The sequence below is a fragment of the Pan paniscus genome, chromosome 16, assembly GCF_029289425.2.
Source record: "Pan paniscus chromosome 16, NHGRI_mPanPan1-v2.0_pri, whole genome shotgun sequence".
In the NCBI taxonomy this organism is placed as follows: domain Eukaryota; kingdom Metazoa; phylum Chordata; class Mammalia; order Primates; family Hominidae; genus Pan; species Pan paniscus.
Window position 1 is genome coordinate 5,334,490 of NC_073265.2, and position 125,609 is coordinate 5,460,098.

The 125,609-nt window shown below is 37.3% G+C and overlaps 3 pseudogenes; 2 read left to right on the plus strand and 1 right to left on the minus strand.

Annotated features, from left to right (window-relative positions):
- Window positions 1-3,577: 3,577 nt before the first annotated feature.
- Window positions 3,578-62,821, minus strand: LOC117975961 (putative ankyrin repeat domain-containing protein 20A2; annotated as a pseudogene).
- A 3,054-nt stretch (window positions 62,822-65,875) lies between these two features.
- Window positions 65,876-120,953, plus strand: LOC100980483 (WASP homolog-associated protein with actin, membranes and microtubules-like; annotated as a pseudogene).
- LOC103784658 (dexamethasone-induced protein-like) lies at window positions 111,500-111,753 on the plus strand (annotated as a pseudogene).
- Window positions 120,954-125,609: the final 4,656 nt, after the last annotated feature.

The window sequence follows — 125,609 nt, forward strand, 5'->3', positions numbered from 1 at the left end:
GGGGTTGCTGCATCCAACAGTCATCCTTAGTTCTTAATTTCCAAACTGCTCTCCATAGTAGCTGAATTAATTTACATTGCCACAAACGGTTTGTGTTCCCTTTTCTCCACAGCCTCCCCAACATCCTTTTTTAAGTTTTTATTTATTATTTGTTTTTAACAAAAGTCATTGTGACCGGTGTGAAATGGTATCTCACTGATGTTTTGTTTGGCATTTTTATGATGATTAGCAATGGCAAGCATTTGTTAATGTTTGTTGGCCACTTATGTGTGTTATTTTGAGAAGTGTCTGTTCATGTCCTTTGCCCAGTTTTAATGGTGTTATTTATTTTTCGCTTGTTGATTTGTTTAGGTCTCTTATGGATTCTGGATAATAGGCGTTTGCTATATCCATACTTTGTGAATATTTTCTTCCATTCTTTAGGCTGTCTGTTTAATCCCGTGATAGTTTCTCATGCTGTGCAGAAGCTATTTAGCTAAATTAGATCACACTTGTCAATTTTTGTTATTCTTGCAATTGCTTTTGAGGACTTAGCCATAAATTAATTGACAAATATGATATCCAGAAGAGTATTTCCTAGCTTTTCTTCCATGATTTTTATAGTCAGAAGATGTACTCTTATGTAAGGAAAGCACAAACCTTTTTTTTGTTTTGTTTTGAGACAGAGTCTCCATCACCAAGGCTATAGTGCAGTGGTATGATCTTGGCTTACTGCAACCTCTGTCTCCTGGGTTCAAGTGATTCTCCTGCCTAAGCCTCCTGAGTATCTGAGATTACACATGCCTGCCAACACGCCTTGCTAATTTTTGTATTTTTACTAGAGACAGGTTTCATCATGTTTGCCAGGCTGGTCTCAAACTCCTGACCTCAGGTGATTCAACTGCCTCGGCCTCCCCAAATTTTGGGATTACAAGTGTGAGCCACCATGCCTGGCCAAGCACAAAGCTTTTAACATAAAAATGGAAATGAACATTTTAGTGTTTTGTTTAATTCATAAAATGCAATTATTTTGGATTCTACTAAATAATAAACATCCATATGTGGCAAAGTGTTTGGATGCCAATCATTCAGTTGTGATTATGGGTGGGAAGAATCGAGATGGTGCAAATAAACTTTTTTTAATTTTTTTTATTTTCAAGACGGAGTCTTGCCCTGTTACCCAGGCTGGAGTGCAGTGGTGCAATCTCAGCTCCTGCAACCTCCGTCTCCCAGGTTCAAGCAATTCTCTGCCTCAGCCTTCCTAGTAGCTGGGATTACAGGTGCCCACCACCACACCAGGCTAATATTTTTTTTTGTACTTTTAGTAGAGATGGGGTTTCACCATCTTGGCCAGGCTGGTCTTGAACTCCTGACCTCGTGATACACCTGCCTCAGCCTCCCAAAGTGCTGGAATTACAGGCATGAGCCACCGCACCTGGCTGGTGCAAAGAAACTTTAAAAGTGACATGGGCCGGGTGCGGTGGCTCATGCCTGTAATCCCAGCACTTTGAGAGGCTCAGGCAGGCAGATCACAAGGTCAGGAGTTCAAGAAGAGCCTGGCCAATATGGTGAAACCCTGTCTCTACTAAAAATGCAAACATTAGCTGGGTGTAATGCTGGGTGCTTGTAGTCTCAGCTACTCAGGAGGCTGATGCAGGAGAATCACTTGAACCCGGGAGGTGGAGGTTACAGTGAGTGGAGATGACACCAAGACACTCCAGCCTGGGTGACAGAGTGAGACACTGCCTCAAAAAAAGGAAAAAAAAATGTGGTATGAACCACAGCTAAACTACAATCAATTAGTAAGCCAAAGCATCTCAAAGTATATCATCAGTTATCAGGCAATAACATGCAATTTCTAAAACCTAACCTTAATGCTGCTTTTAAAGACATTTCAAACGTGTCAGTTTCGTCACATTTATTTAATAAATTTAGCAAATGGATATCTCTTGAAAATGAGAGCTCCAGGGAATTAAAAAAATGTAAAGTTCCCATTTCCTTTCTGTGTTAACACAGCTAATTATGATCTTTACTTCACATGCAAAAGTCAACAGAACAACTCAGTATTTCACCAAATTATAAACAAGAATTATGCTAGAGAAATGAAACCCTAAAGAGAAACGGTCATATAACTAACCTCAGTCAAGTAGTTCTGGCAGTTATTTGAAGTCTGAGGTTTGAAGTAGGAATTCTTACGGGCATTTGGGGAATATATTTTCTGTTGAGTCCTATACTAGTAAGATTTTCAACACAAGGTGACTCTCGACCTCGCCTTGTAGGAAGAGCGCTGAGAAAATATTTCACCTGCTCTTTCTCCATAAAGAGCTGATACTGATCATTGCTATTTTCTTATTCGATCTGTAAAGATAGCAAAGACAAATGCTTAGTATTTCATTTTTCCTTAAATGATTCTTAATAACTTGCAGTTTTTAAAAACTTGCCCTGAGAGTAAACCAAATTACCCACTAAATAGTGTTTTCACACAGAACATGTGTAAGAGCATACCTGTTGTAAGGATTTATAATTTTAAAATCGTTCTAAAGAAGCACCATTGTTTCTAAGGTGATTTCTACTGAACAACAGTTCAAACAAAGTAGACAGGGAAGAGAAATGGCTATCAGTGATGTATGGCTCAACAGGTAAAACTTCTTGCCTTCTAAAATGGCTCTACTTGTAAGATTCTGAAGATTCCATTAGAAATACTTGTATTTAAAGGGTAATAATGTGGGAAAATGAATATGTTGATTTTCTTGATTATAAGAACCACTTCACTAGAAATAATTATATCAAAACATCATGTTGTACTCCTTAATGTAGGTTAAGAAAACTAAAATGAACAAAAAAAATCTAGGAATACTTGTGTTTAGTAAACCAGTTTTAGATTTCACTCTTGTACATTTCACCCATTATCTAGGACCAATTAAACATTTGGCACTGAGGAATAATTCAGAGCAACAACTCCTAGGGGAGAACTAGATTGTCTGGTTGGTGATCAAAAAGAACTAAAGCATCTCTGAAGGCAATTAGTCCCCAACACTGTGACAAAGGCCCTGGAGGTGGGGCATATTCTTTCTGCCTTCCACACACTGCTTCAGGCTGAACAAGGTGTTATTTTTTAACCGCTTTGTGAATTACACTTCTTTAAATTCCTGTGATAATTATTCCCTATTTCACAAGGGTGCCTTTCTGTAACATCTTGAATATGTTACACAAATAGTCTTTCTTGACGCCCCCTCTGGTGATAATACTAAAGATCACAATCAAAAACAATTGTGCCCAGAGTAGCAGGACCACTTTGCATTTAGGTTGTGATCTACAGAAAAGTAAATTAAACACATTAATATTTCTATTTAGGGAAATTCTGACAAGTAATTTTATAACAAGATCACTTCATTAATTATAAAGCTTCAAAAATACTTAGTGAAAAAAACTAACAGATCAGGTTAATTACATGAGACTTTTCAGGGAAAAAAGCCATACAAAAGCAAAAAAAAAAAAATGAGAGGAGAGACAAAAACTATCTTTGACTAACATTTTAAAGGTAAGATTATTTACTAACATTATTTTTCAAAATTACATTGTGAAATTAGCATTCACTTCCTTCTAATCTCCTGAAGCCATCTCACTAAAAATTATGTTTTTGAAACAAATTAATGAGCTTAATTCATTTTCTATGAGTGTATGTTTTGACTTAGTTAATTTTTTTGACATGGAATTGTTAGCTTTCAACGCTGCTGCAAAGGCTTCCTTACATTCTTCTAACTCAGTTGTAACCTCTTCATAAGCAGTTTTCATTTTGTAGAATTTACATTCCACATCTTTAAGTGTGAGTTCCTTCTTATTTAGTGAAGCTGTATTATATCCTCGTTTAACTGCTCTAATTGTTTTTTATATTGTGCTTGTTCCTAAAACAGAGGAAAAGAATACACTTTTAAAACAATTATAACCTAATTATTATGTTCGTTGCCTTTCATTTTGAGTCAGTGATTCAAAGAGTATTTTTAATATGTTAAAAAAGAGGCTGAAGTTTAAAATATTTCAGCAATATCAAAACTAATAACTGAATTCAGAATTAAGTCTGATTTGTAAAAATTTGAAATCATAATTATGCTAGTATTAATGTAATCTGGTCATATCAAAAGTAATAGAATCCATTCATAATTTTAAAAAGTGATCAATGAACACTGTAGCTTAAGACCAATTCATAATTATCACATAATTTCTAAATCACAATTTTTTCCTATGCCAACTGGTCTTAATCATCAAATGACTCCATAATGAGAATCATTACTCTGAAAGATTGATTTTGTTATAATAATAATGGAAATTTAAATATTTAAAAGAAAAAACAGATACCATTTTTTTCTAGAACTCTACAAAGCAGATTGCTACAAGAGAGGCAGAGGAAACTCTCTCTCTCTCTCTCTCTCTCTCTCTATATATATATATATATATATATCTCCAAAATATAATTTGCAGTGAAATAAATGAAAGCACATTACAAGTAAACTTACCTGATTTAAACAACTCACCTGTAAATGGATTTCTTCTAATTTTTCTACTGCCTGCATTGCCCTTTCATCTAGCTCTGATTTATATTCTTGTAGTTTACTAAGTTCTACCATACTGTTTTCCATATGTGTCTTAAGATTTAATATTTCTTCTTCCAACATCTTTTTTTGCTCCTCAAGTTTTTCACATTCCTGTTGTATTTTTTTCATAGATAATAACTCCTGTTGAAAAACTTGATTCTCTTTAGCCAAATTGACACATTTTGAAGATACAGCTTCCTTCTCCGCCATAGGATCATCAAACTGCATGAATAAGATAGTATAGCTTGATAATGAAGTAGGGTGAGGATAATCTAATACAAAACCAATAGCAAATTTTGAAATGCATTTACTTGCAATAAAATGTTATCTGTAATGCAGCAGATTCTTCAAATGTGAACCCTTAAATTACTCAGAATTTTAAGAACAAAGTTAAAGCTACCATGAGTCATAAAAATATATTCTTTACTATCATCATCTTTGCCACAGAATTTTTGTACTTCATTTTACTTTTATTTTTCTGATAATTCATTTTTGTTCCTCCTTAAATGGCACAAAGTTATCTCCTAGTAAAAAGTGTCTAACCCCCTTCCTTCATTATCATTCCCCACAGTATGTCAAAAAAAGTTTCAGAGATATCATATTGAGTTATTTAGGCAAAGTCAATAAATGGGTCTAGGAATAAGACTTTGAAAATAATATTACACTCTATATTAGGCATGGTGGCTCATGCCTGTAATCCTAGCACTTTAAAAAGCTGTGGCAGAAAGATCACTTGAGGCCAGGAATTTGAGATCAGCCAGAGCAACATAGTGAGACCCCCATCTCTACAAAAAATATATTTTTTTAATTACCCGGGCATGGTGGCTCATGCCTGTAGACCCAGCTAGTTGGGATACTGAGGCAAAAGTATGGCTTGTACCCAGAGTTCAGGGCTGCAGTGAATTATTATCACTGCACTTCTGCCTGGATGACAGACAAAGACCCTATCTCAAAAAAAAAAAACACAAAATAATGAAATCTATGATTAAGGATTCTGATGCTATAAGCCTTTCCTTAAACTGCAAATGTTTCATGCTAATTTGAGTTGCATTTTAAGAAGTAATGATTCTTGGGGTAAAGGCCATAGAATACGGTACCCAGAAATAAATCCACATATTTCCAGCCAACTGATTTTGGACGAACATGCCAAGAACATACGCTGGGGAAAGGACAGCCTCTTCAAATGAATGACACTGGGAAAACTAAATATCCATATAGAGAAGAATGATACTAGCTTCCTATGCAACACCATATAACAACATAAACTCAGAATCGATTGAGACTGAATTGTAAGGCCCAAAATTATCAAACTACTCTAAGTAAATATAGGGAAAATGCTTGAGGACATTAGTCTGCACAAAGATTTTTATGGGTAAGAGATGAGAAGCATAGGCAAACAACAAATCATAGACAAATGACACTACATTAAGCTAAAGAGCTTCTGTCGGGCAAACAACTGAGTGAAGAGAAAACCTGCAGAATGGGAGAAAATACTGTCAAGCTATTCATCTAATAAGGGACTAATATACAAAATATACAAAAAACCTCAAACAACTTCACAGTAAAAAAAAAAAAAAATCAGAGTTTAAAATTGGGCAAAATATCTAACCATACTTTTTTTAGAAAAAGAAATACAAATAGCCAATAAATAAATTTTAAAATGCTCAGTATCACTAATCCTCAGGGAAATACAAATCAAATCTACAATGTGATATAATCTTGCTTCAATTTGAATAAATTGCTATCATTGAAAAGACAAAAAAAAAATGCTGATGACGCTCCAGAGAACAGTAAACACTTACATGCTATTGGTGGGAAGGTAAATCAGTGCAGCCACTATAGAGAACAACATGAGGTTTTCTCAAAAAAACTAATAATGGGACTGCCGAGGGATCTAGCCACCCCACTACTGGGTATTCAGGCAATAGAAAAGAAAACAATAGATCAAAAGGATATCTGTCCTCATATGTTTACTGTAGCATTATTCACAACAGCTTGTGTATGGAATCAACCTACATGTCCATCACCAAATGAATGGACGAAAAACTGTGGCACACAAACTCAATGGAATACTATTCACCGTATAAAGGAATTAAATCCTGTTATTCGTGGCCACGTGGATCAGTCTGAGGGATGTTATGTTAAGTGCAGACACAGAAAGATAAATACTGCACATTATTACTCATGTGTGGGAGCTAAAGGAAAATTGAGGGCTGGGCAATATGCCTGATGCCTGTAATTTCCTAGCACTTTGTAAGATCAAGGCAGGAGAATCATTTGAGGCCAAAAGTTCCAGAGCACCCTGGGCAACATAGGGAGATATCTCCACAAAGTAAAAAATCAGACAGGTGCAATGGTGCATGCCCATAATCCCAGCTCTTCAGGAGGCTGAAGTGTGAGGATCACATGGTCCCAAGAGTTTGAGGCTGCAGTGAACTATGATCAAACCACTGTCTCCAGTCTGGGTGACTACAGTTGCCCAGAGCCCAGACTACACTAGCAAAACCCTGTCTCTTAACAACAAAAAGAAACTCATAGAAGTAGGGGAGGGGAGGCTGGTTAATGGATACAGAATTACAGTTAGATAAGAGGAATGAGTTCTGCTGTTCTGTGGCATTGTAGGGTGAATATGGTTAACTATGATTAATTGTATATTTTTAAAAAGCCAGAAGATTTTGAATGTTCACAATTCAAAGAAATGAAAAATGGTTGAAGTAGTAAATGTGCTAGTTAGCTTGATCATTACACACTATATACATGAATAAAAATATCACTCTATAGCCCATAATTATGTATATATGTGTCAATTAAAACAAGAGAAGCTACATTCATCCCATTTAAAAAACAGAATATGGGCCAGCCTTACTGACTTCCTTCTAATGAGTAGAATGTAGTGAAAGGGATATCATGTGGCTTCCCTATCTCAGACTGTTTTCCCTTGGAACCCAGCCCCAATTGTGAGAGACATCAGGCCACAAAGAGAGCCTGAAAGTGCCTGTGTCAGTGTTTATGCTTCCTGTCCCAACCAAGTTTACAGCCGATGGCCAGCATCAACCATCAAACACATGGGTGACCAAAGCTTCAGAGGATTCCATTTCCCCAACTGATCAGCTGTTCCTAGGGAAGCTGAAGGGAGCAGAGACAAGCTGTCCTGGCCAAGTTTTTCCCAAACCACAGGTTCATGAACAAAATAAATGTTTTTCTTTCAAGCCACAAGACTCTGGGTAATTGTTAGAAAAATAACTTTTAAAAAGAGACAACAGGAAACATAACTTATGCAGCAGAAAAGTCTCCTTTAAAGTAGGATCTAATAAATGTTGAGATTTATTTATTGATGTCAAACATTATTGAGAAGCAGCAGATAACCAGGAGAGAGACATAAGCGGCTGAGGAGGAAATTTTCCTCAAACTCCTTCAATTATGGACTCTGATAACAAGGCAAGGGTGTCTCCTTACAATTTCCCCTCAAGTTAGGAAATAAGACTGGGAAGCAAGAAGATGTATGATTTGAAAAACAACTAGAAATACTTGGTGACATAGCCCAAATCAGACATTTACCTGATTTCAATTAACTAAAATTCTAAAAGAAGAAGTTTTGAGTATTTATTAATCAACCTAGTATTCAATTTTCATTTTCTTTTCTAAATGAGGAAATAAGGAGAATATTATGGAATGATTTTTATTCTTCACAGAAGTAAAATAAACATAGTGTGTTTTGAGTGTTAAGACATCAAATGCAATTTCTCCTTTACCTTATTCCAAGCTTGTTCGTATGGAGAAGTTAAGACCATCCCATCTCTATGTTATGCCACAATGCTTCTCTGTAGCACACAACTTGGCTCTGAAATTTTGAAAGTCAAAATACTAATATACTATGTGTCTCTGATAAATTGCCTGAACGTTACCTGATTTTGAAGTGCTGCACTCCTAAGACTTTTTCTTGGAATGAGTTAATCTTTTTATTCCAAGAATCCTCTACTGAGCTAGAAAGCAGAGCTGTGCATCTCTGTTTCAGTAAAAGGAGGTCAATAAAGGGAACTGTGGTTTCTGAGAATGCAAGATCTGCACTAAGAAAAGGATTAGCCACAGTGCTACCCAAGAGAACCAGCTGCCAGGTGGAAAGAGGTTCTGTAAACTGCAAGATGATGACTTCACTTGATTTCCACTGAGGAAAGCTGGCGGCTCAGACTTAAACTTCTCCTTCCTAGATGGTAAACATCTATGGAAGGTTCTATGAATCATAATGAGTTAGTAAAACATAATGCACTAAATATTAGACTATGTCAGCAGATCCTGTGACCAAAACTTACTGAAAATATAACTATAGTGGGAGGTAATGGAAAAGAGACTAAAGGTTTGAATGGAGAAGAAAAGAAATTAAGTGTGTCTTGTAAGCCTGGCTTCTGATCACGTCTTAGAGTAAGTAAGGTATAAGCTGGCAAGAGACTCCTTTGTGACACAAAAGGTGAAGTTACAGATATTCCACTAAATTTAATTTTTATTATGACATAAGACAACTGGTAATATGCAACATGATTGAAAAAAAACTTCTCATTCAATTCGATTGGGCCTTGACATAGGAATAGACATAAACAAGCTAAGAACTGATAATCTAAAAATAAACCTGCACATTTAAAGTCAATTGCTTTTATACAAGCTTAACAAAAGAACAAAATGGGAAAAGAATAGTCTTTTCAACAAATGGTGCTGGGACAACTGGGTGTCCATATGCAAAAAATAAATAAAGTTTGACCAAATATCTTATTTAAAAATTAATTCAAAATAAAACAGTTAACTCTAACAGCTAAAACTATAAAACCTTCAGAAGAAAATACTGGCATAAATCTTTGTGACTGCATTTGGCAGTGTTTTCTTAGCTATGACTCCAAAGGAAAAATGGATTCAATGGACTTCAAAGTTGAAAACTGCTGTGCCTGGGAAGACAGCATCAAGAAGTGAAAAGGTAAGACGCCAAGTAGAAGAAAGTATTTGAAAAGCGTATATCTGATAAAGGACTTACATATATAGGAAATATAAATAACTCTTGCAATTAATAAACAATGAGATAACCCAATTTTTAAAAATGGGCAAAGATTTTGAATAGATACATCTGCAAAGAAGATATAAGGATGGATACGCACATTAATAGATGCTTAATGTAATTAGTCATTAGGAAAATGTAAATCAAAACCACAGGTGGTATCACCTCACACCACAGGATAAAATGTTTGTTCAAGAGAAAAGAGTAAGTGTTAGGAAAAATGTAAGGAAATTAAAACCCTTATCTAATGCTTCTGGGAATGTAAAGTGATGCAGCCACTTTGGAAAACAAACTGGCAGCTACTTAAAAGGTTAAGCATGAAGTTACCATATGACCCAGAAATTCCAGTCATAGGTATATACTCCAGAAAAATAAAAACATACGCAAGCACAAAAACTCATACATAAATGTTTACAGCAGCATTATTAATAGGAGTCAAAAAGTGGAAAGAACCAGAACGTCTGTCACCTTTGGGTGGGAGAGAACCCAAAGGTCCATCACCTGGCGAATGGATAAATAAAATGTTTGATATATCCATACAATGGAATATTACTCAGCAATAAGAAGAAATTAAGTACAGATACCGTGTTAGGAGGAGACAGCAAAATGCCTAGGCAGATACGGAAGGGTCCCGGAGAATCTCCAACCAGCCCCACAAGTGTTTACACCAGATGTTATGTGCAGATAAGGGAACCTGGACTTGTCTTGCCTGGACATGCCCGCAGCAGACCGGAGGCCCACATGCAGTGGGGGGATGGGATGGAGTCACCAGGAATTCACGCCTTATGCAGAGGAGGAGCCTGGCCGCTTCAGCTCATGTGATCCTGGTCTTCAATTGTGAGGTGGAAACCTCTTTGCAGGACCCCTCTCTTTGCTGAGAGCTGTCCTTTCACATAATAAATTCTGCCCTCCTCAATGTGTCTGCATGCTTAATTTTTCCTGGTCACGAGAGAAGAACCCAGATGTAGCTGAACTAAGGAGAAAAACCCGGCATCAATACCTGCTACAGCACAGATGCAGCATGAAAAATTATGCTAAGTGAAATAAGCCAGTCCCAGCAGACCACTTGCTTTTTATTTCAGAGGTTTATAGGCAAATCTATACAAAGAAGGTGGGTGGTTCCCTAGGGGTGAGGGAGGAAGGGAAAACTAGTGAAGATGGCTAAATGATGTGGGGTTTGTTTTTAGGGTGATGAAAATGTTCTAAAATTAATTGTAATGATGACGGCATAACTCTCTGAAAATACTAAAGTTAATGAATTCTATACTTTAAATGAGTGAATTGCATGGCGTGTTCATTATTTCTCAATAAACCTGTTACCCCCCACCCCAAATTAATTTGGTACTAGAGATCTGGAGATAGGTACTGCTTGGTTTCAAATCACTGGCCAGGGTTCAAGGTCTAAGAGAATCAACAACATGTCCTTTTTATAGAAAAAGAGATTTATATTTTACAAGCTATCCTTTTCATTAGTATCAAGTCTGTAAAATTAAATGAAAAATCTTTCTTTCACTGCTTAAAGCACTGACAGATTTATATAGAGGAATAAGACCTTGTTTTCTTTGGCCAAAATTTCTATCTAAAGGGTCTGGGAAACACACCCTTCAAATTATCAAATCTCATCAGATGGGTTTTATTAACACTTATAATGTGGCTTCCTTTCTAATCTGATTCTGGTGCAGCATCACAGAGAGAAGAAGCTGAAGGAAATCAAAATATTTTACCCCCAAATATATTTTTTGACATATTTTGAAATGGCTGCTGCAGGGCCAAGAGATTGAAATGGCCCTCATTAAGGTAGCCCAATCTCTCCCCTTCTAGGTCTTCCCAGATCTGGGGAAGATTAACTAAGAGCCTGAGGCATTTAAAGTTTGAAAAGATATATTTACCCTCTATTTTCTCAACATATTTTGGCAGAATTTGGATTTTTCCATTATCAATATTTTCCAAAATGCATGATTTTTAATACCAAAACTGATTTAAAATTACCATACGTTGGAATATAAATTATTCTATTATAAAGATACATGCATTTGCATGTTCACTGCAGCACTATTCACAATAGTAAAGACATGGAATCAACCCAGATGGACATTATCAGTGATAATGGGATAAAGAAATTGTGGTATATATACACCATGGAATACTATGGAGTCATAAAAATGAATGAGATCATGCTCTTTGCAGGGATATGGATGAACCCGAAGCTGATATCTTCAGCAAACTAATGCAGGAAGAAAAAACCAAACACTGCATCTTCTCACTTATAAGTGAGAGCTGAACGATAAGAACACATGGACTGGGGGAGGGGAACAACAAACACTGGGGCCTGTTGGGGTCAGGAGGGAGAGCATCAAGATCAATAACTAATGCCCACAGGGCTTAATATCTAGGTGATGGATTGATAGGTGCAGCAAACCATCATGGAACACGTTTACCTATATAAGAAACTTGTTGGCCAGACTGGTCTTGAACTCCTGACCCCATGATCTTCCTGCCTTGGCCTCCCAAAGTGCTGGGATTACATATGTGGCCACCATGCCTGGTGGCTATTTGTCTTTTTAAATTCTCTCAGGACTCCTAAAATCTCAAAACTTTGACCTAGATTCCCAAATCTACATTTCCAGCTCTGACCATTTTCTTGAGGTCTCTTCCTTCTAGTACACATATTATAGAAAATATTCTCAGCCACATGCTCATACATTGCTAATTGGTGCAGATTACTTTTGTAGATAGTGAATGTTGTCTATTTTATGTTGGTTCTCATTAATGTTACTTTGAGTATACTGTTATTTTCTAATCTCAAAGGGGGACTATCTCACTGTTATGATACTAACCAGTATACTTTGTCCTTTTTTTCTTGCTTTCTTCTTTTTTGGACCAGTATACTTTGTCCCTTTTTTGTTTTTCTTTTTTTCTTTTTTTTGAGATGGAGTCACACTGTGTCATCCAGGCTGGAGTGCAGTGGCACCATCTCGGCTTACTGCAACTTCCACCTCCTGGGTTCAAGTGATTCTCCTGCCTCGGCCTCCCAAGTAGCTGGGACTACAGGTGCACACCACCACACCTGGCTAATTTTTGTATTTTCAGTAGAGACAGGGTTTCACCATGTTGGCCAGGCTGTTTTTGAACTGCTGACCTCAGGTAGTCCACGCACCTCAGCCTCCCAAAGTGTTGGGATTACAGACGTGAGCCACGGCACCCAGCCCTCTTTTTCTTTTATGATGAAAACTTTCCCACGAGAATCATATTATCAATTGTTTGCCTTTGTTTTCTTTTAAAGAAATTCCTTTTCCATAGAGATATGGCATGATGAAAGTCTTGTTCTAAAGTTTCTTTTGGGGGACACTTAACTATGTCATTGGGAAGCTTCAGTAAGTAGAGATCTCCCTTATTCTCACTCAAGATTCTTCATCTCCAAATGGTGTCCACCAAATGTCTTAATCCAGGTAGTCACTTGTTTAGAAATTCATGAAATAAGAACCTTCTCGAGAAGTTGGAGGCTATTGATTGAGATGGTTTAACGCTGCCCCTAATTATATGTTTTACTCCCAAGGTAGACATCAAAGTAGCTAATAATTCTATGACTGATGTCTAACTCACTTCTACGGGAATCTATACAAAACGTTTTATTTATGAGACAGAGTCTCCCTCTGTTACCCAGCCTGGAGCGCAGTGGCTTGATCACTGTTCACTACAGCCTCAATATTCCAAGCTCAAACGACCCTCCTACCACAGCCTCCCAATGTAGCTGGGACTACAGGCGTGCACCACCATGCCTCAGATAAGTGTTTAATTTTTTTTTTTTTTTTGAGACAGGGTCTCACTATATTTCTCTGGCTGGTCTCAAACTCATGGGCTCAAACGATCCTCCTGCTTCAGCCTTCCAAAACCAGGTGTTTAACTGGGGACTAACATGAAACACTTAGAAGACTACATGGAACATAGTGAGCTACATAAAATATTTGCTATTAGCATAATAATTTTATTGTATATCTTAATATAATTGTGTATTTTAGGCAGGTGGCATGCCAATGGAAGTACTCTCCTATAGCTGCACTGAATCATTCTTACCACTGAGAGTTGCAGCAAATGGGGGACATAATTTATAACTTACTTTTCTCTCTGTATGACTCATTAGGCAATGACTATGTATGTACTACAATGTAAACAGCACCTCCTGGATTGAATAGTACATAACTGACATGACCAGCAGAGACAGGCTAAAGACACTGAGCTGAAAACCCTGGACTCTATTGCTAAATCAAGGCTCCTGAATCCGTTCCCTCTGAGCAACTGTTGCTGTGGTGCTGCCTTCACAAGCACTCTGCTGAGCACTCAGATTGAGGTGCTGTGCTATCCGTCATCGGACAAGCTGCACCCAGAACTGTTCAGCTGACAAACTGGTAGCAGTCCAGAAATACAGTTCTGCTGCATAGTGAAAAAAGGCCAATTTAGATTCTTTTTCATAGAGAGAAAAACATAAATATGTGATTTAACAAGTTCCTGTATTAAACTAATTGGTTTAGATTTGATATATAATTGCTAAAAACACACTTAGAATATAAACCTTACTGTGTCAAGGTCTCAGAGAAGAAATAATTGGTATGGTATAAAGTATTGAATTGTATGCTACAAACTTCTAAGCTAAAATATTTTCAATGTATGCAAGGATAGGTGGCATACATATTATATATTATTCCCCCATTAAGCAAATTTATAATGAAAGAAAATTATCTTCCACAAACAAAAGCCATGTAAAATTAAGAACTAAGTTTTTCTGCACAGACTAGACAATGATTGCTAACACATAAGGTCAATGAGAGAACAGTCAGAGAAAACTTCATGAAAACAATAAATTGTCTGCCACGTCTGAGTGAATGAGGCTAGATGAACAGAAACTGAGAAGGTAGAAAGAATAGCATGAGCAAGACAAGTGCTGAAATCTGCCCAATTAACTCTGAGGATAAAGTCCAATGGCAGAGAAATAAAAACCCGTGTCCACATAATAACCTGTAAGAGAATGTTCACAGCAGCATTTTTCATAAGAGCTAAAAAGTGGAAACTAACCTAAAGGTCCATCAACGGATGAATGAATGGAAAACCAGTATAGCCATGGAATAGAATATCATTTAACTATACGAAGAAATAAACTACCAATGTGTGCTAAAACATTATGCTAAGTGAATTCTGAAAACATTATGCTAAGTGAAAAAGCCAGTCACAAAGGACTACGTATTGTATAATTAATTCTATGTATATGAAATCAGCAGAACAGGCAAACATATGGAGACAAAAGGAGATAGATGGTGGTTGCCTACAACAGAGGTAGGTGGAGGGACATGGAGGAAGGCTGCAGTCATGCCTAGGAGATGTGGGGTTGCTTTTCAGGGTGATGAAAATGCTGTGAATATACTAATAGATACTGAGTTGTACATTTTAAATAGTTGAACTCTCTGAAATGTGAATGATATCTCAGTGAAACTGTTTTTAAAATCCAAAGGCAGGATCAAGATAATTTTCTCAACTCTCAATTTTTGATGTACATGTTATCTCAAATTTAAATATTTCCACAGTTTTATAGTATATTTTAAATAAAAGATAAATAAAGAAAATGCCTAACTTTTCAAATAGTTTGTAAATTAACCTAAAACATGCACTTTTAAAAGAATAGTATAATGGCCTTTCTGTACAAGTTAACCTAGAATCTGTGAAATAAATAGACACAGATTCTGTGTCCACTCACAAAAGTGAAGAAATAAGACAATTTTCTGGAACATTCCATGAAACATTCTTCTCTGATTTAATCTGGCCTGCCTCATCAGAGCAATACAAAAATTACTTAAAAATACTGTTTTAACGGACAAAAGTCAGTTTTCTATGAGGAATGATGTATAATTCTCAACTTTTCCAAGGGTACATATTGTAAGAGAAAAGGTATGCAATGGTTTTTCAAAATGGTAAAATGAAAGTCACTATATAAAAAAATAAGTACATTATAGAGATAGTAAAATGGAAATAATTCATTGTAATGAAAATAAAAAATCAAGCTTCTGCCATAATTAGTATCCTAAAACATGTTATGTAATTCAACTAGCTACAGAATAACAGTTGACATGCTAAGTTCCATACATACTTGACTTTCCACTTGAAATAATTTCTTCTTTGGGACCTGTGTCTCATCCAAATTAATGTGATAATGTGATATACCTTCCAGTGGAGACTCTAACATAGTTAATTTTTTTAGGCTGTGAGCCGCTTCTTGTTGAAGTTGTCTCACAACCTCCTGAGAAAATATTTTTGTTACTGATTTTATAAATTGCCTTATTATTAAATTATGTTAATAATATTTAACTCTAACATACCTACTTTGAAAATTATCACCACACATATCAATTCACCTCCTTTTAATCACATGTACACATTTGTATTTATTACTGAATTCAGTGAGGGATGCACAATATGTTCTCTTCCTGCCAAGTTGGTATTCTCTTACTTACATAACAGATTCATCCCACCATTCAATCATCTTAGAAGCTCAACTCAACCTCAAAGTTCCTGACATATTCAATCACCTGTTCAAATCCTTCCAACAGATTCCTATCTCAGAATAAAAGTAAAATTCCAATGGCCTTTGAGGTCCTAGGTAAACAGGTCTCTACCTCCCTCTCTGACTTCAAAGCTCCCACAACTCCCTCCTGTAATTACTCCATTCCCACTGTACGTGAAGCCTGCCACCCCTCAGTCTGAAAATAGGGATCTAATGCCTTACTCATAAATCACAGGCAGCTACAAGTATCTTTGTACTGAACAAAATTATATTCCAATGATAGTCATTGAGCCTTGAAATAAAAATTAGGAGCTAATTATTAATATAAATATTCAAAGTAAATGATAAATACCAGTGGGAAGACTAAACCAAATACAGTTTTGCTAAATATTACCACATGTATCCTAAATTATGATTTTATAACAAGTAGGTGCCTTTAAAACATTACATAGTCATAAAAATATGTAATTTGACATATTTTCAGATTTGTTAAATTAATATGATTAATAACAAAGATATACCAACTAAAATACATAAAAAGCTACTTAAAGCAAGGTATTACAAGACACAGCAATACACTTCAGTTCATCTGGGAAATCTAGAATTAAGTGTCAAAGAAAATCAATTAAATTTTAATTTGAAAATACTCATTTCAGGTGTAAACATTTCCATTTATACTTACATTATGGTCTTAACATGTGGCAACATAAAGTCATTAAAATTATTATTTCAGCAGTACAGAACTATCTACCTTAAAATATGACTCTGTGCCTAATAAAATTTCATAGGTGACACAATGTCTTTTCTCAAAGTAAATCATCTCTCACCTCTACCTTTTATTTCCTAGAAATGAGGCACGTTTCTAAGCTGGTATAGTAAACATGGTTTTCCTTTGTTTTATTAAAACAGCTTTGTTGAAATATAATTTACATACTATAGAATGTATCTGTTTTAACTTAAAGTTAAAAGATTTTTTAGTCCATTTACTGAGTTGTGCAGCCATCTCTACAATCCAACTTTACAGCATTTCCATCACTGCAAGATCCCTCAGGCCCATTAGCAGTCACTACCAGCTTTCAGCCCCAGCCCTTTGCAAACATTAGTCTACTTTTTGTCCCTATACGTTTATCTTTTCTGAATGCTTCATGTAAATGGAATTATACAGTATGGTAAACACACTTTTTATCCATTGATTTTTATATTCAACTAAGTTCAACATGTATCCAGAACCAAATGTTTCAATTTTCTTTCTAAAAGTTTGAAAATATTTACCTTCCTTGATACTTACTACTCTTTCTGCTTTCTCTCTCTCATATTGAAAGAGACTTTCTTTTAAATGATCACATTCATTCATTAGCTTCTTATTTTTCTCTTCTAGCATGAGGTCTTTCTTTCCACTCTCAATAAAGCCTCTTTGGATATTAGTTACTATCTCTTTATGATCCTCTTTCTGATGAACATCATCTAGTTGCTGTTCAATGCACGGATTTTCATGTTGGAGTTGACATGTCCTCTCTTCTACACAGCTCCACTTTCCAGTGGAATTATTCACTTTAGCTTCTGCATTTTCATACATCTCTTTCATTTCCTTTATTTGCTGCTGTGTTTGGCTTAGGTCGTTTGGAGAGTTTCTAAAGCCAATGACTTTTTTCTGAGAGTATCTCTTTTCTTACGGAACTCACTTTTTAAGGTATTGAATTTAATTTGCGTTTTAGAAAGTTGTTCAGTAAGAAACTCATTCTTATCTTCTTCTTCGGAAATATCAGAACTCATTTTTACTTGTACGGAAACATCTTGTGTTCACTCTAATGCAAGTTTTAGGTTTCTTTCTGTTTTCACACTTTCACTGTGTTTACTTATAGCAGCAGTCCGTCTAGACTGATGATTCAATTTCAGCTTCCAGTCTTTTGTTGCTTTCTTCTTCCTTCAACAGTTCGGAATTGAGCCTTGTATTCTCAGCTTTGAGATCATTAAGCTCTTGTTGATACCGGAATGCTGTTTTTGTTATCAATTCCTCATTGAGTTTTATATACTTTTCAAAGGCAGCATTTTTTTTTTAACAATTTTAACGTCCTTAAGATATTTATTTTCTTTTTCCAGGTTGTCATTTTTCATTGTGCATATTTCCTGTCTGAGTATAGCAATATCTGTCTTCAAAATGCAATTTTCATCCATCAGATCTTTCATTTCTTCATGATTATGAAAATCCTAAATAAAACAAAAGAAAGTTTTAGCTAGTACTCAATAAAATAACAAATCATGATTACCGCTGAAGTTAAAGAATAACCTGCACATTCATATACTAAAAAGGTTACTGTAAGTGGATATCCAACTGGAGGAAAGGTTGAAACAAAACTTTGAACCTTATAGAGCATAAGTTCCAAAAAGTTCAGAAATTTATTTAAAGTCAATGAATTTATAAAAGTAAACACACACACACACACACACGCACACCAGAGAATTTTTAAGAATTTCAGAATTGGAAAAGCCTTTCCCTGAATTACAACAAACTCAAAAGCATAAATTAAAGCATTAACAAATTTGACTAAATTAAAATATATCAAAAAATTGCATTTACACTTTGATATCTAACCCATACACCACCCTATAGTAAGAACCTTACTTCACACGTATTTGGACAGATAAAATTTCCCAGAGTTACTACAGTTCTGTTTCGCTGATAACATTCTATTTCAATTTGACTCTTTTAATACTTTTATAGTCAGTTGTAAGAATTACATTTACTAAATCATAAATCTAGACATTATACTAGTCACTCCTATATACATTCATTGATGAACTCATCTAGTTACCACAATTTTGAAAAAGAAATGTTAAAAATATAAGCAAGCTACAGGATTTTCCCCAGGACTTCTGACTCTACTTCTAGTTCTCTGACAGATCACAGTTACTTCTGTGGTGTAAATGTATCAATACGAAAGAAAACTTTTATTTCAAAACACCAATGGTAAATAAGATAAAATTTATAGAGCTCTTCTTAGAATATCATGAGATTATTTGTGATTGCAATAATTTGTTTCCTCTTTATAGTATTAGGTACAGTAATCAATATGAAATAGCAGAAAGTACAAGGAACAATTTTACTGGGAAAAAATCTTTATCAATAGGTTATCACTAAGTATATATTATGGCATATTATTGTTTTCAAAAGCTCTTTGTAATAAAATAATATCCTATGTGGATTCCAAGATTTATAATAAATATCAATAATTGTACCTGTAAGTGTCATCATTCATTTTTTGAAAATGAGATAACATTTCTGGTTTGTTTTAGACCAAAATATTATATATTAAATCAACAGGATATTATAAGTAACATTGATAAAATAAAGTTTAAAATATAGAATTTTTACCAAAGATTGATTTATCTGATTTGGAGTATTTCTTGTAGTCTTCAGTTTCATCTCTAGTGATTGAACAGTTGGTTCAAGTTGTTTTGCTTCAACTTCTTTCTTATATTGTTTCTCTTTCCTTTCTTATTCTTCTCTATTTTTTGTACAGCATATTAACATTTGTTTTTTCTTCACTTCCTTGTCTTAAGATGCATCTGCAGATAAAGACATTTATCTTAAAATTCATTTTGTTAAAAAACAAAGAGATCATCCTGTGATCTACCTCTGCAGGTGCTCTTTATCATCCTAATAAAATTTCTATGTTCTGGATTATTTTTCCTTTGTAGTTCTCAGATATTTAATTTCTCACTTCAACATCTTCAAACGAATGTATATACTTGAAAAGTAGTAAGGAAAGAATATTCTGCTAAAGTTTTTGTTACTAGTCACTCTAGGATGTATTATAAAAAAGGATACTGGAAATAATTCAGTATCGTTAGAAGTTCAAAATTACCTTTTCAAATCACACAGTCATAATTACTCCCCGATTAGAAAAGATCATTTACACTCAACTAAATTTTTAAAGTTACTATTTATTGGCAAGCGTATAAGTTCACTAGAAATAAATTTTCATCTCTATGAAATATGGTAGGTGTCTCTCCAAATGATTTACAGAGTAAGATGTCTCCCACCCAAACTATATCCGCAGATGATTGTCATCTAAAACTAGGCTAAAGAGTCTAACATCTGTTACCCCACACTTTTTATAATTCTTAATACTTCCAATTCACCTTATTACATATATTGTATATATTTATTAAGCTATTGTTCATTATGTGTAATATATAATTAATGCCCTTAATAAGTGTGTGTATGTTTAACCAAGTTATGTTTTCCTGTGAAATCTAGTCCCAGAAGTGGAGTTGTTGAGTTAAAGGGATGTCAGGTTATTTGAAATTTTGATACACAGCACTAAGTTACCCTTCAGAAATAATTTACCAATTTCATATACCAACAGAATATGAGAATGCCTTTTTCCTCACATTTTCAATGGTAGTAATTACTTTTTCAATATCAGCATGACTTTACACAATATATCTTATTTTATGTTAATTTGCATTTTTCTGATTACCAGGCAGGGCTAAATATCCCTGGTAAAACTATAAAACTTGTTAATCATAAGGAACATTAGTCCAATTTTGAATTTGTTTATAGCACAATGACAATTATCTGCTGAGAAATACTGCTATAGGTGTCCAGGCACGGTGGCTCACTCCTGTAAACCCAGCACTTTGGGAGGCCGAGGTGGGCAGAACACCTGAGGTCAGGAGTTCGAGACAAGCCTGGATAACATGGTGAAACCTCATTTCTACTAAAAATACAAAAAATTAACTGGGCATGGTGGCACATGTCTGTAATCTCAGCTACTAGGGAGGCTGAGTCAGGAGAATCACTTGAACCCAGTATGCATAGGTTGCAGTGAGGTGAGAACACACCATTGCACTCCAGCTTGGGCAACAAGAGAGAAACTCCATCTCAGAAAAAAACAAACAAAAAACAAACAAACAAAAACACACTGCTATAGGCTTACTTACCTATCATGCTCTTCCTTCAGTTTCTTGGGAAATTGCTGAGGATACGTTTTCCCAACCTTTCTTTGTTTGGTTAATCTGTCAGCAGCAGCAGAAGATGTACTATGACATACATTTTCTGATAGTTGTATTTTTTCACTTTTGTGTGTATTATTTCCTTCTTTGACCTTTAATAAAAGTAATATGAATAATAATTATTATTTTATTCAATAAAAAAAACTTTTTCCCTGGTTTTTTCACTTGATTCAGGTTAACTATCACCATTTTAATGATAAAAGTATTTTGTGCTTACTTTAGTTTTATCATTATACATAATAAGATACTTATCATTTTATCATTGAAATTTTTGTCAAGTCTGCTCATTTCTGTTTGAGTGAATGGAATAATTTTCCAAAATTTCCAAAAGGACTCTTCTCCATTTTGTGCTTTTATTCGCATCCACTCTTTGCTATCTGATATAAATGTTTATGCTATCTGACTGGCAGAAACAGAGAAATAAAAAGACACAGGCATAACATATATCTTCTGTCATTGCCACCTGGATTTTACATGAAATATCCAGATTAAGAGGATGTGACCTTGTAGGCCTTCAGGAAGAGTAAAGAAGTTTTCCCTTTTCTGCACTGAGCTATTATTTTCCCCACAGCCTTTTATCTTTTTTTTTTTTTTTTTGGATCCTGGGATATCAAAAAAGTGAAAGTTCTCCCTGAACTATGGGAACCATTGTTTGCCACAACACAAGAAGCAGAGTGAAACTGCTGAGTTTCTAGTGCAGAATTCTGGAAAACGAGATGCTTCCCAGATTTCATATTCAATTACCACAAACGTTTACAGGTGGAAAACATACGGCACAGTTATCTACTTTAGCCCCATTATCTACTGAAAATGGGAGTCAAACCAAGCAAGACATATGAAATGTTTCATCCAGAGCTCTTGAGGTGGCATTCCCTAGCATTTCACGGCACCAAATAACATGATACAATTCCATATTGCTGAATTACATAAATTACCAGATAAATTTAGCAAATTAGTCAGATATATTAAAAGTCTAACTTGAGCAAAGCAATTTAACACCTCAGAGGGTGGGAAAAGGCCTCATCTGCTTTTACTTTGAAAGAAGAAAATCTCTAGATTTTTGTCTATCTTTAGAACACAATGTACAGAACTCAACTTTCTACTAAAGAGTCAAAGGCTAAATTTTTAGCTAATAAATTATGCTTCTTTCTTACATGATAAAAATCATACATGCCAAAACTTACCATACTTTATTAAACAACATAATGTAAGGTCTGATTCAACAGAAATATTGGAGTGGTGATTTTTTAAAATATGTGGAAGTATATATTTGTTTTCAAAATATTGGAAATAACCATGATGGAACTATAAATTCAAACAGTTTGAGCTAAGCAGATAAACTGGCGTGCATGAAAACACATTAAACAGACTCATTTGGCTGGGAATATTCATTGCAACTCTCAAAGCTAGACGTGTTTTTGTGGCTTATCTCAGTCATTGCTTCCCTCCCATTGTATTCCCATTCTATCATTAAATAAATGTAATTCATCTCTAAATGAATACAGAAAAAAGAATCTAGAATCTAAAGCTTATTTCTTTAGCAATTTCTTTATGTTGATCTGGTTCAGAAGGTCACATGGTATATGGCTGAATTAGTTTCCCAGCTCATATGCCACTTGGAAGACTGAGAGTGAGACTTAGGTTGATTAATGAAGAAACATTATGAGAACATTCTCCAGAACCGTTGTTTAGATAGCAGGACTAATCTACTTTGACACATAATTACACATTTAGAAAACCCCGCTGTAACTGTACACATGAGATTTTCTTGAATAGAAAATTTGACTAAATCAAATAATTGATAAAGAGAAAAAAGAAGCAGCAAGTGAACCTCTGTCTTTTTGAAGTTGGACTTTCTCTTTCTCCAAAGCCAGGAACTCTACTTGTAACATGCCTACCTCATTCTTTTTACTATTATTATACTTTAAGTTCTGGTACATGTGCACAATGTGAAGGTTTGTTACATATGTATACATGTGCTATGTTAGTGACCTTGGAATATCTTGCTGTAAGTCTTCTAGCTATATTTTTGATGTTCTCTCACTATGTGGCAAAGAATAACCCGCATTTCATAATTCAAGATTCATGGTTTTGTAGTTATTAACACTGGGATTGTCATACAGCGGCTTCTGGAATAAGCACTGTGTTGGTTTTCTGTTTTTATAAGTATCTGTAGCAGCAGAAATACTGTGGCTTTCTATCTGAATCATGTGCTTCATTTCTTTGGGGTGGGTAAACCACAAATCAAAAAGACTTTCTGGATCTCTAGACTGAGACCAATGCCTAATGTCTAATTTCCAATTAGTGGTATTTGGGTTTATATATTTTTCCATTTGCATGTCAAACTCTTAATCAGCTTTCATTTCAATCACAATTTCTGGTTTCCTTACTTTTTCAGTTTCTATATCATAACAAAAATTTCCATCATCTGTGTTAGAAACAAGCTGTGTGTCTGGTTTTATAGTCTGATTTATTTTAATTTAAATGAAGCTTAGAAGATGACTGGTAAGTGTATTTCAGGGACCTGGAGTGTGAATGGAATAAAAAGACATTTGACATGGGCTTCCTCTGTTCAGGCGCTGCCTGGACTGCCACGGAGCTAGATCCTCCAGATACATTTTTCTCCTCACAATCAGGGACATGATTCTTCAGACTAGAGGGCACTCCTTTTTTATTCATCCCTCTTTAGAGTTACCATGTAGGAGCTCTTCCTCAAGGCAAGCAGTAATTTTGGAGTTTTCAGAACTTTTACCAATATTCAGCTTGAACTTGTTTGTAATGAATTTTAAAGAAAGTCATGAATATATAGATTGATTCCCTTTATCACTGTTCTTACCCAGTTCTGGTTCTTGAGACTTTTTTTGGGGGTGGGGGGCAGGTGCAAAATGGAAAACAAATTTGCTTGTTTTGTTTCTCAGATGTATTTTCTCTCAGAGTGCATGTTTTAAAATTAGCTTTAATCAAGTATAAACAAAGAAATATTAGAAAATAATTAAAATTTAACTGTGAAACTTAATCTATGTGTTGCTACTCTTAAATTACGGAATTGTAACTAAAAAGTGAAAAATAATTTGCCTTGGCTTAACATAGGACAGAAACATGAACCAGCAAGCTGAACTCTCAGTGTCTGTTTGGACTAAACTTAATGCATTTGTGTAAAATCTACCAGAAATGAATCCAAAGATGATAGGTAGTATTATAAAAGCTTCCTCTCTTACAAAGACTTTACCTCAGCATACCAGAAAGAGTGAGCCCCTACAGTGCATGTTTATTGCTGAAGATTAACTAGAGCACTAGGCAAACACTAAATTATTAAGAGCTAAACTGAACACCAATAAGAAAGAGAAGCAAAATTTTAAATTCTAATTCAAATGATATACTATGATAGTGTTATGTATCTAGATAGAATTTCTGCTTATATCCACTTCTAATATATTTTAAGTTCCGGTAGTGATAGGGTTTGGATTTTTAAAATTTTAGTAATGTTTACTATGTATTTATGTTGAAATAAAGTTATTGTTCACACCCTGACACCAAAGGTCCCATTCTGCAAGGTAGGATTCTCTTAATAGGCAACTGCATTGACTTTTATGACCCCATTCACTCCCTGAACACAGACACAGAAGTCAACTGGTGACCACAAAACAGAATAAATCTTTAACCTCGGCACTGGTGACCAGCAATATAAAACTGCAACATCTGAAGCACTGGCAATGATGACTCCTTTAACACTAGTTTAACTCAGTGGCCATTGTTGTTAAACTGTTCATAATTTCTATTCCTCAGTAATATGACCCAATACTTCATGTTACCTTGCATATTATGAGTAAGGTTATATAAATAAAACAGCAAGATAATTCTGAAATTTTCTTGCCTCAATTCCAAGGGTAAAGACAGCTATGAGTTACTAGAGATACAAAGAATTACTAGAATAACTAATAGTTACTAGAGATAGTAAGAATATCTTAAGTTTCATAACTGGTTAAGATGTTTTAAAAATTAAATATAAAATTATGATCTATTGGATTCTAAAGGTATAGTCTGAAAGGTCATGTCATTTGGACTATGCTTTGTTAGTAAAGCAAAAAAAAACTAATATTAAACAAGAACTTAAATTTTCATATACCTGTGATTGCTTCTTTTCACTTCTTTTACACCTTTCTTGCTCTTCCTCTAAAGCCATTGGTAAGGTTTGTTCTGTTGACAAATTCATTGATTTAGTTCCAATGAACTAAGAAGAGTTAGATAAAGACTATAATCTTTATAAAAATAAATAGAGAATAACATTTCTTTGTATTTTATATTTTGAATGAAACAATGTTTACTGAAATATTTACTTCTGTAAGAAATACTTCTAATTATCCAAAACTTCAACAAACCACTTGGGGAGACACCAGATATCACCAGATTCAAGCCATGCAAAATCTCAGGGTCACTCACAAATTGTTCCACCCAACATAAGTCAACAAAACTGTTGGAAACAAAACAGAAATTTGAAATACAGTCAAAATATACAATGTAATGCTTTACTATACTTCATAACAGTATCTTTTTAACAGGACACTAATTGAGTTGGCAGTTACTAATAATTTGCAAAATTATTGTTCTTTATACCTCAATTAGTGTGCACCCCATTTTTTACATCACAAATGTTTTCCCCTGCTATTCTGAAAAATTTATTTTCATCTTTTAAGACTCAGAAAGTAGGCTGGGCATAATAGCTCACATCTGTAATCCCAGCACTTTGGAAGGCCAAAATGGGAGAATTGCTCAAGGCCAAGAGTTTAAGACCAGCCTGGGAACCATAGGTAACCTTGACTCTACAAAAAATTAGACAGGTATGGTGATATGTTCCTGTTGTCCCCGCTACTCAAGAAGCTTAGATGAGAAGATCCCTCGAGCCCAGGAGTCTGAGGTTTCAGTGAGTCTCAATCATGCCATTGCACTCCAATCCTGGGTGATAGAGTAAGAACTTGTCTCCAAAAAGAGGGGAAAAAAAGGCTCAGAATGCTATGTGAAATCTTCCTTGATTCTAGCTATCTTTCTCCACACACACAGGTGTCTGCTTCGTTGGGGTCCCTTAGTACCTTGTCAATTTTTCTAGTGTCACTTTACCACCTGACCTACACATCATGTCTTTACATGTTGGCCCCCTTTGCTGCTAGACTGTAGAGGACAGTCTTTTGAATCATCTTTGTATAAACAGTCTTAATTTTGCTAAATAATTACTTATTGAGTTCCTGCTAAGTGTTAGGCACTGGGGAATAAGGAAGGAAAATAGAAGCTCTCAGGGATGGCTTTCCTAAAGATCATCCATGAGCTGAGACTTAGAGAGTGAGGTTAGCCAGATTAAGTGAGGCAGAGGGCAGGAAAGGGTGAGCACATGCCAGGCAGCAACAAGAGAGGAAGAGAATCCTCCAAGAGAGTATGTATTTCTCTGTAGAAGAGGAATGGTGAGGGGGCCATTACCAGCAGCTCAGTAATTCCAGAGAAAAAGGCAGATGGGGAAAGGGATACAGATGGAGATTTGGGCAGAAATCAGTTTCCTTTTCTTTTCTTTTTTGGGACAAGGTTATACTCTGTCTCCCAGACTGGAGGGCAGTGGCATGATCTCAGCTCACTGCAACCCGGCCTCCCAGGTTCAAGTAATTCTCCTGCCTCAGTCTCCTGAGTAGCTGAGATTACAGGCGCGTGCCACTACCACCTGCTAATTTTTGTATTTTATTAGAGATGGGGTTTCACCTTGTTGGCCAGGCTGGTCTTGAACTCCTGACCTCAAATGATCCACTTGCCTCAGCCTCCCAAAGTGCTGGGATCACAGACATGAGCCACCGTGCCCAACCAAGAAGTCAGTTTCTGAAATCCTTATATAAACATTTAAGTTGCTTGGACATTAGGTATTCAGGAGTGGTTCACGGATCTATTTGCATTAGGGATAATTCACTCTAAATACTGTGAGGAGCATAAAATTCTGAGGCATATAAATCAATGAACAAAGATAAAATATAAGGCAATGTTGCAAAGATGATGCAGGCCTGAGGAGATGTTTTCAGAAATATTTAGGATATAGGTATCAGTGGCCATTATAAGAATAAATTTCTATTGAATAAATAAATGTATATATCTGGGTCCCTGGAGAAATACACTCTGCTCATTACTTTACAAATTTTATCAAATGAGAAGTAAAATAATATGCATAAACTCTTTCAGTTACTTGTATTTACTTTACCCTTTTTCTGTTTCAGTTTTACTGTACCAAGGAAATGCATTTGGGTTTTGTGGTGGTTGTTGTGGTTGTGGTTGTTTTTGTTTTTTGAGATGGAATTTCACTCTTCCTGCCCAGTCTGAAGTGCAGTGGTGTGATCTCAGCTCATGGCAACCTCTGCCTCCTGGGTTCAAGCGATTCTCCTGCCTCAGCCTCCCAAGTAGCTGGAATTACAGGCATGTGCCACCAAGAACAGCTAATTTTGTGTTTTTAGTAGAGATGGGTTTCTCCATGTTGGTCAGGTTGGTCTCAAACTCCCAACCTCAGGTTATCTGTCCGCCTCAGCCTCCCAAAGTGCTGGGATTACAGGCACTAGCCACCACACTCAGCAACATATGGGGATTTTGTTTTAAAAGTTCTGTTTCCTGGATCTACCAAGCTCATGAGAAAATAGAGCAAACAAGTCATTTGCATAGGTAAGAAACTTTGGATTTATAGTTTGTCCTCACTACTCTAGAAGATTATCATCATGTTTTGCAAAGCAAAATGTTAAACACAGACATAAGGGGAAAAAGAAATTAAAACTATAGGGGTGGGTGAAAAAATATTGCATAATTTATTACTGTTGACCTCATCATATGACTGATTAAGGGCACTGAATTTAACTTGGATGTGAAGTAGACCTCATATTAGCTGCAGTTAATCAGTAGACCAGGCGTCCTAGCAGAATTAAATTTGATGCTCCTGTGTTATCTTTAAATGACACAGCTTTTCTGAAAACCCTTACTCATAGTGCATGATTATCCATTAAGAAAAGGTGATGGAATATGTGAATACAGCTGAGGCGACACCATAAGGCAAATGCTCAGTGGTTCCCATTAATATTGGGAAAATCAACACTATAAAACAGAAAGCCATAGACATTATTTAATATTTGGTTTTGGGAGGTATTTTTAGTGACACTGCATATAGCTGTACCTAATAATTGCTAAATTAGAGACGTAAAAGTAAAACAAAGGCACATTGTGTTTGAGTAGGAAATCTATAGACATCTAGCTGGTTTTCCCATTCAGCCACAAAATTCTAAATATAATCATGGTACCTGCACTCAAATTTATGTTAAATACCAACCTCAATGAAATCACTCTTTCTTCTCATTCTCTTTGTTATTTATATGTTGCCTTCCTTAAGGGAAGAATACAAATGCCTTGCTAAGAACCATTCTGTTTGGTTGTAGGCTGCATAAGCGGAGTAAACACAAAGTACATTTGACCACAAAATGACTTTTTAAAAGTCAGAACTATGGTAGCATGAAGCCAAACGAGGTAATCTAGAATAAAATTTTCTATGCTTCTTTCCCTTCTTTGCTCTGTTTCTACTCTAATAACTGCGATTCACACAGGTAATGAAAAGTGTAATTCCTTGATAGAAACACAGCTCCAAGATTAATCCTTTCTTTAACTATGAAGTTCGCGTGTCCAAAATCTCTGGTAGTTGATGTCTGATTTTTGATCACTGATGGTGATACAGATATTTATCATCAACTCACAACTTCCCAAATCTTTGAAAAGTCTTACTACTGATGGTTCAACTAGTAGAAACATGATGTAAAATATCTGAAAATAAAGTTTTTATTTATTAGAATGTAAATAATAATACAAATTGTAATAAGGTGTAAAAGTTGTTCTTCACTGAAGCAGTACCATGTTGTCCTCTACCTTACAAATGCACTACTCCCCCGTGGTCTAATGTATTTTAAAAGTCCTGTAATTGCTATTAACTCAGACAAGTTTACTTAACTTGTTCTAAGCTTCTGGTATTTACTACAGTTTACTTTCAATCACTCAACCATCTCTGTTTTATATGTTGTTTTCCATGAGAAATTTGTTTATTAGTAATTAAGATTCTTCAGGGATAAGAAAATATTTGAATAACTAAGTTTGTGCATAAACACATTAAGGTCAAATGCCCATGACATTATTGTGTGTTTCTGTGTACTAGAGACAAAAACTTCAAAAAAATTTTAACGAATATATGTTAAATTAAAAACTGCTTTCATTAAACTGAGATAATCTTCCCTCAATGCATGAATACCTTCAGAATTCACATAGACCAAAGAATTGTATAAAATATAATAGCATTAAAAATCTTATTTGTAGCTGGCACAGTGGCTCCCACCTGTAATCCCAGCATATTGGCAAGCCGAGGTGGGCAGATCACCTGAGGTCAGGAGTTCAAGAGCAGCCTGGCCAAACTGGTGAAACCCCATCTCTACTAAAAATAGAAAAATTAGCAGGGTATGGTAGCACGTGCATGTAGTATCAGCTACTCGAGGGGCTGAGGCAGGAGAATTGCTTGAACTCGAGAGGCAGAGGTGGTAATGAGCTAAGACTGAGCCACTGCACTCCAGCCTTGGTGACAGAGCAAGACTCTGTCTCAAAAACACAAACAAACAAACAAAAACCTAATTGTTCCCATATAAGTCTATGTTCATACAAGATCTGAAGCGTACACAACACAGTGAGACAGGACAGATATATTTTAAAAGTTATCCTCCTGGTTTCTGTAAAAATAAAATAGTTGAATTTAAGCTATCAAGACAAGTCAACTAAAAGAGCAAAAAATGCAAAAGTGAAACTAGAAAGGTCATTTCCCCATCAAGGGCTCATGATCACTGCACATTCACGAACTATACTGTTCAGAACATTAGATCTGAATTTTGATCTGAGTATCCCTTTAGTAGCAGTTTCATTCAAGGATGTCCAAGAGGTAAAATAAGACAATATCATTTTCTATTTTCAGATTTCTTTTCTGAGAATAGCCCAGCATTCTTCTTCAGAGAAATGAATTGTCCACCCAGTCTAAACTCACCGCACAGCTGTGCAGCGGGACCCTCCTGCTGGCCCACGTGGCTGCCAGAGCCCATGCTGGCACGACGCTCCAGCAGGTCGGCGTCCCTGCGGGCCACGCTACCGGTGACATGGCTAGCATGACCCTCCTTCCTGGCAGTGACACTGTTGATGTGAACCCCAGTTTCACATCTGTCATTTCTAAATAGGACCATTTTCCCTTTTCGCTCTCCCTTCCATTCACAGGGCTTTTCATTCTCTCTGTTTCTGCCTCCGTTTCAGATATTTACTCACCTTTTTCTCTCTCACTATGTCTGCCGTGGTCTCCATGAGAGTGCGCCACATAAGATTCCCCCATTAAAAGTCATGAATTGAGTGGCTTTTAGTATAACTGTGGTTGTGCACATTCAATTTTAATTCGCAATCCATTGTAGAACGTCTTATCACCCCCGACCAGAGAAAAACCCTGTAGACATTAGTCACTACTCATTCTGTCTCAAACCCCCTCCCTGACCCTCAGCCCTAGGTAGCAACTACCTAGTGCGATCAATCCCATATGCATAGATTTCCATATTGTGGACATTTCCTATCAACGGAATTGCACAATAGGTGAGCTGTTATGACTGACATAACACGTAGCACAATATTTTCAAGATTCATCCACATTGTAGGCTTACCCACAGGGGGAAACCATTTTTTGGGGGGTTTTAGTAACACCGGGTGTTTTCTCCTTCCTTTCGTCCTTCTTTCCTTCCTTCCTTCCTTCCTTCCTTCCTTCCTTTCCTACTTCTTTCCTTCCTTCCTTCCTTCCTTCCTTCCTTCCTTCCTACCTTCCTTCCTTCTTTCCTTCCTTCCTTCCTTCCTTCCTTCCTCCTATTTCTCTCTTACTCCTTCTGCCCTCTCTCTTTCATATGCCTTAGGTGCATCCCACATTCTGCGTTTTTTGGGGGAAATCCTCGACAGGTGCAGGAAAATTGTGTTATTGTAACTATTTACCACTATCTCTCTTTCATGGCTCTCCATCAGTTGTGAACATATATTGGTTTATCCCAAGTCACTAAGCATATTTTTATTAGGTACACCTGTTTTTCCTTGTACAGCTGTTTCTGGAGTATCGGGTGGCTTACTCATAAACCCAGTGTAACTCAGAAACGCATCTAATATTCCAATAAACCCATCATAACATTGAAAAATCATAAATCAAATCATCATAAGTCACGGTTTCTCCGTGGATATGGGCGTCATCAATTCCATTGTATTCAGTAATGCTGTACACCATTAACAATGGCAGACTGGTTGGGAGTGGATATTGATAGCATTATAAAAGTCAGTTATTAGAGGGATACTTCTTTAACCTGACTGAAGAACTGATCGAATGGCTTTAGTACAGTGCATGATTATGTGAGATGTTTTGAGACAGAGTAGTACATTTGTGAATGAAATTTTATGGCTGTTTCTCACTTAGCAGGAAAGATTGTGTGTGGAAAAGTGAGAAAATTGCTTTCTGCTGTAGAGTCTGGCATTCATTGCAGATTTAAGCTTATTTTTCTGCGAGCAAATCTTATTCAATAAAATACTAATCTTTATACTAAAAAACAAAAACAGTGGTGATGTGTGGTCATTATCCTCAGCAAACTAATCCAGGGAAAGAAAACCAAACGCCACATTCTCACTTATAATGGGAGCTGAAAAATGAGATTACATGGACACAGGAAGGGGAACAACACACACTGGGGCCTTTCGGGGGGCAGAGCGTTAAGAAAAACAGCTACTGCATGCTGGGCTTAATACCTAGGTGATGGGTTGACAGGTGCAGCAAACCACCATGGCACACGTGTACCTTAGTAACAAATCTGCACATCCTGCACATATTCCCCAGAACGTAGAAACGAAACGAAACAAAAGAAAACGAAAAAGCAATAGCAAAACGCTAAAGGCAAAATAAAGTTTCAAACTCCGAACGTGACAGACCAATGTTTGGTTCAAATCATGGTTCTCAACCCAGGTGCCATAAGGTCAGGATAAAGAATTTGATTACATGTTGTAAAGAAGACATGCAGCAAATGACCAGAAAGATTATTCTCAACATATGTGTGTCTTCTAATTCAATGGTGACGCTATCTACCGGGACATAGCATTAGATTCCAAAGGGCCGAGTCCCGCCAGACAGGCCTCCCACACTAACAAAGGGAAGCCCTGCGTTGTTTTACCTGTGCTTCTCAGCAACTGGCTATAAATCAGGTTGCCACCACTCCCAGATTTAGTTGCATTCATTTGCTGGAAGAGCTCACAGCACGCAGGGAAACACTTACATTTGCCGTTGTATTTTAGCGGACATTGCAAAAAGTTCAGAAATTAATGTGGGGCCCGGCATGTGGGGAGGGGCGCACTACCTTCCAGGAAGTGTTATCCAGAAGCTCTCTGAACCCAGTCCTTTTGGGTTTTTATGGAGACCTGATTCTATAGGCATGATGGGTTAAACCATAGGCTATTGGTGATCAACTCCACCTGAGGCTCTCAACCCTCCCTGGAAATTGGGGTTGAGGCTTTGCCATTCTCAGTCTGACTAAAAGAATTTACCCAAACGGAATTTTAAAACAGATGAGCATAACTGGAATCTTAATTAGATGATTGGATTATCTGGAGCCACACCTTGATATTCCTAACCCGAGCACCCTCATCCAACCAATGCTCCACCCAACTGGCTCCCAAGTCTCTACGTGGTTCCAGAGCAAAAGAATGTTTATACAACGCATATCTCCACCTTTTCTTCAAAGTCTTTTCGCTTTCACGGAAAGACTTCTTAAACTGCCATGCATCAGGGTTCGGGGGAGGTCTTGTTACAACACAGATCTGTGGATCTCCGGGGTTTGATTGTGGCAAGGATGCTGCTGGTGTCAAAACCACAACGTGGGAACCACAGAACCACTAGTTGGTTTTCAGTGTTTCAGTGCATACAATTCCTAATATATCTGGCCAAGAAAACTTGTAAGTTCTTAGATTGTCCCAAAGGTGGCGCATGAAATCACAGCAGGAGAACAGTTTCCTACGAGGTGTAGCCTGGGAAAGTTGGGGGTGACTGATGGAAAGGAGGAGTGAAGCTCCGCCCTTTCCGCTGCTAGGCTGCGCCCGAGGCTATTTAAACCCACCCTGGCTGGCCTGTACTCAGATCTTCGCTGAGCGGATCAGCGGCCGGAGCGTTTGGCGGACTCTGCGTGGACTTGGAGCTCACAGCGTCTTGCGACTTGGAAGCAGATTCAGAGGACAGGACAGAACACTTGGGCAAGTGAACCTCTGTCTGTCTGTCTGTCTGTCTGTCTGTCTGTCTGTCTCATTGGTTGGGTGATTTCCATTTTCTTAAGGGGCACATACTTCACACCGCACACACACAAACACTCAAAAACACACACACACACACACACGCACACACACTCCTTCCTTCTGCGAGTTAGAAAATTAGTAGGGGCCCCTGGGAGCTGCAGGTTTCCTAATCATGTCTGCACCTAAGAACAGTAGGGTCTTGTCTGGCTCTTCTTATGAACGGTCCCCCAGCCCGGACTCCCCAAGGTCCATGCGAGCTTCACCCAGCTTCTCCCTCTCCCCTATCAGAAACTCAGGCTTAAGGGGAAGCTCCTCACCAGGGATCCGGAGCTACCATTCACCATCCCCTAGGGCTTCACCACACTCACCTCTGTCATCACCAGAATCCCACAAGCTCCCATTTCCCTGTCCTCACCGTGATGGGCAATCAATGAAGCCATTGGGCTCTCCCGGGTCCTCCTCTGAGGATTCCTCAGAGTCCCCACGTTCATCAATAATATACCACATGTTCTTACTGCCATCACCCAGCAGCTCACCCCCAGCTCTCGGGGGATCTCCTGTGTCTCCCAGCTACTCTCCAAACAACCCCAGATTTCAGCTGGAGTCAGCCCCCCACACCCAGGAATCACCTACGAACTCACGAGCCTCACGGTGCTCCACCCCTGTGTCTTTCATCTCTTCACCCCCAGGCCTCAGGGACTCTCCTGTGGCTCCCAGTTACTCTCCAGCCATCCCCAGGTTCCTGCGGGAGTCAGCCCCATGCACCCAGGAGTCCCCCAGAGACTCACACGTCTCGGGAGAATATGAGCCGTCCCCCAGCCCTGACTCCTCAAGATTCATGCCTGCCTCACCCAGCTTTTCCCTCTCCCCTCCCAGAAACTCAGACCCAAGGGGCAGCTCCTCACCAGGGATGTGGAAGTACTCTACATCACCCCGCAGGGCTTCACCACTCTCACATCCATCATCAACAGAATTCCACAACTTTACGTTTCCCTTTCCTAACCAAGCAGGACAGTCACTCATGTCATTGTGTTCTCCCGTGTCCTCCTCTGGAGATTCTCCACAGTCACCTCATTCATCAATAATATACCATATGTTCTTACTGCCATCATCCAGCAGCTCACCCCCAGCCACCCATGACTCGCCTGTCTGTCCCAGCTACTCTCCAACTACGCCCAGATTTCAGCGGGAGTCTCTACCCCACACCCCAGAAACACCTACAAACTCACAGACCTCAGTGAGATCCTCGCCAGTCTCTCTCACGTCTTCACCCCCAGCCCTTACGGACCCTCCAGTCTGTCCCAGCTACTCTCCAACCACGCCCACATTTCAGCGCGGGTCAGTTCCAGGAACCCAGGGATCACCACCAAGCCCACCACTTTCACTGAGTTACTCCCCAGTCTCTAGCACGTCTTTATCTCCAACCCTCAGGGACTCGCCTGTCTGTCCCAGCTACTCTCCAAACACGCCCACACTTCAGCGGGAGTCCGTTGCAGGCACCCAGAAATCACCACCAAACTCACCAATTTCACTGCGTTACTCCCCAGTCTCTCTCATGTCTTCACCATCCCTCAGGGACTCTCCCGTCTGTCCCAGCTACTCTCCAACCACGACCACATTTCAGCTGGAGTCAGTTCCAGGCACCCCGGACTCACCACCAAACTCACCAATTTCACTCAGTTACTCCTCAGTCTCTAGCACGTCTTTATCTCCAACCCTCAGGGACTCTCCTGTGTGTCCCAGCTACTCTCCAACCACGCCCACACTTCAGCGGGAGTCAGTTCCAGGCACCCAGGAATCACCATCAAACTCACCAATTTCACTGCGTTACTCCCCAGTCTCTCTCATGTCTTCACCATCCCTCAGGGACTCTCCCGTCTGTCCCAGCTACTCTCCAACCACTCCCACATTTCAGCTGGGGTCAGTTCCAGGCACCCCGGAGTCACCACCAAACTCACCAGTTTCACTGAGGTACTCCCCGGTCTCTCTCATGTCTTCACCCCCAGCCCTCAGGGACTCTCCTGTGTGTCCCAGCTACTCTCCATCCATGCCCAGATTTCAGCGGGAGTCAGTTCCAGGCACCCAGGTAGCACCACCAAACTCAGCAGTTTCGCTGAGTTACTCCCCAGTCTCTCTCATGTCTTCACCCCCAGCCCCCTGGGACTCTCCTGTCTGTCCCAGCTACTCTCCCACCACGCCCAGATTTCAGCGGGAGTCAGCCTCCCACACTCCGGAATCACCTACAGACTCACAGACTTCACTGAGGTCCTCCCTGGTCTCTCTCAGGTCTTTGCCCTCAGCCCACAGGGACTCTTGTGTCTCTTTCAGCTACTCTCAAAACTTCTCTAGATTCCAGCTGGAGTCAGTTCCAGGCACCCACGATACACCACCGAACTCACGAATTTCACTGACTTACTCCCCAGTCTCCCTCATGTTCTCACCCCCAGCCCTCAGGGACTCTTCTGTCTCTCTCAGCTACTCTCCGACCATCTCCAGATTTCACCTGGAGTCAGCTTCCCGCACCCAGGAATCACCTACAAACTCACGGACCTTACTGCCACCCTCCCCCATTTCTTTCACCTCTTCACCCCCTGCCTTAAGGGACTCTCCTGGGCCTCCCAGCTTCTCTCCAGCCTTCCCCAGATTTCTGCCACAGTCAGCCCCAGGCACCCAGGGCAACCATAGACACTCACAGGCCTCACGAGACTATCTCCCTATGACCTGTACCTACACAGGGATGGCTCTCACGCATCCCTCAGTGACCCCAAACCCATCTCCACTTACACTCAGACACTCCCAGGGCCTGACAGCTACTCCCCGTTATTGTCCTTCAGTTCGAAGCCCTGGCCAATCTACTAGCCCACATGACGCAGTTACCTGGCCATTTCTCCACGGTTCCCGTGAGGGCCCCACACCCAGCCGCACAAGAGCCCCTCCTGCATTCCGTCCTCACACGCAGGCCTGTCCATCTACTTGCTACTGTCACACTCTTGCCAGCAGAAGAGGCCCCTGTAATGGCCGATATCACCACCCAGTCTATCCTCACCCCACAGCTGTGCAGCGGGTCCCTCCTGCTGGCCCACGTGGCTGCCAGAGCCCATGCTGGCACGACGCTCCAGCAGGTCGGCGTCCCTGCGGGCCACACTACCGGTGACATGGCTAGCATGACCCTCCTTCCTGGCAGTGACACTGTTGATGTGAACCCCAGTTTCACATCTGTCATTTCTAAATAGGACCATTTTCCCTTTTCGCTCTCCCTTCCTTTCACAGGGCTTTTCGTTCTCTCTGTTTCTGCCTCCGTTTCAGATATTTACTCACCGTTTTCTCTCTCACTATGTCTGCCGTGGTCTCCATGAGAGTGCGCCACATAAGATTCCCCCATTAAAAGTCATGAATTGAGTGGCTTTTAGTATACCTGTGGTTGTGCACATTCAATTATAGTTCGCAATCCATTGTAGAACGTCTTATCACCCCCGACCAGAGAAAAACCCTGTAGACATTAGTCACTCCTCATTCTGTCTCAAACCCCCTCCCTGACCCTCAGCCCTAGGTAGCAACTACCTAGTGCGATCAATCCCATATGCATAGATTTCCATATTGTAGACATTTCCTATCAACGGAATTGCACAATAGGTGAGCTGTTATGACTGACATAACACGTAGCACAATATTTTCAAGATTCATCCACATTGTAGGCTTACCCACAGGGGGAAACCATTTTTTTGGGGGGTTTTAGTAACACCGGGTGTTTTCTCCTTCCTTTCGTCCTTCTTTCCTTCCTTCCTTCCTTCCTACCTTCCTTCTTTCCTTCCTTCCTTCCTTCCTTCCTTCCTTCCTTCCTTCCTTCCTCCTATTTCTCTCTTACTCCTTCTGCCCTCTCTCTTTCATATGCCTTAGGTGCATCCCACATTCGGCATTTTTTGGGGGAAATCCACGACAGGTGCAGGAAAATTGTGTTATTGTAACTATTTACCGCTATCTCTCTTTCACGGCTCTCCATCAGTTGTGAACATCTATTGGTTTATCCCAAGTCACTAAGCATATTTTTATTAGGTACACCTGTTTTTCCTTATACAGCTGTTTCTGGAGTCTAGGGTCGCATACTCATAAACCCAGTGTAACTCAGAAACGCATCTAATAGTCCAATAAACCCATCATAACGTTGAAAAATCATAAATCAAACCATCATAAGTCACGGTCTGTCCGTGGATATGGGCGTCATCAATTCCATTGTATTCAGTCATGCTGTACACCATTAACCATGGCAGACTGACTGGGAGTGGATATTGATAGCATTATAAAAGTCAGTTATTAGAGGGATACTTCTTTAACCTGACTGAAGAACTGATCTAATGGCTTTAGTCGAGTGCATGATTATGTGAGATATTTTGAGACAGAGTAGTACATTTGTGAATGAAATTTTATGGCTTTTTTTCACTTAGTAGGCACCATTGTGTGTGGAAAAGTGAGAAAATTGCTTTCTGCTGTAGAGTCTGGCATTCATTGTAGATTTAAGCTTATTTTTCTGGGAGCAAATCTTATTCAATAAAATACTACTCTTTATACTAAAAAACAAAAACGGTGGTGATGTGTGGTCATTATCCTCAGCAAACTAATCCAGGGAAAGAAAACCAAACGCCACATTCTCACTTATAATGGGAGCTGAAAAAGGAGATCACATGGACACAGGAAGGGGAACAACACACACTGGGGCCTTTCGGGGGGCAGAGCGTTAAGAAGAACAGCTACTGCATGCTGGGCTTAATGCCTAGGTGATGGGTTGACAGGTGCAGCAAACCACCATGGCACACGTTTACCTTAGTAACAAATCTGCACATCCTGCACATATACCCCAGAACTTAGAAACGAAACGAAACAAAAGAAAACGAAAAAGCAATAGCAAAACGCTAAAGGCAAAATAAAGTTTCAAACTCAGAACGTGACAGACCAATGTTTGGTTCAAATCATGGTTCTCAACCTAGGTGCCATAAGGTCAGGATAAAGAATTTGATTACATATTGTAAATAAGACATGCAGCAAATGACCAGAAAGATTATTCTCAACATATGTGTGTCTTCTAATTCAATGGTGACGCTACCTACCGGGACATAGCATTAGATTCCAAAGGGCCGGGTCCCGCCACACAGGCCTCCCACACTAATAACAATGGGAAGCCCTACGTGGTTTTACCTGTGCTTCTCAGCAACTGGCTATAAATCAGGTTGCCACCACTCCCAGATTTAGTTGCATTCATTTGCTGGAAGAGCTCACAGCACGCAGGGAAGCACTTACATTTGCCGTTGTATTTTAGCGGACATTGCAAAAAGTTCAGAAATTAATGTGGGGCCCGGCATGTGGGGAGGGGCGCACTACCTTCCAGGAAGTGTTATCCAGAAGCTCTCTGAACCCAGTCCTTTTGGGTTTTTATGGAGACCTGATTCTATAGGCATGATGGGTTAAACCATAGGCTATTGGTGATCAACTCCACCTGAGGCTCTCAACCCTCCCTGGAAATTGGGGTTGAGGCTTTGCCATTCTCAGTCTGACTAAAAGAATTTACCCAAACGGAATTTTGAAACAGATGAGCATAACTGGAATCTTAATTAGATGATTGGATTATCTGGAGCCACACCTTGATATTCCCAACCCGAGCACCCTCATCCAACCAATGCTCCACCCAACTGGCTCCCAAGTCTCTACGTGGTTCCAGAGCAAAAGAATGTTTATACAACGCATATCTCCACCTTTTCTTCAAAGTCTTTTCGCTTACACGGAAAGGCTTCTTAAACTGCCATGCATCAGGGTCAGGGGGAGGTCTTGTTACAACACAGATCTGTGGATCTCCGGGGTTTGATTGTGGCAAGGATGCTGCTGGTGTCAAAACCACAACGTGGGAACCACAGAACCACTAGTTGGTTTTCAGTGTTTCAGTGCATACAATCCCTAATATATCTGGCCAAGAAAACTTGTAAGTTCTTAGATTGTCCCAAAGGTGGCGCATGAAATCAAAGCAGGAGAACAGTTTCCTACGAGGTGTAGCCTGGGAAAGTTGGGGGTGACTGATGGAAAGGAGGAGTGAAGCTCCGCCCTTTTTGATATATTATGTACAGTATGTAATATATATGTACTGTACTTTTAGATATTTTATTTACAATATATAATATACATTTCGTGTACTTTTTGATATTTTATGTACAGTATATAAAATATATTTACTGTAGTTTTTGACATTTTATTTACAGTATATAATATATATTTGGTGTAATTTTGATATTTTATGTACAGTATGTAATATATATTTACTGTAATTTTGATTCCATTTACAGTTTATAATGTGTATGTGGTGTACTGTTAGGTAATATGGTAAGTACAGTATATAAAATATATATACTGTACTTTTTGATATTTAATTTACAGTATATAACATATTTGGTGTACTTTTTGACATTTTATGTACAGTATATAAAATATATTTAATGTAGTTACTCATATTTTATTTACACTATATAATATATATTTGGTGTACTTTTTCATATTTTATGTACAGTATGTAATATATATTTACTGTAATTTTTGATAATTCATTTACTGTATATAATATACATTTGGTGTGCTTTTTGACATATTATGTACCGTATATAAAATATATTTACTGTAGTTTTTGATATTTTCTTTACAGTATATAATATGTATTTGGTGTAATTTTGATATTTTTTGTACAGTATGTAATATATATTTACTATAATTTTGGGATTTCATTTAAGGTATATAATGTGTATTTGCTGTACTGTTAGATAATATATGTACAGTATATAATATATATTTACTGTAACTTTTGATATTTTATTAACAGAATATTATATATTTGGGGTACTTTTTGACATTTTATGTACAGTATATAAAATATATTTACTGTAGGTTCTCATATTTTATTTACACTATATAATATATATTTGGTGTAATTTTTCATATTTTATGTACAGTATATAAAATATATTCACTGTATTTTTGATATTTTATTTAGTGTATATAATATACATTTGGTGTACTTTTTGATATTTTATGTAAATTATGTAATATATGTAGTGTACTTTTTGATATTTTATTTACAGTATATAATATACATTTGGTGTACTTTTTGATATTTTATGTACAGTATATAAAATATATTTACTGTAGTTTTTGATTTTTTATTTACACTATATAATATATATTTGGTGTAATTTTGATATTTTATATACAGTATGAAATATATATTTACTGTAATTTTGATATTTCCTTTACAGTATATAATGTTTATTTGGTGTACTGTTAGATAATATTATATATACAGTGTATAAAATATATTTACTGTACTTTTTGATTTTATTTACAATATATAATATATATTTTTTGTACTTCTTGACATTTTATGTACAGTATATAAAATATATGTACTGTAGTTTCTCATATTTTATTTACAGTATATAATATATATTTGGTGTACTTTTTCATATTTTATGTACAGTATGTAATATATATTTACTGAAATTTTTGATATTTCATTTACAGTATATAATATACATTTGGTGTACTTTTTGACATTTTATGTACACTATATAAAATATATTTACTGTAGTTTTTGATATTTTATTTATTTTATATCATATATATGGTGTACTTTTTGATATTTTATGTACAGTATGTTATATATATGTACTGTACTTTTTGATATTTTGTTTACAGTATATAATATATATGTGGTGTACATTTGATATTTTATGGACATTATATAAAATATATGGTGTACTTTTTGATATTTTATGTAAAGTATGTAATATATATTTACTGAAATTTTTGATATTTCATTTACAGTATATAATATCTATTTCTTGTAATTTTTGGTATTTTACGTACAGTATGTAATATATATTTACTGTACTTTTTGATATTTTAACTACAGCATATAATATATATTTGGTGAACTTTTAGATAATATTATATGTACAGTATATAAAATATATTAACTGTAGTTTTTGATATATTATTTAGATTATATAAGATATATTTGGTGTACTTTTTGATATTCTATGTACAGTATATAAATTATATTTACTGTACTATTTGATATTTTCTGTATATTATACACTATATCTTTACTGTAGTTTTGATATTTTATTTACAGTATATAAGATATATTTGGTGTAAATTTGATATATTATGTGCAGTATGTAATATATATTTACTGTAATTTCGATATTTCATTTACAGTATATAATGTGTATTTGGTGTACTGTTATATAATATTATATGTACAGTATATAAAATATATTTACTGTACTTTTTGTTATTTTATTTAGATTATATAAGATATATTGTGTGTACCTTTGATATTTTATGTACAGTATGTAATATATATTTGGTGTACTTTTTGATATTTTATGTACAGTATATAAAATGTATTTGCTGTACTTTTTGATATTTTATTTAGATTATATAATATACATTTGGTGTACTTTTTGATATTTTATATACAGTGTATAAAATATATTTACCGTATTTTTGATACTTTATTTACAGTATATAATATATATTTGGTGTAAATTTGATATTTAATGTACAGTATGTAATATATGTTTACTGTAATTTTGATATTTCATTTACAGTATATAATGTGTATTTGGTGTACTGTTAGATAATATTGTATGTACAGTATATAAAATATATTTACTGTACTTTTTGATACTTTATTTACAGTATATAATATATATTTGGTGTACTTTTTGACATTTTATGTGCAGTATATAAAATATATTTACTGCAGTTTCTCATATTTTATATACAGTATATAATATATATTTGCTGTACTTTTTGATATTTTGTGTACAGTATATAAAATATATTTACTGTACATTTTGATATTTTATTTAGAGTATATTATATAAATAGTGTATTTTTTGACATGTTACATAGAGTCTATAAAATATGTTTACTGTAGTTTTTGATATTTTATTTACAGTATATAACATATTTGGTGTAATTTTTGACATTTTATTTACATTATATAAAATGTATTTACTGTAGTTTTTGATATTGTATTTACAGTATAAAATATATCTTTGGTGTACTTTTTGACAGTTTGTGTACAGTATATAAAATATATCTGCAGTAGTTATGATATTTTATTTACAGTATATAATATATATTTGGTTTACTTTTTGACATTTTATGTACAGTATATAAAATATATTTACTATAGTTTTTGATATATTATTTACAGTAAATAATATATATGGTGTACTTTTTGATATTTTTTGTACAGTATGTAATATATATTTACGGTAATTTTTGATATTTTATGAAAGGTATGTAATATGTATTTACTGTACTTTTTGATATTTCATTTACAGTATATAATATGTATTTGCTGTACTTTTAGATGATATTATATTTACAGTACAGCAAATATATTTAACGTACTTTTTGATATTTTACTTACAGTATATAATATATATTTGGTGTACATTTGACATTTTATGTACATTATATAAAATATATTTACTGTACTTTTTGATATTTTATTTACAGTATATAATATATATTTGGTGTACTTTTTGACATTTTATGTACAGTATATAAAATATATTTACTGTAGTTTGTGATATTTTATTTACAGTATATAGTATATATTTGGTGTAATTTTCGATATTTTATGTACAGTGTATAAAATATATTTTCAGTACATTGTGATATTTTATTTACAGTATATAATATTTGTTTGGTGTACATTTTTATATTTCGTGTAAAGTATATAAAATGTATCTACTGTACTTTTTGATATTTTATTTACAGTATATAATATATATTTGGTGTACTTTTTGATATTTTATGTACACTATATAAAATATATTTAGTGTACATTTTGATATTTTATTTACACTATATAATATATATTTGGTGTACTTTTTGACATTTTATGTACACTATATAAAATATATTTACAGTAATTTTTTGATATATTATTTAGAGTATATAATGTATATTTGGTGTACCTTTTGATTGTTTTTTACAGTATACAATATATATTTAGTGTACTTTTTTATATTTTATGAAACGTATGTAATATACATTTACTGTACCTTTTGATATTTTCTTTACAGTATATAAGATATATTTGGTGTACATTTTCACATATTTAGTACAGTATAGAAAATACTTTTACTGTATATTTTGATATTTTATTTACAGTATATAATATGTATTTGGTGTACTTTTTGACATTTTATGTACAGTATATAAAATATATTTACTGTAATTATTTGATATATTATTAACTGTATATAATATATATTTGGTGTACTTTTTGATATTTTTTGTACAGTATGTAATATATATTTACTGTACTATTTGATATTTTATGAAACGTATGTTATATATTTACTGTACTTTTTGATATTTCATTTACAGTATATAATATGTATTTGGTGTACTTTCAAATGATATTATAAGTACAGTTCATAAAATATATCTAGTGTAATATTTGATATATTATTTGCAGTATATAATATATATTTGGTGTACTTTTTGGTATTTTATGTACAGTATATAAGATATATTTACTATAGTTTTTAACATTCTATTCACAGTATATAATACATATTTGTTGTACTTTGTGATATTTTATGTACAGCATATAAAATATATTTACTGTAGTTTTTGATATTTTATTTACAGTATATAATATATATTTGGTGTACTTTTTGACATTTTATGTACCGTATATAAAATATATTTACTGCAGTTTTGGATATTTTATTTACAGTATATAATACATATTTGGTGTACTTTTTGACATTTTATGTACAGTATATAAAATATATTTACTGCAGATTTTGATATTTTATTTACAGTATACAATATATATTTGCTGTATTTTTGATTTTTATATACAGTATATAAAATATATTTACTGTATATTTTGATATTTTATTTGCAGTATAAAATATATATTTCTTGTACTTTTTGATATTTTATGTACAGAATGTAATATATATTAACTCTACTTTTTGATATTGTATGAGAGGTATGTAATATATATTTCCAGTACTTTTTGATATTTCATTTACAGTATATAATATGTATTTGCTGTATTTTTAGATAATATTATACGTACAGTATATAAAATATACTTACTGTACTTTTTGATATTTTATTTACAGTCTATAATATATATTTGGTGTACTTTTTGACATTTTGTGTACAGTAAATAAAATATGTTTACTATAGTTTTTGATATTTTATTTAGAGTAAAAATTATATTTGGTGTACTTTTTATACTTTGTGTATGGTTTATAAAATATATCTACTGTACTTTTTGATATTTTATTTACAGTATGTAATATATATTTGGTGTACTTTTTGATATTTTATGTACAGTATATAAAATATATTTACTGTAATTTTGATATTTCATTTACGGTATATTTGTGTATTTTGTGTACTGTTAGATAATATTATATGTACATTATATAAAATATATTTACTGTACTTTTTGATATTTTATTTACAGTATTTAATATATATTTGGTGTACTTTTTGACATTTTATGTGCAGTATATACAATATATTTATTGTACTTTTTGATATTTTATTTACAGTATAAAATATATATGGTGTACTATTTGATAGTTTGTGTACAGTATATGCAACATATCTACTCTACTTTTTGATATTTTATTTACAGCATATAATATATATTTGCTTTACTTTTTGACATTTTATGTACAGTATATAAAATATACTTACTGTAGTTTTTGATATATTATTTACAGTATATAATATATATTTGGTGTACTCTTTGATATTTTTGGACAGTATGTAATATATATTTACTGTACTTTTTGATATTTTATGAAAGGTATGTAATATATATTTACTGTTCTTTTTGATATTTCATTTACAGTATATAATATGTATTTGGTGTAATTTTTGACATTTTATGTACAGTATATAATATATATTTACTGCAGTTTTTCATGTTTTATCTACAGTATATAATATATATTTGCTGTACTTTTTAATATTTTATGTACAGTATATAAAATATATTTACTGTACATTTTGATATTTTATGAAAGGTATGTAATATGAATTTACTGTACTTTTTGATATTTCATTTACACTATATAATATGTATTTGGTGTACGTATACATAATATTATATTTACAGTACACAAAATATTTTTACTGTACTTTTTGATATTTTATTTAGAGTATATAATATATAATTGGTGTACTTTTTGACATTTTTTGTACAGTATATAAAATATATTTACTGTACTTTTTGATATTTTATTTACAGTATATAATATATATTTGGTGTACTTTTTTATATTTTATGTACAGTATATAAAATATATTTACTGTAGTTTTTGATATTTTATTCACAGTATATAATACATATTTGGTGTACTTTTTGATATTTTATGTACAGTATATAAAATATATTTACTCTTGTTTATGATATTTTATTTACAGTATATAATATATATTTGGTGTACTTTTTGACATTTTATGTACAGTATATAAAATATATTTACTGTAGTTTTGCATATTTTATTTACAGTATATAATTTATATCTGGTGTACTTTTTGACATTTTATGTACAGTATATAAAATATATTTACTGTAGTATTTGATATTTGATTTACAGTACATAGGATATATTTGTTGTACTTTTTGACATTTTATGTACAGTACATAAAATATATTTACTGCAGATTTTGATATTTTATTTACAGTATACAATATATATTTGCTGTACTTTTTGATATTTTATGTACAGTATATAAAATATATTTACTGTACATTTTGATATTTTATTTGCAGTATAAAATATATATTTGGTGTACTTTCTGATATTTTATGTACAGTATGTAACATATTTTCTGTACTTTTTGATATTTTATGAAAGGTATGTAATATACATTTACTGTACTGTTTGATATTTCATTTATGGTATATAATATGTATTTGGTGTACTTTTAGATAATATTCTATGTACACTATATAAAATTAAAATACTGTGCTTTTCAATATTTTATTTACAGTATAGTATATATTTAGTGTATGTTTTGATATTTTATGTACAGTATGTAATATATATTTACTGTAATTTTTGATATTTTATGAAAGGTATGTAATATATATGTAGTGTAATTTTTGATACTTCATTTCCAGTATCTAATATGTATTTGGTGAACTTTTAGATAATATTATATGTACAGTATAGAGAATATATTTACTGTACATTTTCATAATTTATTTACAGTATATTAAAAAGTACAGTAAATATATATTACATACTGTAAAAAAAATCAAAAAGTACACCAAATATATATTATATACGGTAAATAATATATCAAAACTACAGTAAATTCATTTTATGTACTGTACATAAAATGCCAAAAAGTAAAACAAAGATACATTATATACTGCAAATAAAATATCAAAAATACAGTAGATATATTTTATATACTGTACACAAAATATCAAAAAGTACACCAAATATATATTAAATACTGTAAATAATATATCAAATACTACAGTAAATATATTCTATGTAATGTGCATAAAATGTCAAAAAGTAAACCAAATATATATTATATACACTAAATAAAATATCAAAAACTACAGTAAATATATATTATATACTGTACACAAAATATCAAAAAGTACACCAAATATATATTATATACTGTAAATAAAATATCAAAAAGTACAGCAAATATATTTTCTATACTGTACATATAATATTATCTAAAAGTACACCAAATACATATTATATATTGTAAATGAAATGTCAAAAAGTACAGTAAATATATATTACATACCTTTCATAAATATCAAAAATTACAGTAAATATATATCACATAATGTACAAAAAATATCAAAAAGTACACCAAATATATATTATATAATGTAAATAAAAAATCAAAATGTACAGTAAATATATTTTTATACTGTACATTAAATGTCAAAATGTTCAGCAAATATATATTATATAGTGTAAATAAAATATCAAAAACTACAGTAAATATATTTTATATACTGTACATAAAATGTCAAAAACTACACCAGATATGTATTATATACAGTAAATAAAATATCAAAAGCTACAGTAAATATATTGTATATACTGTACATAAAATGTCAAAAAGTACACCAAATATATATTATATACTGTAAATAAAATATCAAAAACTGCAGTAAATATATTTTATATACTGTACATACAATATTATCTAAAAGTACACCAAGTACCTATTATATACTGTAAATGAAATATCAAAAAGTACAGTAAATATATATTACATACCTTTCATAAAATATCCAAAAGTACAGTATATATATTACATACTGTCCATAAAATACCAAAAAGTACACCAAATATATATTTTATACTGTAAATAAAATATCAAAATGTACAGTAAATATATTTTATATACTGTACATAAAACATCAAAATGTACACGAAATATACATTATATAATGTAAATAAAATATCAAAAAGTACAGTAGATATATTTTTTATACTGTACCCAAAATATCAAAAACTACACCAAACGTATATTATGTAGTGTAAATAAAATGTCGAAAACCACAGTAAATATATTTTATATACTGTACATAAAATGTCAAAAAGTACACCAAATATATACTATATACTGTAAATAAAATATCATAAACTACAGAAAATACATTTTCTATAATGTACATGGAATATTATCTAAAAGTACACCAAATACATAGTATATACTGTAAATGAAATATTCAAAAATTACATTAAATATATATTACATACCTTCATTAAATATCAAAATGTACAGTAAATATATATTACACACTGTACAGAAAATATCAAAATGTACACCAAATATATATTATATACTGTAAATAAAATATCAAAATGTACAGTAAATATATTTTATATACTGTACATAAAATGTCAAAAAGTGCACGAAATATATATTATATACTGTAAATAAAATATCCAAAACTACAGTAAATATATTTTATATACTGTACATAAAATGTCAAAAAGTACACCAAATGTATATTATATACTGTAAATAAAATATCAAAAAGTACATTAAATATATTTTATATACTGTACATATATTATCTAAAAGTACACCAATTACATATTATATACTGTAAATGAAATATCAAAAATACAGTAAATATATATTACACACATTTCATATATCAAAAAGTACAGTAAATATATATTACATACTGTACATAAAATATCAAAAGTACACCAAATATATATTATATACTGTAAATAAAATATCAAAATGTACAGTAGATATTTTTCAAATACTGTACATAAATTATCAAAAAGTACACCAAATGAATACTATATACTGTAAATAAAATATCAAAAACTACAGTAAATATATTTTATATACTGTACATAAAATGTCAAAAAGTACACCAAATATATATTATATACTGGAAATAAAATATCAAAATGTACAGTAAATATGTTTTATATAATGTACTTAAAATATCAAAAAGTACACCAAATATATATAATGTACTGTAAATAAAATATCAAAAGCTACAGTAAGTATATTTTACATAGTGTACATAAAATGTTAAAAAGTACACCAAATATATATTATATAATGTAAATAAAATACCAAAATTTACAGTAAATATATTTTATATATTGTAGATAAAATGTCAAAAAGTACACCAAATATATATTATGTAGTGTAAATAAAATATCAAAAACTACAGTAAATATATTTTATATACTGTACATAAAATGTCAAAAAGTACACTAATTATATATTTTATACTGTAAATAATATATCAAAATGTACCATAAATATATTTTATATACTGTACATAAAATGTTAAATAGTACACCAAATATATATTATATACTGTCAATAAAATATCAAAAACTTCAGTAAATATATTCTATATACTGTACATAAATTGTCAAAAAGTACACCAAATATATATTATATACTGTAAATAAAATATCAAAAAGTACAATAAATATATTTTATATACTCTACATATATTATTATCTGCCATCGCAGGGTGGGGAGGGAGGTAGGGTTGGCGTCACAGCAGCAAAATCTCAATGAGAACCGATCAAGGCCTCCAGTCACCTACCAGGCAGCTGTGTGACTGAGCCAGAGGAGGCGTAACCAGGGCCCCAGTAGAATGCGGAATAGGGGCTTGGCCTTAATGCTCCAAGCCCATTGGTCAATGAGAAAGATGATAAGGAAAGGGGGCGTGGCCAGAAAGCAGTGTGTCCAGAGGGACCTGTGGCTCACAAGGAAAGCTGCCCATGCAACTGCTCTCCCCACCCACTCTAAGAGAGGGGAGAGGCCTCCCACTCTGGAAGAGAAGAGGGGCCGGCTTTTGCTTTAAAGGCTTTAAAACTTTAAAAAATATATGTGTGTATACTTTATATATATGTGTGTCCTTGTGTGTGTATCTATGTTTTTCTCCATAGCTGTCTTCATTATCCAGCTTCTATGCAAGGTCTATGATTTTGGCCTATATTTTTCATCTTTGATTACGGTACAAAAATTACCAGTATTACCTTAACTGAGATACAGATCCTATAAAAATGGAAAATGCATAGCATGCTTGATGATTAATGAAGCAGACTATATTATCCAACATTCTAATAAGATAAAATAATCACAATGATTTCTATTTTTTGGAAAAATGTTTCTCTTATTCTCCTACGTTTTCATTAAGATTTTTTTTCTTAAACAAGAAACATGTCTAATATCTGTAAAAACACAAAGCTTTTGGGCCGGGTGCAGTGGCTCATGCCTGTAATTCCAGGACTTTGAGAGCCCAAGGTGGGTGGCTCATGAGGTCAGGAAATCGAGACCATCCTGGCTAACACGGTGAAACCCCATCTCTACTAAAAATACAAAAAAGGCCGGATGTGGTGGCAGGCACCTGTAGTCTCAGCTACTTGGGAGGCTGAGGCAGGAGAATGACATGAACCCCCGAGGTGGAGCTTGCAGTGAGCCAAGATCATGCCGCTGCACTCCATCCTGGCTACAGAGCAAGACTCCATCTCAATAATTAAATTAATTAATTAATTAATTAATAACAATAAAAAATTAATAGTAAGAGCAATGTGAACAAAAGATGCAATAAAATAATTTAGAAAATACAAGCTATTAAAAAATAGATTTTAGAACTTGTGCAACAAAGTCAAACAGCACCCAACGAAAATGTATACCCTTACATGTTTGTTTAAAAAGCAATTTAAATTACATTGATCCACTTAACTAGGAAAAGCAAAGCAAACAAAAAGAGGGAAATAATTAAAATGTAAGGAAAAAGGAAAAAGAAAAACCACTAGATTTAAAAAATAAAACTAAAGGAGGATTCTTTCAAAAGACTGAGATAATAAAACAGTCAAGCCTCTGATAAGTAATCAAGATAAAGAAAACTTTGAAGAGAAAAGGGCATATAGCCACATGTGAATATGATGCAAAAAGTGAAAACTTTACACAGCTTTACAACACCTTAGAAGTATGGATGACATGTTCTTTTTTTTTTTTTTTTTTTTTTTTTTTTGAGATGGAGTCTCGCTCTGTCACCCAGGCTGGAGTGCAGTGGCGCGATCTTGGCTCACTGCAAGCTCCGCCTCCTGGGTTCACGCCATTCTCCTGCCTCAACCTCCTGAGTAGCTGGGACTACAGGCGCCCGCCACCACGCCTGGCTAATTTTTTGCATTTTGGCTTAGTAGAGACAGGGTTTGACCATGTTAGCCAGGATGGTCTTGATCTCCTGATCTCGTGATCCACCCGCCTCGGCCTCCCAAAGTGCTGGGATTACAGGCATGAGCCATTGCACCTGGCCAAAGTTTTCATTTTTTTTTTTAAGATTTTACAGTTACAAAAACTAACTGAAGAAGTGGAAAATCTGGAGACCAATACGCAGAAGAAGGAAAAAGACAAAGACTCATCCTCCAAATTGGATATTTATTTAAACCAGAATTTGTCAGCCTCAGCAATACTGATACATTGGGCCAGAAAATTCTTTGTGGAGGGTTCTCCTGGTGTGTTGTCGGACATTTAGTCACATTCCCTCTACCCACAGAATGCCAATAAGACCTCCCGACCTTGAGCAGTTGTCACCACAAAAATGTCTCCAGATATTTCCAAACATCCCATAGGAGGCAAAATACTCCTGCAGTTGAAAATTCCTGTGTAAACCAGATCTACATCCTAGATCTTAGAAAAAAGATGTAAAGCTTCCCAACTCAGCCCTGCATACCCTTGATACTGAAATGAAATAACAGCCTTATTGGAAACAAACAAAACTATAATCTTATTTAATACAGAAGTAAAAATGCAAAAATAAAATATTACCACAGCCATTCTAACAGTGTTTATTATAGGAATGCAAAGATGATTCAAAATTAGGAAAAATTCATCAGGCAATTCACAAATTATATTTCTACATATAATTGAAGGCAAAATCATGAAAAACAAAGTAGCTCTATATGCCTTAAGTCCATGATCTATTCAGTGAAAAACACAAGTTGCAGATGTCTTACAGAAGGAAAACTTAACACTGAACACATATTCTTACCATCTGCTCTTTGTCCTGAGGCTCCAATAGAAATACAGTGAAGAATAAACATTGTATAAGCACACAATTACAAAAAAAATGGGGTTACCAACAGAAGAGAATTCATCTTCATTAGACAATGACAGTACATGGAAAATGGTTAACTAATGGAGCAAAGCAAACAAAGGTGGAGGTCAGGGGGATACTGAGAACAAGGAGGCTAATTTGTCCCCAGCAACCTAGAAAGGTTCTAGACCCAGACACGAGGTATCCACGAGAGTGGGACTGATAGGCAAGACTGAAAACAGAGATTAAGCAAAAGCCCGGATAGAGAACACATTTTACAGGCCCTGAAACACACTGCTGGCCCCATCTCCTTAAACAGAACCCAAGCAAACATATCTACCTCAGGCAAGAGAATGTAGATTTTACATCCAGAGGAATGGAGTAGTCATCCAGCCATCATTTATGATTGCACCAGGAGATAAGATAGAGGGATGGAGGATAACAATTAGGAATCAGCATACATTCCCCTTAAAGCTATCAGTTGACAAGTCTTGGCCACAAAGAACTCCCAATCAATTTTTATTTATTTTTATTTATTTTTTTATTTTTTTTTTGAGACAGGGTCTTGCTCTTTTGCCCAGGCTGGAATGCAGGAATGCAGTGGCATGATCAGAGCTCACTGCAGCCTCAACCTCCTGGGCTCAAGCAATCCTCCTGCCTCAGCCTCCCAAGTAGCTGGGACTGCAGATGGGTGTCACCACAGCTAGCTATTTTTTTTTTTTTTAAAGATGGGGTCTCACTATGTTGCCCAAACTAGTCTTGAGCTCCTGGGCTCAAGTGATCCTCCCACTTCGGTCTCCCAAAGCACTGAGATTATAGGTGTGAGCCACCACACCCCGGCTCCCAGTCTTTTAGTACCTCTCTCAAATATGAATGAGCAAATAAAGGAATGAAAAAAAGACTACAGGTCAGGCGCGGTGGCTCATGTCTGTAATCCCAGCACTTTGGGAGGCCGAGGTGGGTGGATCACCTGAGGTTGGGAGTTCCAGACCAGACTGACCAACATGGAGAAATCCCATCTCTACTAAAAATACACAAATTAGCTGGGCGTGGTAGCACATGACTGTAATCCCAGCTACTTGGAAGGCTGAGGCAGGAGAACTGCTTGAACCTGGGAGGCAGAGGTTGTGATGAGCCGAGATCACATCATTGTACTCCAGCCTAGGCAACAAGAGCAAAACTGGGTCTCAAAAAAAAAAAAAAAAAAAGACTACAAATGATAAGCAACATAGAATAGATATTTAAGGAAAGGCTTTAAAAAGAAAAATAAGACCAAAATAAACTAAGAAAAAAAATTATTAAAGAACAAAGAGATGCCAGGGAGAAGACAAAGAGTATCAAAATCACTTCATAAAGACACTTGTGAATATATTACATGTATAAGACAAAACAGAATATGAATAAGAAATAATCAGAGAAGAAAAAGTTCTTAGAACTCATGGTTCATCTTGGGAGTTGGTCTCCAATGAGCCATACCTCCTGTCATCATGTCCTTAGACAGGCCCATCCCATAGTCAATCTGGGTTGGCCCCAACACTCACTTTAACCTATGGCATGTGGTAGAAATGACACTGGACCTGTTCCAGGTCTGAGCCTTAAGAACCCCTGGCAGCTCCATTTCTGTGCTTCTGGAAGCCAAAAATAAGAATTGACCACCCTCTTGGAGAAAGAAAAGCCACATGAAGAGATCCGAGAGGATGAGATGCTATGCAGAGAGAAAGGCCACATGAAGAAACACCAAAGCAGCAGACCTGTGGGTGAAGAAGCCGTCTCAGACATTCCACTGCAGCTGAGCATCCAGATGACCAGTCCCTGACACTGTCTGACCGCACAGTGAGAGCTGCAAAATAAGACCAGCAAGAAAACTGTCCAGCTAGCCCCAGTTAATCCATACAGTAGTGACAGATAGACATATGTGTAGTTTTACGCCATTAAGTTTTGGGATAATTGGTTAAGCAACAATAAATAACCAAAACAAAACTTAAAGTTATGACAGTCCAAATAAAATTTCCTGAAAGTCAAAAGATAAGAAAAATATTCCAGAACTTAAAATTTAAAAAAAATTTAGAAATAATGTGAGATACAAGACTCAAGACAAGAGGTCTAAAATCCAATTAACAGACACTTCAAAATGAACAAATAAAATGGAAAAGAGAAAGTTAACAACAAAAATATGACAAGATTCAAGACTCCAACTTTGAAAGAGCCTATCCATACACCTGTTCATTTGGTGTACCCAGCACAATGAATGAAAAAAGACCCACACTAAGTACACTGTTGTGCTATTTCAGCTCAACAAGGAAAAGACAAACTCCTAAAAGCTTCCAGGGAGAAAGTCATGCATAAACAAGTGAAACTCAGGATGGCATGAGGCTTCACCACCACGACTGGTTAGAAGACAACAGCACAGACTTTGAAATTCTAAGGTAAAATTATCCTCAACCTAGAAATACATAATCAAGCAAACTATCAATCAAGTGTGAGGGTAGAATATGAGAGACGTGAATACTGATGGGGATGTGGTATGCAGCAGGCACTGTTCTAAATGGTTTACATGTACCAACCCAATTAAGAAACTTAAAATACACACACACACACACACACACACACACACACACACACAGTTTTTCCTGCTAATCATTTTACGATGAAACAACCAAGTAGCTAACCCAGAGCCCACAAAGGCAGAGTAAAAATTCTAACACTTGGTAAAATAAAAATGCACATATACGCTGTGATCTAAAAAAAAAAAGCTTAAATATTCAAAGACAGACAGCAATTACAGCTACTGAGAACATCACTGTAAGCAAACTGAGGCAGAGAAAACAAAGGTGCTAATGAGGATTTGAACCACCTAACATGCAGAAACCCACTGGATGCTTTCCTAGGTTCCGAGCTGGCATCGTCTTTCAGAATGATCTAGAAGAGGTCACATGACACTGTTACAAAGGATCTGGAGAAAGGGACCCTTGCTTTATCACTCCGGCTCTCCAGTCATGCTTCACATTTTCACTTCTTACACTCTTTCACATGAAGTCAATTTACAGACCTCCATCAAGCCCTTAGAGACCTTTTTGTAATATTCTGACAAGTTCTGGATGTCATCTCTGCACTTTTGACAAATTCTTAGCAGTTAACTTACAAGACAGTTAACATTTTTGTTCACAGTATAGCTAGAAAAGGGTCATATACTCAATAAAACAAATATTTACCAAGCATTCATTGAGTGGAAGATAAAATGCACAAAGCATAATTATAAAATATTCTCCCCTGCCATGATACAACAAAAATTTTTAAGGCTTACAGAATATAGCATAACATGACCAAAGCAAAAATAGTAAGGACTAAAGAGGGGAGGAAGGGAAAATATCAGCATGAACTGAATATGACCCAGAAGAGTCTTGATGGTCAGACATGTAAAGATGTATTGGGTAGGGTTAAGGGGTGGAAGTCAGGGGCACAGGTCAGGGGCACATTCTACAAGGGAAAAACAGCTGATACAGAAGCCTGAAAGGTAAAGTGTGCAGAGCACCTGTACAGGACTCTTACCTGCCACAGCAAGGGTACAATGCGCCTTTCCAGAACACAGCAGTGCGCAGCCAGGCCTGGGGCAGAGGGATCACTCAAACAGCACCAGAGGCTCCATTCCTACTTTTCTTCCGTCAACAAGTCCATTTTCATTGTTAGTTTCTCCTTCAACACAAACTTAAAAACAAATGGCTGAACACGCAGGAACAAGGAAAACCTGACTGAAGAATGAGATGTTAAAACTTAAGGGCCTTGGGTCCTGGCACGGTGGCTCACGCCTGGAATCCCAGCACTTTGGGAGGCAGAGGTGGGTCATTTGAGGTCAGGAGTTCAAGACCAGCCTGGCCAACACGGTGAAACCCCGTCTCTACTAAAAACACAAAAGCTAGCCAGGCGTGGTGGCCGGCGCCTGTAATTTCAGCTACTCGGGAGGCTGAGGCAGGAGAATCACTTTAACCAGTGGACTGTCAAGAGAGGTAGGCTGCAGTGAACCGAGATCGTGCCACTGCACTCCAGCCTGGGCTACACAGTGAGACTCTGTCTCAAAAAAAAAAAAAAGTCATGGTCATGGTAAAAAACCTATGGCTTTGGAAGGCTTTCTCGGTAACGTCCTAGAATTAAGGTTAAGCCTGCGTTTCCTGTTAACTGAACAGGAAACCAGCCTGACCAACATCCTTCTGCCCAGTGGCTTGCTCTCAGCTCCTCTTCGTTGGGCCTTGGGCAGCCAGACTGTCTAGTTTTAATCCTTTCCCTGCCACCTGTGACCTTGGACAAGTTACCTACCTTCAGTTACCTCATCTACAAAATGCAGATATTAATAATACCCTCTTTTTAATTTATTCAGAGGATTAAAAGAGTTAATAAAAAGTAAAAAATTAAAAGACTTGGTAAGCATAGGCACAGAGGAAAAAAAAGTAAAAATAAATAATTAAATAAAAAGACCAGGGCCTAGCACATAAAAGTTCATCAGGAATTAATTCTATAATATGAACTCAATTTTGCAAAACTTCAAAGTACATATAACTTTTAACTTACTAGGGTATACATACCAGTAATAAATTTACAACGGTAGACATGTTTGCCTACTGTAAATATAACAAAGACTAAACAAGCAGATACTAAATCATTAAGCAATTATCAGTTAGTATCTTTAATTTTCTTATACTTCTATATTTTCTATGGATCATCTTTGTAACAAGAAGAAAACAAACCAAATGAAAATGAAATGAATTCTCTCAAAAAGAATTCAGTCAAGACAGGAAGAAGGCTCACAAAGTAATATAAAATATATCTTATGGTTTATGTAAAATTCTTAATAAAATACCTTCTTTGCTCCAAGCTGCACTCTGGCTTTGCCTTTGAGTCAGGTGGCATTTCTTTGCACGATGACTGGTTCTATTGAGTAGGCACTGCTTCAGCCCTACAGGAAGAACAAAACCTCTCTGGAACACAGCAGCATTCCTGATTCCCACTTGAGGAGGCCTAACAAAATGGCATATGCCTCAACAGCAGCAGATCAGTGTTAAAAAGTCTGGAGTCAACGGGAAAAAGTAAAATTGGACCATTTCCAGAATGTCACAAAAAGCAACAAACTGACGTTCTAAGAGCCCAACATGAGCAAATTAGAACCTTAAATAAAGGTCACTCTTAATGCCTATCCCAGCATAGATTCAGCACCAAGTACAGTGTCATTTTACTGGTTTACCTTTTTCATTCTTGAAAGTAGGAGCTATGAAAAAAAAACACTAAAATTTCTCTAAGAGAACCTTCTACTTTCTATCTAACTTACATAATCCAAACACTCTATTGAGGGTGAAAATTGAATATTATAAGAAAATCATCACGTGTTTTGCGAGAAGTTGCAAATATAATGCTCCTCCACCCAATACCTACCTTAAAAAGAAAAAAGGAAACATACAAAACTATCTCGAGAATTATTCCTGCTTAAACAATGTCTACGTGCCATTACTAAGAAAGTATGCACACAGTAAACATGAGAAGAGAACATGCAAGCGTGAACATACTTGTTAGGGATATAGGACTATGGGTAATTTAAACATTTTAATGGTATTACTCTCACGTAATTGCTCTGAAATTCTAGTCAGTTGTTTGAAATGGCTCTTAGAACAGAATACTTTGACATTTTTATGATGTCAAAAACTAAGAACTTAGCCCTAAATATTCCAAAGAATAGGTGCAGAAGAACCCATTTCCTTAAATGGCATTTGAGTATTCTTCACAACTCAAACTTTCTCTCCCATCCTGTGATGGCCGAGAGTTTTTCCTCTGACGACGGCACTGACCTTACCCTATCCAAAATATGAACATCTGCATGGTTTCCTGGTTCAAATTGTTTTTATCCATTCTGTCGTGAGAATCAAATGGTTCAGACCATGCAGCACCTCTCTGGGACTTCTCAAGTCCTTTCTAGATCTGAAGACTATTCTCTGAACCAAAGACAACTTCTGGGGGTGTACCAAATCTCCCATTAGAAAATTATTAAGATCAAGATGTTTTAACCTTTTAACTCTTTCTCAAACAAAATAAATTCGTTTCTCCTTTACTGTTATTTTAAATTTCAAAATACACAGATAGTATGCCTAAAATAAAATCAAGAGAATGACAGTTTTAGAACGCAAACTGTGGTAATTTTGAAAACACAAAAGCTAAGACCACTAGTTAGGTCAATGTGGACACCAAGTCCACCACAACCTGTTCTGTCCTCTGGGGCTCTGCCCACGCCTTTCCCTTGCCTGAGATTCCTTCTGCTTCCTACCCTTCCAAATGCTGTATTTCCCCCTGGAAGACTTGCCAAGACCACTCTAACCTGCACATCTCCCATTCCAGCTAACCAAAGGCATCCTTGGGTTGACTAAACCAAATTGTTTTGCAGACAAGGCATCTAAAAACTTCCACTGTAGACTATTCACCTTAATAATTGTTATTGTGACATTATTCAATAATAAAATGAGGGAAAGAAGTCCCTTCAATCCCTTATCCTGGAGAATCCAAGCAAGTGTCTTTCCCACTTGCTTTGCCCAAACCCTGGGACCTTTCTAAGTAAAAGTTTAATGGAAGGGAAAGAAAATCTAAAAGAAAAACTCTCCAAAAAATTAAACTCGGGCAAAGAATCATGGGATTAAAAATTTTTATTCTTTGTGTATTTGATTTCTGAAACATAGAAATCTCTCTCCCACTCCTTAAACCTGCCACTGGGCTAAGAGAGTATTGTACAGAATATGCACTCACTGACTTAACAGAATTAGAACATCCAGGCACTCACTGAGATTTTGCTTCCACAACCGCTCAAAGTCTAGTCATTAGTTAATGAGTTAACACCACACTTGATCTTCAAATTTTGGAAATGCTGACGGTAGACAGGGACTTGTTTTGGGAAAGAAAGTACACAGTAGACATTGTTACCCATGACCCAACCACCACCACCTTTCCTTTAAAGAACCCCACTCTTCCTTTAAGGTTGCAGAGTCTCAGAAAGTGGGAAGAAAGGAAGTTTTTGCATTTTCAGGTCAAAACGAAGTACATTTGTGCAATCACATAATGCCCATGCAAAGGTTTGTTGAAATCTAAACACAAGACAGAAGTAGTTCTAGCACCTCCACAAAAAGTAGGGTAAGTAAACTTTTCCTTAATATACACTTTCAGCAGCATCAACACCTAAAAGTGGTTGACTTTACTACTGTACTAAATTAAATTACATTCATTTTGTCAATAGGTGTTCCAAATTCGTACTGATCTTTGTCTCCAAGGGGTTCCTGCTGAATATTGAGACAGTTGAATATTACTAGGGGAAAAAATTCTTAATAATCGAAGTAAGGATCATCTAAGGATAATATGCCACATATACAGACACAGTCACAATTTCAGCTTTACAAAAGTTCAATTATCAAAGTTGTACAGCAAACACTATCCTAAGCTTAGCGTCTTCAGGCATTTGATTTATAATCACTGTAAAGAAAAATCAGTCACAAAATGCCACTTTTGTATGATTCTATTTATATGAAATGCCCAGGATAGGCAAATCTACAGAGATAGAAGTTAGATCAGAGGTTGCCAGGATCAATGGTGGGGGAGAGAGGTACAGGGAGTGACTGCTAGTGGGTATGGGGTTCTTTTTGGGGAGATGAAAATGTTCTGAAATTAGGGAGTGGTAATGGCTGCATAACTCTGAATATACTAAAAACCACTGAACTGTACACTTGAAGGGTGAGGCTTATCATACAAAAACTGTATCACAATAAAGCTCTTAGTTTAAAAAATGTTTGTCTATGTCAAGAAACAAAGAAATAGGGTCATAGCTAGAAGATATGGGATATAAAATACCGGAACAAAACTGCTTAATAATATATCTAGAATCACACAATGCTTAGTCTTTACGCTGACTAAAATCGTGAGATTTGTGTTTTATCGGTATTTCACATTTTTTACTTCTTCTAACTCAGCCAGTAATTCCTCCTTCTCACTTAATCATTGACTACAAAGACCAAGCCATTTTGACTTTGCCGCCAATGAGCTTTCACATTTCTTTCCTCCTTCCATTCCCATGACTACCAAACCAGTGCAGGTTCTCCTCACTTCACTCTAAGACAACAGCGTGGCCCTCAAATACTGTCACACTCTTCAAGGCTCTGTGAGCACAATCTGTCTCATATTCTCTTCTGCTGTCACCAGATTTATTCTAAGACCGTTTCTTCACTGTTACTCCCCTGTTTCTCAACCAGTTACACAGAAAGATGAATATCCAGGCATGGTGTCATGTGCCTGTAGTCCCAGCTACTCAGGAGGCTGAGGCGGCAGGATCGCTTGAGAATGTGAGATTCAGACTGCAGTGAGCCATGATCGTGCCACCGCACTCCAGCCTGGGCAACAGAGTGAGATTGTCTCAATAAATAAATAAATGAATGAATGAATAAATAAATGTGGTCTATCCATGCAACGGAATACTATAAAATTATCAGCCTTAAAAAAGAAAGAAGCCCTGTCACATGCTGCAATATAGATGAACCTTGAAAACATTACAGTAATTGAAATCAGCCCATCACACAAAGACAAATGCTGTACGATTTCTCTTACATTAGGTTTGAAATTAGTCAAACTCATAGAAACAGAAAATAGAGCGGTTGTTTCCATAAGCCAGGGGATAGAGAAATGGGGAGTTGTTGTATAGTGGCTATAGTTTCAGTTCTCCAAGAGAAGCAAGTTCTAGAAACTCGTTACTCAACATGTATATTTTTAACACTACTGCACTGTATACTTACAAGTGGTTAATATGGTAAATTTTATGTTGTGCCTTATCACCATAATGTTTTTAAAAGAAGGGGTTTGTGTTTCCCTTCGTTGTGATCACCCATTTTTCACTTCAGCATTTTGAACTTGAGATTTCCTGTAGCGGTTTTACTGAGCCCTGCAGTTACCGGCTCAGAATGTCTCCACCACCTTGTAACCTTGTAGGCAGACACTTTTCAGCATCTTATTGGGCTCCGTGTGCTTGATGCTTAAAGTGACACGGAGACATGCCACTTGCTGAGAAGCAAAGAAAGGCAAAAGGTGACTGCTTTCCTGGCATCGATGAAGGCAGAGAGAAGGGATCTTGGAGGCACAGATATTAAGCCATAAGCAATAACATGGGTTGCCAAAAAGAGAACTAACCCCTCTCCTGGTAACATTTCCAGGTGTTTTTCACAGGGCCAGTGGATTTCACAATGTGAGCGCTGTCCAGCACCAAAGGGAATGGCCAACAGGCATGGAGCAGCCTGCAACATCTAGCACCCAGGAGGATGGCCAGGAGGCACGGAGCAGCCTGCCTGTCCCAGGAAAGCAGGAGTCACAGGACACAACTGGACCCAGGTAGGCATGTATGTTAGTTTCCTGTGGCTGTTAGAGCAAATTACCAAAAATGTGGTGACTTAAAACAACAGAAATTTATTTTCTCAGAGTTTTGGATATCAGAAGTCCAAAATCAGTATCACTGGGCTGAAATCTAGGTATCAGCAGAGCCAGTGCTCTCAGAGGCTGAGGGGAAAATCCATCCTCTGACTTCCCCAGCTTCTGATGGCTGCTGGCATTCATTGGCTTGCAGCTCCACCACTCCAGGCTCTGCCTCCTTGGTCACAGGGCCTCCTTCTCTTCTGCCTGAAGTTAAATCTCCTTTATCTCCCTCTTATAAGGATATATGTGCCAGGATTTAATGCCCACGGAGACAATCCAGGATAATCTCTCCTCAAGATCCTTAACTTAATCATACCTGAAAATATGCTTTTTCCAAATGAGGTAACATCTACAGGTTCTAGGAATTAGGACTCAATTCTTAGCTCCCACTTACAAGTGAGAACACGCAGTATTTGGTTTTCTGTCTCTGTGTTAGTTTCCTGAGGATTATGGCCTCCAACTGCATCCATGTTGCTGAAAAGGACATGATTTTGTTCCTTTTTATAGCTTCATAGTATTCCATGATATATACGTCCCACATTTTCTTAAAAAGAGATTTATTATGGGGTCATGGCTTACATTATTATGAAGGCAAAGAATGTGCCATCTGGAAGCTGGAACACTCAGGAAAATTGGTGATTTAATTCTGTCCAAGTCAGAAGGCCTGAAAACCAGGAGAGCTGATGGTGTACATCCCAGTCCCAGGACAGAAGATGAGATGTCCCAGCACAAGCAAAGAGGCAGAAAGAAAGGGGGCAAATTTCCCCTTCCTCCCTTTGTTCTACTCAAGCCCTCACCAGGTTGGATGATGTCCATCTCCATGGGGCCATCTACGTTACTGAATTCACTGACTCAAAAGCTAAAGTCACCTGGAAACACTCACAAACACACCCAGGAACAATATTTAATCCGAGCACCCTGTGGCCCAGTCAAGATGGCACATAAAATTAACCCTCACAGTGTAATCCCAGGAGCGAGGCAGATCGCTTGAGCCTGGGAGTTCCAGACCCGCCTGGGCAACATGGTGAAACCTGTTTTTTGGTTGTTGTTTGTTTGTTTTTCAGATGGAGTTTCGCTCTTGGTGCCCAGGCTGGAGTGCAATGACGGCTCACCGCAACCTCCACCTCCCGGTTTTAAGTGATCCTCCCGCCTCAGCCTCCCGAGTGGCTGGGATTGCAGGAGTGAGCCACCATGCCTGGCTAATTTTTTTTTTTTTTTTTTTGGTGGAGACAGTTTTCTCCATATTGGTCAGGCTGGTCTCAAACTCCCGACCTCAGGTTATCCACCCACCTCAGCCTCCCGGGGGTGCTGGGATTGCAGGCGTCAGCCGCCGTGCCCGGCGCAATTTATTAATCAGAAAGGAATAGATCGGCCTGGCGTGGTGGCTCACCCTTGTGATCCCAGGATTTTGGACGGCCGAGCGCAGCGGATCACTTGAGCCTAGGAGTTCCAGACCAGCCTGGACAACATGGTGAAACCCGGTCTCTGTTTTGAGACGGAGTTTCACTCTTGTTGTCCAGGCTGGAGTGCAATGGTGTGATCTTTGCTCACCGCAACCTCGGCCTCCCGGATTTAGGTGATTCTCCGGCCTAGGCCTCCCTAGTAGCTGAGATTACAGGCATGAGACACCATATCCGGCTAATTTTGTAGTTTTTTTCTTTTCTTTTTTTTTTAGTAGAGACGGGATTTCTTCATGTTGGTCAGGCTGGTCTCCGACCTCGGGTGATCCGCCCACCTCTGCCTTCCAAAGTGCTGGGATTGCAGGCCTGAGCCACTGCGCCCAGCAGAAACCCAGAACGGAAAAACAAAACAAAAACCACAAAGATTAGCCGGGTGTGGTGGGCCGCGCAGGTAGTCCCAGCTACTCTGAAGGCTGATGGAGGAGGATTGCTTCACCCCGGCTTCTAGGTGGCAGTGAGCTATGATGGCGCTGCTGCACTCCAGACTGGGCGACAGAGCGGGACTCTGTGGCAGGAAAAGGGAAAGGAAAAAAAAAGAAAAAGAATGTAAATAAAATTGCTAACTCAAGGAACAGCTTGACAGTATATTATTGCGACAAATAGAGGCAAAGGTTAGCAGACACCAGTGTTCACTTAGTGGGAACTGCAGGTGTTCCCCCCATAGGAGGCTGCTACTTTCCCACAAGAAATCCATTACTGACTACCGATAAAAGAACACATTGTAGGTTTCTTACAATATACAAATAGCTAAACTTTATATAGCCACGACCATATTCTAGCACTGCTCTAAGCCATTTCCTACTCTGAAATAGCTACTATTGTTACCTCCATTGTAGAGAAAACAGATGCCAGAGGCTGTTGTGGAAGGCCCAGGGAAACTGACTATGAAATTGACTTGTTGTAAGTTTCAGACTTAAAAGTTCTTCCTGCTCTGCTCCTTACATTGCCACATTTTAGTTAAGGTACCTCTTACAATACTGGTCCTTTCTGTATTTGGAGGGACTTCTCTTGCAAATTGAAGTTTTTTCTTGCGCTAAGCATTTGGTCATAAGATTATCTGCGTTTTACATCAGTTTAAGTACCTCTTTAGACATTGTTCAGTTAGGAATGTAAATAGGAGCTAACATTGTGTGTAAAAGGAAAGAACATCTGATTACAACCACTTTTGTTTCATAATACAAATATAAATCAATATGTTATTGGAAATGCAGGCTGGGAGGGGAGGGAAAATATGCATAGAGAAAAGCCCCATCTCTGCTTGGAGTTCAGCACTGGGTCTCTTTTTCCTTTCCACCTTCCTTGTCAAGGCTGCCACAGTGACAAGCACACAGAGGTGCCTTTAGTGACACCTGCTGGGACAGACCTGGCAGAATGGATTGCAGATTTGCATGTTTCCTGGCTGCCTCTGCTAGCCTGAGTCAGCAGCCCACTCCAATTCATGCTGAGCTTAGACAGCTCAGGTTTGCAAAATTATCCCTTCCCTTGGAGCAACCGCTTTCCAGTCTCCTCATCATTCCTAAAGGAGAATGACATACATGCCAGCATGACAGAGGTCCAGAACTTTATAGAAGCTTCATTGTGAGCCTATATCCTTAACAGGGGCTCAAACTACCAACACCGAATGAAGAGAGAGGTTTTGCAGTAAAGCAGGAAGTCATTAAAATAATGAATCACCCAGCTAGGTTTTGAGCTCCTTTCCCACCAATTTAATGGAAAGTTTTATTGTCTTTCCAATGTACACTTTCATAAATTTTGCATAAATTTATTATTCACATCTTAACATAGGTAACTCCTTTGTGTTTGATCACCGAGCAAATTATATGCAGCAAAACAATCCTATATTTTGGTGAACTCATAGCTTAGAAAATACTAAAGACTCATTGTAAGCTGAGGGCAGCATTAAGCAAATTATATTTACCTTTGTGACTGCAAAACTTAATGATTCAATGCTTTTCCCATGAAATTTATCTTCCAATACTGATAGTTTTTTAAACAAAAAATATGAATTAAATATCAATTAAAATTTTATCATTGTTTTCAGAAACTGTGACTTCACTAGTTATGAACAGACTTGAAATGTATAGTTTTTAAGTTTGGAAATTCTTTGTAGTTTCATTTACTTTTCCAGGAAGGGAGTGAGCTATTTTTTGCCACTGTTGCCTGGTTTTTGTTTGGTTTTTGATCATAAACAAAACTTAATGGAGCCTCAAATCTACTAACTCGGTCCTCCTCTGGCAATATGCCTTTTTCTGATTTCTAGATATCACTTGATATTTTTAACACACTAATTTTATTATTTAAAAATTTATAAAAGTACTCAGAAGTAAGAAGCAAATTAAATTTGAAACCTTAGTAGTAATACCATCATCCAAAGTCATCATCAATAATATTTTGGCATATTTTATTTTAAAATACATTTCAGCACAGTTTAGTTATATTTGTTATATCTGTATCAATAAACTGTTTTCATATGTCATTACTTTTATGGATATAATTTTTGACGTGTGACTAATACTAAATCTTATATACTTGCTATAGTTGACCTTGTGAGACATTTAGATTTTCAACTGTTTAGTACTTTAATAACCAGTTTTTATTCTAATATCATTATTAGAATAATAATATTACTATAGTATTATTATTATTGTAGCAATAACTTGTTTTTAGAATAAATATCCTATTTCTCATTTAACTTGATTGGATCCGTGCATGGACAATTATGTTGGGAACATAGAATGTAACTGGCCCTGTTTCAACCCCTTAGACGTGGCCCTCAGTTCAGGGAAGGGAGGAGTTCTCTACTGGGCTGATAAAGCAGAATTCAGAAACATTGTTTTCTTCTTTACCTGGTGTTTTACAAAACCAGAAGATGTGAGTGTGACTCGTAAAGGCAAGAGCATGTATATTATGGAAAAGCAGCCTGAAATATTTTATTCACAGATAGACAGACAATGCTTGACTCCCTGCTAATCTGAAATACTTCATGGGGAGGGCCAGGGAAATCAAAACAAAATTTCAGAAGTAGAATGAGCTATTTGGTGTATGTCTCCAAGGCCAATAAATAACAAGAAGGAAAAATAAATTTCTTTGCTAACAACAAGAAGGAGAAATAAACTTTTTTGCTCTAAAACATTTTCCAATTATCTCCACGACACTGGAGGGAAGGACTAACAAAAAAAAAAAGAAAGAAAGAAAGAAAAAAAAAAAAAGAAAAGGAAAAAAAAGGTGGGGCATGGTAGCTCATGCCTGTAATCCCAGCACTTTGGAAGGCCAAGGCAGGTGGATCACAGGGTCAGGAGGTTGAGACCATCCTGGCCATCCTGGCTAACATGGTGAAACCCCGTCTCTACTAAAAATACAAAAAATTTGCCAGGCGTGGTGGCGCCCGCCTGTAGTCCCAGCTACTTGGGAGGCTGAGGCAGGAGGATGGTGTGAACCCAGAAGGTGGAGTTTGCAGTGAGCCGAGATCCCGCCACTGCACTCCAGCCTTGGCTACAAAGCGAGACTCTGTCTCCAAAAAAAAAAAAAAAAAGTTCCCAATGCACAAATCAATCAAGAATTTCACCCCCAACAGTGAAAAAAAAAATGTGAAAGCAGTCAGGTTTTAGTCACTGTAAATCACAATTTCAATTCCACCCCATCCAAAGAAAGCTATGTACAACCTTCTCATTCCAAATACATACAGGCCATGAGTTAATAATCTTTCATTCTTCTAAAATATCAACAGATTTGCTTTTTTACTTTCATTTGTAGTTTATAGCACTCACAATTAAATTGATCCAAATGTATTTGAGGTACATTATATATATATATGGATCAAAGGTCAATGCTATTGTCTATGCATTAGCCACTCCCATTTATGAGAATTTTCTGAACTTGTTGCTATATATCTCTTAAATGGTGTCCGTTGGCCACATTTCTTTCCTGAGAAACAACTGAGCAGCTGACAATGGAAATGAAGCTCTCTGCATTCCTGTTAGGCATACTGCATACATCTTAGGCTCTCTGCATGCCTCTTAGGCACTTACATTTACATATATTTGTATCTCATTACATAGTGATACAGTCCTAAAATAAAGTAAATAATGAGTTATTTTCTAGACTAATTTGATGAGGCTTTTATTTGATAACAAATTAAAATTATGCCACCAGATGCCTATACTTTGACTTATAAAATGTGTTGTGTTCTGCATGGGCAAACAGAAAGTGCAGAAATTGAACAGCTGCCTGGTAAAATTACCTAAATCCACAATGCCACTGGACAACATTGAACTAGATATTTAAATAAGTGAAAGTAATCAAGTAGTTGAGTTCACTGATAAAATTATACTTGGAATCTTACATCATTCCCAGATTAATATATACAATGTATATCAAATATCATTGCTATGGGAATGGAAACTGTTACACATGAGGTTAAATTTTTATAAAGAATTTTTTTTTCCTCTAGAACTGACATTAAGAAACTTGATATCCTCTCTTTATGGCATGTCTTAAGAAAATGTCAACCCAATGTCAAAGGATAATTTTTTTAAAGAAAAGAAAAATAATGGTTCTCATACAAATGTAAAATGAATATATGTTCATGATTTTATTTAACTGATTAATAAATAAGAGTGCCACAGGATGTTTTAACTGGTTCAAAGGAGAATACAAAGAGCAGAGAATATATAGGCAGACATTCATGCTGAAATGAATTTGCTTAATAAAGGCAAAACTAGCCAATATCCATAGGGTGATGGTCAAATATATCTACACTGGATAATCTGCATTTTCATGGACAGGAATTATTTGCAATTTACACAGTTGTGAAATAGGTAAAACAAACAAAAAGTGAAAGGTTCAGAAACCCCATACAATCAGCTAAACTAACATTTAGTTTTCCATTGAAAATATTTAGCAATTTTTTGAGACCATTTTGAAGTTTTTCTTAATTTTTCTCTGCTCTAAACAAGTATATAAATTATTTCCAATGAAAATTAGAGCTGTTTCTTTGTTGAATTAGTATTTTGAAAAATTTATGGAAGGAGACGGAACATAAAAGCAGTTGCCAAGTTTATCAATTAAGTTGGTACGATTACAAATCCCAATTGAGAAATATTTTTAAGTATATTTTTCTTTCCAAGACAAATAGACATTAAACAGTCCTAATGTTCATATCCTTTATGTTACATATATATGTATAGATGTGTAAGTATATGTATATCTACATGTATATAAAAAGACACAAACTCACATAGTTATTTCAGAGAATTATTTATGGAAATGTGTTGGGTTTTCTTTTTGTGAAGCTATGTTATCAAGAAGTTATTCTTAGTTTTACAGAAAATAAAACAGCTCTAGCTCTTTGTATCATAAGATAAATATCTGTTTATAAATATCAGTATTTTCTAATACTTCTAATGTACTCTTTTGGAGGTAATGGTATATGAAACCCTGTAAGAGCAATTCTACTTCATTAATTAATTCGGAAGAAACACAAGTTTTTAAGACCCAGTGTATGCCAACAATTGACAAAGTCATTAAGGTAGACAAAGATGGGTAGAGCCTGGGCTTTGGCTATGAATGTTAGAAAATGAATCACTGAAAGTAAAACATGTTTAAAAGATTAAAATAACAAAAAATGGTTTGAAATTAATTTCAGTTATTGGCCATCAATTGGTTAGAAAGAGTAACTAAGAATGAGTCAAAGCTTTTTTCTCTTCATTTAGGTCAAATATGTCATAAAAATAGTCAATTTTAGATTATTATAAGTCAATTATGTCAAAATGGTTGAATGACATGTCATTGAAATTAATCTTTAGCTTGTAATGCTATCATTTCAGTTTTAATTAATATTGGGGCCAAAATGTTCATTAGATACTGTTTTTAATGATCAGCTTTTATGCAAATGATTTATATAAGTCAGAACTTCAATTCAATGTTTGGTAGCTGTTTGATTTTTAGGACATTATATATTGAAATGTACACTGATTATCCTAAAGTTGTAAATATTTAAGAAACTTTACAGCAAAAAGTCTAAAATAAAGATATATTTATATTATTTCCAAAACAGAAAATTTAAATTGATTCCCTAGTCAAAGAAACTGTTTGTAAATAAAATGTAACAAACTATATATTCCTTGGCCCCCAGACATTTTAAAGTCACTTTTCCTTTTTATATACATGTTCTAATATTATAAACAGTGAGCTCAGGAATACCCTAATTTGTCTTTTGTATATTTTCAGCAGATTGTGCTGTTTCAAATTCTATTATTTTACTCCAATTCTTTTGTTTACATATTGCTTTTTTTGCTAGCGTTTTTCATATTTTAAAATATATTACTATATTGTATATAGTAATATTGTGTTTCTATTTCTCTTTCTTCATGTTTTATTTTGTTCCATAACCTTTGGCTTGTCCTTTTTATTCCATATTCCCATTTGTAGATGTAGTTTTCAAAGGTGCTTATTTACACAAACTTAAGACTCTTGGGCCAGGCATGGTGGCTCACGCCTGTAACCCCAGCACTGTGGGAGGCCGAGACCGGCGGATCACAAGATCAGGAGATTTGAGACCATCCTGGCTAACATGGTGGAACCCCGTCTCTACTAAAAATACAAAAAAAAAAATTAGCCGGGCGTGGTGGCGGACGCCTGCAGTCCCAGCTACTAGGGAGGCTGAGGCAGGAGAATGGCGTGAACCCGGGAGGCGGAGCTTGCAGTGAGCCGAGATCGCGCCATTGCACTCCAGCCTGGGCGACAAAGCGAGACTCCGTCTCAAAAAAAACAAAAAAACAAAAAACTTTTGAACCAAAATATTCTGAATGAGATCAAAGTCAAAGCTCAAACGTTTCTTAAAAATGAGGTTTTTCTGATTTGGGAACCAGAGTCATCTATTGCCCAATGCAGTAGGCATTGAGAATAGAACTTGCGACAACTCTCTGTGCATTAACAATAGAAAAAATGGGATAAGATAGAGGCAAGGAACATACATTCACGGAGCAAGAGGAAACACTGAAGAACTAATAGAAATTGGGCTTATTAAAATAAACTTACCAAGGTATGGTACCAATTCTCCTTTTTTTGTTCAGTCCATAATAGAGTTCTTAATGCTTTCAAATTTTTTCTTATAATAGTTTTCCTAAATATATTTCATTTATTTGTTTGTTTGTTTTTTACATGGTGTCTCGCTTCATCGCCCAGGCTGGAGTGCAGTGGCGCGATCTCGGCCTACTGCAACCTCCGCCTTGTGGGTTGAAGCACTTCTCCTGTCTCACCCTCCTGAGTAGCTGGGACTACAGGTGCCCGCCACCACACCTGGCTAATTTTTGTATTTTTAGTAGAGACGGTATTTCACCTTGTTGTTCAGGCTGGTCTTAAACTCCTGACCTCAGGTGATCCACCCGCTTCGGCCTCCCAAAGTGATGGTATTACAGGTGTGAGTCACTGCGCCCGGCCCTAAATCTATTATTTAAAAATCCACCTGTACAATTGGTATTCACAGAAATTGCCCATATATGTTATTATTTTATTCTCATAACTCTCTATGCCAAATATAGATACATTATTGATGTGGAAAATTAGATCACAGAGACAAAAGTGACTTTCCCAAGGTCAGTGCAGAAAGGGAAAGGTGAAAATTTGAAATTGTACCTGAAGAGTAAGAGCAAAGGGGTTAAGGAGTTACTCATAGATCTTTGTGCCTCAGAGGCCCTTACTGAGAGTTTTAATCCAAATGGTTTGGTAAATTTGGGGCAACAGCTATAACATGGCTTATGTGATGCTTAGTGTTTTGGAACCATCAAGATCTTTGCAATGGCATCACAGATAACAACCCCATCATCTTGTAAAACATGGACATGTTGGGAAATAATGTTTTAGTTCAGTCATTGAACTGACCCAAACTTCTGTGTTCATATTTTTATAGACCTCATGATTGTTAAGATATAAAGAAGCATCAGAAGTTTTCTTTTTGTTTTTAATTACAAAGGAGTTAGGATATTCCTAACATCCAAAGTGAATTAAAATAATTCACTTTGATGTGAGAAAGAGCTTCTTGTCTTAGGGACACTGGTGAGGTGAATTCACAACTATGGGTTGTTTTAATTGAATTACATCCTCAGAGCTTTAGTTTTGAGCTCTGAATCTACAATCTGTATTTTGCAAGTAATCAATGGTATTTATTTAAGTGCTCTTGGTAAAGATAATGTGAATAGGGAAATCTGCTTATTTCTAGCATAAAATTGTTTATTAAGCAAAATAATAGAGCACTGCAAATTAACTAGTAAAAAAATTGAAATCTTTAAGTTTCACACCTTCATTTGATATTTACTGAATATTTTGGGGACTAGCTTATATGTAATTTAGCTCAACTTTTGTTTAAAATAGGAAACTGAACTTTGAAAATAAGTACTTTTAAAAATATTTTAGAATGCAAGATAGTTTTCATGGAAACTTTCATGGAATGATATTCTTTATATTTTAGAATCAAGGTATGTTCCTACTTGGTATTTAATCAAGGAAATACCTAAATCAAGAACAATTCCAAATGGCTGTTTATTAAGTGTGATGGTTTACTAATGTCAACAAAAGTGAAAAAAATCATATTGAAGTATAAATAGTAATCTTGTTTAACAGATTTATAAATACATTTTTGTACATATTTGTGTTTTGTACCTATTTATATAAAAAACAAATATTATTATCTTTTGTACAAATATTTTTAAGATCTGGCACTTTTTTAGCACCCCAGAAAAATATTTTTCAGGCTCTCAGCTGATGCTGAGAAAAAGCAGTCAGTCTCACATGTTACCATAGATTAATATTGCCTATCTTTGTCTTCATATAAATGGAAGCATACGGTATTTATTTTTTTCTGGCTTATTTCACTCAAAATTACATTTGTGAAATCTGTTTATGTTATGGACCAGTGATTCATTCCTTTTTGTTTTGTGTAGCACCCTGTTGAATGAATATGGAGCTTTCCAATCCATTCTAGCCTGATGAACATCCAGGTGTTTCTGTTGAAACTGCTAGTCATAAATTATGTGTTTAAATGTAGTAGATAATGATAATTATTTTTCCAAAATGGTTGTATCAACTTAATAACTCATTCAAATATGTGAAGACCTCCTAACAATCTAAAAAGATGGACCTCCAATTTCAAATAATAAATAAAAGGATTAAGTACTTGAACAGGCAGTATATGCACATTTTTTAAAATAAAAGATTGAGTTAAATTTTGTAAAATGTAGGCCGGGCGTGGTGGCTCATGCCTGTAATCCCAGCACTTTGGGAGGCAGAGACGAGCAGATCACGAGGTCAGGAGATCAAGACCATCCTGGCTAACACTGTGAAACCCCGTCTCTACTAAAAATACAAAAAATTAGCTGGTCGTGGTGGCGGGCACCTGTAGTCCCAGCTACTTGGGAGGCTGAAACAGGAGAATGGCATGAACCTAGGAGGCAGAGCTTGCAGTGAGCTGAGATTGCGCCACTGCACTCCAGCCTGGGCAACAGCGAGACTCCGTCTCAAAAAAAAAAAAAAAAAAGAGAGAGAAATGTTAAGTAAGAATCTCATTTGAGCTACATGTGTGAAAATATGTCTTTTACATTATTATATAACACAGATTTTGGATGTGACGAGTGCTGAACTGAGGCTTTTCACTTGATATGCATTACAAATTAGAATTTTTCACTCACAAAACATGCTTATGACAATTTTATATGTGAATAGAATTGTAAAAATTGCCTTAAGAGTTATTGAATAAAATGTTTAAAGTACCCCTTAGGATGAGGAAAAAATGGAAGAGTTAATTAACAAGGACACAAAGCGTAAAAGAGAAGAATAAGAGTTCAAATAAAATCGAATGAAGACACCATCTTGTGTAACTCTGTAGTTAATTGTGCATGTGTGCTGTTTTTCATGACTTGGAGCACGTTATTTTTGGACAAGAGTTTCCATTCTATCTATGGATATGCCAAAATTTTCCTATTTTAGATCTTCTAGTCTCCAACTCTCAAGATAAAAAACAAAAATCGTTAAAACCTCTGACTGATACTGAATGCCTGCAAAAACATCTCCTCCCATCACCTTGCAACAGATGACTTGCTCGTACACCTTTTTGACTACCACTCCCCATCAAGGGTTCTCTCCTTCGAGACGGCAGTAATTCTCTATGTATTTCATGTTATGTGCAAACTTTACTTTCAAAGAGTTGTTACCTATACTAATGTATTTACATCATTCACTTAATATATTTTCTCTATCAGTAAAATTGGTTTAGATATATTGGATTAGGATAGAACACGTCACAATTTTTCTCACCTTCATGATCATTTTTTTTTTTTTAGTTAGACCGTTTTTCAGTTGGTGACAGTGTCAGAAATTAAATAAAGTTGTTAAGAATAGGTAAGGGTAAAAAGAAGGGTGTCCTTATGTATCAACTTTGCTTATTTAGTTTTTTCAAGTTCAATAAGACCCTCCTCTCCCTTCAAGGAAGATGATTCCTAGGCATATTTGTTATTTCTATCAAAACAGCTGAGGTTTTTTTTTTTTTCATTCATATTGTTAAAATACCAATTGTGGAGCGAAAAATGCTTCACCTGGGACTGTCCCCTGACAGGCGGTGCGACGAGGTCAGGCCCGCGCCCGCCAAGCCCTAGGGCCGCTGCCGCCGACGGCCATGGAGGACGAGCCAACCCGACAGCCTGGAGGGCTGGGCGCCGCTCCGGGAGGGCCTCTTCGCCGATCCCCAGAGGCACCGGTTGCGCTTCCTGGTGGCTTGGAACGGCGCGGAGGGCAAGTTTGCTGTGACTTGTCACGACCGCACCGCGCAGCAGCCGCAGCGGCGCGAGGGGGCCCGGCTGGGGCTGGAGCACAAGCCCGAGGCCGCCGTGTCCCCGCCCATCTGGGCCGGCCGGCTCTCGGCCGCGGGGTTCCGCGGCGCGCGCCGGCAGCTAGCGGCGCTGTGGCCGCCTCTGGAACACTGCTTCCCACGGCTGCCGCCGGAGCTGGACGTGGGCGGCGGCGGGGCCTGAGGTGTGGGGCTCGGGCGGTGGGCGCTGCTCTGGCCGGCGCGCGCGGGTCCCGGCGAGGCGGCGCCGCAGGAGCTTTGCGGGCAGCTGGAGCCTACCTGGGCGCGGCGGCCCACGGCTGTGGCGGCGCCACCGTGCGCGACGCTCTCTTCGCGGCTAAGGGCCGCGCGGCCGACGGCGAGAGCCCGCGCGAGTTTCGGGAGCGGGCCCTGCGCGCCTGAGGGGTCGAGGCGGACGCGCGGCTGCGTCAGGTAAGCGAGGCCGGGCCGCCGGCATTCGTCCGCGCTTAGGTGGCCTGGGACCCTGCGAGAGGCTTCCCCGGCGCCGAGAGCCCTGGCTGACGGCTGATGGGGAGGAGCCGGCGGGCGGAGACGGCCACGGGCTCCCAGGTGCCCTCACCTGCGCGGGATCGCTGCGGGAAACCGGGGGGAGCTCCGGCAGGGCCTGCAGAGAGGACAAGCGAAGTTAGAGCCTAGTGTACTTGCAGCTGGGAGCCGCGCTAGGCCCCCGACCTTTGCCCTGAAGATGCTGGCGGAGCAGGATATTGTAACGGGAATTGCCAGAAATACCGCAAGCAAAACTGAAAACAGCCCATCCATGTAGGAAAGAATAACACGGACTAAACAATTCTAAGTCTGTGTATGAGGGGACGTCGCAAGTGGGATAAAATGGTTTAGAGGAAGAAATGGCTTTTAGGAGTTCGGGTGTTTTAAGTAATATAGACTTGGTCAAATGGAAAGCCGGTAGAAAGTGAGCTTTATCCATCAGTTTAGAATAACCGCATTAGTGCCCTTTTAAGCTTGAAAGAGGTAGTTTGAGCGAGTAATTATTTGAGTGGTAAACTTACTGAACTTAAGGGGACGGGGAAGTTCAGGTTCATAGAAGGGTTTAGGAGAAAGTATGCCTTCTAAATCCACACCCACGGTTTACTAAGCAGAGCCAGGCTGGAGTCTCGGCTCACTGCTCTTATTAACCTGAATGATATTTTTCTGTGCATTCTTTTGAGGAAGGGGAGGTGAAGAGAAGAATTCAGCCTAAGCTAAATACAGAATAAGCTTTCTAAATTAAAATGGTTTTATAAAAGCTTGTTAGTGGGGTCATTTTTGTACTGTGAGCTTTATGTGTAAATGTCTACACACCCACTTAACGTGTTGATTTCACTTTAGACTATGAGGAAACCACAGGGGAGTTTCAGGCCAGTCAGCTTTTCATCTTCAACTTTATAACTTTCACCTTAGGATACGACGAACCCACCGGAGTTTCAAAAATGGTATCATTTTGTATCAGACTTGTTTTTTAAACACTTGGTTTCTCACAGAGATAGGTGGTTTCTCCTTAAAATCGAACATTTATATGGTGTATTTTACTGTAGTTGCTATCAGAAAAGTTAGTTTTCCCAAATTTAAGTTCGCTCTGGGGTACTACAGCATGAATGTAGTTCATTCTGTTGAGCTAGCTGTTCACGTTAGTGTAGTTGACATATTTATCTAGAACTCAAAAATGAGGGGTTGAGAGGGGAAGCTAAAATTCACAGCATGTCCAAATATATAATTTTAATATTTACTTTATATTTAGAATAGAAAAGCAATTGATTCTAGAATTAGACCAATTGCTAGCATTGCTAGGATATATAAAATGAAGCTAAATGTTTTAACTCTGGAATTTTTCTGAATAGTCTAAGAAAGAAGGCTGAAATGTACCACTTGCCTTTTGACTTTTGCGTGTGTGTTTTAATTTTGTTCAGTGAGGCTTTCACTTAAAAAAATGATAATATTATTACCTGGATAAAAAATACAGCTGAAAGTAGATCACTTTAGCCTTAAGCAGAAGGATGGAAATAGAAGAATTTAAGAATGTATTGGTTGAAAAAAATCTATATTATTTGATTTTATTTATCTTCTTGTGGGAGTAAAATAATTTCCAACCAAATCATTCCACCTAGATTATACACTGTTCAGTTTGTTTTCTGCCCTGCAGCACAAGCAATAACCAGCAGAGACTGGAACCACAGCTGAGGCTCTGTAAATGAGTTGACTGCTAAGGACTTCATGGGAATATTAACCTGGGGCATTAAGAGAATCAACATGCTAAAGTACTTGGAGACAGCTCTGTAATGTTTTATGAGGTTTTGTTTAGTTGAGTTTTGTTTTGTTTTTTGAGAGAGTCTTGCACTGTCGCCCAGGCTGGAGTGCAGTGGTGCCATCTTGGCTCACTGCAAGCTCTGCCCCCCCGGTTCACGCCATTTTCCTGCCTCAGCCTCCCCAGTAGCTGGGACTGCAGGCGCCCGCCACCACGCCCGGCTAATTTTTTGTATTGTTAGTATAGACAGGTTTCACCGTGTTAGCCAGGATGGTCTCGTTCTCCTGACCTCGTGATGCGCCTGCTGTGGCCTCCCAAAGTGCTGGGGTTACAGGCGTGAGCCACCATGCCTGGCCCTTAGGAGCTTTTAAAAAGGAATACAGCCTCACAAAACCTTTACAGTCAGAAAAGTCAAATGAAAAAATATCCACAACTTCAAACCTTCTTTTGGGTCCTTTTCGCTGCATACTTAGTGCACGGTTGAGATTAAACTTTGTACTCTGCCTCTCCATTTAATTATAAAAGTCTCTTTTTTTTTTTGAAACGGAGTTTCGTTCTTGTTGCCCAGGCTGGAATGCAATGGAACTGTCTCGGCTCACCGCAACCTCCGCCTCCCGGGTTCAAGCGATTCTCCTGCCTCAGCCTCCCCAGTAGCTGGGATTACAGGCATGCGCCACCACGCCCAACTAATTTTGTATTTTTAGTACAGACAGTGTTTCTCTATGTTGCTCAGGCTGGTCTCGAAGTCCTGACCTCAAGTGATCCACCCGCCTCGGCCTCCCAAAGTGCTGCAATTACAGGCATGAGCCACGGTGCCTGGCCAAAAGTCTCCATATTATTAAACAATCTTCAGAAGCACAGTGCTGAATGACTACAGTAATAATATTCTGCCATGGATATATCATAATTTTCTTAACAATTCTTGTTTTATTGGGCGTTTTTGATGGAGGATGATAACATTTTCATATTTAATCAATATTTTAAATTAATGTATTGAAAGTTGAGAACATGAAGGTTTCTTTTGTTTAGTTTTGTTTGTTGGGTATGTATTACACTGTCCTGACTTGAGCTTTATTCACATTTGTTCTCTAGGTTATTCAAGGACACGGAAAAGCCAACACCATGGTAGCATTAATGAAAGTTTACCAAGAGGAAGATGAAGCCTACCAGGAGTTAGTTACCGTGGCAACCATGTTTTTCCAGTACTTACTGCAGCCATTTAGGGCTATGCGAGAAGTTGCAACTTTATGTAAGCTTGATATTTTGGTACTTCTTTTTAATTTTTATCACATTTACTATTTTTCATATATTATTTCTTTATTTACACTTAATCTTCAATCTCTGTACTTTGTTTGGGTTTACTCTTATGTTTATTATTTATTGATAGAGATGAGGTTTTGCCATGTTGCTCAAGCTCGTTTCTAACTCCTGAGCTCAAGCAGTCTGCCCACCTCGGCCTCCCAAAGCGTAGCATTACAGGTGTAAGCCACTATGCCTAGTTCACCCTTATGTTTAAATATTGAATTTATATTTAAAATTGATAGAAAATGAAGACATTTACGTTGGTCATCTTAATAGCTTAAGATTCCTACAAATTTTAAAGAGTTAAATGTTTTTTCTAGCGATGAATTTTTTTTTTTTTTTTTTGAGACAGGGTCTCTCTTTGTCAGCTAGGCTAGAGTGCAGTGGCACGATCTTGGCTCACTGCAACCTCCTCCAGGTTCAAGTGACTCTTCTGCCTCAGCCTCCTGAGTAGCTGGGATTACAGGTGTGCACTACCATGCCCAGCTAACTTTTTTTGTATTTTTAGTAGAGACGGGGTTTCACCATGTTGGCCAGACTGGTCTCGAACTCCTGGCCTCAAGTGAGCCACCCGTCTCAGCCTCCCAAAGTGCTGGGATTACAAGCGTGAGCCACTGCGCCCAGCCTGATGAATTGTTTTTGATGTGATGTTTATTTGCTTCAGTTGTTTTCCTCTAAGGACTCATGCAGATTTCTTAAAATAGGATGAAAATTTAAATAGCAGGACCCTAGATTGTAATTCAGTAACTTAAATTTTAGTAAATACAGTTATCGCTCTTGCTTCATTGAGCCATCAAACATCCTTGTGACACCATTCAGAAAAGGCATTCTTATTCCAGTGTTACAAATGAATCTAGAGTCCGGAGTTGTTAAATAGCTTGCCTTGGGTCTCAACAACGGGAATCAGAAGACACCTAAGAGATCTCTTGATTTCTGCCCCCTGCACTGGGCCATCTTACCACATATAATCTCATGCCCCTGCCAGATGATTGTACTATAAAAATAGTATCACATTTAGATGAAACTCATGCCACTGTAACCTGTGGATAAAGTTGTTCTGTTCATTATTTTGAAAGTCTATTATTTGGAGAGTCTACTTCTTGCATATATTTTGCTTTCTTCTTTTTTTTTTTTTTTTTTTTTTTTGAGATGGAGTTTCGCTCTTGTTGCCCAGGCTGGAGTGCAATGGCGTGATCTCAGCTCACTGCAACCTCCACCCTCCTGGATTCAAGCGATTCTTCTGCCTCAGCCTCCCAAGTAGCTGGGATTACAGGTATGTGCCACCATGTCCGGCCCGGCTAATTTTGTATTTTTTTAGTAGAGACAGGGTTTCTTCATGTTGGTCAGGCTGGTCTGGAACTCCTGACCTCAGGTGATCTGCCTGCCTCAGGCTCCCATAGTGCTGGGATTACAGGCATGAGCCACCGCACCCGGTCTATATTTTTCCTTTCTTTAAGTAACAGCTGTTTTAAGATACCATTCACAGACTATATATATATATATATATACATATAAAATCTGTGTATATATATGTATATGTACATACATATATGTATATATGTGTATATATGTATACATATATAATCTGTATAATATATGTATATAGACGTATATACATATATACGTCTATATACATATACACGTATATACGTATATATGTGTATATATATATAAAATATATCTACATATATAAAAAGATGTACAATTCAGTGATTTTTAGTATATTGAAAGTTGCACAATGATCATTACTATGTAATTTCAGGACATTTTCACCCCCAAAAGAAACCCTGTACCCATTAGTCACTCCCAACCCTGGGCAACCACCAATCTACTTTCTGTCTCTGTGGATTTCCCTACTCTGGACATAGCAACAGCATTATTCAATACGTGGTCCTTTCACTCAGCACAGTGTTTGCAAGGCTAATCCATGTTGTAGCAAATACCAGGATTTCATTTCTTTTTATTGCTCAGTAATATTCATTGTATGGATATATTGCATTTTATTCATCAGTTGATGGACATTTGGGTTGTTTCCACTTTTTGGCTATCATGAATAATTCTGCTATGAATGTTTGTGTGTGAGTTTCTGTGTAGACATATCTTTTCATTGCTCTTGTGTACGTACTGAGGACTAGGATTGCTGGGTCCTGTGATTACTCAATGTTTAACCTTTTGAAAGACTGCCAGATGGTTTTCCAAAGTGGGTGCATCATTTTATATTCCCAGAAGCAGTAAATGAGGGTTCCAATTTGTCCACATTATCACCAACACTTGTAATTGTGTGTCTCTTTGGTTACAGCCATCCTAGTGGGTGTGAAGTGGTATCTTGTTATGGTTTTGATTTGTAATTCCTTGTCGGCTAACTTGTACATATTTCTTATGCTTTGTAGAAGAAAAATTGCATATTGGATGACATAGCTGTACATGTCTTAGTTCAGGCTGTTGTAACAAAGTACTGTAGATTAGTGGCTTATAAACAACAAAACTTTTTTTCTCACAGTTCTGGAGGCTGGGTAGTCTAAGATCAAGGTGCTGGCAGATCCAGTGTCTTGTGAGGGCCAGTTTCTTAATTTGTAGACGACTGTCTTGCTGTGTCTTCACATGGTGAAGAGCAGAGAGAGAGATCCTGTGTCTCCTCTTCTTTTTATAAGGGCATTAATCCCAATTTTCTTGAGGTCTCCACCCTCATGACCTAATTACCTCCCAAAGGCCCCATCTTCAAATCTCATCACACTGGGGATTTAGGCTTCAACATATGCATTTTGGGTGTACCCAAACATTCAGTCCAATACCAGTACATGTTATAAGCATGAATATACAGATACTGTCTTTTAGGTGATAATATTACATATCCCTAAAAGAAACGATAACAACAGCTAACACTTAAGTGCTGTTTTCCAGGCCCTGTGCTGAGTGCTTGACAACACAGATCACTCATTTAAACAATTGTCTATTATTATTAATAAAGAGAAGCGTAAGTTGACAACATTCCTCTCTAGAAAAAGTTATTCTAGGCATGTGAAGTGAAAGTAGTTTTTTTTCCCCCCACTTTATGCCCCAGAGGGTCCTTTTGTCTTCCAGGTGGTACTCAGCTTAGAGCCTTATTCATATGCAGTAAGGGACTGCTGAATGAATGAAAATTTAACTGACTGAGTAGTAGTGTAGTTAAATTAATCCATGTGACCAATTTTCCTTTCAATTTCCTAATGGTTCTACATAACTATTAGCTCTTACTAAGATAATTTTCCCTTCTGTCTGTAGAAGTCCTTGGATGAGGATGACCTAGGTCCTAGAAGGGTAGTTGCCCTGGAGAAAGAAGCTGAAGAATGGACCAGACGGGCTGAAGAAGCTGTCGTCTCTATTCAAGATATCACAGTGAATTATTTTAAGGAGACGGTAAAAGCATTAGCAGGTGATAATCTAAAAAATGCTATACGCAGATACGTGTAATTGATTGTCATTTTATTCAAATACCATTTGAGTCCCTCTTACGCACTAGGCACTGTGTTTTCTAGGTGGCGAGAATTCAGTGTCAAGCATTAAGAGACATTGTACAGTCTGGCGAAGGGAGAGAAATCTTAATTATCTATTCACTGAAGCACACGGAAAATGGCAGTGACAATAAATGGCACAAAGAAGAGAGACATGGGGCTCTGAGGGTCTGTGAGAGAGAAATTGGGCTTGATCAGGGTGGTCACTGAAGGCCTCTGAGAAGTGGCGCTTGCCCCAATATCTGAAGGGTAAATGGAAATTGAGAGAATAGAAAAAGTGAGGAGTGTTCCGGGCAGAAGGAATAGCACTGGCAAAGGTCCCCTGGCTTGAGGGAAGTTGGCAAATAGGAGCTTACAGAAAACCTGCGGGGCTGGATCGCAGAGAGTGCAGGACAATGTGGCATGAGGGAGAATGCTGGCAAGACAGGCAGGGATCAGACCGTGCAGGGGCTTGTGGGCTGGGTGAAGGACTTTTTTTCAATCTTAAATAATTGTTAATAAAAACACCAAATAGGAAACAACTTAATGTCTGTCAGTTTGTTAAGTTATGGTACATTCATAAAAGAGAAAACTACATAGCTATTAAGCATGATTCTTGATTTTTTTTTAATAAATGGCAGGAGTTTCTGATATATTGCGCAGAATCAACAAGATATAAAGCAGAATGATGATCCTGGTTTTTTGGTCAAACTATCCATATGAGCCTGTCTGTCTAGCTAGTCATAGAAACAATATGGAAGCAAGTGTGCCAAAATATAAGAAGAAGTTGCCTCAACTAGGTGAGATCATGACTTATTATTGTCCTTTTAAAAATTGAATACCTAAAATTGTATATTAATGACCATGTATAATTTTTATAATAATAAAAAAGTTAATAAAACAAAATTTCTTTTAAAAAAGATGTTCTGCAGGTAGTATGGAGGCAATAAAAAAAGAATTAGCTCATGATCAATGTTTCCCTTTTTAATGAGTGTAATTATATTTTATTTTTATAATCCAACAGGAATGCAGAAAGAAATGGAACAGGATGTGAAGAGATTTGGCCAGGCTGCCTGGGCCACAGCAATTCCCAGGTTGGAAAAACTTAAGCTAATGCTAGCTCAAGAGACTCTGCAACTCATGAGAGCGAAAGAGTTGTGTTTAAATCACAAAAGAGCTGAAATTCAGGGAAAGGTAAGACAAAGATAAACATAACTTTGTTTTAAAAATACACTTTTATTTATTTTTTATTTATTTATTTTTTTTTGAGACAGAGTCTCGCTTTTTTGCCTAGGCCGGACTGCAGTGGCACAATCTCGGCTCACTGCAAGCTCCGCCTCCCGGGTTCATGCCATTCTCCTGCCTCAGCCTCCCGAGTAGCTGGGGCTACAGGTGCCCGCCACCGCGCCCAGCTAATTTTTTGTATTTTTAGTAGAGACGGGGTTTCACCGTGTTAGCCAGGGTGGTCTCGATCTCCTGACCTCGTGATCCGCCCACCTTGGCCTCCCAAAGTGCTGGGATTACAGGCGTGAGCCACCGCGCCCGGCCCCACTTTTATTTTTTAAAAATTTTGTATAAATAAAGGATACAAGTGCAGTTTTGTTCCATGGATATATTGTGTAGTGGTGAAGTTTGGGCTTTTAGCGTAATCATCACCTACATAATGTAATTGTACCCATTAAATATTTCTCATCCCCCCTCCCACCCTCTTACTCTTCTGAGTCTCCGGTGTCTATTATTCCACACTGTGTGTGTATACACTACTTAGCTCCCACTTATAAGTGAGACCATGTGGTAAAGCACACTTTTATTTTTAGATAGCACTTTTCTTTCCAGGCATTGTTAAAGAGCTTCTTTTCTTCACTTATTCCAACACCATCTCCTATGGAAGGTTAGACATAAAGTTTTCCTTTGGTTAAGATGTTTCAAAATACCACATTGTAGGATTCACTTTATAGTAACACCAAGCCCAGTATTGAAGTGGGTACTGTACTTGAAAATCAATCCAGCAATGTTTTCAGTACAGCTTTAAAATAATCAAAGAGATACTTCACTGAAGGATCATAGACACTTAAGTTTTTTCCTATAATCTTATGACTTTAAAGCAGAAAACACTGTAAACACCTGTCTTAGTTGGCTAAGGCTGCTATAACAATATTAAATATCACAGATTGGGTGGCTTCAACAATGGACATGTATTTCTTACAGTTCTGGAGGCTGGGAAGTCCCAAGATCAAGGTGCCTGCAGATTCACTGTCTGGTGCGGATCCTCTTCCTGTCTAGTAGACAGCTGCCTTCTTAACTGAGTGCTCATATAGCCTTTCTTCTGTGTGTATGTTTGGAGAGAAAGAAAGTGATCCCTGTCTTTCTCTTCTAATAAGGGCACTAATCCCATGATGGGGGTGCTATCCTTTTGACATAATCTGAACCTAATTACTTCCAAAGGACCCACCTCCAAATAACATCACATTGGGAGTTACAGTGTCAACATATGAATTTTGGGGGGACACCAATATGCAATACATAATAATACCTCATTGCCATTTATGTTTCTCAAAACCTAAATGTTTTTCTCTGTTTCAAGGATGGGATAAAGTATTAGCATCACTAGATGAAATGAAAAAGTGTTTCTTTCCTATTTGCTCTTTTATATTTAGTACGGAACAAGGAATAGAAAATAGCTAGAATGCTTCTAAAGTTTGTTTTTAATATACTATTTGTTTTAACTTATTTTTCTTTTTTCTATGAAAATAAGATGGAAGATCTTCCAGAACAAGAAAAAAAATATACATGTTGTAGATGAATTAGAAATACAATTTTATGAAATTCAGTTACAACTATATGAAGTTAAATTTGAGATATTAAAAAACAAAGAAATACTGCTTACTACACAGTTGGACTCTCTTAAAAGACTTATAAAAGGTAAAGTTTTTATTTAAGTATATAGATTACAATGTTTATAAATTTAAGGAAATACAGACCATATTATCAATTACTTTTTGTAAACTGTAACATCTGAAAATTTCCTAAAGTTTTCCTTCAGTGGTTTATTATTCAAATAATATATTCATTGTTAGCACATAGCAAAACAAAGAAAGAAAAATGATTATTACCCCAATCCCATCATCTAGAGATGCTCAATGGTTGGCTGGGCACAGTGGCTCAGGCCTATAATCCCAGCACTTTGGGAGGCCGAGGCGGGCAGATCACTTGAGGTCAGGAGTTCCAGACCAGTCTGACCAACATGGTGAAACCCCGTCTCTACTAAAAATACAAAAATACTAAACCCTGTCTCTACTAAAAATACAAAGTCCAACGTGGTGGCAAGTACCTGTAATCCCAGCTACTTGGGAGACTTGAAGCAGGAGAATGGCTTGAACCCAGGAGGTGGAGGTTTCAGTGAGCCAAGATCATGCCACTGCACTCCAGCCTGGAAGTCAGAGCGATACTCTGTCTAAAAAAGAAAAAAAAAAGAGATACTTAGTGGTAAAAATTTGCTGTATAACTTTGTAGATTTCAAAATATGCTGATATGTAAAAATATAAATTTTTAACCAAAACTACATAACCAGTTCAGTAACATCTTTTTTAAAATTTTTTAATGTTTAAGGGCGCATAGCAGATATATATATTTATGGGTTACATGAGATATTTTGACACAGGCATACAATGCATAATAGTCTCTTTTTCATTTAATACATAATAATTGTCTTTCTATTTCAGAAATAATAAAAGTATCAAAATTTTAATGGCTGCATAGTATTCCATTATATGGATATACCGTGATTTCCAAATTTCCGCTGTTTTGAACAGTAGTGTAGTGAACTTTCCTTTACACATGTCTTTGAGTATAGGACAGATTATCTCCTTGGAATAAATTTCTAAGGATGGAATTATTGGGTCAAGGGCAATGTATATTTTACATTTTGCTACGTAACAATACAGCAGTCATCTGAGATACATTTTTCTTCACCTCCGTATTATTTTCTGATTTCTAAATTTCATACTATGTAGTGGCCCTCTAGATAGGTTGTACATTTAAAATGACGCTCCCAGGCTGGGCGTGGTGGCTCACGCCTGTAATCTCAGCACTTTGGGAGGCTGAGGGGGGCAGATTACTTGAGGTCAGGAGTTCAAGACCAGCTTGGCCAACATGGTGAAACTCTGTCTCTACTAAAAATACAAAAGTTAGCTGGGCATGGTGGTGGGTGTCTGCAATCCCAGCTACCTGGGAGGCTGAGGCAGGAGAATCGCTTGAACCTGGGAGGTCGAGATTGCAGTGAGCCGAGATGGCGCCACTGCACTCCAGCCTGGGCGACAGAGTAAGACTCTTGTCTCAAAAAAAAAAAAAAAAAAAGACGCTCTCATCAGCAGAATATGAGTGTGTATGTTTCCCAGACTCATGCCATTCTTTTGCATTTTTGCTTGCTTGACAGAGAAAATGGCAATCTTCCAATTTTCATTTATTTAATTATGAATGAATATTGAACAAAATGTTGTATGTTTACAAGCCATTTGTACTTATTTTATGAAATGCCTAGTCATAGTCTTTGTCCATTTTTCTTTGGAATATTTCCTTTCGACATTAAGAATAATATTCTCTATTGTCTGTCATATGTTGCAAATAATCTCTCCTTGTCTTTTGCATTTTCTTGCCTTTCGGAAATATTTAAGTTTTATGAAGTCGTGTTTATCGATTTTTTCTATGGCTTCTGCTTTTAGGATTATGTCTGGCAATAGTCTCCTATCCCAAAATTATGTCAATATATACTTATGTTTTCTTTCAGTATGTTTATGATGTTACTTTTTAAAACATTTAATTCTTTAGTCCAGGTGGAATTTATTTTGATTGTGGTAGGAATTGAACCTTTCCCTCAAATTGTTAAGCAGTCCCAATCACTGATTTTAAAAACATTTTCCCTAAATGTTTAACATTTCTCCAGTTAAACATTAGATTGACTTTGGTCTGTTTCTGAGTTGTTCTCCTCCATTGGTTCGTGAGTGGCTTCTGCTGCTGGCTCCATACTGTTCCCATGACTGTCTTGGAGGCACATTTCAGGGTCTGGTAAGGCAAGTACCCGCCCCCCCCCATTACTTCACAAGTTTTCTGACTATTTTCACTCCTTTATTCTTTCAGATGAAATTTAGCATCAAGTTCAAAACAAAAAACTCTTTGGAATTTTGATTGCGATTTTGCTTAAAATTAGAGATTACTTTGGGGAGAATAGTGGTCTTTGCAATTTTGAATCTTCCTACCCAAGAACATGGTATGTCTCTCTCCATTTATTTAAATCTTTTTTCCTAAAGTTCCTCCAAGTTTAATAAATTTCTTCACATAGATCCTGAACTTTTAGTTTAATCCTGAGTATTCAGAATTGTTTTCAGTAGTTTCAGGTTATAAGCATTTTACATATTTAGGAAAAAAATTACATTGAAAAGGAAGTTAATCTGGAAGGATGCATGCCAAATTGTTCATAATGTTTTTCCTCTGAGAATGACTCAGAAGGTTTGGGGAAGGAGCAATAGAATTTCACTGTTTATTTGATGTACTTCGGGTGGGTTTGAATTTGTTACAGTAAGCATGACTTTTAAAAAATCAATATGTAATCAAGATTAAATATCATTAAGGCATCTTAATAATATATTGCTGGTAGAATATAAGTTGCCTTTCTGGAGGGCAGTGTGGCAGTGGGTATCAAGATCCTTAAACACTTATCTGCTAAGGAAGTGATAAAAAGTGTACACAAAGATTTATACAGAGATGTTCATCACAGTGAAATGAATAATAATGGAACATTGGAACAGCCTAACAACATGGATTGCTTAAATTAGAGAATACTATGCTGCCATTAAAATTTATCTTTTTAAATTTTTTTTTGTTTTTGGAGATGGAGTCTTGCTCTGTTGCCCAGGCTGGAGTGCAGTGGCTCGATCTCGGCTCACTGCAACTTCTGCCTCCCAGGTTCATGCTGTTCTCCTGCCTCAGCCTCCTGAGTAGCTGGGATTACAGGCACACGCCACTGTGCCCAACTAGTTTTGTATTTTTAGTAGAGATGGGGTTTTGCCATGTTGGCCAGGCTGGTCTTGAACTCCTGACCTCAGGTGTGCAGCCTGCCTTGGCCTCCCAAAGTGCTGGGATTACAGGCATGAGCCACCGCACCTGGCCTAAAAATTTATTTCCATCCCATGGAAAGTGTTCTTTTAGAACTCCATTGATACGTGTAGCTATGTAAGCAGTATGTGTATGTGTGTGTGCATGTGTATATATACGTATGTCTATACAGGTATATATACATGCATATACTACTTACATGTATATACACATGCTACTTACATACATGTGTATAGTCATGTATATATACACATGTGTATATGTATATTACATTTATACACATACATTTTTTATATATTAATAGTGATTCTCAGTGGTGGGATTACAAGTGATCTTTATTTTCCTTACATTTAAAAAAATTCAGTGTATTTTTACAAATAATAAAATATGTTTTAAACAATCATTAATACCTTTTTAGAAAAACAGGATGAAGTTGTCTATTACGATCCATGTGAAAGTCCAGAGGAACTTAGTCATTGACTGTGGTGGGGCTGCAGGACGATAAGAATTTGGAAGCGAAAGAACTCAGAAGGCAGTGCCAGCAGCTGGAGTCTATTAAACGGGGCAGGATCTGTGTCAAAAGAGCTTCTCTCCAGAGTAGAAAGGTGGGTACGCTCAGAGCGGCTTTCTTTTCTTTTCTCTTCCAGAGATTTATTCTTGTATGAAGGATAAAGAGGTATTGAAATAAGGTTTTTACCAACACAGTGATTAATTTTTTGTGTGCTTATGAACTTATCCATGGCTATAGTTAAAATGATTTTTAATATTTTTCTTAAAAATATTATTTTTTTCTTTTGGGTTTTAAGCATTTAGCAAATCTCAAGGTTTTAATTTATTCATTCAACAACTATTTGTTGAATTCCCACTGCATACACAGGCACTTTATTTTTATTTTTTTTGAGACAGAGTCTTGCTCTGTCACCCAGGCTGGAGTGCGGAGGCATCATCTTGGCTCACTACAACTTCCGCCTCCTAGGTTCAAGCAATTCTCGTGCCTTAGCCTGCCAAGTAGCTGGGTTTACAGGCACGTGCCACCACGCCCAGCTAACTTTTGTATATTTTGTGGAGACGGGGTTTCGCCATGTTGGCTAGGCTGGTCTTGAACTCCTGACCTCAAGTGATCCGCCCACCTTGGCCTCCCAAAGTCCTGGGATTACAGGTGTGAGCCACCACCCCTGGACCACAGGTACTTTAAAAACCACAATAAGTAGAAACTCTATTTCTAATAACTAGCTATAACAATTCTAAATATATTTTACTGTAAATTATTGAGTACACAAAACAATTACAGATAACAATATTCAGCTCACCTCAGACCTTGTATTTGGTGATTTTTTTCTTAATTTTTAAAAATCCATGAATACATAAAAAGATAACACTAAGAAATTTAATTTTTTCTGACAGAAAAGGAAGCTTCTATATATCATTTTTATGTAGACTTTTATGTGTATTTACTCATATTTACTATACTTTCCTCCCTTTTTTTTTTTGATGCGCAGTCTTGCTCTGTCTCCCAGGCTGGAGTGCAGTGGCGTGATCTCGGTTCACTGCAACCTCCACCTCCCAGGTTCAAGCGAATCTGCTGCCTCAGCCTCCTGCGTAGCTGGGATTACAGGTGCCTGCCACCAAGCCTGGCTAATTTTTGTATTTTTAGTAGAGATGGGGTTTCACCATGTTGGTCAGACTAGTCTTGAATTCCTGACCTCGAGCAATCCACCTGCCTCAGCCTCCCAAAGTGCTGGGATTACAGGCGTGAGCCACTGTGCCGAGCCTACTATACTTTTCTTGTTAGAATTAAGAAAACATGAAAATTGTGACTTTTGTAGCTTACAAAAATGTTAATTACTCTTCCATGTAAATACGAATACTTAAAAAAAGCTTGGCTAGGTGCTGTGGCTTATGCCTGTAATCCCAGCACTTTGGGAGGTTGAGGTGGGAGAATCACTTAAGGCCAGAAGTTCGAGACCAGGGACAACACAGTGAGACCTCATCTCTGTGGTGCGCATGTATAGTCCCAGCTACTCAAGAGGCTGAGGCAGGAGGATTGCTTGAGGCCAGGAGGTTGAGGCCTCAGTGAGCTGTGATTGTACCACTGCACTCCAGCTAGGGTGATAGAACAAAACCCTGTCTCTAATAAAAATTAAAAATAAAAAAATGTGTTAAAAGAGTATATTCTTTGCATGTTCGTGTTTAAGAATTGTACTTCTGGATTTAGGAACTGTTATTCAGAGGATTTGAAGATCTACAGGCATTTGCCCTTTGCTCCACATTTCAGAAAACCCATGAGCCCCAAGAGGAGTCTCCTTTGGCACTCCCATGGTGCTGTGGATGAACAGATGCCTCCACCTCCTTGGCAGTGTTATATGTATATGTATATAAAATGCTCCTGTGCCTTCTCTTATCCAGACTTGGAGCATTAACCTTCACTCTCAAGATATAATCACTCCCCCTACCCCATTTAGAGAAGCTCTTTCCACTGATTCTGGAAATGTTGGAATTTGGAAGGCACTCGGTTAATAGAATGGTAGTTGAGGTGAGCTCTCAACTTGGGTTCAGATCGCAGTCTGGCCACTTAGGTAGTAGTCATGTGACATTAGGCAAATTACTTAAATCTCTTTTGGGCTCACAGTTTTCTCCTCTGTTAAAAGAGGATGATAGACCAGGCACGGCACCCGTAATCCCAGCTACTTGGGAGGCTGAGGCAGGAGAATCGCTTGAACCCAGGAGGCAGAAGTTGCAGTGAGCCGAGATCATGCCATTGCACTCCTCCAGCCTGGGCAACAAGAGCAAAACTCAGTCTCAAAAAAAAAAGATAGTGGTAATAACACAAATTTCATGTGACGATAAAGTAGCATAAGGCATGAAAAGTACTTATCATTGAAGCTAAAACCTACTCAATAAATGTTAGTATTATCTGTGAGTATTACTGTATTATTTTTTACATAGATTAAGGATTTTATGTACATATAGCATATTATATATTGGTATAGTGAGTGGTTAAGCACAGGTGAAACACAGTTATAACAATTTTTCAGGTATTTGTAGGTTGCTCTGCATTTGTAGGTATGCTTGGAAATGTAATTAGTATTTATAATGTTATGGGGAAATGTGTTTAAAACAATCACATTAAAACATTGTTGGGACACATCCCATTTAAGAATGGGGGCTGCCTGTGTGTCCTCTCATGGTTGGTGGATTGTTTTCACCTCTTAAAGCACTCTGCTGGGAACAAATTATTTCCATAAGCAGCCAGGCAACTCTCATCATAGACTGTGGAGGAGAGTACCATTGGGCCGCACCAGAACTAATATTAATGAATGCCTTACACTACGCCCAAATGCAGTGCTTTCTTCTTTTAACCTTTTATGCTATACCAGGGTAACATTAAAAACCATGTAGGTGATTTGTATTATTCCACCAGGATCAGTGCAAAGAAAATCATTGGCTCAGATTGCAACAGGCTGAAGAAAGCATAAGATATTCTCGTCAGCATCACAGTATTCAGATGGTGAGTGTCCTCCGAAGGAAAATGTTCTATGTTTGTGTAGCGTGACATGCAGGCCTAGACTTGTGGAAACTGGAGTTGCGCTGCCCTGGACCTGCAGCTGTCAGCCAATTCGCCTCCAGGCCTGCAGTCTGGGCGCAGTCTTGGGGTGGTAATGTTGGGGTACAGCCTCTTTCTTTGTCAAGACATTTTTATTGTATGCCACGACATTTTTGTAATGTTGAGCAATTTACAAATATACATCTGCTTAAATATAGAAAAGAGACAAGATAAAAAGGAGCAAAAGAAAAAAGAATGGATCAACCAAGAAAGTCAAACACTCCAACGATTGAGAGCATTTAAAGATGTAAGTTCTATAAACAATCACCTCATCTACACTTCTGGGGAAATAAATGAAGACTGCTCTAAAGAGGAAAGTATTAAGAACAGGTCATTCAGAACATGAAACATTTAAAAAATAACATTATTTCTGGTATATCAATAAAAAGCAACAACAAAAATAGAATATCAGTGATTCAAAACCCATGATATAAAATAACTGCTGTTTTTGACATCACAACACGCTTGGGTTCCTGCTCTGCACTCTTCACTGAGTAGTCCTTACTGGCACTGGTGGTTTAGATTGGCAGGGAAAACTGAAAACTGTTCAACTCCCTTGACTTTAGCTGGCATTTCCTCTCATTTGTAATAAACAATTCTTTAAAATGTTATCCAGGCAGCATTGTGATATAAGTGTAGTGAAAGTGCCCAGTTAAAAGTAAAATGTGTTGTTGTTTTTTTTTTTGATATCTACAACTTTCTTTTTTCTTTTTTTTTAAAGTATATACTTAAGAGGATGATGTTATTTTTTTATGCCCTCTGTTCCAGGCCTACATTTGTATTTCCTCCACAAAATGATCCTCAGTCTGTAATTTTTGTTCTATTTGACTTTATTATTAGAGATAAATTCCTTTAATTAAAAAAAGCTACTATGAAGATTGAAAAAATAATTTTTTGCTTTTATTTTTAATTGACACATAATTGTACATATTTATGAGGTATAGTGTGATATTTTGATACAGGTATATAATGTGGAATGATCAAATCAGGGTAATTAGCGTATCTATCACCTCAAACATTTATCTAAAGGTAAATAGGTTTTTTAAAATAATGTAAATAGGGAGTCCGGCACAGTGGCTCATGCCTATAATCCCAGCACTTTGGGAGGCTGAGGTGGGCAGATTGCTTGAGACCATGAATTTGAGACCAGGCTGGGCAACATGGTGAAACCCCAGCTCTCCTAAAAATACAAAAATTAGCTGGGCATGGTGGTGCATGCCTGTAGTCCCAGCTACTTGGGAGGAAAAATACCAATTGTGCACATATTTTTGTAAAATTATACATAAACACTTTATTTTTTATGTCATTCTAAATAATTTTTTGTATGTTTCTATTTCCAAACGTTGTTTGGTAATATATAGAAATATGATTGATTTTGTTTATTGAGTTTGCGTAAAACCACATTACTAAACTCGCATATTGAGCATTTTAATAGGTTATTTTGAATACTTTTACATAGACTGTTGTCTGAAAATAGAAACAGGTTTATTTCTTCCTTTCTGATGTGGATGTCACTGATTTTTTTTCCTACATTACTGATCTGGCTAGGACTATCAGTATAAAGTTGAATATAAGTGGTAAAATCTTTGTATTGACAGTGTGTTATCTCTGCACAACCATATATGTATAAGAGCGCTCAATAAAAAGAATAAAGAGGAAAAAGCACTGGATCTATACCTATACAAAACAAGCTACCAGCAGAGCCCACTGGGAGTGGTCATGATATAATCAGGAATGTTATATTCACAGGTTGTAGATCTGCATGTGAGAGGAGGGTTTGCAGATAGCAGATTCTAGAAAAGTTGTCTAATCAGACAGTAAATGCAGGTGTTGAAGCACTGAACAAAAATAAGCTGCTTTAATTACTCATAAGAGGGAAGTACAAGTCATTATTCCATCTGCCAATTTACAGACTGTAAGATACCCTTTAAAAGTAGCAGTAAGTAAACTCTTCATAAAAGTTAGACTGTATGACAAATCCACTGCCTTTCTTCTTTTGCAGCAGGGCCTTTCTTTTTAATGACTATTTTTTGTTTTTGGAGATGAAGTCTCTGTCACCCAGGCTGGAGTTCAGTGGCCTGATTGATCACTGCAGCCTCGACCTCCAGCTCACATAATCCTCCTGCTTCAGCCTCCTGAGTAGCTGGGACTACGGGTGTGTGCCACCATGCCTGGCTTTTTTAAAAAAAAATTTTGTAGAGTTGGTGTCTCGCTATGTTGCCCAAGCTGATGTCAAACTTCTGGATTCAAGCACTTCTGCCCAAAGTGCTAGGATTATAGGTGTGAGCCACCGTGCCCAAGCTAGTGACTATTTTTGAAAAAAGAAGCACATTACCCTCCCTTGTTAATCACTTATGTACAAAAATGTATGTTTTGCTGTTGATCTGTTTTAACTCTTTCTACATAAATAACACATTTGTACATGTATATGTGCAGATATAGTTATGTTAAAATTATGTTTAAGTGATGTTTACTAAACAGGATAAAATTTTGTTTGGAAAATTGAGATGTGAAATTTTATCTAGTTAATCTATAGTCCTTTCCCTTATGGTGTCCAGCTCTATGCAGGCTCTGCCTCACTCCAGATTATGTAAATATCAATTCATATTCAAATGAATTTGAAATTTAGCTTTCAACATTTGCCTTTTCAATTCATCTTGAAATTATTGTGGTAATATTATTTCCTGTCCACTAGCATACTTTTTAATCCCAACAGTAAAGTTTCTGAAAAGACCACTAGTTCTTCTATTGAGCAGTTACTGATACCTTGCCATTCAAGGGAGGATAGATGCCCACAGCCCCTCTCCTTCAACCACATATGTCCAAGTAAAACTAGTATTTCTTCTTTTTAAAAAGATAGACATAATTATTTTCCATATTATTGAATACATTTCTGTTGTAACCTCAGTTCTACTCTTCAGAATCCTTTGTTCGATTTTCTTGTAGTTGATTTGATGATCCCACTCACACTTTCCTACCAGTTGTTCCAGAGACAATGGGCTTAGTCACACAGTGGGGAGACACGTTTGTGGGGGTTGGGTGGAAGTTCTGGTTCAGGTCTTCATTCTCTGTTCACCATCATTTATGATGATGCTGTAACTCACATCTGCTCTTTGATGAGAAGTCACACAAGTAATTGCTAAATTAACCTGTCAGATCTAACCATCATTCAGCTATGTCTCACTGAGCCTTTTCTGGACAAATCGTGTTCTCAAGAATATTTATGTGACTTTATCCTTTGTGCAAAGGCTATAGGCAACGGAAGCGATAGGGGAAGTATGTGGAAGGTTGACCCACATAGCTGTTTCCATATACAACTTTTCAATCTTCTTGATTTCTGCTTCTCTTCCCAGTTCTTATCATCCATAGTGATTTTTGGAAAAACTGCCATTACATTGGCATTGTGAGTACTCAGAGTGGTGTGTCTCTTCTCCTTAGCTAGACTGTCAGGACAATTCTATTCGCTTTCAGACTTCCAAATGTCATCACATCTTATTAGTGCCTGACCTCCTTTTCTCTCATTCGCAAGATATTCATGGCTCCTTTTAAATAGGATAATGGCCAAATGAAAAGTGTGTTATTTTCTGAAAAAATTGCTGAAAGGTGAGGAAAGTGGCAAATGTATTTGCTTATAAAATTTTTAAGGAAAAAATTATGGTTGAAATGAAAGTAAGGATATTTTCATCCAATTACCTCATTCGATTATCATAATCAAGGTCAGAGAAGAAAGAAACTTCAGTTCAGCCTTTGCTAGAAGCAACTTGCAACAAATCACACATCTACTGACTCTGAGATTCGTCCAGTGATAGCAGCAATGTTCCACATATCACATGGTATACTGAAATATAGCAATTAAAATAGTTTTCGATGCAGATCAAGCAGTAATTACTTTTGCCCAGAAATCTTAAAAAATAAATTGTATGTGGAGAACAGGAAGCTTACGAAATTAGGGTGCCTTTTAATCTTTGCAGTGACAATTTACCTTGCGCTCGCAGTGACATTTTCTAGATTTTAAAAATCAACGTTTTTTATTTTTATTTTTATTTATTTATTTATTTTTTTAAATCTGCTGGCCCTTTTGCTTTTAGCAGCCACAGACTTCTTGGCCTCTCAAATGCCCGGATGCCTGAAACTTCTGAAGAGATACTGCCTTCAGCTTCTTCTCAGTCCCAGCACGGTGTGAACACGTAGCTCCAATGATGCCTCTGCTTGCTTCAGCCTGCTGGTGCTTAATTAGGTGCTTATCCTAACACCTTAGAACATACTTTCTGTAGATGGTTTAATTCCAACCATCATATATGCTTTTTCTCAGATTTTCTCCAGCTTCTCAAAACTTCCCTGTAAATGAGGCCTTGTAGGCAGCTTTCTTGCTATGACCTCACCTTCCATTCAGCACAGAAACAGCATCCATTGCTGTTATGCAATGGATAAAACTGTATAACAATGGTTATGGTTTCATATCTTTAATGTTACTGGGAGACTTTACTCCTGGTCTTCTCCTAATCAATAGGCCAGTCTTCCCCTCCCCACTCCCCCATTTTTAGCCATCTAATTTTATTCCTTACATTCGTTCTTATAAAGGCAAAAACCTGGCTGGGCACGGTGGCTAATTCCTGTAATCCCAGCGCTTTGGGAGGCCAAGGAGGGTGGATCATGAGGTCAGGAGATCGAGACCATCCTGGCTAACACAGTGAAACCCCGCCTCTACTAAAAATACAAAAAAATTAGCATGGCAGCGGGCACCTGTAGTCCCAGCTACTCGGGAGGCTGAGGCAGGAGAATGGCGTGAACCCGGGAGACAGAGCTTGCAGTGATCCGAGATCGTGCCACTGCACTCCATCCTGGGTGACAGAGCGAGACTCCATCTCAAAAAAAAAGGCAAAAATCTTTTTTAGCTTTCTCTTCAGAATGGTTAAAATATATTGGCAACGAAAACAATTTTTACAAATGATTTAAAACACAAATTATTTGCTTATTATTTTTCACACTAATAACAAAGAATATAGACACTATATATGTTCCAATCACATTGATCATGCAGAAAATATTCTTTGGTACTGGTTTTCCTTTGATCACAAATAGATATGAGGGCAAAATGTCTTATCACTTATTTACAAGTAACTGATGGCCAAAATGGATAATTGTCATGATAGAAGTTATTGACACTGGCTGGGTGGGGTGGCTCATGCTTGTAATCCTGGCACTTTGGGAGACCGAGAAAGGCGGGATCACCTGAGGTCAGGAGTTTGAGACCAGCCTGGCCAACATGTAGAAACCCTGTCTCTACATAAAAAAAGTAAATAAATAAATAAACACTCTTTGGTTTTGGTGGTGGGCACCTGTAATTCCAGTTACTTTGGGAGGCTGAGGCAGGAAAGAAGTTATTGATACAAATATTTGCAAAAATAAAAAGTTATTTGATACCCACAAATAATTCCAGAGTATGTCCATGTGCTAATTTGTAAATAGGAAGGAAGTTCTTATTTTGAAACTTGCAGCCTGGAAAATATTTATAAGATTGTTATGACATTGATAACTGGAGTACTTCCTATATCAACTTACTAGAATTTTGGAGACTGACTTTAAAATATAATAAAAAGGGAGAGACAGGGAATTGAACTTCCTTCTCATGTTTTTTACAAATTTTACAGGGAGCCAGAGTCTCATTTATGTAATCACAGATTTATTTTACAACTTTGGACTTGCAAAAATATGCCAAAATTTGAATGCCTTACCCATTTTTTTGGGAAGCAGCTAAAATATGTAATGCACTGACCTTTTAATGTTCACTTTGGTTGGTTAATGGTTACACCTTTACAGCTCAGTCAGATTGTAAACAAGGGGACAAAACTGAATATATAAGGTCAGAGAAGTATAGTGACAAAATTTATGAACCCCTATACATTTCCTATGAATAAAAAATGATTAAAATTCATACGTTTTCTTTTTAAATATATACATAAGAAACATCAAAAATTAATTCAAAGCATATATTAGCAAATATATTCTTAATTTTGTCTTGAATAACCTTCTTTAGGTGTACCTTTTTCTACAAAGTTATGTCTTCATTAAACATTTTTCAAATTATTAGTAGTATTATTTTTAACTGATGCTTCATATTTTATTTCCCCTCTGCTCTCCCATCCCACCCTTGGTGATGGTTGTGCCCATCTGAGCATTTCGGGGCACATGACCGTAAGTAAATCTTGAGAGAGGAGCGGAATTATTGTCTAAACAGTAACAGAAGGGGATTACCTGTAAGGATAGCATAACTGTTGTGCAGGAACAGAAGCTGCCCAGATCTTCTTGGTGGACAGTGCATAGAAAGAAGACTTAGAATTATGGAACATCTGTCCCCCCAACCACCCTTTCCCACCCATCCCCCAAACCCCCACTCCCACCCTATTCCCCGCCCAATTAATAGTGTTAACGAAAGGTTAATCTAACTTTTTTTTTTTTTTTTTTTTGACGGAGTCTTGCTCAGTCGCCCAGGCTGGAGTGCAGTGGCGCGATCTCTGCTCACTGCAAGCTCCACCTCCCGGGTTCACGCCATTCTCCTGCCTCAGCCTCCCAAGTAGCTGAGACTGCAGGCGCCCGCCACCACGCCCAACTAATTTTTTGTATTTTTTAGTACAGACGGGGTTTCACCGTGTTAGCCAGGATGGTCTCCATCTCCTGACCTTGTGATCCGCCCGCCTCGGCCTCCCAAAGTGCTGGGATTACAGGCATGAGCCACCGCGCCCGGCTTCCAGAATATAAAAAATGAGTTCCATGACGACAGGGCCCTCACTGAGCTGGCAAGCCCCTCCATGGATCACCGGCACCAAGGCGCTGTCCAAATCATTCATGTACTGCGAGGGAAGGGGCTGGCCATTGCTCCCTGCTTGATAGCCAGCCTGATCTGAGTCAGGTGTCACACGTAGTCCCAGTTTGGTCATTCCATCTTCCTTCAGAAGCTTCAGGAGCAAGGCAAAAAGCCTTGGCAACATGCTCAGTCAATCTACTGTGATCTGTAGGATCACGGAGGCAATTGTGCTTGTCATCGTTTTCTTGTAATCCCAGCACTAGGATTTCTAGGAAATCCTGGGAATCGTTTTCTAGAAAAAACACCTCTGTCCATATGATGACTTTTCCATTTGCTTTATATTCTGATCCATGGAATATCTTCACATTTGTTATAGTCTCCATGGACTTCCCATCTATAGGACTTACGACACCCTTGCTAACGTTCTTGTCATCATCCACCCACTGGATGTGGATGCTCCTGGGGATCCTCCGCGTCTGCCTTCCCACAGGTGATGGTGAAGTCCCTCGTCTCTAGCAGTGCCTGCCTCAAGGAACCCATGTTCTCTGCAGTGATCTGGACCATAACGCCATCTTCCACAATACTGGACTTGGCAAGATATCCAGAAGAGGATTTCAGAGCGCCACCGAACACAAAAAAACTGCTTTGAGTTTGCATATAGTTACAGTAGTACTGAAAAATCCTCGCAATTTAGGTTTTTGTTTTCAGTTTTGTTTCTCTGTTTTCTGGTGCATAATGACTTAATAAATATTCATTTAACAAAAATTGAAATCTCAAAGGTACATATAAATAAACAATATAAATAACCATCCTTATTACAGTTAACTTTGTGCTTTAAAAAAAAAAAAGGCATCCAAAGAAAGACAGACGTATTCATGCAATAAAATCTCAGCAATCCCTGCAATAGTCTTCCAGAATTATCAGCCCTCCCATCTTAGTCTGGACAGAATGAAAAAAAAATTAGTTCTCTCGTGTTATTCTTTGAGCTCCAACTAGGAAAAATTACTGAAAACAGCTGGACGTTACAACTGTTTTGGGCAGAGAAGTCACACTGTTCAGGAGGACCCCATAGTAGAAACTGTTTTAAAAAAGTTCTTTTTACTTGAAATTACACAAGAAAGCAGAAAATGACATTGCAAAAAGGAAAAAAGTATAGGCAGGAACATTGTTACAGAAGCCAGGTGACAATGAGAAGTAGAGAGTAGAAAGCAATCAACCCTTTTGACCATTGAGAATGAGGAAAGTAGAAATTCAATGGCTCATGGATAGCAGTAGTCACTCACATGTCAATAATAGGGATTCTGAAGAGTCAGACTTATGCATACACAGAGCATCTCTACCGCATGCATGAATTGTGTGTGAGTTTGGTGATAATGAAGAGAGACAAACTGCTGCATCAACTAATATACTCTGGGAGTGAAGAGCAGGATAAAAAAAAAACTGTAGAGACCACTACTCTAGGTCATTTAAGTATTTTAAGGAGAGAAAAATAACGTAATAGAAGAAAGTGATAACTATCTGGAGTGGTGGGATGGGTGGCTTCTGACACAGCTCCCATGTTTCTGATTCCACCTCCCGATATCTTGTATTATCTCCCCTTCTTGAGTATGAGCTGGACCTGCTGCCTTGCTGCTAAGAAACAGAATTCAACAAAAGTAATGCAGTGTTACTTCCTTGGTTAGGTAACAAGGAACTATGTCTTGCCCCTTGCTAGCCACCCCCAACTCTTGCTGGCATTCCCTCTTGCCCTCTCGCTTGCTTGCTTTGATAAAGAGAGTTGCCATGTTGTGTGATGCTTTGTGGAGAGGCCCACGTGACAAGGAACCAAGGGAGTTTACAGCACAACACCTGGCACAAAACTAAAGCCAACAACTATGTGAGTCTGCAAATAAATTATTCCCTGTCCAGCCTTAAGATGACTGCAGACTTTTAAAAGAGTGAGAGTCAGAGGCCACAGCTAATCCACATGTGGATTCCCACCAACAAAAATTGAAATAATGTGTGTTTTAAAATGCTAAGTTTGGGGGTGATATGTTACATATAAATAGATAAATAATAAAGATGGTTTGGCGTGGAGATAATGACAGAAAGGAATTCGACTATTTTAATAGTCCAATGAAGAGGTATGAAAGATCTGAATTGGGATGGTAGCAGTGTGAATGATGTAAAAGATAAATGTGAGATTCTATAAAGTAAGATTTTATAGGACCTACCAATAATAGGGGTGAGAGGAGGATAGAGAGATGGGAGAGAGAAAGGGAGGGGGAAAGAGAGAAAAGGAGAGGGAGAAGTGGTAAATGAACAAGATTTTTAGTTCAAGTCAGTAGGAAAACCACTGGCAGAGTTGTTTTATTTAAGCATTAACAATTACTTTCCGAGCAACTGTGATGTGTAAGACATTATGTTATCTGTACTAGACACTGAGATGAACCCTCAAAATGGTGATGCCCTCAAAATGGTATAGTGCAAAGTAGAATGTTGTGAAATTTTTCCTAATGGAGAAATTCGTCCAATTAGCATTTGAGGAAAGGTATGTGTGAGTTGGACTTTGGATAGTAACATACAGAGATTAGCATTAGAAAGGAAGCAAAATATTTCATTAGACATATAAAGAAGTCAATAGTTTATTTTCACTAGATTGCAAGCATATGAAAAAGACAACGGGAAAATGTGTCTCAATTGTCAGCCTAAATTTAACATCTTATTCTGTAGTGAAATCACAGGACAAGTAAATAGATGTCTTGCACTTAGGACAAATTATTTAAGTTTGTTGAAGAAATGAGATGATTGATTTTATTTTTAAGTAATAAGTAATGTGAGAAAATCTGCAATCAGTAAGATTTATGTAGATCCAGGCTCAACAAACTACTGCCGATGGGCCAAATCTAGTCTGCAGCTCATTCATGTAAACAAAGTTTCATTGGAATATAGCCATCCTCATTCATTACGTAATGTCTATGGTTTTGACAGAGACTGTGCCACCTGCAAAGTCAAAAATATTTACTATCTGTCCCCGGACAGGAAACGCTTCTCAATCCCTGGTCTACATCATAAAATGGATTTGAGTAGAGAGAAAGAAAAAAAAACTCATTAAAACATATGGGGTGTTACTGCCTTAAACAAGTAGTATACTAACAATAGAAATGGAAAGGAAAAGTTGGAGTGTGCATGTGGGTATGCATCTGTGTGCATCTGTGTGTATGTGATGAAAACTGTTTAAATGCAGGGTACAATATAGAAGAGGAGGCCGTCGTGGTGCTTAGATGGCTCTGAACTGACAGTCTCCTCCGTTAATATTTAAGCACAACTTTGGAGGAATAAGTCTTTCCACTCAACTCTTAAGTGGTTTAATCAACTGGCCATATTTTTTTCCTAATGGTTAGAAAGGATAAGTTACTCAGAAGGAAAAGTAGTATTGATTGAGAAAGAATTATAATGGAAGTGGGGGGTGATTGCATACTTCTAGGAAAGCTGGAGGGAACAGCTAAAAAACAGTATGATACTGAACACTTGGATGAAAGCATGAGTGAAAGCAGGTGAGAGCAGCCCTAAAAGGAAGCCAGTTTGCACCAAAAGTAAACACTGGTTTTCATGCTGCCTCTTGTATATATGTATCAAAAGATACTGGTACTTAATGTATAAATTAGAATATTAATTTTTTAAATATGAATTGAACTTATATGGGGTTAAAAAAAATCAATTATTTAAAAACATCACCAGGTTCCTTTTGTTGTTTAAATTCTCTCCTGATAGAACTAAATAGGGGTCTCTTAAACAGGGTTCAAGAAGCAGAAACATACATAATGGTACTCAGGATTCAATGCATTAAAGATTAATATTCCTTGAATTAGAAGAGCCGAACTAAGCATCCAAACACCAGATATAGGTCTAGAATAGCAGATACATCTAAGTAGGTTTCAACTGTCTAAGGGCACATGCCTGGTGCAGGGACATGAACAAATTGTGAGTAAACAGGGATAAAAGCCCTATGAGGGATGTTTAACATTGAAATGTATAAAGTTTTTATTTAATCACAAAGTTTTCTATATTGGCTAAAATTTTATAATGATAATGAATTATTCATGTGAAAATTAAAAACTATTTTTTTGTATTTTTAAAGAAAAAAGCACAAATACACCCATAGAACACTGTGAAATATTATCTTTCACAATGTACACCAGGCCAGGAAATTATTGGGCTAATTTGAGTCTCCAACAAAATTTTACTTTGTGAAGAAATAAGACAATGCTGGAGGCACCAAGGTTTTCATTTGCCTGTGCTCCTTCTGATGCCATCTTTACTCTCCAGGTGAAAGGATGTTTCTGAGATCAACATTCCTCTCCTTTGATAGTTACCTTCTTTTAAAACCTGCTGAACACTGACTTACTCAGCTCTTCTCTATTCTTCCCCATTTCCTCTGGGTCCTTTGATAATAGATGCTGGTATCCCTGTCTGTCATTCATTCCTATATGGTTCTCAGGATTTGTTTGCTGTTCCTCCCTCTGTTAACCTGAGCCTTACAGGCCAAAGTAAATTACTCTCCCAGCACCTTTTATACAGAGTGGTCCATAGTAGTTTTCCTGACACCTATGTTATTACACATTTCTCTCCAAGAACATCTCTAAAGCTTTATGATTTATACATTTGAGTTACCTTAGACCAATTGACCTAAACACAAGATATGCTGTCACATTTTAAGCTGCTTCCTCAGAATATGTTGGTTGAAATCTACTGCCTCTCCCTTGTCCAGGGTTTCTAAATACCCGTAGGGTAGCTTCTCAATAATATATATTACTAATAGCTCAGAATGATTATTATACTAACAAGAACTTTTTACTTTCATTACTGTGTCAGAGGACTCGGAATATCATTAGCAAAACCTGTTTAGAACAGCCATCTTAAATCCTTGTTGAACCAATTCCAGCATGCTTTTAATTTAAGAAGTAATCCTGGCGCCGTGGCTCATGCCTGTAATCCAATCACTTTGGGAGGCCGAGGCAGGCAGATCACGAGGTCAGGAGATCCAGACCTTCCTGGCCAACACGGTGAAACCCCATCTCTACTAAAAATACAAAAATAGTTGGGCGTGGTGGCATGTGCCTGTAATCCCAGCTACTCAAGAGGCTGAGGCAGGTGAATCGGGCAGAGGTTGCAGTAAGCTGAGATCGCGCCACTGCACTCCAGCCTGGTGACAGAGTGAGACCCCATCTCAAAAAAAAAAAAAAAAAAAAGAAATCTTGAGTAGTACATTCCTTCCCAAGATGAGCATGCAAACAAAGATAACATGACTTTTTATTCTATATGTACGTTTGAAAGATCTCTTTAGTCCTTTAAAAACTTCATGAGATGTATAATTTTATAAATATTGAGATGCTTTGGGAAAAATATTGAAGAAAGGCCATTTGATTAGGCATAAAGCACTTAAAGTGAATGCCAAGAAAGTTGCATAGGTCAAAATAGGTCCACAAAAATGTATAGATTAATGAACCTTCCAATGTGAACTGACTGTTTCTCTGAGTGTCTTTTATAATTATGGGTGAAGGCTGAGGATTGGGCCTGGCCCAGATATGGATTAGGGGTAAAATAAGCAGTGGCACACAAAAGATATTTTCCCTGAGGCATACTGACTGAATTATTGTGATATATGCAAGAATGAGGAGTTATTCCAGAAGATTTCAAGAGACAGAATAAAATCTTCAAGAGTATCACAGCAACTGGGAGACAAACTCATTGCAAAGAAGAGAGCCTGCCCCAAAAGCATGGCCAACTCCCTTGTTCAACACATTTCTAAGATTTTGAAGCTGAATAGGGTGAAATGCTAAAGGGCTAAGCCCAATACCCCTGAAATTAAAATTTAATCTCCAACAACATTTTTTGAGACTAATGAGAAGTAGTTCCAACCAGCTCTCAATCAAAAGCTCAAAAGGAACATACTTCAGAAACAGAGATAAGCCAAAGATGCCAGTCTTACTGAAACTAAAACTGAATCCTGACTGCTCCAATATCTGATTGTATTGGTAATGACTTTCTCCCAACACTATCTGCTTAATAGAGAAAAGTGGGAATACATTCTAAAACTAGTATTATCAGAATACTTTATTATTCTTTTATACACAATGTCCAGCATGATACAAAAAACGTCTAGATATGTGAAGTGGCAAAAATTTTATTAATCAAAACACATGTGCACAATAAGCACAGCTCACGGATTCACAGTTCAGAATTTAGCAGACAAATTTAGAATGACCGTTGCTGATATAATAAAAGTAGGCAAACTGGATGAAATGATGGAGATTGCAGCAAAGATTTAAATATCTATAAAAAGTCACACAGATATTCTAAAACAGAAACATAATAATTGAACTTATGTCACTGAATAGGTTTGCTTTAGAATAAATGTAGTAAAACAAGTTAACCTGAAAAGAGATTCATAGAAATAATATAAATTGATCTATAGAAATAATCTCAACTGAAGAGATTTAATAAAGCAGAACAAAAAAGACATAAGGCACTGTCACAACATCTACTATAACTAAACTGGACATAAAGACAAGTGAGAGAGAATGGAGAAGAAGCAATATCGGAAGGGCCGTTGGTCAAAAATTTTGTAAAATTGATAAAGAATATCAACCTACTTGCAAGAAACTTAACAAAACCTAAGGAACATAATACAAATAAAACTTTACCTATCCAGATTATAAACTGCTGAACCAAAACAAAACTCTCAAAAGTAAGTAAAAGAGCACAAATAAGTATTCCAACAAAAACAATAGAAGCCGGAGACAAGGAAATGGCATTTTAACATGCTGAGGGGCAAATTTGCCAGTCTAAAATTTAATAACCAGTGAAAAAACACATAAAAGTGAAGCGCAGTAAAATATATTCAGACAAGTAATTGTTGAGAGAATGTTTGCCTAGGAGAACTGAACTACAGAAATACTAAGGAAAGTTCTTCAGACTAAGAAAAAATTATCCCAGAGAGAAGCATACAATTAGAGGAAGCAATGAAATTAACTGAAATAAAAGCCTTAAAATATTGGCACAAGAAGTTCTAAAGATCTGAGTAAGTTCTGTATGTATTATAGAAACTATATTTATGATTAACACATTTTACACACACACACACACACACACACACACAAAATTCCAACCACATGTGGATTACCTGGTGAATCCTTACCAAAACTTAAGGAACTAATTGAACTAGTCTTACATAAGCATTTTCAGGAAATAATACAAAAGAAAGAACACTTTAATTTGTTTGTGGGAAGCCAGTAATCATTGATAGAAAAATCTGAAAGATATTAAAGAAAAGTAATTTATAAAGAATATTCACCATGAAAATAAACCTGAGAAGTAAGGATAAATATAATTAACTTGTCTTTTACAAAGTTTAAATGTTGAATAAAATATATGACAAAGAGTGGGAGTAGCTAAATAGTGTTCAACTGCTCTAAGGTCCTTACATTGTTGGAGAAGTGGAAAAAGTACGAACATACTTCAGAAACAGTAGTCCACAATAGTTGAGAATAAATATTATATCCTCTAGGATAACTAAGGTACTTAAGGTAGTCCACAATAGTCTAGAATAAATGTTCTGTAGGATAACTAAAGTACTAAAAAGGAATTACAAGTATTTTAATAAAATGAAAAATAAATAATTATTCTAAAAATGGAAAAAAGGCCAGGCGAAGTGGCTCCTGCCTGTAATCCCAGCACTTTGGGAGTCCGAGGCGGGTGGATCACAAGGTCAGGAGTTCCAGACCAGCCTGACCAACATGGTGAAACCCCATCTCTACTAAAAAATACAAAAATTAGCCAGGCGTGGTGGCGCATGCCTGTAATCTCAGCTACTCAGGAGGCTGAGGCAGGAGAATCACTTGAACCCAAGAGGCGGAGGCTGCAGTGAGCTGAGATGGCACCACTGCACTCCAGCAGGGGCAACAGAGCGATTAAAAAAAAAAAAAAGCCAAAAAAGGAAATAAGAATAAAAAAAGATAGTACAAATATAAAAATATTAAATCCAGAATTTTAAAGATTAAATCCAGAATTTTAATACAGAAGATTGTTTCAGAAGATTGTTTCAGAAGATGTGGAATAACTACCACTCTTATAGACTGTTGTGTGAATGTGAATCTGAACAACCATCTTGAAAATTCTTTTGGCGAGATCTACTGAAGTTAAATGTTTGCATACCCTTTGACCCAGGAATTCCAGTCCTGGGTATATATACTCAAGATCAATGACTACTTCAGTCTAACAAAAGATATATATAAGATATTCAATTAACATTATTTATAGTAGCCCAAAATTAGAAACAGATGGATCATCCAATAACACAGTTATATATTCATAAAATGGAATACCCCTATTAAAATTATAAAGTATGAACTATAGGTATATACAAGAATCTCATAAATTTTGAAAACCTAATATTGAATAAAATCAGCCATATGCAAGAGCATATATACTGCATGATACTATTTTTATGAAGCTCATTAACAGCCTATTAACATTAATTCATTAATGGAATGAATCTATAGACGGGGTTTCTCCCTTCGTCAGGGTAGTCTCAAACTCCTGACCTCAGGTTACCCGCCTGCTTCGGCCTCCCGGGGTGCTGGGATTGCAGGCGTGAGCCACCATGCCCAGCTTTTTATTTTTTTTCTTTTTTGGTAGAGACGGGTTTCTCCATGTTGGTCAGGCTGGTCTCAAACTCCCGACCTCAGGTGATCCGCCCGCCTCGGCCTCCCAGGGTGCTGGGGTTGCAGGAGGGAGCCACCGCGCCGGGCGCAATTTATTAATCAGAAAGGAACAGATGGGCCTGGCGTGGCTCACCCTTGTGATCCCGGGACTTCAGATGGCCGAGCGCGGCGGATCGCTTGAGCCTAGGAGTTCCAGGCCGGCTGGGGCAACATGGTGAAACCCAGTGCCTCTCTCTCTGTTTTTTTTTTTTTTTTTTTTTTTTGATAGGGAGTTTCGCTCTTGTTGCCCAGGCTGGAGTGCAGTGGCAGGGTCTCGGCTCCCCGCAGCCTCGGCCTCCCAGGTTTGGGTGGTTCTCCTGGCTCAGCCTCCCGAGTGGCTGGGATTGCAGGCGTGAGCCACCGTGCCCAGCTTATTTTTTTTTTACTTTTTTGGTAGAGATGGGGTTTCTCCATGTTGGTCAGGCTGGCCTCAATCTGACCTCAGGTTATCCGCCCGCCTCAGCCTCCCGGGGTGCTGGGATCGCAGGTGTGAACCACCGCAACCGGCCCAATTTTTAATCAGACAGGAATAGATCGGCCTGGCGTCATGGCTCACGCTTGTGATCCTAGGATTTTGGACGGCTGAGTGTGGCAAATCGCTTGAGCCTAGGAGATCCAGACCCGCTTGGACAACATGGTGAAACCTGTTTTTTTTTTTTGTTGTTGTTGAGGCGGAGTTTCCCTCTTATTGCCCAGGCTGCAGTGCAGTGGCGTGGTCTCGGCTCGCCGGGCCTCCGCCTCCCGGGTTTGGGTGATTCTCCTGCTTCAGCCTCCTGAGTGGCTGGGATCAAGGGCGTGAGCCACCAAGCCTGGCTACTTTTTTATTTATTTATTTATTTATTTATTTATTTAGGTTGAGATGGGGTTTCTCCATGTTGGTCGGGCTGGTCTCCAGCTCCTAACCTCGGGTGATCCGCCGGCCTCGGCCTTCCGGGGTGCTGCGATTGCAGGCCTGAGTCACCGCGCCTGGCCCGAAACCCAGTCCCTTAACTGAAAAACAAAACAAAAACCACAAAGATTAGCCAGACCTGGTGGGCCCCCCTGGGTAGTCCCAGCTACTCTGAAGGCTGATGCAGGAGGATTGCTTGAGCCCGGAGTGGAGGTGGCAGTGAGCCATGATGGCACTGCTGCAGTCCAAACTGGGCGATAGAGCGGGACTGTGTCTCAGGAAAACAGAAAGGAAAAAAAAATAAAAGTACATAAAATTGCTAAATCAAGGAACAGCTTGACAGTATATTATTGAGAGAGGCAAAGCTGAGCAGACACCAATGTTCACTTAGTGGAACTGCAGTTGTCCCCAGACAGGAGGCTGCTACTTTTCCAAAATAAATCTATTATTGACAACAACAACAACAAAAAAGGTGGTTTGTTAAAATATACAAATAGCTAAACTTTATATAGCCACGACCCTCTTGCAGCACTGCTCTAAGCCTTTTCTTGCTCTGAAATAGCTTCTATTGTTACCTCCGTTGTAGAGAAAACAGATGCCAGAGGTTGTTGTGGAAGGACCACGGAAACTGACTAGGAAATTGACTTGTAAGTTTAGGACTTAAAGGTTCTTCCTGTTTTGCTCCTTACATTGCCACATTTTAGTTAACATACCTCCTAAAATACTGGTCCTTTCTATATTTGGAGGGACTCGTGTTGCAGTTTGAAGTGTTTTCTTGCGCTAAGCATTTGGTCAGAAGATCATGTGCGTTTTATGTCAGTTTAAGTTGTTCAGTAAGGAATGTAAATATGAGCAAACAGTTATCTGATTAAATAGAAAACCTAGAAGAAAAATCACCTATGAGAAAGTCAAGAAAATGTGAACTCTGGATTTGTGGCTATTTTCAGAATATTAATTTTTTGGTATTTAATGGCATTGTGAATATATTTATTTTTAAAAATTCCTTGTCTTCTACAGATACATATACGGTAATTAAAAAATGATATGATGTATAGATTTTACTTCAAAATAATTCAGAGGAAGAAGGAATGTATATAAATGAAGTGGGAGTATAAATGAAACAAAACTGGCTGTGGCCAGGTGTGGTGGCTCATGCCTGTAATCCCAGCACTTTGGGAGACCGAGGCAGGTGGATCACCTGAGGTCAGGAGTTCAAGACCAGCCTGGCCAACGTGGTGAAACATCATCTCTACTAAAAATACAACAGTTAGCCGGATGTGGTGCCGGGTGCCTGTAATCCCAGCTACTTGGGAGGCTGAGGCAGGAGAATTGCTTGAACCTGAGAGGCAGAATTTGCAGTGAGCCAAGATCATGCCACTGCACTCCAGCCTGGGCGACTACAGCAAAATCCCACCTTTAAAAACAAACAAACAAAACAAAAACAAAAACAAAAAAACTGTCCATGCCATGAATGAAAAATTGTTGATGATGTGTATATGTAGGGCAATTATATTATTTTTCTCAACTTTTTTTACATCTGAAACTTTTTATTGAACACATGCACACGTCCCTTGATAAGTGGGGCTGCTTCCCCATTACTCTCTCAGTAGCCCTTCTGATTTTCACTTCATCTTCATTCTTAGAGACTCTGGATTTTTTTTTTTTTTTTGGCAAGTTCAAGTATGTCTTGATCTATGCAAGAACTATCCAGCATGTCTACCTACTCAGCCATATTATCAGAAACAGAAAAAGTGTCCAGATTCTTGTCTTGTCCTGTTAAGATTTTTTAAATTCCAAGAACAGTCACCTTCTACCAGACACTCTGATGTTGGAAGACAAAGCATATTTCGTAAGTGGCATGATTTCTGTGCTCAAGTTTAGAACAAAGCCACAGATTTCAACAACCCAAAAATAACTTAACTGGACTCACCAAATTTAGAAAGATGGAGATTATTTTTAAAAAAGAAAACCTTAATTTACTATGTGACCTCTAAGTATCTCAGCTGAAAATTGTAAAGATAGAAAGGTAAATCAAAAGATGCAGATAATCATGCACTTAATGAAGCGCTAAATCAAAGTATTTTTGGCATATGTGAAAGAGTTTTATCACATTTTTTACTGGTACTATAGCTATTTGCAAGTACATATAAAACTACAGTGTTACATATAAACTACCAAAAAGCAACTTTTTAAAAAATTTTTATTATTATTATACTTTAAGTTTTAGGGTACATGTGCACAAAGTGCAGGTTAGTTCCATATGTATACATGTGCCATGTTGGTGTGCTGCACCCATTCACTCATCATTTAGCATTAGGTATATCTCCTAATGCTATCCCTCCCCCTCCCCCCACCCCACAACAGGCCCGGGTGTGTGATGTTCCCCTTCCTGTGTCCATGTGTTCTCATTCTTCAATTCCTACCTATGAGTGAGAACATGAGGTGTTTGTTTTTTTGTCCTTGTGATAGTTTGCTGAGAATGATGGTTTCCAGTTTCATCCATGTCCCTACAAAGGATGTGAACTCATCATTTTTTATGGCTGCATAGTATTCCCTGGTGTATATGTGCCACATTTTCTTAATCCAGTCTATCATTGTTAGACATTTGGGTTGGTTCCAAGTCTTTGCTATTGTGAATAGTGCCACAATAAACATATGTGTGCATGTGTCTTTATAGCAGCATGATTTATAGTTCTTTGGGTATATACCCAGTAATGGGATGGCTGGGTCAAATGGTATTTCTAGTTCTAGATCCCTGAGGATTTAGACACACTGACTTCCACAATGGTTGAACTAGTTTACAGTCCCACCAACAGTGTAAAAGTGTTCCTCTTTCTCCACATCCTCTCCAGCACCTGTTGTTTCCTGACTTTTTAATGATCGCCATTCTAGTGAGATGGTATCTCATTGTGGTTTTGATTTGCATTTCTCTGATGGCCAGTGATGATGAGCATTTTTTCATGTGCTTTTTGGCTGCATAAATGTCTTCTTTTGAGAAGTGTCTGTTCATATCCTTTGCCCACTTTTTGATGGGGTTGCTTGTATTTTTCTTGTAAATTTGTTGGAGTTCATTGTAGATTCTGGATATTAGCCCTTTGTGAGATGAGTAGGTCGTGAAAATTTTCTCCCATTTTGTCAAAAAACAGCTTTTTAAGAAATGAGACTAATCTAGCAACTTTATTGAGAGGACGTGAAGTGTTTGGTTAGGAATGGTGCAATTGGTGGTGGTTGTGGACATGTGAGATGTAAGATGCCTCAACTTCCAACGTTGTTCAGAAGCAATCCAGCTTTCTGAATTATTCTTATGAATTCTGGATTTGAAACAGTAACTTCCCAAATGGCAGGGGCTTTCAGCAGAGAGGAACCTGGAGGGACCCTGTCCCTGACACCTTCTGGGTTGTTAGCTCCAGATCAAAAGAACTCCTGATTTGGAAAAAGCTTCTTGAAAAGAAGAGGGGAGGTGACCTTGGTGAAGCCTCTGGGGACATGAGCTATTTTTAGGGCTTTTGGCAGGAAAAGAGCTTTTGAAAACGGAGATAAAGCATGGTATTAAAAAGGCTTACATTGGAGAAAGAAGTCGTAAAACTCCATACAGTTAGGGCAATAGTTTTGTTTTTTACTAGGACAGCATCAGTTTATTGGAGTATTTATATAACATAAGCAAGGTCTCTTGATATTTTAACAATTAACAACTGGATTTTATTTTCTACTACAGGTGCAGTTTTTCATTCTGAATCCAAAGCCAAGGAATATAAACATGTATGCAAACGAGCTTGTCAGAGGGTGTGAACACAATGTGTATGATCTATGCTTTTCAGTTTTGAACATAAAGCAGTGGCTCTGAGCGCGACCCGGAGGGCGACGCCGCGGCCGCAGCCATGGGTGCTGGGCCTGCAGGGGCGCGGGGGGGAGGGGGGCGCTAGGACCTGCGGGGCCGGGCGGGAGAGAGGGCTGCCGGGACCGGCCCTAGACACTGAGCCGCGGTGGGATCCCCGCCGGCTCTGCGAGGCCCTGCGAGCGCCAGGGAGGCGCCTCGAGGGAGCCGGGCAGCCGCCGGCCACTTCAGGGGGGCCCGCCACTTCTGGGCGGTCGAAAGAGCCTTGGGGGCACATCTCGGGGTGCGGTGACCCGCCCGGCGCATTTCGGGGGTCGGGGCGCATTTGCCAGGGGACATCTGGAGCCCGGCCCTGCTTCTGTCGGGCTCCAGGGTACCCCTGGATGGCTGCGCTGTGCCCTCGCCGGCCGCCCGGGCGCCACAGCGGCTGAGTTCGCCGGGATCGCCGGGCCGCCGCCGCCCTTGCCACCCGCTGCATGCTCGGCGCCCGGGCCGCGCCCACCTGGACGCACTGGGCCCCCTGGTCCCCTACGTGCCGCCGCCGCTGCTGCCCTCTATGTTCTACGTGGGCCTGTTCCTCATGGAGTACATCGTCCTCAACGTGGGCCGCGTCTTCCTGTCCGAGGACATGGACCAGGCGCTCGTGGACCTCGGCGTGCTCTCCGACCCCGGCTCGGGCCTTTACGATGCTGCCTCGGAGCTCGACGTCTTTGATGGGTACTTGGAGTAGGGTCTCGACTGCCGTTCCCCTCTTCCCTCCACGATCCGCAACCCACGCCCTGGACCAGCCGCCCAGATCATGCCGCCGCAGCTGGTTGGGGGCACCATCTGGACGGGGATGGTTCCCCAGGAGGAGACCCTCCCCTGCCTCCGAGGCCTGCCTGCTCCCCTCAAAAGCTTCGTGCCAACAGAGAGGTTCCTGTTTGGACCCAGGAGAGTGGAAGAGAGATTGGGACTGAGTGCTGAGGTTGGGAAGGCACCTGCTCCCACAGAAGGGGGAACGCAAGGGGCGTCCCAAGACCTCATCTGCCTGCAGCGTCACACCGATGGCCTGGCCTTGGCTTCTGATTATTTGCAACTGCCATGGATGTTTACAGGAACCCAGCCAGAGTTTGCCTCCCTGCACTTCATCCCAGAGGCACCTGCTTCCCCCACTTCACCTTCGGAGAGGACACTTCAAACTGCGGACACACGCAGAAGCAACTCCCAGCTCCGTTTGATGTGAGTTGAGCCTTCAGGCCAGCTGGGTTTAGCCCGAGGCTGGTCTTAGATGCAGCGACTGTTTCAGGGAGTGACTCAGAAGAAAAAGAAGCTGAGGAAGCTGTTGGGGGGCTGAGGATGGGATTCTCGCTTCTTCGTTTCAGGTTACTCGTTCTTCAGCAAGTTGGCAAAACAGATATCATGCTGGTGAGTGCCACGTTACTCCCCTGGCTGGAAATGCTTTTCTGAAAGTATGAGTGTTGTGCCTACTTAATTCTGATAAACCTGTTTAAGCAATACTTAGGAGGCTGACTTCTTTGGATTAAAAAAAATGTATGCAACTCCAAAAAAAAAAAAAATTCAACATTTAAAAGTTTCATTTCTAGGGCAGTCTTCCGGTTTGGACTACAAAATTATTTTGCTTGTTTTTGTAGGGGATCGTTTTGTGTTGTTTTGTGTCTTTCTTCACATGATGCTTAGCTCTTTCCCCACTTCCCAGATTAAGGTCTGTATTTTTGTAATTGTGGGCACACAATCGTATCTCTTTTAATCTTTGCAACGATGTTGAACTTCTGTAGACAGAAGGATAGAGAAAACAGCTTGAAGGCAGTCAGTGTGTTTTTCCATGAAGGGAAAAAAATACATAAAAAAATTAAAATGGGTGCTTTTTTAAGAGAGATTGTCCTATATTTTTTCATTCTGTTTTTCATCACGTAGTTTGTATCATAGCAAGTTCATTGTCATTCCAGAGTTCAGCTTTGCCCTTGTACTCAGTTGTGCTTTTTTCCCATTTGTTTTTGAGGTTTTGCTAAATTGTTGAATATTTAATGTGGGGACAGGAATGGACTCAAAAGAAATGTTTTTTATTTTGATTCTTACTAGTAGGCAAACCTTCCATTACTTTTTATGCAAATAGAATCTAGTTGAATATTGTATATCAAGTAAATATGCGTCTCTCTGCTCTTTTCATTGATATTTACATAACATTAAAAAGATACTTTATCAGAGATTCAAGCTTTTTCTTATGAATGAAGCCCTATAAATAAGAATATTTTGTTACAGGGACTTTGTTCTTTTGAAATTTATAATAATAAAGCTAAAAGTTCTCTAAGCTGTTTTATATTTTTTCTTATTTTTCAAAGTGTGAAATTTTTCTATCATCTGAAAATAAATTTTATATAACTATAGTCCTAGAAATCTAATACATTTGAATTGTATATTTAGCCTCTTTAATATTTCCAATGAATACACTACTTAAAAGTTTAATTAGGAATACAGTTCTTAGTTTTTGAGCTTTCTCTTTGTTGACTAAATTGAAATGTTAATAATTCATTTATAAATGACTTTTCCTTCTCTCTCTTTTCCTCTCCTAATTTATGCTCAAGGCCAGGTGATTTTATAGACCTTTATTCTGTGTAGTTTATATTACAAAATAATATGTTACATCTTTATTTAGAATTTACATTATAGTATCCAAAATGTTTTTGTCAAATGTGTGCTTTTATCCTCAGATTCTGGCGCCCCTGTGACTCAGAGTCACTTCTTTTTAGGTATGGAGAGTATTAACTGGGGGAGGAGAAATGATTCGTTTGAGATTTAGTTATCTATATAAAATACGAATTGTCAGGATATTTGAACCAAACTGGGTCATACAATTTCTGTGGCTATTTTGAATAGCCTTACAATGGATTAAGCTTACTAAATTCCTTGTACTTTTCATTTAATAGCTAGATGTTATTGTTTTAATTTGAATAATATTAAGTGAGCCATATTACCAATTAACCTGAATATAAACCCTTGCTTGTTTTTAATCTGAGTAGTTTATGTCTTAAAGTATGGAATGGAACTAGTGGTCAATTTTTATTAATCTAAGTGTCTCCCATACTTCTTTAAGCTTTTGGAAAGTTTGGGAAGTTGTGATTTTGCAATGAATAATCTCTCCCCTTGGTTTCATAGGCAATTGAAAAGCTGCAGGCCGGTGCTCTTGCAACTGACGTAGTCACTGCAGCACTGGTGGAACTTGAGGTATTTCTTTTCTCTGTTTTATTGAAAATATTTGTGAGTTTATCTTTATTGTTCTTAAATGACATGAAACTGTTGAGTTAGTTAACCATAATATGACCAGTGTTGCCCACCAATATTAGCACAGTTATGAAGAAGCCTATGATATTGTTGTTTTCATTGGTGACTTTTCTGAGTAATATAAAAGTTGGTTAAATTCCTTCCTTTTCTTGATTTTTTTTTTGTGAGATTCGTGAATACAAAAGTTAGTGATGGGATACTTAAGTTTCTCATTTTCAGTAGGAAAATCCTTGAAGTTAACCCCCAAAAAGTGATGTATGTTCTGTTGTTTAAAAATAAATTCCAACTGTCTAGAAGTGCCTAAGAAGGGGAAGATTCTTCACGAACGTAACAGTTAGATATATACCCTGAAATTGTGTGCTGTGAAGTGTGCCTTGTCCCAGTGTTATGGTTAGGTTTGTCCCCAGTTTACTGTGGACATCGAATAATTGAGTGGGGAGGCTCTCACGTTTGCCATAATTTTTTATACTCTAGAGTGAGGTCCTCTCAGTTCTCTTGATTTGGACCCTTGATGAATTTGTGCAGGGGATATTGAGGTCTTCAGAAGATTGACTTGCTGCTCAAACTTGGAGAAGATAGATTTGTATCTATCAGTTGAGAGGATTATCGTGAAAAATATTTTTCTGGTTGAGAATACTCCTTAGGGAATCAAGTAAGACATGATGACGAAACAATGATGAGTTTGAGGGAGGAGATGATAGTTAAAGGCGACATTTCCAGGTTGACTGGGTTGTGGCCCTTGTATTCAGGCTCTCATACCAGGGCACGCACCCTTTCATGCCTTTCCTTGTGAAAATTGCCCAGGTGTTTACCAAAAGTCCTAGCCGTGTTTTCTGTATATTCTCATGCTTAATTGTGGACCTGAGCTTTTGATCATGCTTTGTAGATTTTAATTTCTCTTGGTAATGTCAGATTGGTCCTAAGGTAGTCAAGGAAGGTGAGAGAATATGGTGGGCACCTAGTTCTATTGAATCTTACATGGGGATGTGTGATGCCCTCCTAATATGACTGATACATTTCATGCCAGCTCTACCAGTCATTTGCCATGTGTCCATGGGTGTGGCACAGTCTGTCCTTGACTCAGTTTCCCTATTTATGAGGATAATAATTCCCACTTCACAGAGTTGTGAAGATTAACTGAGTTCATATATGACTAATACAGGACAGTCTCTTAGAACAGTGTGTGGTACGTAGTAAGCACCCATAACTGTTAGCAATTATTACAGTTATGAGGTGCTTTGGAAGTGGTATGTATGAGATGAATATTTATGGTAACTATTAATGACAAGTTTTATAGCATCAAAGAAAGGTTAATTATATGTTGAGGATCAGAAGAGAAAAATGACATAAGAAAGAAGATAGATGTATTTACCACCAAATGTTACCTTTACTCAAAACAGACACACAAAGAGGGCTTCATCTAACTTAACTAATTCAATTGTTAGTTGAAAATTACTTGCATGGAGTCAGCATAAGTTTGGGAAAGAAGGTTATTGAGTAGCTGGAGAATATACTAGAATGGCAACCATGAATGCAAAACTGAATAAAATTAAGTTTCTCTTTTTATCTTAGAATAACTTTAATTTTCCTAAGTCATACTTATATATCATGTTTAATATTTCATTCTATTTTCCCCTAGTGTTGAATCTGACTTTTAAGGGGTTTACTTATTTATACTTAAAAATGATAAGAATACATTTTGAAATAATGAGTTTCTCCTGAGTAAGTGGACTTATAGTTTTGGATAACTTGTGTTTTTTTAAGAGTGCGGATATGAATTTAAAGGAAAAAAATTTCTTGTTCTATTATTTTTTATTGGAATAAGTCATAAGGATAATGGTAGCATAGAATTCTTCCCCAAGTGACTTTAGTGCATCCCACACCTCAACTTTCAGTTATTTTATTTTATATATATATATTTTTTTGAGATGGATTCTCACTCTGTAGCCCGAGCTGGAGTGCAGTGGTGCGATCTTGGCTCACTGCAACCTCTGCCTCCCAGGCTGAAGTGATTCTTGTGCCTCAGCTTCCCATGTAGCTGGGACTACAGGCATGCACCACCACACCCAGCTAATTTTTGTATTTTTTTTTTTTTTTAGTAGAGATGGGGTTTCACCATGTTGACCAGGGTGGTCTTGAACTCCTGAGCTCAGGGGATCCACCTACCTCGGCCTCCCAAAGTGCTGCGATTACAGGTGTGAGCCACTGTGCCTGGCCTCAACTTTTGATTATTAAATTTGTGGAAGAATTTCAATTATCTTTAACAATTAACTTTTCTATGGACTCTTTGATTGAAATACATGTTAATAGTTTAAGGTTAAGCTTACACTAACAGGAAGAATTTTCCTAAATCTTAAGAATTATGTTGGAAATCATGCTTATACTGCCCCCTGCAGTTTCTCTCACCTTGAATAATTGTGATTCATTACCTTAAAACAGGATAGGTTTTCAGATGGACGTCAGTTGGGGAAGTATTGTAATAGCTTGGGTCAATGGAAAGATGTAAGAAGATTGGATTCTAATATTTCTGTACTTAGAGAAGTATAAGTAGCAGTATTGAGTCCTTTCAGAATACTGAAAAGTGCTGAGAAAAATTCTGGAGAGCCTTATTAATAATGCATTATGTTTAATTTGAGAATAAACACTTATCTTTAGTTTTGGTCAGTCTATTCAGTTAAGTCATGTCTGGATTATTGAACAGATGCAAACAGTCATTGTTCTTTTCTCTTTAGACTTTGGGATATACTTTTTGATTTAAAAAATGATGTTCTTGCCACTGAGCTTAAGGAAACAATACATAAACATATTTTTAAAACTTGCCCGTTATATTATTACTTAGGCAGATATTGAAATTGATGTGAATTCCTTAAATACTAATTATGGATTGAATTGACTGAAATGTTTTAATGGTCTTTATTGCCTAGAAAGAGTATCTGGCCGTATATTTTAAAAATGTGATAATTTGTGTTTTCCCAAATAGTGAAAAGTATACTGATCTTAACTCCATGCAGTGGAGGAGGAAGAGACAAGGCAAAAGAAGTGTGTGTGTGTGTGTGTATAGTAGTGTGTTCCACACACACTAAAGGGAACTATGCAGACATATCATTTTTTAGCTTTTCTTAGAGACTGATAATTTTGTGTGGTTTTATTTTTCTTTACCACCACTACAGACAAGTGATGTCATCTTAAGACTGTCACTTCTGGACAAGAGAATGAGGTGTTTTCTTCATTTAAGTAAAGGAGGGGCAGGTGCAAAAGTTCCTATCTATTAAATTGACCACCTTCTCCCTTTAGAATTTTGGGAGGGAAGGTGGCTGCTTCTGTATGAGAGGTTTTCTGCAGTGTGGAAATGCAAATGATACTACTCCAAAGTATATTTTGTTTATCTTCAAAATGTAGGGAAGGAAATGGAAAGGTCAGTTTATAGATCATATTTTAATGATTTATTGGTAAGTTGATTCATTCCTGTTGTTTCATATAGCTTTTTTGAGATTATCTTAATAACTGATGAGAAAGTGAATTCTGTTCACTGGATGGTACAACTCTGGTTTCACTCACAGCAAAGAAGATTAATATTGTGAAAGAATTTGGTCTTCATATTTGGGACTATACATTTGGATGCCAGTTGCTTTTTTGGCTGCTTTTAAAATAGTTTTGGATCAAGTAGTGACAGTGGATTTAAGATTCCAGACCATAATTTTGCATATTTCACATGGTAAAACTTCTAATGTGAATTTCTTTTTTGAGAAAATTGGATATAGAACTGGATGAGTCATGATGCTACCATTTTCTTAGGATTGTTTCTAAAGTAGAAAGTGTTTCATGGATTCTGATAGAAAATGAACTATTTATAAAATACTGCCTGAAGCTCCTTTTGCACAATGGTGTTTTTCTTAAAAAGTACAAAGACCTGGTTTAAAAAAATCTAATGAGTAATAATAGGTGAAATATGAATGACAGACTTTTGGAAGGTAATTTATAATCTTTTGTGAGAAAACTGATGAATTTTGCAGAGGTTTTGAAGATCTTGTTGTAACCTTTGAGAAATTTTGGTTAATTCATTCTGAAAACTGATTATTTTGGTAGGTAGAATACCGTGTATTAAGAATAGTGATAGGGGCCGGGCACAGTGGCTCACGCCTGTAATCCCAGCACTTTGGGAGGCCGAAGCGGACGCATCACGAGGTCAGAAGATCAAGACCAGCCTGGCCAATATGGTGAAACCCCGTCTCTAATAAAAATACAAAAATTAGCCGGGCATGGTGGCGCGTTCCTGTAATCCCAGCTAGTTGGGAGGCTGAGGCAGAAGAATTGCTTGAACCTGGGACCCAGGAGGCAGAGGTTGCAGTGAGCTGAGACTGCACTGAGACTGCACCACTGCACTCCAGCCTGGGCTACGGACTGAGACTCCGTCTAAAAGAAAAAATAAAAAAGAATAGTGATAGGAATAGCTTTTACGTTTTATGTAGTAAAAGGCAAATTATACAGGTTCCTTTGTTAAAAATCTTTTGTTGAACTTCTGTTATTAAAAATGGACTGTGAAGTTTTTTACTCACTTAATTCATGCTTTAAAGCTCCCTATGGTCAGGGGAGATGCTAATTCATGGTTAAAACTCGTTTCTTGTCCAAATGCTTTAGCGTTTATAGGGCAGATTATATTGGGCCAAGTTTTTAGTCATTCTGTTGAAAACAGTTCATCGTCTTTGGATCTCTGTGTAATACAAATATTGCTTGCTTGTAAACTCTAGGGAAGTCCTTTAAGCATAACTTGTTCAGATGACTGATATTTTGGTATGTAAGAGAAAGAAAGTAGGTATTTTCATTATATATTTATATTATTATATATAATACTGTTATACATTTGTCTGTATCTTTGTTGTTGTTGTTGAGACAGATTCTTGCTCTGTCGCCCAGGCTGGAGTGCAATGGTATGATCTCGGCTCACTGCAATCTCTACCTCCCAGGTTCAAACGATTTTCATGCCTCAGCCTCCTGAGTAGTTGGGACTACAGGTGTGCGCCACCACACCTGGCTAATTTTTTTGTGTTTTTAGTAGAGACGGGGTTTTGCCACGTTGCCCAGGCTGGCCTCAAGCTCCTGGCCTCAAGTGATCCATCTGCCTTGGCCTCCGAAAGTGCTGGGATGACAGGTGTGAGCCACCGTGCCCAGCCAGGTCTGCATTTCTTTAAGGCAGGGATCTCCAGAATGGGAATGTTGGTCACACTTGAGTAGTTCATTGTGAGTGGACCCCAGCCCAGGCCTCTTGTGCAGCTGCAGGAATAGGCCATATTCTCTTCCCTGGGCTTTATACTTCTGGCTGGAATTGTCTGTGTGCCTCAGGGGGATAGAAGAAACTTCTAAGGCCTGGCAGTCCTTGAAATGCCTAGTGGTCATGGAGATGGTGTGGCTTCCTGATGGCATATGGGCATACCTAGGATGGAAGGGGACATTGGGAAGAGCTGATACATTTCCCTTTTCCCTCACCAAACTTACAACAAGTTTTCTTGTGAGCAGATGCTTAACCACACCCTGCTCCCTACTGTACTTCAGTCATTTGGTTTTTATTGCAAAAAAGGAGGGGCATCTACTTTAAGGTCGTTTCTGTGATTTGGGAAGTTTAAAATTATTTAAATAAACGAGCATCTCGTTTCCTGTACGTTTTTATTTTTGTAGAAATTATGTTTTCATAAGCAGAGTGGTCCCTTGCTCTTTCCCCAGCACCCCCTGCCCCCCAGTAGAGCTGACCACACTGGAAAGACAGCTTGATGCATTTAGCTCACATTTACGTAAGTGCTCATTAACTATGATGTGGCTGGTGAGTCTAATTTTAGACCTACCACCCTTGAAAATCTCATTTTTCTCTTCCATTGATAATATCTTTTATTCTCTGTAAGGGGAGTGGGATGTGTTTCTATGTATGTGAAGTAGAAGATTTACCTTTTTTCTTTTGTAGTACTTACAATGTTTTCATTGCATGAAATTTGAGTTTTGACCTTAGGTGCTCTTTTTTCCTTTTTTTTTTTCTTAACTTGGTATTATTGATGATTTCAAAGATCCTATTTTTGCCTGTCTGTTTAGCAGTATTCCCAGTGGTGCCTCAGTATTTCTGTGTATTCCAGCTGTTTATGGAGTCTCTATGTTTCTCTGCATTTTTTATTTTTTGAGGTGTACACACACAGTTACGCTTCATGGAGTTGCATCCAGCCAAGTATCCATGTTCTTCTTGTGAAGAGGCAGAGGAAATCACCTCTCCCAAGAATTTCCACCTTCTGAACAAGGGAAATGTATCCTGAAGAGCCGTACATAGATGGGAGGCAACTTGTTTGCTTGTTCTGCTGCTGGAGCATTGATTTAATTAGAAGACAGGCTGTGGGTGGCCATGTGCAGACAGAGAAGCACCAGACAGAGCCCGTTTAGCCTGGGACAGTAAGAGTAAGTTACACTCTTTTTAAAACACTTTTTTGAGTACTGATGCTGATTCTTGCCTTCAGTACTAAGGGGCAACTTGTAACTTACTGTTTGTGTTTACACATAGATACATCTGTTCTTTTTCTGAGACCCTAGAAATGACACATGCTCTCTAGCACAAAGTACCTGCGCAATGGAAAAGCAGTGATTTCTTCCCCAACCACCCTTTTTTTTTTTTAAGAATAAAAAGAAAATGGAATCAATGATTACATTCTAGATTAATTTTACACTGTAGCAAACCCGGTGTTAGCGTTTGACCAAGTCAAAACACTTAAGTATACAGCTTGTCATGCTTTTACTTTGTAGTAATGGGAACATGAGAAACGATTTTAGCCTTTTCCAGCCATTTCTTGATAAGGTATGTGGGTCTCATCAGATATATTCATCCTGGCCGAACCTAGTAGAAGAGAGGGTCCAAGATCAGACCTAGCAGTTCCTGAGGAGCATGGAACCCTATATGTGTGCCCTTGTTTTTCTCTGGGAGTTGTTACTCTCAAAAATATACTTCATTTTGGAATTCAGTTTTGAGCTACCTAAAGCCACATATGGTAGTGTGGTGGAGTTAGTGGAAATCCTGTGTTTTTGACTATGTGGAAGCAATTTAGACTTTTGGATTTTTGAGTGTAAAATGTCTTCTAGTCCTATATTAATAGGGATATTACACAAAAGGGATTTAATTAGATTCATTGGTCCTAGGATTTATAGTGTTGTGATTTTTGAATCTGTGTGTGTGTGTGTGTGTGTGTGTGTGTGTTTGTGTTTGTTTGGATCTGTATCATTTGTGGCATCAGGTTTATACCTTAGCATCTACTGTTTTGGTTTGTTTTGCTCTTGGTAATGAAGGAAGTAGGCTAAAAAGATTTTTCTATGTTTGGAAAATCACAGGCTGGTATGATGGTGTTTAATTTCAAAGACTACCTTTTGATTTTAAGTTTTTTTCCATCTCTCAAACCCACTCCTTTATTCAGAATCTGGAAAAGAATGAGGAAGAAACTTAAGTTACATAATTTTTAAGATTCTCGGCCTGGCACGGTGGCTCACACCTGTAATCCCAGCACTTTGGGAGGCCAAGACGGGCAGATCACGAGGTCAGGAGATCGAGACCATCCTGGCTAACATGGTGAAACCCCGTCTCTACTAAAAATACAAAAAATTAGCCAGGTGTGGTGGCGGGTGCCTGTAGTCCCAGCTACTTAGGAGGCTGAGGCAGGAGAATGGCATGAACCCAGGAGGTGGAGCTTGCAGTGAGCCGAGATCGCGCCACTGCATTCCAGCCTGGGCGACAGAGCGAGACTCCGTCTCAAAACAAAACAAAACAAACAAAAAACCAGATTCTCATCAAGATTCTAAATCTTGCTCTCCTCTCTTTCTTTCTCTTTCATGTGTTCATTACCTAAGTATTAGAATAATGAAGGATTGTACCTCACTATAGAAATCAGCTTAAAGTTGAATCTTAGACATACCAATTGACAAAAGTTTTTTGGCCATTCCCATTGCCAGGCAGTTTTTAGTGGCAGTCATTCTCACTCAGGGTCCAGCCTCCTGCATGGTGTACACATTTCCTGACAGCTCATGACACGCATGTACTGTAACACAGGACATCAACACTATAACACATTCATAGTGGGGAATTGATTTATGTTTCCTTTTTCTGGAGTATGTGCAAATGTAAGCATATTTTCTAGTGGGTTGGAAGTCTTTTTATTAAAAAAACCTTAGTAGAGAACTTAAAAGTTACTAGTATCCCTCTTTCCAGTTCTGACCATGTCATTTGATAAAAGGATGGTTTAAATTATTATAATTCCATGGTCTGTTAGGTTCTTCTTGAGTGATATTTCCATATTATTGTCAATATGGTTAAAAGATATAATTATTTAGGTTGAAGGGAAGTATAAGTAGATATGTACAACAGATGGTAGCCTCTAGCTGAGATCCCAAGGAGAATATTCTGTTACTGGGAAAGGGTGATTATGTGTTTATTTAGCAAACACAAAGTGTTTACCATGGTGCCAGGCACTCTTTAAGCACTTTACAAATATTGGCTCATTAGTTTTCACAAGTGCCCTGAGATGGGTACTGTTGTTAGCCCTGTTTGATGAGGATACTGATGCACAGAGTGGTTAAGTAATTTCCTCAAGGTCACATAGCTAGGAAGTGTTGGAGCCAGAAATGGAATCCTGCTGCCGTGACCCACTCAGTCAATTTTTTTTTTTTTTTTGAGACCGAGTCTTGCTCTATTGCCCAGGCTGCAGTGCAGTGGTGCAATCTCGGCTCACTGCAACCTCCGCCTCCTGGGTTCAGACGATTCTTCTGTCTCAGCCTCCCCAGTAGCTGGGACTACAGGCTCCTACCATTACACTGGCTAATTTTTGTATTTTTAGTAGAGATGGGGTTTCTCCAAGTTGGCCAGACTGGTCTTGAACTCATGACCTCAGGTGAGGCACCTGCCTCAGCCTCCCAAAGTGCTGGGATTACAGGCCTTAGCCACTGCTCCCGGCCCTTCATTCAGTTTAATCAACAAATGAACAGCGTCACTGAAGATCCCTCAAACTCAGTGATGAACACATCTGAAAAAGTTAAAGAAAATTAAGTTCAAAGAAGAAGCTTTTAATTGTCACCATTGTCCGTGAATGTAGTGATCTAAAAATTCTCTTTACCATTGTGCTTTAAATAGTGATTTAATTTTGATCTTTAAATGTCAATAGACTATTGATATTTTGATCTTTAAATATCAAATATGTATGGACTATGTGAATATTGAAAAGAAAATATGAACAGTCACTTTTACAGTTCGGGTTTTTGTCTTAAAATTTTGTTGTAATTTCTCTTTCTAATCTTAGATCTGTTTGAGAAGATGGTTCCTGTGTGAGTGCGGCAGTCTTTGGCTGCCTGTGATCAGAGGAAAGCTGATTTGTTAACAGATCAATTGCTCAGATGAGAGAAGCCACCACTTTGGCAAATGGGTAGGTAGAGCTTAATTTTAGAGCCTAAAGTTTTCCGTTTGGTTGTTCTTTAGTTTATGAACATTTTAGTTTCTGAGCTTAGAGCTAAATGTCAAGAGTATATAAAATGGAAAATGTAGACACACACAACTATTTTTGGTGGACACTGTATTTATGAAGCTCTAGCAAATATAGTTGGAAGAAATTATAGAAACAAGATGAGGATATTTGACTAAAAATTTGTATTTTAAGAGATATTTATTTGGGGGAAATGAGAAGTAGAAATGAACTCAGATACGTGGTACGTTTAGTGTTCTGAACCAATTTTTGTTTCTGATGGATTGAATACTAAGAAAATAATTCATCGGTTTAAAAAAATTTTAGGTAAATTTTGCACACACAAAATACACCTATTCTAAGTACACAGTTCAATTATTATTATATGTATATATATGTGTATGTGTATATATATATTTTTTGTTTGTTTTGTTTTGTTTTTTGGGACAGGGTCTTATTGTCACCAGGCTGGAGTGCAGTGGTGTAAACATTAAACATGGCTCACTGCAATCTCAACCTTCTGGGCTCAGGTGATCCTCCTGCCTCAGCCTCCTGTGTAGCTGAGGCTACAGGTGCAAGCCACCGCACCTGGCTAATTTTTTCATTTTTTTATAGAGATGAGATCTCGCTTTGTTGCCCAGGCTGGTCTTGAACTCCTGGACTCCTGGTCTTGAACTCCTGGGCTCAAGTGATCCTCTTGCCTTGAACTCCCAAAGTGCTGGGATTACAGGCATGAGCCACCATGCCTGGCTATTTAGTTTTGATAAATGTATGTACCCATGTAACCGGCACTATGATTAAGATAGAGAATATTACTGTTACCCTAAAAAAATTCTCTCATGCTCCTTTCCCAGACCTTCTTCTCCTGGCCCCTGGCCACTATTGATCTGCTCCCTGTCTTAAGTTTAGTTCTACTTTTTATACAATTTAAAATACATGTAATCATTCTAGCATATACATATACAGTACTTACAGTATGTACAGTATATACTTAGAATGTGTTTTGCTTTTTTCACTTAGTTACTGTTTTTGAGATTCATCTATATTATGTGTATCAGTTTGAGTCTTTTCTATGGCTGAGCAGTATTCCATTTTATGGTTATGGAGTAGTATTCCATTTTATGGTTATAGAGCAGTTTGTTAACTCTTTCACCTGTTAATGGACGTTTCAGTTTCTATGAACATTCGTGTATAAATCTTCATGTGGACATATTTTAGTTCTCTTGGGTAAATACTTAGGAGTGGAATTGTTAGGTTGTGTGGTTAGCATATTTAATTTTACATGAAATTGCCAGGTTGTTTTCCAAAGTGGTTGTTCCATTTTATATCCTGTCTGCACCGTTTGAGAAATACAGTTGTTCTGCATCCTCACCAATACTTGGTACCGTCAGTCTTTTTAGTTTTAGCTGCTTTAGTGTGTGTGTAGCAGAATCTCACTGTGATTTAATTTGCATTCTCCTAATTACTAATGATACTGAACAGCTTTTCATGTGCTTACTAGCCATTCATATCTTTTCTGTAAAGTGTCTATTGAAATCTTTTTCTCAGTTTTTAAAACTGAGTTTTCTTAATATTTAAAGAGTTCTTTACCTATTTTGGAGGCAAGTCCATTGTCAGATACATACAATTGAGAATATAGTTGACCCTGAACAACATAGGGGTTATGGGTGCTGACCCCCCTGCACAGTCAAATCTGCATATAACTTCTGAGTCCCCAAAACTTAACTACTAATAGCCTGCTGTTGACCAGAAGCCTTACCGATAACATAAACAGTCAATTAACACATATTTTGTATATGTATTGTATAGTATATTCTTATAATAAATAAGCTAGAGA